At 38.1% G+C, this 144179-nt stretch overlaps 5 protein-coding genes, 1 long non-coding RNA gene and 1 pseudogene across 7 annotated transcripts; 3 read left to right on the plus strand and 4 right to left on the minus strand.

Moving 5' to 3' along the window:
- Nucleotides 1-20572: 20572 nt before the first annotated feature.
- On the minus strand, nt 20573-22451 carry LOC146390151 (uncharacterized; annotated as a pseudogene).
- A 7793-nt stretch (nt 22452-30244) lies between these two features.
- On the minus strand, nt 30245-38318 carry LOC146390152 (uncharacterized). The gene is made up of 6 exons (XM_084920795.1): nt 38159-38318; nt 33143-33412; nt 32736-32981; nt 32252-32305; nt 31422-31516; nt 30245-30280 (listed from the first exon to the last, which is right to left on the minus strand). Exons 1-6 carry the CDS (start codon nt 38280-38282, stop codon nt 30245-30247), a joined length of 825 nt encoding a protein of 274 aa, XP_084776921.1. The 5' UTR covers nt 38283-38318.
- A 4286-nt stretch (nt 38319-42604) lies between these two features.
- On the plus strand, nt 42605-109042 carry LOC146390153 (uncharacterized). 2 transcript variants are annotated; one of them, XM_084923199.1, is made up of 30 exons: nt 42605-42720; nt 48741-48780; nt 49200-49302; nt 49918-50259; nt 50590-50883; nt 56433-56564; nt 56694-56824; nt 59089-59196; nt 63661-63759; nt 64048-64137; nt 65220-65312; nt 66245-66319; nt 66992-67087; nt 71191-71274; nt 78394-78495; nt 79809-79883; nt 81256-81354; nt 86242-86316; nt 86612-86668; nt 90954-91028; nt 92228-92320; nt 93228-93320; nt 97993-98067; nt 98402-98491; nt 99563-99643; nt 99939-100037; nt 104392-104442; nt 104606-104659; nt 107659-107691; nt 108402-109042. In XM_084923199.1, the coding sequence occupies exons 3-30, from the start codon at nt 49209-49211 to the stop codon at nt 108441-108443; spliced, it is 2832 nt and encodes a 943-aa protein (XP_084779325.1). In that variant the 5' UTR covers nt 42605-42720; nt 48741-48780; nt 49200-49208; the 3' UTR covers nt 108444-109042. The 2 variants fall into 2 exon arrangements, with proteins under 2 accessions (XP_084779325.1, XP_084779326.1); XM_084923200.1 differs by lacking the exons at nt 86612-86668; nt 90954-91028.
- Nucleotides 52309-56164, minus strand: LOC146390154 (uncharacterized). The gene is made up of 3 exons (XM_084923201.1): nt 54716-56164; nt 54171-54260; nt 52309-53775 (listed from the first exon to the last, which is right to left on the minus strand). The coding sequence occupies exons 1-3, from the start codon at nt 54818-54820 to the stop codon at nt 53488-53490; spliced, it is 483 nt and encodes a 160-aa protein (XP_084779327.1). The 5' UTR covers nt 54821-56164; the 3' UTR covers nt 52309-53487.
- A 3729-nt stretch (nt 109043-112771) lies between the features above and the next one.
- On the plus strand, nt 112772-115561 carry LOC146390155 (butyrophilin subfamily 3 member A2-like). The gene is made up of 4 exons (XM_084918078.1): nt 112772-113291; nt 113680-114021; nt 114988-115281; nt 115380-115561. Exons 1-4 carry the CDS (start codon nt 113204-113206, stop codon nt 115544-115546), a joined length of 891 nt encoding a protein of 296 aa, XP_084774204.1. The 5' UTR covers nt 112772-113203; the 3' UTR covers nt 115547-115561.
- A 2561-nt stretch (nt 115562-118122) lies between these two features.
- LOC146390156 (uncharacterized) lies at nt 118123-119377 on the plus strand. The gene is made up of 4 exons (XR_014799037.1): nt 118123-118273; nt 118616-118766; nt 118994-119100; nt 119194-119377. It is a non-coding gene; the product is annotated as an uncharacterized LOC146390156 (long non-coding RNA).
- Nucleotides 119378-131340: 11963 nt separating this feature from the next.
- Nucleotides 131341-134328, minus strand: LOC146390157 (low affinity immunoglobulin gamma Fc region receptor II-like). Its single transcript, XM_084920808.1, has 4 exons — nt 134265-134328; nt 132306-132560; nt 131649-131894; nt 131341-131477 (listed from the first exon to the last, which is right to left on the minus strand). Exons 1-4 carry the CDS (start codon nt 134326-134328, stop codon nt 131341-131343), a joined length of 702 nt encoding a protein of 233 aa, XP_084776934.1.
- Between the last annotated feature and the right edge of the window lie 9851 nt (nt 134329-144179).

A 144179-nucleotide genomic window follows, 5' to 3' on the forward strand; every position in this document is an offset into this window, starting at 1 on the left:
ATATAAGCTTTGGCGGACTTGGTTCTATGGTAGGTCTTAAAGGGTTAAATGTTTACAAAAAAAGTTCAGACCAGGAAAGTCAACCTACACACAATTTAACAGCAGTATAATGGACTGAGGTTGATAACAACAGCTAATGGGTGATAGAGAGTCAAAAATATTGCCCAGGTGGAAAATGTCGAGCAACTATAAATAAATAAATAAGGGAAACAGCAGATCAGAGTCCACCTACCAAATAGAAGTAAAAAAAAAATAGCAGAAAAGAGAAAAGACCAAATCTCTGGTGCTTAAAGAAAGACAACAAGGAACCAATAAAACTGAGGAAATTAAGAGGTGATGACAAAAATATTTTTTTTAGCTATCCAGTATACTGTTGCATTTAGGGGATCTAAAGTGTAGTGTTTTACAAATTTGACTAACAAGCCAAAAACCTCCAGTTGAATCTCAGAAGGAGACACAAATCCCATAGGATTTGTGTCAGAACAGGAATCTAGTGGAAGAAATCAGACAAATAAACGTTACCTACCTGCTGTTGGACCCTCATGAATAATACTTGATTTAAGGTTGTGATATTGTAATTTTTTGTGTTGATATTTGACTTTCAAACTACATAAATGTGCTTCTGTAGAGTACTCCGAAAACCCAGCAGTGTGTAGGTCAAGTGCTGCGTTCACTGGGAGTTTTTCTTTGTGTGTGTGTGTGTGTGTGTGTGTGTGTGTGTGTGTGTGTGTGTGTGTGTGTGTGTGTGTGTATATGTGTGTCTTTGAAGACTATGTAATAGTGTTATCCTTTCTTTTTTCTTTGTAATTATTTGCCAAATCATTATATAAACTGTAGGTTCATACTTGCTTACGAAATAAATCTAAAGATTCATGTAAATTCGTTAGTCTTGTCTTATTGTTTAAACTCTCTAGGTGCATTTCAGACTATGAACAAATACATTTTCTTTTAATTTAAACTTTTGCTTTTATTAGATAGTCATGGTCCAATCAAATTACCATTTAAGCTGCAAGGCTTCTGAACTCTGCTGTCAAACAGCTAACAGATCATCTGCAGAGAAATAATTTATCTGAAGAGTTTCATTCAGGTTTCAGAGCTCATCACAGCACAGAAACAGCTTTAGTGAAAGTCACAAATGATCTTCTTATGGCCTCTGACGGTGGACTCATCTCTGTGCTAATTCTGCTAGACCTCAGTGCAACGCTCAATACTGTAGACCATAATACTCTATTAGATCAATTAGTGCATTGCTGTATTGATTGCTGGGCTTTTGTTTATTACTTTTGTTGCTTTTCTTGTTTAAAAATGGAGAAAAACAACATGGGTCAGACTTTTTAAATCTGTTTTAAGACCCCTTGACCGATGCTGTTGTCTTAGTCTTAGTGTACAGATGGATACTGATAATGAGTTTTCTTTGAATTTCACCATGTTATATCATTAATTTAAGTTTAAGTGACTCTAAAAATCACATGATTGATGGCTCTGGAAATATTTTGTACACCATGGCTAGTCAGCAGTTCAACAGCACCGATTACACATGGAATATAATTGTTACAATGTGTTGTGTGTATGTTTGCACTATATATACATCTGATTTATGGCTATAGAGGCTTTTTGTATTCACTGTTTTAAAATTAACATTTCAAATATTTTGCTTACTTTCTTTGATGTTGTTAGTCTTAGAAGCTGTTATTGAGTTTGCTTCAGTTGGGCCAGAAACGTATTGTTGTTGTTGTTGTTGTTATTATTATTATTATTATTATTATTATTATTATTATTATATATTCACTTAATCTGAAAAAATTCTTGACACTCAATCTTCACCTAGATACCTTTGGTGTAGCAAAATAATTTATAATTGCAACTACTACCATCTGTTTCTACACACAGAGATCGAAAAGTTCCCTAGTGATGAAGAATCACAGAATAGAAGCCTGGATAAAATATTCTCTTTTGCTGAAGAGCCAGAAAATGAAGCTCTGATAAAGCAAAAAAATGTACAGGGTGGGCCATTTATATGGATACACCGCAATAACATGGGAATGGTTGGACCTGTTTGTGGCACATTAGTATATGTGAGGGGGCAAACTCCTCAAGATGGGTGGTGACCATGGTGGCCATTTAGAAGTCGGCCATCTTTGATACAACTTTTGTTTTTTCAATAGGAAGAGGGCCATGTGACACGTCAAACTTATTGGTAATGTCACAAGAAAAACAATGGTGTGCTTGGTTTCAACATAACTTTCTCAGAGAGACAGCAAATGATTTGTGCAGAAATGAAGACACCCAATCTGGTAATGGGACAAAAGCACAACCTTTACAATTTGATAATAACACTGAGAGAAGAAAGGATGAAATCCCAAATCAGAGTCAGATGGATGACAATGGACAAGAAAATCAGCCTAAACAAAGACACAAGTCAAAGAGTGATACCTGCATTAAAGAAAACAGAAAACAAAACACAAAGAGTTCACCTACTGAAAAGAAGAAAGTAAAAAAACAGTAGAAGGACAAAAGGCTAAATTACAGATAATTAAAGAGAGAAAAAATAAGTGTTTTTTTTTTTGTTTTTGTTTTTTTTGTATATTCAGTGTACGGTTGCAGTTACTGGGTCCATAGTGTGGTGTCTTGCACATTTGCTTAACAAGCAAAAATCCCAGTGGGAGATACAAACCCCTTAGGTCTTGTGTCAGGACAGACATCCAGTGGAACTATCTGATCAGTTGAAACATGAGTTACCTGCTGTTGGACCTCCTCAATAATACCTGTTTTGTAATCTTTTGTGTAGGCATTTACATAAACTACATAAATGTGATCCTGTGCTTCCAAAGTGCAGCAAGGTGTATATCGAGTGCTGAAAAAAAAGATGAAAATGAATGATGCATTATTTAACTTCAAGTGGCAGCAAAGGATTTACATGTGTGACAAATTTTGTGTTCGCTAGACTTCATTTCCCATTTTGATTATTTCTTACATGTTTCTGTGATGTAGTAAATCTACTAAAAATGAGCATTTCACAAGTTTCAAAACCTTTTTTGGAAAATAAATCAAATATTAGTTTTTTTTCAACAATTTTTATTTTCGTTTTTTAATTGCAATAACAAATAAAACAAACAAAAAAACATATTCTTTATTTGCACACCAAACCCCACTCCAAGCACTTTCCCATTACCCCTTGTAATCTCATGTGATCTTGTGAATTTTGTGAGTCCAGGCAACTTACCACTCTTACTAGATCCCATCATGTCATCTCAACAAGAACAAATTAAGTTGCTGAATTTAATTATTAAATTATTAATTATTATTAATTATTTTTGTTCAAATTACAAGTTAGACTTTTGAAAATGTAACAACTACCCAATTTCATTTTTTCAGTGTAGCTACAGAGACAAAATGTGAAAGTTGTGTTACTGTTTACTTTTTAAGACCTAATTGTAATGACTTAATTTTGCGTTAACTTTGTTTTAGTAGAAAGACACAGGAGCAGAACCATGCAAAGATAAGCAACATGTAATTACACGTTTATAACATGTGAGAGCTTTGATTTAAATAAAATTGACATTGGATGACAATGTGCATAGACACTCTACTAAAAAAAACATAAAAATTGTTAAAATGTTACAATTTTAACAAAGCAATTTTTTAAAATCTCCTTTACATATCAAGTATGGCTTTAAGTGGGTTTTGTCAGGATACACTGTGTGGCAGGCAGATTTTAAACCCAATCTGTAGGACTGCAGAGACAAAGGGCAAACACAAGAAGAATGCCTTATAACTGGAACTCACAGAAGAATGCAAAACAAAGCTGGGCTTCAGCCAGAAGTGCAAAAACCAAAACCAAGGAACACAAAAATATAGCTTTTTATTAAAAATGTAATATGTGGGAGAACACAACAGGGAACTGAGGAAAACTGAGTGATTAAATATACACACGAGATAAGAGCGACACAGCTGGGGAAGCAGAAACATTGGCAAAATAATAACATATCATAACATGAGAAGACCTAATTTAGTTGTACACAGGAAACACGGAAGAGGCTGTGAAAAAATAACAAAAGACAAAACCAAATCACTAAAAGCACAATACTAAAAGAAAATATTTAATTCTATTTAATTCACTGTTCAATTCAACATTACAACAACAGTCACCACAAGGCACAAATAAACATGAACTGAAACTCGAGTAGATCATAACCATAAACCTAGAACTATAATTTAAAAAACACTGGAAAAAAATAAGAAAACTCTTAAATTGGAACAAAGAAGAGTAAACTCGAAGCACTCAGTCAATGACCCAGGAACCATGACAGGTTTGCCTCCTTTCTGCAGTTTACTGTTCAGGTGTTTGAAGTTTGCTCATTGTGGCCTGTAAGAAAGGGGACAAAAATACTATTATATAATACTTTAGCTTTTAGAGGAAGTTGATGTTCAGGCTCTTTTTTTAACTTAATGTAGCCAGATGGGCTACTGTCCATTGCTCTCTCATGCTCTCACTTTCTGTAGCGCTGCTAGTCAGGTAAGTCAAGTTGCACTTTAATTGAAGGGTGGGGTCTGCAAAGGGCCATTACTTTAAAAGGCAACGTCAGAGCGGCTTGAAATTGACATAGAATCCCTGTGAGTTTGTATACTGTCAATATAAACTGCAGTTAGTTTGTGGAAAGATGAATTTTCATTTTAAGAGCATTCTGAAGTCATTGAAAGAGTATTAACCAGTTTTATTTTTTACAATTATTATAGATGTCTTAAGGCTGTAAAACCCCTCACTACACACTTTATACACTTTTCTCAGACAGGCATGAACATTTTCACACATTTCTCTCTTGTTTAAACACTATCAAAGTTTCAAGCTTCATAAAAAAAAAAAGTCCAGTATTATAGAATGAAACCAAAGATTGAACCCTGTTTTCAGGACCAGAACATGGGAATAGACCAGCTGTGAGAGAATTTAACATTAATGAATCAATGGTACGGAAGTACAGGAAGCAAGAAGAATGAGTTGAGTAAAGTTTGACTTATCTCCCTGTTTTAAATAATGTGTTTTATTATGCGCCTTATGGTCCAAAAAATAATAACTTCTACCTTCCTTTAGAAGTCTGACTTTTTTGTGTGATGGTCAGCATCCTGCTCTGAGCGCTACCGCAGGTGCCTTTGACGGTGCAAAATGTTTTGTCAACATTGTTGGTTTTGGGGGGAGAAAACTTACAAACATACAGTACAGCACTTCAGAGTCACACTGCTAGTGATCGAAGAGTTATGTAAACATGTATTAGTCTAGGGCCCCCCCCCTCCAAGACCCAAGCAGCCACAGGAAACAAATCCGTTCTTAGTAATGTGATTTATTTATAAAGTAGAAAAAAGAGGAACAACAAAACGGGAGTGTCAACACTTCAGGGTGAGCCATGGCCAAAATAATAAACAAAAACAAATCTACACAAATCCCACACCCCTGACCTTACCAAAACAAAGTCAAAAATAAAGACAGAGTCTGACCTCCTTAACTAATTCAAAACAGGAGAAAACTGGTGATCAAAAGAAACGGCAGCTCACCCCTACCCACTCCACTTCCACAACTTTCAAACAGCACTGCAGCCAGCAGCTGCCAAAGGTACACTGCTGGGTCGTGAGGGGAAACGCGAGGACCTCTCCCACCGTGGCACTCCAGCCTCCTTTTAATGGGCGGGTCCTCCAGCTGGAACCAGTCATGTCACGGCGGTGTATCCACGCACCAGTCAGAGCAGGGCCCTGGCACAGCTGAATTAACATAAAGAGATTCATTACCTGCACAGAACAAACACATGAAAATGCAAGTTCGTAACACCCCCTTCCATAAGAATTCAACAACCCTCCTATTGTTTAATTAGTCTGTGGAAACACGATTTTCCCTTTAAGAGCATTCTAAAGTAATTGAAAGAGAAGTCCAGAAAATGAATATTCACCAGGCTTTTACTTTGAAATCCAAAAGAAGATAGGCATATGCATTTCTCAGCTTTTAACCTCTTAAGCCCCAAGGGGGTTTCTGAACTTCCTGCTCGAAAATGTAATGCCCAAATTTAATTGATTATTTCTCTGCAATTACAAACTCTGTCCTTACAATCTTGTTATCAAAATAAAGCTAACACTTGTGAGATTTCATCAGAGGTGTAAATATTGAAGCAGATATTACTGTGTCAAAGTTACTGAGACTGGAACACAGAAAAATTAAGTATACTTTATCCTCGCCTAATTTTATTTTTTAATTTTTAACATATAACCCTTTTAAAAATATGCCTCAGATCACATTTGGTTCCAGGATTTCAGTAACCAACATACAAACATCATCTGTGCAAAGATTTATGTTTCTAAAGTGAAACAGTGAAAAATTACAGCCCTGTCAATACATAAATATCCAGACGTTGTACAAAAATGTCCAATTTTGGCACACAATTGGACACCATGCCAGTTGAATTTTTTAGGTATTAAAGAGCAGAAATTAATAAATTTTATTAACAGGCCTAAAAATGCTTTTTTTAAAATATATTTTTGAAGAATTAACCACACATTTACATGGTAATGGCCCTGCTGCGTTGTGCATGGAGGGTTTAATTGGTCTCTGGCCCTTTAAACTCCGAGGGGCTGTAACTTTGGTTTCTTTTGGTCAATTTGCATGATTGACACCTCTTTTTAATCGTTTTAGCCAATAGAATCAAAGTAACAGTGCCACGTTCACGTCACTTCAACCAATCAGACGTTGCAATGCCAAAACCCACGTGGGCCCAAATTTGCTGCATGTGGCGTCTGTCCAGTCACGTGTCTATAGGTGGGTCTAAAATGGAGGTTGTTGACGGAAAATGGCTCTGATGTGGCTAGGTAGGCGTGGTAACTTCTGATAATCACGTGGCTACCGGTGAAAATAACGGAGGAAATCGGGACAGTAAGCCAATCTCTGTCTCTGCTATGTGTTTTTGTGGTCTTCTTTTGCAGCTCATTCAGTGAATTTTGGTCTGATCGTGGTGAAACTTGGTGTGTAGAGTCAGTGATAGCTCTGGAAGCTAACCAGCCTATCTTTAGCCGGTTTCCGGTTCGGCTTTATTTGTTTAGCGGTCTTCTGCGCATTTACGTAACTGCTCGTTTGATCATGTCTTGTTTTCGATGTGTTTGGTGGTTGTAGAAATGGTTTATATGACATTTTAGCTGAGATTCAGGGGTTTCTGTGGATACCACACATGTCTGGACTTATATTTCTCACCCCGTGTTATAACCGATTAAATGTGATGTCCTCCTTTTTGCCCCCGGTATTGGGGGCGTGGGGCTTAAGAAAACGCTATGTGTCACCAGGTGTTTCATCAGATTCAAGGAGTTACCTCCTTTGTACAGTATCACCTTAAAGCACTTGTTGCAGGCTGCTGAGTTTGCATCTTTTGCTGTGAAGTACAGCCAGACTTTTGACCGCTTCGCCTTGGGCATTTTTAATCTGTAGCTCTGCTCTAAATGAACGTACGTACCTTGGCCCGCCTACTATCCTTGGAAAGGTGATAAGATTTCTTGTATGCAAGAAAAAAAAAAGCACCGAAATAAAGCACCAAAGTGTGCACTGCTTTTCGGTCTGGGTACTACCATTTATGTCAGAACCGGTGCCATTATGGCACCGGATACCGGTACCCATCCCTATTGTAGAATGCCCGATTTCTTTAATTCCAGCCGGTCTGGGTAGGGGCAGCTGCAGCATTTGGCATTATTTGTCAATGACTCCAAATTATTGAAAGCTAAGTGATAAATGCATTTGTTATTTCCAGGATTTGGTTGCTGTCTGCTATAGCCTCTGCTCAGCGGTCAGCGGTGATTGTTTCTGCCCAGTCTAGCTGAAGATAATGCCTGCAGCAGCTGCTGCTTTGGGCTCATCCTTGAAGGAACAGCTGTCTTCTCTTGTTTTGTCTCATCTCACCTTGCTTTATCTACAGTTTTATTTTGTGACATTGTTTATACTTTCGCCCACTTAGCTGGGATGGAGTGATCCTTTGTCCGTGCGCTTTGCTGGTTGTTTACGGTTATATTTGTACCTGATCAGCTGACGTGCTGCAGTCGCCACAGAGAGTTATGGAGGATTCCTTTTTGGGATTCCAACTATAACTGGTACAGGCCACAGTTCACTTGTGTGGTGCAAGTTACTAGGCCCGTGTATATTTTTATTCTGTTTTAAATGTGTGTGTGTGTGTGTGTGTTTTTTGATTAAATGTTGAAATATATATCAGTGTCCCTTTAGGTTTGTGTGACTTTTATTGTGTTTTCCTTTGTTTTTATTGCAGTGAACTGAGGACACAATAGTAGCCGTGGGACCTTCGGCGGTGGGTTGTTTTCCACACCTCCTTTGTTGTACAGCACCTTGAGTGTTGAATTTATTTTCACGTGTGATTTTCTTCTTTTATGGTCCCCAGCTACTGGTAAGTCTCTTTATATTTCCTGGGGAGAGAATTCCCATAGGTGTTGTCGTATTATTTTATTTATAACCTCTTTGACCACTTTGTCACATTAAGTTAACTTTTTTCCTTGAGTGTAAGTGGGTGGAATAAAGAAAAAGTATAAAACTTGGGTCTAACAATAATACCTGAGAAAGTCACATAAACTAAAGAGGACCGTAAAAGATGGTTTACAGTAATAAAAATCTTATATTAAATAATATCATATTAAATACTGTTTTGTAAAATGTAGCTCACTATAGGCCAAAATAGTCTTACTGTCTGGATGGGTGAATAAATGATCTCCTATGGTGAACTCGACTCTTCACCTGCTGGGGGACTCAGGGTCAGTGTGGAGCATGATAATCCTGAATCTGCCATTGAAATTGAGAATATATGTTTTCTTTTAGGAAACAAGCAGTACATTTTTAATATAAGATCAATGCAAAGATTTGTGCAATGTGACTTAACTGTGCTGGCATAATTTTATAAAAGGAAGCAAATAAAGAAAGAAATGCAATAAAATGTCCAAATGTTCATAACAAACGAACCACATTCTTGAGTTTGTTCTGTCTTGTTTATGATCACAGTGGTGTAAACAGGTTGTTCTGAGATATCGTCTGAAGGGGAAGAATCATCTGTAGGCAAGAGAGGTTATTATGCATATATGTATTAGAATATATATATTTATACTCTAAAGCTGTTGTTGGTAGCCCTCACGCTTTTCTTTTTCAGGCTTTGTGCTGTGGTTTGACCTAAGACAGAGTTTTAAATTATCGAAGCATCAGCAGTGTCTAAAACAAAAAAACCCACATATGACATACCGAGCAGACACAAAAAGAATCCCTCTGTGCAGCATATGCTATGTAAAAATACCACACTTCACTTTAGCTTTCATTTTAATTTTCTTATTTGTCAACTTACTAGAAATTGTATCATTCGGTCTCTCAAACATGCGATACACTTTTAATCGATTTATACTGATTAAGACAAAAGTCGTCCAGTCCCACTGTGACATTGACTTGGACTGGTTAACAAATTGGATTAAAATTGGTAACAAGCCTGAAACTGAGTAATACAGTAGTTATAATTATTTCTCTCTCACCTCCTGGATGGTCTTCATCTCAGTTTGATGTTGCTGTTGATGTCTTTGAGGAAACTAATGAATAGAAGAAAAAAAACAGCATTAGAAAAAAATTAAAAGGGAATAAAAGACTATTCTAATAAATCATGTGAACTGAAAAACTGATTACCTCTGTGTTTGCAAGTATTAAGAAATCTGACTACCAGCAGTATCATCATTAAAATAAACAACAATATCCAACGCAGGAAGAAGACAGGAGTAGAAATAGGGTCATCAGACTGGGTCTCTCCTGAGGAATATGCTGCAATGATACAACTTTATAAATATCTTTGTATGTGTAATTGTGTAATTTGTCTGACTTAAACATTAAAAATTGCAATATCATTTTTATAACATAAACATTTTCATCAAGAGCCAAAGAACAGACATCTAGTTGTTAGAGTCACATTTCTCTCTCTATGAAGCCCAGACATAGAAATAAGTAAATATAGTTTTAGTCTTACATCTGACATGAAGCCAGCTTTCTGGTGATGTTCCAACACCAGAAATGCTGCACTTGTATCGTCCTTCATCAGACCTGGAAACACTGTTGATGTGCATGTTGTCAGAAGGGCTCCGGTCTATGAGGCCATCGTCTTTGTAGAAATTTGCACTTTGGTTGGTGTGAGTTGTCTTGCTTATGCAGCGCATAGTCACATTGTTTCCCTCAAAAACAGGGAAAACTGGACTCTCTAAGATCACAGAACCATCTGAATAAAAAGCAAAATGTTAGCACAGCTGTTGTATAGTCTTCACAAGAGAATAGAATATAATAAAACTTCAGAGGCATGGTCTACATACAAACATAGATAGATAGATTGACAAAAAAGTCTGAATGACAAATAAATTCTGTACCATCCAAGCCAAAGTTGATAAGAAATCCCACCTAATTTTAAAATAAAACTATGTACTAATATCACAAATATGATGAACTTACCAGTTGTGGTAATGTTGACACTGTTGCTTCTCTGACCCCCTTTAACCTCACACCAGTACTCTGCACTGTCTGTTAGATAAGTTTGAGTAATTGTGCATGAAGAGGAATTTCCTTTACTATTACATAATGGACTAAAAGATTCTAACTTTTCCTCAGAGGTTTTGATTCCTCTCAGTTCAGCAGAACCATCAGGGCTCTCACAAACAAAAGATAAAGACTTGAATTGAAAGTGTTGAAGTCTGTTAGGAGTCACACGAAGAGTAGCTGCACCTGAAAATTAGAAACATCACAAGATTAATAGTAAACAGATTAATCAAAATTCTTATAAAATGTGTTAATAAAAGATGATTAAATCTAAAAGGATTTTAATCCCAACTTACTCACCCCCCAAAAAGTAAAAAGATTATTTATTTTATTAACGTCTCTAACGTACTCACCCATTTTTTGGGTCAAGATATTTTGAACATGTGTCCCCAGCAGAATAACTTCAAGCATTACTAGATCAGCACAGGAAAGCCATAAATTATTTGATGTACAGACATATATACAGTAAATCTTAAAATATAAAAATAAACCTTACAACAATTACTCACATAGTCTGAAGCAGGTAGTTGTAATCACCATGTTGTCTTGCTGCTCACTGACTGAGTAACAGACTAAAATACAACTGAAGAATATCATTGGGGGGAGGGGGGTTTCCTGTTCCTGTGCAGTTTGTTTAGTCATAATGTCTTCAAAATATTTGAGTCTGCAGAATTAAGGTGTAAAAGAGCTCCCCATTACTCGACCTGTTCCTCTGGTTCACTTGAAAAAATGAAATGTGTGCTTATTACATTTCCAAGAGTCCAACTAGTTGCCTGGACATGTGATATCACAAGATCACGCACGATCTCAAACCACAGTAAAATGACTGGGGTTATAATAAGGCAGAAAATGAATACACACTCCACATGTATGCTATTGCTACTTATTGTTGTTTAACCTATCAAGGATTTAAAGTAAAGATAATTCTGTAACAAGCCTTGTAATCATACCTTTCCTACTTTTTGGGGGGTTTGGAGGGACACCTCAATTGCAGAGATAAATAACAGAGAATAAAATACTTTCTAACAATTTACCATTTCTCTTGTAAGCAGTTGTTACCTGCTATATAGTGCTATTTTTGGAGTAGTTAGGGAAACACTAAACAAAATTAATTAACAACTCCTCTCTTTGTTTCTCCATCAGTCTGCAGCATGCTCATTTTTGTGTGAAATGTTAATGTGAAATGTATTTATTGTATTTATTGAGGTTTTGTATTGTGTATCTATCTATCTATCTATCTATCTATCTATCTATCTATCTATCTATATATATATATATATATATATATATATATATATAAATATACATCAGAGACCAAGTTGGGGTTCAGTAACTTGTCCAAGGACACCTTGGTAAGAACTCCAGACTAGAGCACACAGAGATTGAACCAACAACCATCCAATTAGCAGATGACCTGCTCTACAGCCAACTCAATGACGAACAAGGAGGGACAACGAGAGAGGAAGAAAAATGGACCGAATGCAGCTGTAGGCATATGTGGGTGTGTTGATTCTTACTGCCGTGCATCCAGTAGAGTCGCTACGGCCAGTTTATGACATCCTGAGTCTGGTAGAGAAGTTTTAAAGGTGACACAAGATTAATCATAGAAGCACAAAAAGGTTATAATTTCTTGATAAAGACACAATAGATGATCGTCGTTCATGACACAAACGTGCTCCCGTTTGAGGTGTATGGAACAAGTGGATGTTTCTCCTGCTGTTGATGTAAGATCCTGGTACTGATGTGACTGTATGAGCACCAAATCCCCTTCAGAGGACTCTGTCCATTCCAACAGAACATCCAAGTAAACCAGGGAACTATGAAATAAAAACATGGGCAGCATGTGATGCAGGTCCAGCTGTCCAGTGTACGATGGCAAACCGTCTGTCCTGCAGTCAGGACACGCGAGTTGTCCCCAACATTGCAGGTTTCTAAAAGAAAATAATCACCTGTAACAACTTGTTTACTGTATATGCCCCTGGCCTCCAACTGCAGAAAAGAAAGCTTTCCATGATGGGACCAGTACAGAGGAATAAACCTGAGCTTCCTCCTGCACTTGTGTCAAATACGGACACGCCTTTGTCCTCATGAAAGTTTGCCTTCACTCAGACTCATGCCCTGGTGTTCCTACCATGCCAAAATATAGAAAACTGTCAGGTAATGAGTTGGAATAAAGTTGAATAAAACCTTGAAACACAGAGATGGATGATATTTTATACTTATTGCTTTATAAACAGTCAAAGCAAATGGGGTCATTTTTAAGCCCAGAGGACAACAGACGTGATTATTTGCTGCCAGTAAAAAATTAAAGTAGTTTAAAAACAGCTTTCTAAATTAACTTTGACATAAACCCGTTTGTGATAATCTGTTAAAGCAACCGACTCTGGTTGTGAAACGATCCTCACGATAACTGATGATTTAATTTATTTTTTACCCGAAAACAAAGAAAAAATTCATTTTTATGAGGTTTTTATCAGACTTAAATTTGAAATGGAATAAAAAAAATGTTTAAAAATGTTTGAATTAAGTTTTAATTAAAAGTGGGGGAAAATCCACTTCATATTAATTAAGTATCAATCAAACCAGATGGGGACATTTTTGACCCCTGAGGACCACAGGTGTGATTATGTGCTGCCATTTAAAATTTATAAATGGTTAAAAAAAAACGTTCTCACTAAAGTTCAACATACAGCATTCTTTAGTTAGACAAATAGTCAAAATTATCTAAACAATTAAATATTTCATTTTCTTGTTTTATTTTCGCTTAAAAAACAGGGTGTATTTTTTGTATATTTTTTGTGTTAATGTGTTGGTCTTAAGTAAAACTAAGCTGTAACACTGAATTGATTGACAATTTATACTTTATACTTTAAAAAACACTCAAATGAGGTGGGGACATTTTTGACCCCTGAGGACCACAGGTGTATGGAAATTGGGAGGACATTATGAGGATGAAACACATCAATGGCATTCACTTACAGCAGTGTTCTGTAAATACTTCCTGTTAATGATTCCCTAAAAGAGGACACTGTACTACATTAAAGTCGCAGCTCGGCATAGACAGTAATATTTGGGCCTGGATTTTAAAGTCATTGGCCTTCTGTGGGTGGTTGGAGCGCTATTTGAATGGTCATCTAACCTAGCAGACTCCTGTGGGTGGTGGGCCTACAGGAGGGTGGGCCCATGTCCCCTGTCTCTTATCTGGCTCTAATCTTGGTACAGTATATCACCTTTACGATTTATTTTAATACTCTGGTTCAAAAGGTTTGCACTGTGACTTCGACACTCCATATCAAAAAGCTGCTACATGTCATGCAAATAAGTGTCTGAACATGGAGTTTTTCCACCTATAACTATATAAGTAATTATATAGTTATAGGTGGAAAAACTCCATGTTCAGACAGGTAACAGGTCCTATGGTGCCCCCTTCTGACTAGTAAATACTGTCAAATTTTCAGGTTATATGAGGCCAGAGTTTAATAAAGCAGCTTACTGGTGCATGGCTGCAGAATTTTATAATTGTGGTGGTTACAAGATCAATGTACAGCCTCTTAGTCATATGTAATCCATTTTAGAAGGAGCTATGAACAAAAACTAAAGAGAAAAAATAACTCAAACACACGCAAATATATAACATAGTTGTGAATGTTGTTTAACTGTTAAGTGGATTGAAAACTATAGTGAGATTTTTCTGTCTTATTAACTTAAGCATTAATGACTAATTTTTTCTTATCACGGCATTAAAGCAATGTTTGTGATACTCAACTTTTCCGGTTCAGTAAACAGTGCATACTGCAGAAGTGTGTCCCTGAAAACATTTTAGACCAATATACAGGTGTGGAGTACTGCTTTTTACAGCTCAGTACACAACATTGAACAGAGTAGATTTTAACAGTCTGACAGGTAGATAAGATCTGAGCAGGTGCAGTTCAGGTTATTTGAAGTAAAGACTTGGCGAGCGTGTTCAACTGGTAACGTACTGACTGCAAAGTGAGCCAACATTTTCTCTAGAACATGCCTCAGCACAAGGGCAGACGATTGTGTAAATCTCGACTCAGTGTATGGAGCACAGTGTTTTTCTACACGGTTATCATTCTTCAACTGACACACATCATTGGAGGTAATGGATCCTCATAATTGATGAAAACAGCCAGTATACTTTTGATATGTACACTTATAATGCACACAATGTCACAGTGTGTGCAAAGTATTATTAACACCTCTGTTTAACATATGTTGCTTAATTAGCACCATCATGTGTGTGACACTGTCAACAAAAAAAGATCAGCAGAGGTGGCAATAGTGCAGATACTACTATTAAAAAATACTTCCGTAAAAGTTATGTAATGATTCATCTTCTTTACTGAAGTAAAAGTGAAAAAGTACACGCTCTGAATATGAACGTAAAAAAGTATCTCTTTGGAGGATGTTTCTACCAGCTATTTTTGGACAAGGATAGCTGAACCTTGTACTATATTAATGTAATAACAAAATTAATTAATAAATGGGAATTCAAAATTTACTCTAATTTTATTTCAATTGCATTCAGCTTGAATCAGTTACGCAGAACATGAACAGAGAAAAAGAGGGAAAATAATATCTTTATTTTCCATGTCCACATTGTTGAGGTTGACTTTGCCTATAAACTGGAAAATTAGTAAGGATCAAGTTAAAGCAGGATTCAGCAGGTGGAGGAACTCTAAAATTAATTGTCAGTGAATCATAACTCAAAATAGTTTCCACTGACAGCTCCAGTAGATTTTATGGGTGTGCAGGCTGTGATCAGCTAACCTGGGCTACTACCAGTGGCGGTCCTGGCCTGTTTGGCGCCCCGAGCAAACAGTCCCCCCCCTCCCACACACACACACACACACACATAAAACATATTAAGGATTGTACATTAACATAAAGCTGTTGTACACACACACACACACACACACACACACACACATAATTCGTCATACAATGAGAACAGGACAAATCAACAATTGACAATGACTAATTAATATTCAAATCTGTAACATAATGTATTGTTTGGAGTTTAGTCTGTTACTGTTGCTATTTTTACCATTTCTTCTTGGAGCAACTGTAACCCACATAATTTCCTTAGGGATTAATAAAGTATTCAGATTCTGATTTTGATTGTTTCAGGATGACCTGTCATTATCCAATGACACATCTGCTTACCTGCATCTTTTGCTCGTTTCTCCTCCTCTTCTTTTCTCTTTTTTTCTAAACTGAGGACCTGATGACTTTGAACTTTTCTTGTCCATCTTACATTGGTTTTAATTTTGCACTCCAGTATGAACACAAATCCCCCAACCCGAGGATCACCACAACATAACCTAACACACCTACACCTTAGTTCACAGATTCACTTTGTCTAAGGTGTATTTCTGGGATTTCACACAACCCAGGATTCAACTTATGAATGCATAATGGGTTGTGGGAATCCCAGTTGTGTGAAATCCCAGCAGCGAGCAGGCGCACCGAGGGCTCTCGCGCTCACTCGTATAGGATTTTGAAAAAACATCGATGCAAATTATAAGTCTGTATCATAATGTCTGGTGTTTTCGTGTTTGTTGTTTTGTTTTTATTTTGTTTTATTTTGCGAGTTGGTTATTAGATGCTGCTCCAGCCAGCCAGAGAATCCCCCGCCGCCCCGCCCTCTCCTCTCTGCGCCACAAGCAGCAGGCGCACCTTGCAAACGGAGCGCGCCCTTACTCCCAGCAAATGGGCAATAGCAAATGCGCTGGCTGATGTCGGGGCAGCATGAGTACGAGCAATTTTTTTTGTTTGTTTGTTTTTTTTGCCAATGCCCGTGATGCCACACGATGCCGCCCCTGGCAACTGCCCGTGTCGCCCGTATCAAAAACCGCTACTGGCTACTACTGCTGCTCTGAGGTTCACTGCTCTTTGTGGATGTACACAACTGAATTCAACAAAATGTCAGCAAAAGTTTCATGAGTTGCCCTGGCTGATTTAATCCAAAATGACAGTACACTGTTCATGCTCTCTTTTTTTCTAGATGGTATGAAGGTTGAATTCAGTGAATTAATCTGAGCACCATCAGGTAATAATCATATTAGTTTCTGCTGCCCTTTATGTAACCTAACATGAGCACAGCCACTGTACAGCAATCACACGCTGTTCTTTACTTTAAATCCATCACAGTGCAGCAAACTAACCTGTTTATACTGCACAAACATGCAACTTTTAAATAACACAGTTATTCTACCTCAGTTTGTTTTTCAGCACATTTTACAATATGAAAAAACATAATGTCACATGTGCAGATCGAATATCTGATTTTAAAATATGTGGAGTTACATGTAAAATGTCTGTGAAGGTTCTCAGTCATCCAGGTCATCGTAGTCAAAGGAGCTTGCGAAGAAAAGCGTCTGGACTTCTTTAAGTTGTTTGAAGACGTTTCACCTCTCATCCGAGAAGCTTCTTCAGTTCTAAGGTCCGAAAGACAAAACTCCAAAACACAGACTTAACAATGTGGTGTATGCTGTACAGTGCAGTGAGGAATGCCCAGACCTCTACATTGGAGAGACCAAACAGCCACTTCACAAGCGCATGGCACAACATAGAAGAGCCACCTCCACAGGACAAAACTCAGCTGTCCATCTGCATCTTAAGGATAAAGGTCACTCTTTCGAGGATGCCAATGTTCACATTTTGGACAGAGAGGACAGATGGTTTGAAAGAGGAGTGAAAGAAGCCATCTATGTCCACTGTGAGCGACCATCTTTGAACAGAGGCGGTGGTTTACGACACCAACTGTCTGCCATCTATAATCCAGTTTTGAGTTCCCTCCCCAGACGCCTTAACACCCACTCACATCCTGGGCCATCTGACCTCAGGAATTCGCATGATAAGATGGGGCCAGGTTTCACAATGAGCTCACCCGAAACCCTGGGTGATTGGGACCCACACCCAGTTTCACACCTTGGCTCAGGCGATTAGAGGATCATCAGGGGGTCCTTTTGTCCCTCTGTGGGGGGAAACTCCCACTAAGTTACATGTAAACTTTACATTTCCAGTTCATCAGACACCATGAAGTAGTCCTTACCTTTAAATCTAACCCCTTTTCTTTCTCTTCTGTCTTGTCTTCATTATCTTTCTCCATCTCTGAGTGAAGTTAGCTCTCTTTCTTACTAATACAGCAGCTGGACCTTTAGCTGACATTTGTTGAGCTGATAAAAACGAAATAGAAGTTACCTGCCACAAACTGCCCTTTATGCTTGCTTGTCTTTTGGACACATTTGGAGTCATTCCAATGATGTGCAAAAAAATAGAAAAAGAAAAAAATACAGAAATTAAAAAAACAAACAAAAACAGCCCACTTTAACCCCTGACTTTGTGTCACAATTTTACCTCTTTCAATCTTTTTATACGCCATCCCGTGGTGATTAAAACATGAACAGGATACCTTTCATTTATTTCTGTTTAGGCTCAAATATGTTTGATATATGAAAGCTCACGGTGATGAATTAATAAGTCCCGTCAAATGCTTTAAAGCAAAAGTAACGAGTCTGTTTTGAAAATGTAAGAAGTAGAAGTAGTAGAAGTATCAGCAATTCTTGCCCACTACTTGCACCCAATGTATATTTACAACAATATGTGTATATATTGACCATAAATTTTCATAACTTCATCAAATGCTGACCATGGAGTGTTGTCACGAGACTGCTCTTCAGGGAAATCACTCCCAATGCTGACATGAAACAGGACCAAACAACAAGATTTGCCAACTCTTCCATCTGCTGGACCATCTCGGCCTAGTCCAGCAGTTTCTCTAGCTTCTCACGATGCACAGCTGCCTGCTCCTGGAGCATTGCTACCAACTCTGCTACCATTTGAGCCAGTGCCTCCACAACTACACCAGGCAGATCATCATGCTGAGCCTGGATGTCAACACCACTGTAGCAGGACATGACCAGATACTTGGCAGTCCTTTACAACAGTATTTTATTTTATTTTTATTTTATGTATTTTATTTGCAGCGAGCTTTCTTCTCGGAGTGTTTACGTGGACAGCTTTTCAGCTCCCCCTCTGAAGCCAAACGTTCCTCGCCTGCAGCTGCCTCCACTACTCCCCTCTTCTCCAAACCCCAGCAGCTACTGAAATAGGGAGAGCGTGGTTAGAGTAAGGGCTATGAACTCTGAGATAGGGACGTTTTGAACTCAACAACCTATATTGACTAAACACAGATATTTTCACTTTCATTCTTAGAAGTGTCCTGACCTGCATATTTGAACAAATCCATCCATATGACCAAATGTGACACCGTTTTGGTAGTTTTATCTTCTTTTGCTCTGTGTTCAGTCTAATTCAAAATAGTATAAAAAATTCTGGCTTGTTTGGAAGCATTTCCAGAAGAAAATTGTCATTGTGTGGAGTCTGTGGACACCATGTTTATGTTTTGTGTTTATTAATATCCAGTGTTTTAGTGTTATCTGTGCCTCCCTTATATTCCTTGTGTTGTGTCTATTGTTTTTGGTTCTATGTTCTTGTTTTCTGTTTTGCTTCCTCCCAGTCTTGTCTGATTAGAGTCAGCTGTGTTCCCTGCCTGTCTGCCATTTCCTCGTTCCAGTGGCTACTGACATACAGAATGCATGGCTAGAGTAATGGCTATCAACTGTGTCAGCCAGCCTTCCCTCGCACTGTCCCCTGAACCCACTCCTCCACCCCTCCCCTGCAGCTGAACCTCGAACCACACACTGCCAAATATGCATTTCGATATTCTTTGGGTGATAACTGCATTTAAAATTGATATCAGCTGTGCTGTTTTGGTTTCCACTACAAATTTTATCTTAGCACAAGACCTTTTAAATGTAGAAGTAATATCACCAGTTATAGTTTAACCATAGTTTGTAGAAAATGTAAAGACAGTAAACTGTTAGGTAGATCTGAAAAAGTAATAAAAGATAGCTATTTTAGTAGGTTAAAGAAAAACAAAAAGTTAATAAGGAACTGGGAAATTTTCCTTTTAGATAGGGACCTAATGGACTCAACTAGCTATACAATTTGACGAAACACGGATATTTTAACTGTGTTAAATGTTCAGATTAATGACAATACAATTCAAAATTGGATAAAAAAAATTCTGGCTTGTTTGAAAGGATTGCCAGGAGATAACATTGACAGTATTACTTTAAATTTGCAAAACTGTGTTTGGTGAAATGCATCACTGGGTTACCACTAGTGCTGAAACGGTTGGACGCTGGTTTTGCCCAGACGAGTTTATCTCCAAGTCTAGCTGTTGAATGTTTACATGTGCTGTCATATGTTGCTGATTTATTCAAGGTTAAATCTAAACATACACAAACATCATACCAATAAAATGTCGTTATAGGGCTTTGGAGTTGACGTCACGCATTGTGGGATCGCGGCGCCATGTCAGTAGGCCAGAAAGCAAAACAAGCGCACAGTGTTGGAATCGGGACTGCCAGAACCATGCTCAAAATCAGCGCAAAAGACAAAGGGCTGTATCGCGACCGATTGCGCCCAGACGCCAAGAGACGATACTTTGAAAAAATTGCGTGCATCGGTAATGTGGACCCGTATGAAATAAGGAAGTGGAGTGGAAACCCAGACGACCACTGTGACCTCATTGTGTGGACACAGAGAGACCTTGCTGTGATACGCATCCCTGATGTGGATTTCTGGGAACCGCGTTTAAAGCAAGCACAAGACTTCTTTCTTAAAGCGTGCCTTCCTGAACTTGTTGGGAAATACTTCTCCAAACAACGTGCTGCTCTAAATAGCCTATAATGTTTCATTTTGTGGTTCAAGACTGATGCCAGCTGTGTGTTGCCATGTAAATAGTTTGCATTTCATTTGTATGTACTTGCTAAGTACATGTGAACAGATCAAGAATAAAAAACAAACAAACAAATATACTTTTCTGTTTTATTGAAACTACTTCACACAAAGTACAATTATTTACAATGAACTACACATGCAACACAACAGTTTTATGAATATTCAACAAGAGCAAGTTTCATTTGGCCCTGGTTTGACAACCACACTGGGGCACATATTCACCAAAACACAGCAAACCTTAAAAATCTTATCAAGTAGTGTTGTGTCTTCACCCTCACATGATATGAGTAATCGGATTGGCATTGTAGTGTGTAGCATTTTGAACTTGTTGCGCAAACTACCTATTACTCACCCAACATGAATTCTCAGGTGGGCAGTTGCTCTCGTTTGTTCAACGTCCCTTGCATCAAGTTGACAGTAGCCTTTTGTGAAAGCTGGAATCTTGACCTCCGCACACATCATTCCTACAGCATCTCTGATGTCAAAGCCTCTGTCAGCCAATACTACGTCCCCTGGTAACAGCTTTTGAAGAATGCCACATTTCTCTGTGATGTGTTTATCTGATGCACCCCCAATCCCCTGGAAATGAAAGAAATAGCTCCATGGGGTGTAATCCCGATGAGCTATTTTATGGTCTGTGTACCCTTATAATGAGAGTATGTTTGTGCGCGTGCCTTTAAATTAGATGGTCTTTCTGTTCGAATCTCAAAACAGTCAACAATGATGGCTACTCGTTTTCCAAAAGTTTCAGTAAACTGTGGAGGCATTGTCGCCTGCAGACAGTGCCTCTCAGGCCAGTGCACCAGTGCTCCTAAGCGGGCATACGAAAATAGAAGACAGTGTTTTATGGGACACATTGAATAGATGACAAAGATGCTGGACTGGAAGATCAAGTCTCAGACGCATTAGTGTGAGTAAGAGCATTTGGAAACCTGACAGTTTCTTTGATATTAGCAGGAAATCTTTGACAGTGTTGAAGAGGGACATTAAGACAGCATAACAAGGTAGTCCAGTGTAATATCTTACTTTTTTGGTATCATCCTTTAAGAAATGTTCATTCAGCTCTGTCTTTTGCAACTGTGATCGAAGCAGTCTGTTCTCCTCCAACAGCCGGTTTATTTCTGCTCTGCCCTGTTCATTGCACACACAATCCTTCGTCTGCCCTTTAGCTTCCGTGACGCTGTCTGTCCGATCACCACTGTCCACATTTGCAGCTGGTACCTCAACCTCCACTTGTCCAGCACAACTGCTGTCCACTGCCTCCATGACATTGTGATTTTGTTGTTGGTCTTCTGTCAGATCTTCATCGATCACTTCTGCACGGGGCACACCTTCAGACTCTGCAGCTGCATAACGAAAGCCTGTAAGATAAAATTAATGCATACACATAAGGTAAATGTACACCAATATTCCAATGACAGGTGTGTGATTCATCTGGAAGTTATGTGCGGATTAGTGTACAGTAATAGCTATTTAGTATGTTTTTAGAGGGAGGGGTGGGTTCTTTACCTCCGATGGGTGCTCTTTTTCGCTTCCGTTGTGTACGCCTTGCGTGCCGGTCCGAGTCTGACACAGGTATGTTGTCGTGCCCCATGTGCAGCGTTGGAGTCTGGATTTGTTACACCCATTTCATATGCTGGTTTGCCTGCAATAATGCCAAATCATAAGCTACTCAGTCAACATGACGTGGTTCTGCAGCATCACACATTAGCATGTTTTATCTCATTATCTATGACCTCAGCGCATTGAAAATAACACTAAAAGCCTTTTAAGAGTGATATGAATTTATTTAGAACTCACCGGAAAGAATATGCTGCGAGCAAACCAACAAAAAGCTGGGGATTGCAGAGAACTCGATATCTGCTCGTCTCACCGCTGCAATCCAAGCCTGACGTCTTTGTTTAGTAATATCGGATACATGGGATCCCTCACGTTGCCTCCAGGATGGAAAATGATGAAAAGAGAGCCCATTATCCAGCTTCTTGCCTTCACGATCATGTGATCTAACGTTGCAACTGACAACACAACACGTACGAACCATAGCTGAAGCTGTATCCTGTGTCTGGCCTACTGTCATGGCGGAAGGGGGCGTGACCCACCTCCCGTGACATCACGCTCCAAAGCCCTATTCACATGTTACGTTATAGACTATGTGCATGTTAGCATATGCTACTTCCGGTAAGGAAACTCTTGTGGGGAGCTTTGTTTCCGGTGTCCTATTTGCGCCCTGTTTACGGTCCAAAACAAGTTAAGCAAATGAATGAATCAAGCGGCGATTTACATTTCTATAGATGTCTCGGGCATTTACCCAATATATCTGTAAATGATGTTCATCGACTTGTCGATATTTTCCCCCCGCGCCTCAGAGCAAAAGAGAAAAGGGATTCAAATGTTATAATTCTCAGTATCTGTAAACAGCGGTCCCTCGTTTATCGCGGGTGTTATGTTCTAAAAATAACCAGCGATAGGTGAAATCAAGTAGCCAATTTTATTTTTTGGCGGTGCAAAACGTCACACTCGATGCAGCGATTCTGTACTGTACAGGAGAGACGTCACGGAGGAGATTGTCAGCAGCGATCAGGACGCAGGACATAATGTGATGTAAAAAAAAGCATGCAAACTTGCACTAAAAAATCTGAGAAACAGCGAGGTGAAAGGTGAACCGCGTTATAGCGAGAGACCACTGTAATTTTGAAGGTACGTCACAACATACCCTTCTTAAATACTAATGTATAGAAACAGTTACCAGCAATCATTCATTTTTTGTGTGGCTTTTTCTCACAGTTTGTTAACATGCTGTGTAGGCGTGTACTTGACTAGCTGATATCGACATAACGGGGAAACATCTGGTTTGACTATTCTTCACCTGTAGTTTGAATGCTGAACATTTGCCTGTTTCAATCATAAGACCAGTCACCAGAGGCGGAGCCAGACATTTGAAACACCTGGGGCTTAGCCCTAAAGGGTAGTATGCATGTGGGATTTTTTTTTTTTTTTTTGGGGGGGGGGTTAGAAATGACTGAAAGATTAATAGGCTCTGTTTTGAGTTTTGTTCAAAAAAGAATGACTTCATATAGGGAAAAATATATATCACATGTGCAGAACACCTTAAACTAGTTTTTTAATTAAGCAGCAAGGCAGAACAAAGTCGGGGCTGTATCAAGACACGAGGACTAAACCCCAATTCAACCAGACCCAGAACTGATCCGGAATTAAAACAGGACTACAACAGTTCAAAATCAGGACTACTGAGGACTTAACCAAGACAGAACCAGAATCAGAACTAGATGATAGTAGCACTAAAAATCATCATAGACCTGCACTACACTTGTTTTTTTAATTCTACCAAAGTACACTATTTAGATTGAGAAAAGTTTATATAATTATTTAGCCTTGTTGTGCAAACAAGCCTGCATAACTTAATAAATGTAGAATTTGAAAAATAGCAAACCTAAAAAGAAACACTAGGTACGAGATACATGAGGACCTATGATACGGTGATACTTTTGGTAAACAACCATTTGACTAACATGTGTGTCTCACCTGCTCTTGTTTCATCTCTGTTCTGTCCTCATTCTCCATCTCCCTCTCTGTTCCTCTCTCTCCCTCTTTGTGCTGACAATCATCAAATATACAGTTGAAACCAGATATTTACACACTCTTCAGATCAAAACACAAACACTTTTTTAATTGTAACATCAAATCAGACTAAATGTTTATTTTTTTAGATTGATAAATATAAAAAACATATTTGTTAACTTTAAGAGTAAAGAGAGAAACTATCTGTATTTCTTAATTGCAAATGGCACCAAATTGTATTCAAAATTGAGCCACACTTATGGAGCTCCACAGTTCTTTTTCTGGTGTTTTGGTTGACATCTCTTGATTTTCCCATTTCAAAGAAACAGGCTCTGTGTTTTGCCTTATATGCATCCACAGGTGTGCCACCAATTTACTCACATGGACTCTACTAACCTATCAGAAGCTTCTTCAGCTCAGAATGGAATCGTCTGGAGTTTTCTTATTAATTAACAATAAACTTAGAGTACATGTACTCCTAAATTTGATGAAAGTGATAAAAAATAGACACCTCTGTCTCTCTTTATTCTGACATTTAACTAATTCAAAAGATATTTCAATATTTATCTAAAACAAAAGTTTACTCTAAATTGATGTTGTACAGTAAAAATGTTTTATGTTTTCTCCCTAAAGTGTATGTAAATATCTGGTTACAAATGTGAATATTCTGCGGTGTACTGAAATCCCTCTTGTTTTGCATAGAAATATACTGAACAACATACAAAGCATAATATATAAAACTAGAAAGTGCATTTTCTGAAGAAACTGCAGTGTGAATGCTTGAATCTGAATGTATGCACTGAAATGAATTAATTGCTGAATTTTAAGTTACAAATGTTGAATGAGATGAAAAATACAGAAATTTGCACCTGAAAACAAAAGTGCTGAACTGCTAAAAACTGACAACCACAGAGAAGAAGTTGGAAAATAGCTGAAAATGTTTTAAATGTAAATTAGAAAAACCTAAGAAATGAGAAAAGAAAATTTAGAGTCAGAAAACATCTGAATGAATATTAAAAGTTCATATACTTTGAATCACTGAATGACTAAAATGTGATCCCTCCACTTGGATCCACACAGTTTAAAAAGTTTACATTTCTGAGCTTTCAAAGACATTGTGTTGGAAAGAGAACAACGATGGCGACGTTTTGAGGGTAAAATGATGGCTGTAGAGCAAACACTGTGGACACAGCAGCAGTTGAAAGAGAAGTGTTTAAGATGAATCTTGGCACAGTGGCAGGCAGAGCTCGTTAAGCAGGCAGGTGTGAGCCTGGTTGCTATAGTGACTGCACCCAATGGCTCCATACACACGGACACAGACATGCACCTCACTTTTGCTGCTTAAAATGAACAGAAAAGTCAGGCCGAAACAAATCGTTCCCAAATGAAGAGTACAAGTCGTATTGATGAAATTCTTTCACCGTGAGCTCCAGCAATGTCTAGTCATTTTAACATTAGAGTCTATGGAAGAGTTGGAGGGAGGAGGCTGTGCATTGGTGACATTTATGAAAGAACCATAACACCTAGTACAATAGTAAACACATTGGATGAAAGAGGACAGCGATGGCTACGTTTTAAGGGTAAAATCATACCTGTAGAGCAAACACTGCGGACACAGCAGCAGTTTTAAAAAAGATTTTAAGATTAATTTTTTTGCTCCTCTCACTCTAGCAGTTGAGCTGTCTCACTCTAGCCCCAACATTCCGTCCCATACACACCCATTATAAACTCTGAAACGGCTGAAAAAACATCATGAAACTTAAACTGGAACTGAAGAAAAAGTATAATAGATATTGAAAAGATAAATACAAGTTGAATAGTTGAATGTCTTGTCTTCGTTTTAAAGTTTGAATGGTGGCTCTACGTCAATGTATGTGGAAGTAGATACAGTTTAAAGAGAAGTTGAATGAGAATTTGAAGGGTCTCTCCATTGAAATACATGGGAAATTTTTGTTGAAAAAAGTTGAATAAAATTAAAAATATAAATGTTAAAAATGAGAAAAATAGAAGCAGTCATGTCCAAAAGAAGAGGAATCTAACGGTGTTTGAATGGTTTTTCTAAGTTGAACGGTTTTGAAGGAGATAGAGTACAAAAAACGTACGGAATAGATAATAAAATAGAAGAATAAAGATTAGAAGAACAATACTGTGAATGCTTTTACAAGCATTCACACTAATAACATTTACCTGAGTTTTTTCTTTGAAAGAACCCTCTAATGTCCATTCTTATATTTCAGTACATAACTGGAACCTATTTAGTCGGGGAGGGTAAGAACTGAAAATATGAAATAAACACACGTAAGCTAAGACATTTGTTCGGCTTTTCATTTCGCCATTTGTTGATTCACTTGAAGAGCAAGTAACGTAATATTGGTCAAGTGATCAGTTTGATATCAATCTTTCATGATACACCGTCATATTTACATTATTTGTACGGTACGAATGATTTGCTTTGGTACCTGGTCAAACTTAAGCTCTCCTTAGTATGGCTGGCTCCGTTTCTCCAACAGCGCACTCACAGGCAGCAGCTGCCCCGCCCTCTCGCTCAGTCGCTTAGTGCCTGAGCTCGGATCATACCAATATCAGGGGGGATTCACGCACAGTCGAATATTGTGTGTACTTTTTGTTTTATACAGTTGTCAGCCAGGCATCTAACTATGAAAAAATTACACTCCAAAAGACCCCGGGCTTCTGACAAAACAACCCGGGCTTAAGCCCAGTAAGCCACCCCCACGCTCCGCCCCTGCCAGTCACTATACAGAGATGTGCTTCTGAATGTAGACGATGTGTCTTCTGCTGCAGTAATGCAGTTCTGCTTGTGTTGAGTGATGTAAACAACTGATCGATCTAAACTCCTTAAACGTCAAAATTAATCATTAGATTTTTTTATGACACAACAGTGGTGAGTGTTCCCACCTTCTGCTCTTTGTAACTTAACACGATCTTTCCGTTTTCAAGTTCTGGACATGATTGTGGAGTATATCTTCACGGTAGCGATTGACCGCAAAGTAAAGCTACCGGAAATGTACAACCCTACATCCGGTCTCAAACCAGGAAGTTAGCATTTTCTTGTGCACAGGGTCTACAGTTAGAATGCATTGTTTGTATGTTTGCATAATATATACATCTGATTTATGCCTATAGAGCCATTTTTGATTCACTGTTTTAAAATGAACATTTCAAATATTTTTCTTACTTTCTTTTATGTTGGTAATCTTAGAAGCTGTTATTGAGTTTGTTTCAGCTGGGCCAGAAACTTATTGTTATTATTGTCATTATTATATATTCATTTATTAGGAACATTTTCTTGTCAGTACATTTTCACTTAGATACCTTTGGTGTAGCAAAATATGCAAAATAATTTAAAATTGTAGCTACTACCATCTGTTTCTACACACAGAGATCTAAATTTTCCCTAATGATGGAGAATCACAGAGTGGAAGCATGGATAAAATATTCTCTTTTGCTGAAGAGCCAGAAAATGAATCTATGATGAAGAAAGAAATGGTAGAAGTGAATGACACTGCACATGTTGGTATAGAACCTGGATCTTCGTGTCAAAACAAAGTGGAAAATGAGTTTGATATTTCCAACAAAAGTTTTCCTCACACAACACAAAGTGGCACACAACAAAAATAATAGCCAACCAGGAAGAGAGACAGCAAATGGTCTGTGCAGAAATGAAGAGACCATATCAGGTAATGGGAGACAAGCACAACCTGAAGAATTTGATAATAACATTGACAGAAGAAAGGGTGAAATCCCAAATCAGTCTAATGGATGATAGTGGACAAGAACATCAGCCTAAACAAGGACAAGAAGCAAAGAATGATACCAGCATTAAAGAAAACAAAAACAAACCACACAAACTATAAATGACGAAACAGCATGTCAGATTCCAGTAGTGAGAAAATCCTCTCTCTACTGCAGGGGTGGGCAATTCCAGGCCCCGAGGGCCGGTGTCTTGCAGGTTTTAGATCTCACCTTGGGTCAACACACCTGAATCACATGATTAGTTCGTTACCAGGCCTCTGGAGAACTTCAGGACATGTTGAGGAGCTAATTTAGCCATTTAAATCAGCTGTGTTGGTTCAAGGACACATCTAAAACCTGCAGGGACACCGGCCCTCAAGGGCTGGAGTTGCCCACCCCTGCTCTACTGTGATAAAGAAAGAAAGCAAAAACAAACTAAAATGAGTTTGTTTAAAGTTTGGACGAAGGAAAGTCAATCTACACACAATTTAACAGCAGTATAAAGGATGGCGGTGGATAATAACAGCTAATGGACGAAAGATAAGTGAAAAAATACGCACCAGGTGGACACCAGAGTTCACCTACTGAAAAGAAGACAGTAAAAGAAAACCAGGAGAAAGGATAAAAGGCAAAATTACAGATCTTTAAAAAAGAGCGAAAAAATGATTGTCTTTTGTTATAATATTAAGTAGTTACTGGGTCAATAGTGTAGTGTTTTACAGATTTGCTTAACAAGCAAAAATCCCAGAAGGAGATACAAATCCCTTAGGTGTTGTGTCAGGACGGACATCCAGTGGAACAATCTGACAGTTTAAACATAAGTTACCTGCTGTTGGACCTGCTTGTCAATAATACCTGTTTTTAATTACCAAAAATAGAGAGGGTATAGCCTAACATAGGAAACAGGAAAAGACTGCCATGTAATCCATTTATGTCAACAAAGTAACTGTATTCTGAATACCACCTTTTAAAAAGGTAACTGTAACGGGATACAGTTACTCATATTTTGTATTTTAAATACGTAAAGCCGGTACATGTATTCCATTACTCCCCAACACTGAGTGCTGAGGTCACTGGGAATAAAAGAAAACTGAAAAACATACAAAAAAATTAAGCAGACAGTGGCTTCAGTGGACACTTTTCATTGTTTTAACCCTCAGTGTCACTTCAGGTCTTCGTATGTTATAAATTTGTTGTTCTCCGTATGTGTAACGGACCAACAACAACACACACCCATCATCTCCAGGGTCTGCCAAAAGCGTGTGTGTGTGTGTGTGTGTGTGTGTGTAAAACTTTAAATTTTATGTACAGTAAGTGTGTTATTTATTTATTTATTTTCTGAATCATTAATTAAACTGTTTCATATTTATGAAATAAATCTAAATATTCCTCCAGCTGAGACTGAAGAAGTCACTTGGATGAGTGACGAAACATTTCTCCCGCTAAAAACGCTACATACCTGCATGATTGCATCAAGACGTTTGTCTGTGTGTGTATAAAAGATGTGGGGCAGTGGCCAGGGATGATCCGAGTGTTTGGTTGGGATGTTTCTCTCCACATTGCAATGTGTTTATTAAACACACTCCAAAATGCTCACTGGGTGTGTTGCAGGTTATTGTTAAAATTTAAGTATGCTTAACTATTGAATATTAACATAAACAAGCCTAAAATACAGCTTTTTATTTTCCACCACCTTGATAGCTACAGATACAAAATGTGAAAGTTCCGTTACTCTCAATACTGTTTCAGACCTAATTATAATTTCTTAATTTCTTAATTTTTTAACAAAGCAAATTTTCTTAATTTCCTGCACATATCAAGTAAGGCTTCAAGTGGGTTGTGTCAGGATACACTGTGTAACAGGCAGATTTTAAACCCAATATGCAGGACTGCAGTGACAAAGGGTAAATTCGAGAAGACAGTTTTATTATTGGAACTCACAGGAGAATATAAAACAAAGCTAGGCTTGAGCCAAAAGTGCAAAAACAAAATCACAAAATAGAGCAATAGATAATAATAACAAAAAATATAATATGTGGGATAACACAACAGGGAACTGAGGAAAAACTGAGTGCTTAAATATACACACGAGGTAATCAGGGAGAGAGACACAGCTGGGGAAGCAGAGAGACTGGCAAAATAAGACATGACATATCATAACATGAGAAGACCTAATTTAGCTGCACACAGGAAACACGGAAGAGTCTGGGAAAAAGTAACAAAAGACAAAAACAAATAACCAAAATCGGAATACTAAAAGAAAGAAATTTAATTTAATTCAATTTATTTATAAAGCGCAACATCACAACAACAGGAACCGCAAGGCACAAATAAATATTAACTAAAACTCAAGGACTACATCATTATCATAAACTTAGAACTAGAATTTCAAGAACACTGGAAATAATTAAGAAAACTCTTAAGTGGGAATGAAGAGAAATAAACTCAAAGCACTCAGTCAACGACCCAGGAACCATGACAGGTTTGCCTCCTTTTTGTAGTCTACTCTTCAGGAGTTTGAAGTTTGCTCATTGTGGCCTGTAAGACAGGAAAAAAAAAACAACACTATTATATAATACTTAATTTTTACAGGATGTTGCCCTGATGTTCAGGCTCTTTTTTTTTTAACTTAATGTAGCCAGATGGGCTACTGTCCATTGCTCACTCATGCTCTCACTTTCTGTAGCACTGCTAGTCAGATTATTCATGTTGCACTTTAATTGAAGGGCCATTACTTTAAAAGGTAACATCAGAGCAGCTTAAAATTGACATGGTATGCCTGTCAGGTTGTATCCTTTCGATATGAACTGCAACTATCCTGTGGTACCACGATTTTCTTTTTAAGAGCATTCTGAAGTCATTGAAAGAGTAGTTCACATGCCACAGAGAGCTCCTTTTTGGGGTATGCTACGATCGAATATCACAACAACTATAACCGGTACAGGCCACAGTTCACTCGTGTGGTGCCAGTTACTAGGCCTGTGTATGTTTTAATTTTGTTTTTAAATGTGTGTGTGTGTCTGTGTGTGTGTTTGTATTAAATGTTGAAATATATATCAGTGTTCTTTTAGGTTTTTATGACTTTTAATGTGTTTTTTTGTCATTGTTGTTCTTGTTTTGTTTTTATTGCAGTGAACTGAGGACACAACAGTAGCTGTGGGACCTTCGGTGGTGGGTCGTTTTCCACACCTCCTGTGTTGTACAGCACAGGGTGTAGATTTGGTTTTTATGTGTGATTTTCTTCTTTTATGGTCCTCAGTTACTGGTAAGTCCAGTTCAATATATGGTGGCTTTATTTAATTTAGGACACTGTTACAGAATAGGCTGTGCCACAGTCAGTTTTTATTGTTTTATTCTTTTAGTTTTTATTTTAACAAATGCAATTAAAGATATATTAGTATTGGAGGCCATCTTCCTCAGTCATGCATCTTTGAACCTGTGTAATCTTTTTATTTTATTTTTTATTTTAACTTCTTTGATCACTTCATCACATTAAGTTAACGTGGAATGAACAAAAACTATATAACTTGGGTCTAATGATAATACCAGAGCAAATCACATAAACTAAACGGGACCATAAAAGATGGTTTACAGTAATAAAATTAAATATGTATTTACATTAAAAATATTATTTTGTAAATTCTAAAATGTAGCTCACTGTAGGCAAAAATAGTCTTACTGTCTGGATGGGTGAATAAATGACCATCTCTGGAGAACTCGACTCTTCAACTGCTGGGGGAATCGGGGGCAGTGTGGAGCGTGATAATCCTGATTCTGCCATTGAAATTGAGAATATATGTTTTCTTTTAGGAAGCAAGCATTAATTTTTTAATATAAGATCACTGTAAATATTTGTGCAGTGTGCCTTAACTGTGCTGGCATAAGTTTATAAAAGGCAGGAAATAAAGAAAGAAATGCAATAAAATGTCCAAATGTTCATAACAAACGAACCCAGTTCTTGCGTTTGTTCTGTCTTGTTTATGATCACAGTGGTGTAAACAGGTTGTTCTGAGATATCGTCTGAAGGGGAAGAATCATCTGTAGGCAAGAGAGGTTATTATGCATATATATATTAGAATATATATATATATTTATACTCTAAAGCTGTTGTTGGTAGCCCTCACGCTTTTCTTTTTCTGGCTTTGTGCTGTGGTTTGACCTAAGACAGTTTTAAATTATCAAAGCATCAGCAGTGTCTAAAACAAAAAACCCACATACGACATACCGAGCAGACACAAAAATAATCGTTCTGTGCAGCATATGGCACATAAAAATACCACACTTCACGTTTAGCTTTTATTTGAATTTTCTTATATCTCAACTTACTGGAAATTGAATCATTCGGTCTCTCAAACAAGCAATACACTTAAGACAAAAGTCATCCAGTCCCACTGTGACATTGACTTGGACTGGTTAACAAATTTGATTGATAAAAAGATAGAAGGCCATAAAATTGGTGACAAGCATGAAATAGAGTAATACAATTGTCATAATTATTTTTCCTCTCACCTCCTGGATGGTCTTCATCTGAGTTTGATGCTACTGATGATGTCTTTGAGGAAACTAATGAATAGAAAGAAAAACCCAGCATTAGAAAAAAAATGAACAGGGAATAGAAGACTATTCTTAGAAATTAATCAAACTGAAAAAACTGAATTACCTTGATGTTTGCGAGTATTAAGAAATCCGACTACCAGCAGCATCAATATTATCACTAAAGTAGGCAACACAGTCCACAGCAGGATTAAGACAGGATTGTAACTGGAGTCATCTGACAGGGTCTCTACTGAAGAATATGCTGCAATGGCACAACTTTATAAATATAATTGCATGTGTATTTTTTTCTATTTAAAACATAAAAAGTTTTAATGTGACTTTTATAACATAAACATTTTCATAAAGACCAAAAGAACAGACATCTAATTGTTAGAGTCACATTTCTCTCTCTATGAAGCCCAGCCATAGAAATAAGTAAATATAGTTTTAGTCTTACATCTGACATGAAGCCAGCTTTCTGGTGATGTTCCAACACCAGAAATGCTGCACTTGTATCGTCCTTCATCAGACCTGGAAACACTGTTAATTTCCATGTTGTCAGAAGGGCTCCGGTCTATGAGGCCATCGTCTTTGTAGAAATTTGCACTTTGGTTGGTGTGAGTTGTCTTGCTTATGCAGCGGAGAGTCACATTGTTTCCCTCAAAAACAGGGGAAACTGGACTCTCTAGGATCACAGAACCATCTGAAGAAAATGCAAAATGGATTTTTTTTTTTTTTAACTTTTTAAAAAGGTAAATGACAAATACAAATACATTCTGTACCATACAAGACAAAGTGGATAATAAATCTCACCTAATTTTAAAATAAAACTTTTTACTAATTTCACAAATATGATGAACTTACCAGTTATGGTAATGTTGACACTGTTGCTTCTCTGACCCGCTTTAACCTCACACCAGTACTCTGCACTGTCTGTTAGATAAGTTTGAGAAATTGTGCATGAAGAGGAAGTTCTTTTACTATTACACGCTGGAGTAAAATGTTCTAACAGTTCCTCAGTGATTCTGACTCCTCTCAGTTCAGCAGAACCATCAGGGATCTCACAATCAAAAGATAAAGGCTCATACTGAAAGTGTTGGAGTCTGTTAGGAGACACACGAAGAGTAGCTGCACCTGAAAATTAGAAACATCACAAGATTAATAGTTAACAGAATAATCAAAATTCTTATAAAATGTGTTAGTGAAAGATGATTAAATCTAAAAGGATTTTAATAAACATCATCAACAGACTTAGAAAATGTTTAAGTCAAACCCAACTTACTCACCCCCCAAAAAGTAAAAAAAAAAGATTATTTATTTTATTAACCTCTCTAACGTACTCACCCATTTTTTGGGTCAAGCTATTTCGAACATGTGTCCCCAGCAGAATAACTTCAAGTATTACTAGATCAGCACAGGAAAGCCATAAATTATTTAATGTACAGACATATATGCAGTAAATCTGAAAATATAAAAAAAGAAACCCAAACCTAACAACAATTACTCACATAGTCTGAAGCAGAGAGTTGTAATCACCATGTTGTCTTGCTGCTCACTGACTGAGTAACAGACTAAAATACAACTGAAGAATATCACTGGGGGAGGGCAGGTTTCCTGTTCCTGTGCAGTTTGTTTAGTCATAATGTCAGTGTTGGGAAGGTTACTTTTAAAATGTATTTGATTTATTACTATTACTGAAGGTTACTCACCATACCAATACCAACTAGATTTTTAAATCTTAATATAGAATGAGTAACAGTAGGGTGGACATTAGGTAAGGCTGCATACTTTGCAGTGATCTCGTATAGAAAACAGGGCCGCGGCTCCGAACCGTAGTAAAGGGACCTCTGGCTAATACGTTGGGTTCTGTGTCAGGCTCGTAACCGAAAACTAGCTTTACTTTGTTGTCTGGGTCAACTTTGCAACTTTGTTTAATGCTCATTCAAATACTTTTTTTTTTTTAGTTTTGGTTGAAATACAGTAATTAATTGATTTTATTTATTTATTTTAAGATTTCAAGCTCCGACCTAGCAAACACATGCTCATGGAGCCCATGTGGGGACACTGTATGCAGACCCACAAACCATAGGTGTGGCCTCTGTAGCTGACGGTCTGATCTTTGTTACCTTGAAACTCTGGCTTTGTGTTGAATGATTATGTCTTTTACCTTTAACCATAGTTCGACACATTGTTGTTATTGTCATCCAAAGACCTCTTGGTTTACTCATGTCAGCTTTCCTTGAGCCCCAAGTTTTTCTTCCTCATTCCCATGCCAAACATGCCTTATTGTGTTCCTCTTTTGCATTCTCATGTAGGGCTTTTATTGCATCATTATTTGGGAGTTGTGCTTTGTTGATAGGTGGAAATCAATCCTCCATTTCCCCACATTTTCCATATTTCATTGAGGTGTCTTTCCAATTTTGTCTGTATCTTCGTCTCTTTTCTCCTTCCAACATCTTGTTCTTTACAAAGTTCTTGAGCTGTCTCATATTTCTGGGAGGTCCTGGTTCTTCTTTGAGTGTTGCAGAAATCTTAGTTGTTATTTTATTTCCTTTTCTGTTTCATTGTTCTATTAAATTTGTTCTATATAATTATACGTTATTGATGTTGTTTCTTATGTATTCATTTCCTGCTTTTATTTTGTTGTTATTTATTTCAGCTTCATTTGTAATTCAATATTGTTATTGTCAATTCCTTTCTTGTAGTATTTAAAATTTTTCAATTGTCTGTTTGTCTGTATGCTTTATAATTACTCTGGTCTTTGTTAATCAGTTTTTTCTTTTCTCTTTCTAAAAAATAGTTATTAATTATTATTTTAATTTTAAGTTATTTATTTATTTTTTATTAATGGTTCTTATTTTATTTTATTTTCATTCTATTTTTCACTTCTACCTGTGTCCACCAGGGTTGATGCTTGACCTCCCTCTGTCAGATGGAGCCAGATGGCGCTTTATCTCAATCCTACCACTAGTTGGCACTAACTCACTCTTTTCTTTAAAAAATTGTAGTACCCTCTTTTGCACACACGGTGTGGCACTCTATTGAATAGACATGTGGTAACTACTCATGTAAGCAGTTGTTACCTGTTATGTAGTGCTGTTTTTTGCTGTTTTTTGGAGTTATAAGGAAAACACTGCATCAACAAAATTAATTAACAATTCCTTGCTGAGAACCTTCACAGACAATTCCTTGCTTTGTTTCTCATTCAGTCTGCGGCATGCTCATTTTTGTGTGCAATATTGTTAATGTGAAATGTATTTATTTTTCATAATTCCTTCTTTTTCTTTTTTTTATTTTCGTTTTTTGATAATTTTATAAATTATGCACTTATTCCTCTCTTCTCCAAACCCTAGCAGCTACTGGGAAAGCGTGGTTAGAGTAATGGCTATGAACTCTTAGATAGGGACCTAATTAACTCAACAAGCGATTAAAATTTGACTAAACACGGACACTTTAAATTTTCATTTTTAGGAGTGCCTTGACCTGCTTATTTGAACAAATGTATCTATATTACCAAATGTGACACTGTTTTGATAGTTTTTTTTTCCCTTTGCTCTTTTGCTCTAAACACTACTGGAACAATGTCCTTTGGACAACAAAGACCAAAGTGAATAGGTTATTACATGCCCAGTGCCAACCAAACACAGCATAACAGCAAAAACATCTCATACTAGCTTTTAAGCATGGTGATGATTTAGACTTGTTTTGCAGCCACATGACCTGGGCATCTTCAAGTTATAAACTCCTCATACCAAAGTTTTCTAGAGGTAAATATATGGCTTTCTGTTCAACAAATTACCCAAAATTCAGTAATGCAACAGGACATTTAACCCAAGCACACCTGAAAATCTACACCAGAATGACTAAAAAAGAAGAGGGTTATGGAGTTGCAATTGTCCAGTCAAAGTCCAAACCTCATCCTGATGGAAATGCAGAGACGGGACATTGCAAGACCTGTGCACAAATTACCACAAACTTCAATGAACTGAGGCGATGTAGTACAGAAGACTGAGCCAAATTGTTCCACAACAACATGAAAGACTGAAGTAATTTGAACTAAAAATTTTCTGTATGATTTTTATCAATCTATGGCTGCTAAAAGTCCTCCTTTAAGTTATGAAATGGGTTGTACTTAGATTTTCACACATTTTTTCTGGATTTGAACCCTATTTTTGTCAACTAATAACATGATGTAATTATGTTTTTTTAGTTCTTCTGATGTTCTATTTATCAAATTTTACCCCATCCTAAAGACCAGATTATATGTTTCATATGTTAGGGTATGCCCTCTCTATTTTTGGTAATTCCATGCCTTTGGAAACCCAAACAAAACATGTATTAAGAGGCTCCAATGCCTGTGTCTCAATCTCATGACCCATGTCACCTCTACTGCGGCCCGAATAATGACGAAAAAAAAAAATTATTAATATGAAGGCAATAGGTAGAGTGTTACACGCATAGCCCTAAAGAATGTAGCCTCATGGGCAGTGTAGTCCGTGGTGCAGGGAGAATGGACTGCCAAGTCAAGTAAGCTACTAAGACTCGAATGTACACTGTGTTCGTATTTTCCTCAGATACAATAAGTTCCGTTGGAGCAGCCTTTCAACGCCTCTCTATGTCTCTCGCTAGCAAAGTTGACTGAGACAACAAAGTAAAGCTAGTTTTCGGTTACGAGTCCGACACAGAACCCAACGTATTAGCCAGAGGTCCCTTTACTACGGCTCACAGCGGCGTACCAGTTTTATATACCCCCGGAATATTTTTCTATACGAGATTGCTGCCAAAAGTGCAGCCTTACCTAATGTCCACATTTTATATTAAGATTTAAAAATCTAGTTGGTATTGGTATGACGAGTAGCCTTCAGTAATAGTAATAATTCACACAGCCATAGTACATTCATGTAGTTGTACAAAGCATAATAATATATTAAGTAATCCAAAGTATTCAGAATACATTACAAAATACATTTTGGGCCATGTATCCTGTAATCTGTAGTGGAATACATTTTAAAAGTAACCTTCCCAACACTGATTATATATATATGAAAAATATATAAATATATATTAAAAAATAAATAAACAAATAAAAAACAGACAATTGTAGCTTTTTAAATCAACTGTGTTGGCTTCACGCACTTGCTTAGTCTCCTTTACAGCCAGAAAGGTGAAATTCCATCTCCCAGTCACTCGCTGTCCAGCACACTTTGCACCTAACCACTTCCTGACCTCTGGGCCTACATGACGGTCGGCCCATATCCCTTTTTCAGGCTGTGCCTGGTCAGGCACCAGTCTTTACTTCCGACCAGTAAACATTGTCATGTTTTCAGGTTACAGTGGGGCAAAAAAGTATTTAGTCAGCCACCGATTGTGCAAGTTCCCCCACCTAAAATGATGACAGAGGTCAGTAATTTGCACCAGAGGTACACTCCAACTGTGAGAGACAGAATGTGAAAAAAAAATCCATGAATCCACATGGTAGGATTTGTAAAGAATTTATTCGTAAATCAGGGTGGAAAATAAGTATTTGGTCACCTCAAACAAGGAAAATCTCTGGCTCTCACAGACCTGTAACGTCTTCTGTAAGAAGCTTTTCTGTCCCCCACTCGTTACCTGTATGAATGGCACCTGTTTGAACTCATCATCTGTATAAAAGACACCTGTCCACAGCCTCAAACAGTCAGACTCCAAACTCCACCATGGCCAAGACCAAAGAGCTTTCGAAGGACACCAGGAAAAGTATTATAGACCTGCACCAGACTGGGAAGAGTGAATCTACAATAGGCAAGCAGCTTGGTGTGAAAAAATCAACTGTGGGAGCAATCATCAGAAAATGGAAGACATACAAGACCACTGATAATCTCCCTTGATCTGGGGCTCCACGCAAGATCTCATCCCGTGGGGTCAAAATGATCATGAGAACGGTGAGCAAAGATCCCAGAACCACACGGGGGGACCTGGTGAATGACCTGCAGAGAGCTGGGACCACAGTAACAAAGGCCACCATCAGTAACACACTACAACGGCAGGGAATCAAATCCCGCAGTGCCAGACGTTTTCCCCTGCTGAAGCCAGTGCATGTCCAGGCCCGTCTGAAGTTTGCCAGAGAGCACATGGATGATACAGCAGAGGATTGGGAGAATGTCATGTGGTCAGATGAAACCAAAGTAGAACTTTTTGGTATAAACTCAACTCGTCGTGTTTGGAGGAAGAAGAATACTGAGTTGCATCCCAAGAACACCATACCTACTGTGAAGCATGGGGGTGGAAACATCATGCTATGGGGCTGTTTTTCTGCCAAGGGGACAGGACGACTGATCCCTGTTAAAGACAGAATGAATGGGGCCATGTATCGTGAGATTTTGAGCCAAAACCTCCTTCCATCAGTGAGAACTTTGAAGATGAAACGAGGCTGGGTCTTCCAACATGACAATGATCCAAAACACACCGCCCGGGCAACAAAGGAGTGGCTCCGTAAGAAGCATTTGAAAGTCCTGGAGTGGCCTAGCCAGTCTCCAGACCTCAACCCCATAGAAAATCTGTGGCGGGAGTTGAAAGTCCGTGTTGCTCGGCGACAGCCCCAAAACATCACTGCTCTCGAGAAGATCTGCATGGAGGAATGGGCCAAAATACCAGCTACTGTGTGTGCAAACCTGGTAAAGACCTATAGTAAACGTTTGACCTCTGTTATTGCCAACAAAGGTTATGTTACAAAGTATTGAGTTGTATTTTTGTTATTGACCAAATACTTATTTTCCACCCTGATTTACGAATAAATTCTTTATAAATCCTACCATGTGGATTCATGGATTTTTTTTTCACATTCTGTCTCTCACAGTTGAAGTGTACCTCTGGTGCAAATTACTGACCTCTGTCATCATTTTAGGTGGGGGAACTTGCACAATCGGTGGCTGACTAAATACTTTTTTGCCCCACTGTATATGAGGACAGAGTTTAATAAAGCAGTTCACTAGTGCCTGCCTGCAGAATTTTATAACTGTGGTGATTAGCTGCCTGGCAAGAGGATCATCCTCCTATTTATATGTCATCCATTATAGAAGTAGCTAATAACAAAAAATAAAGAGAAAAAATAACTAAAACACATGCACATATATATATACTTGCAAATGTTGTTAAACTGTTAAGTGACTTGAAAACTATAGTGAGATTTATCTTTATTTATTTATCTTTATTATTTATTTAAACATTAATGAGTAATGTTTTCTTATTCAGCATTAAACCAATGTTTGTGATACTCGGAAAACATTGCATACTCCTGAAGTGTGTACCTGAAGACATTTTACGCCAGAATGCAGGTGTGGAGCACTGCTGTACACAACGTATTAACAGATTAGATTTTGATAGTCTGACAGGTAGATAAGACGAATCGAGCAAATGATTTAAGGACTTGGCAAACATGTTCAACTGGTAACGTACTGCAAAGTGAGCCAACATTTTCTCTAGAACACAATAGCTGCGTCTCAATTCATAGGTTGGCATACATCTGAGGCCATATTTCTAGGCCTATAATCTTACAGAGATTGTAACTTTTTTATGGATAATTAAAGTTAGTTATATATCCTCAAACAGAACAAACTAAAATGACTATAGGCTTTGAGTGCTGCCTGGTTTTCAGCCCCAAATATCACGGCACAAGCAGGATTCACTGCACTGTTAATTTGATCTCTTTTGTTTTGCTGCCTCTGTTCGGTGGCATCGAGCCGAACGGACTTTAACATTTGTTTTGTCGAGCTGGCGGTTCACTTGTTAAACTACAAGAAAGGTGCTTTAATTATAGAAGTTAAACTTGTGGCCACTGCAAGTGTCCAGAGTGAGGACAGACTGAGGGACCCACTGCTGCACATCATCTGTGAGGCTTTGCACCCCTGATGATCCACCAGGACAAACTCAGCAGTGTGTGAGGAAGAGGAGGAGGAAGAGCCAGCAGCAGCTGACAGATGGAGAGAATAGACAGACTGTTCCCCGTTTGTGAAGGACTGCTAGAAAAGTTTAAAATAACTAATTGTCTGTCCTGAATCAGTCTTATTAGGTAATGTTCAAATAATTTTATCATCCCAGTGTTTTCAGTGTGGGAGAAAGTACTCAGGGCCTTCAAGTTACACACTATGAAAGGCAGCAACAAGTTTAATATTCAGAAACCTAAAGTATGTATCAGCAGCAGAATGGACCTAAAAAATAAATGTTTGTTTCAGTTCTATGAAGCTTTGAGTATTTTGGATTAGTAGCACTGCTGTGTTTGTTGCATCATATTGCTGTAATTGTTTATATGATTTATTTTCAGGTAAGTTGATCTATAGTTTTTATATCATATTTTATAAAGATCTTATGTGTTTGTATTATTTATGCCTTTTTTGACCTATTTAGCAGAAGTCAGCCTGTTTAAGGCTCTAATATCTATTCTGTATGACTTAAAGCAGTTATGACATGGCTGTTAAAGTGCAAGCCTTCAGACAGAGGCTGGGCTCGTGGAGCAGACACAACACAGACTCAACGTAATCCGTGACAGTGATTTAATAGTGAAAGTGAGATCTCAGTACAATGCTTGTGCGAGTGAGGCAAGGACTAAATACAACAAGTGGGGAAATACAACACTAGAATACTAACCACTGCGCTATATACAAGGACAAAATGAAAGGATTATGTAAATAGAGCGAAACAGAAATTACACATTGTGGGTATTTACACTTTGATGTAATGTGACTATGATTCAGGGACGAGGTTCAAAGAAGGGTATAAAGTGACAGGCTCTGTGGCTTTGATCTCTGAATAAAGGCAAAACACAATGAACAAGAACACGTTGTCACTACCCGTACCAGAAACCCGATCGGTACCCCGCATGCGCGAAAGGTGTCTACTTCCAGTCGAAGCGTTTTACGATAGTTACGGGTCAGAGTATCTGTTAAGATGTTAAGAATAATAAGTATCTCTTAAAATGTTTCCAATAATGAAGCATTTCAATATAATGTAGACAAAAACGAAAAATAAAAAGATAAATAGTTACGGATCAGGACTCCCCGATCCTTACTGCGCATGTGCAAAGTCGGACCGTACTGTCGCTACCCGATCCTTACCGCGCATGTGCAGGGGTTTTCTTCTTCTTCTGGTCGTTTAATGGCAGTTTACTCCCCAGTGTACGAGGATACTGCCACCTGCTGACTGAGCGAATGAACCCTATTGTAAACTGAATTAGCGTCATTAGCGTCAAACGTGTGTTAAATTTGATTTAGTGATAGTCGAGTGTGTTTACGCTTGTCTGTGTGGAGAGGATTGATTGGAATAGTGATGATGATGTCCACTATCACTGTCAATTGTCAGTAAACACTTAATCTGGCTGATGAATCTTCACGTGAGATATTACAAAGTCTGTGTTATTAACTCTGTAATTAGGCGCCATTCTTATTATTTTACGGCGCTGTTGTTCAATCGGGGAATGCTCTCTGTTGAGGAGAAAAGCATGAATTTGTTTGTATACGGGTTATCCATAGTTTAAATGTCCCGGTAGTCGAAAAGGAGGCAGAGCTGCTGAGAAATGCTAGGAGCTAACTGGGCGCTAACCGTATCATTCAAATATATTGAATGTCGCAATGTTGGCAAAGAGAGGAAGTGACGTAACAATTGCGCTTGCGGGGTACCGATCGGGTTTCCGGTACGGATCAGGTAGTGACACACACTAAAGCAGGGAATTTGGGGAGGGAATCCAGGGGCAAGGTACACTGACACAGACTGAGAAAGGCGGTCTGTGAGGTCAGAGGCCAAAAGTAACCTGATATTCACAATCCCCATGTATTATTCCCTACATGCTGTCAGTACCAACAATGACATAGTTTTAAATAATCGGCTTTATATAGCATTATCAATATCATTACTCTGACTTTCAGGTTGACCTGTTGAACTTAGGGAGAGGTCAGAGGTCAAACTTTTAAGGCTTTTTGTCAATTTTCCACTAACGAATTATAAAGTTGACCTTGAAGACCTCGGTAGATGTAAGCTAGATTTTAATGGATTGTTATAACATGATCCTGCTCTACAGCCTACATAGTTTTATCAGAATACATTCAAAACTTTTAGACCTGTTGTGTTTACAGACAGAATGAAATGTAAATGCTACCAAAAACATGAGCTCTTTGTTGAAGGTAATAAGAAACTGCTGAAACCATTTTGAACTCCTCTTTGGTTTACATGTGATCTGATGCAGTATGTAATCAAGGTCAACCATCCGTGTGTTCATCATGCTCAGTGTTTAGCTGATAAATACCAAGTGTGAGGAATGTAAGGCAATGAACGTTAGAAACTGATCTGACCGGAGTGTCTGGTTTGCAGTGACTCGTTAATCATTGCCTCAGCTTTTGTTTCCTGCTCGGCTCCAACAACTCGTTTCACTTTGACAGTTTGGATCAGTGTCGGAGTCTGGGTCTTTTTCTGTGGTAAGTCTTTGCCTTTATTTGTTTATTTGATTTTTTTTTGTTTGTTTTGTTTTTCTTTAGTTTTTAGTCAGAGAACAAACAAAAAAGAACCTACTTCTACATCTTCCTGAATAAACTCTGAATAAAGTCAGACTGTTGTTTCTTTGTCAAACTGTGAGCACATACAAGATGACAAATGTCTGTCAGTTGTTAAAAGCTCCCACAAAGCTCCAAATGTAGCAGCAAAGTGTGAGAAAAGCTGTGTTTATGTTTATAAAGAACTGTTCTTGGAGTCGTGCAGAGACCTGCACTCAAAGCAGGACTTTGTCTCATCAAGGTGACTTAAAATAAACTCTGAGCTTTCAGTTTTAGTCATGTGCTTAAGTTACACTGATACTGAGCAAGTTAATTTTAAACTAAAAGATCATAGTCTAAGCTGATCTGTGTTTCTGGTGAGTGTTTGATGGATCACCTCCAGCCTTGGCTGAGTCTTTGTGCTTTTCTTTAACGTATTTGCCAAATAGAGATAAAACACAGAGCTGACTGCAGCAGCAGGTTTCTCAGATTTTCTTACTGTCATGACAGCCACGTACCCACAGACTGCTGCTGAGTGGGTGGAGTCAACTCACATGAATTGTTTCGGTTTCTTCTTTGAAAATGACTGCTCGATACAAACTCAGGAGCCCAGCTGTCTGAAACGACTGAAGATGAAGCACGTTTTCTGGATTTCCGTAGATTAAACTGAGTTTGCACCTGTCTGTGTTGAACTGTGACAATCATCAGTTAACACGACTTTTCAGCTGTTTGAGGGCAGAGTCAGCTTCCTCCTCAGAAAAAATCCTGAAAGTCTGGAGGTGTTTGGTTGATTTTAAGATTTAGAGTCATCAGGTTTGTTCTGCACTCTGTCAATCAAAGCTAGAGAGCTCACTTTTCTACTTTCAAAGGAAAATATAGTAGCAGCTCAAGGAGAGGGAGCACTAGCTCAAAGACTTGTGGTTCATGCTGGTAAAAACAAACAAAACCGGTTATACTGAAGGTGGCATATCATCCATGATCAGTTGTGGGAGTGTGAAAGTCAGGCATTAGCACAATGTCAGGAATCTTACTGTTGTGAGTGAACCACAGGGGAGTGACTTTTATTGACGCCACTGTTAAAACCCACATGCCCTCCTAAGGACCTTTTAATAAAAAAAACATTGTGATCATGTTGGCTGTGTTATAGCTTGTGACATGGATTTTGCTGGAAATCTTCTTTTTAGTCCATTTTTTTTTTTAATCCAGTGTCTTTTACTCTTACATGTCATCCACACTCTGCTGATGTATTTTGGCACTATTTCAACACCTCTGTGTACCAAAATCTACAAGCGCAAAATCTGCATTTTTCATAAATCACTTAATCAAATTGAACACTTTTTAAAATGATCAAACATTAAATTATTTTCAGGATTTTAAGCCTTTAAATGCCAGTTTAAACGTTTGAATGATCAATTATGTATTGAAAAAACTCACAAAAAAACTAATTTTCCATCTAATAAATAGGATGAGGATGGGACATTGGGGGTGATTAGATTCTTGGACATGTCAAAGAAAAGAAACAAAATTGATTTGTTCGCATCATTATTTTTTGTGTTGTGCCTCTCCACACAAAAATTCACTTCCATTGAAACCACATTTTTTTAATCTCTCTTGTAATAATCTTGTAGTATAAAACCATTCATTCTGTAACGTCACCATTTCACTTTGAAGAAAAGTAATGATTTTTAGCATTTTTAATCTTTTCCATTAGATTCAACCATTTTGCCATTGTAGGCTAATGCAAGGTTCTTGTCTTTTTGCCACTTATATTATGGAGCCATGTGACCACCAGGGAGCCGCAAGAGTGATTTGTATGGATGTGTGTGTGGAACAAATTAAATCAACATCTGATTCATCAATGAGCACATTTATAATGCAAACTGCACAAAAACTGAAAATGTCACCAACAAAAGATAAAAACAACTGAACACATGAAATATGTATCCATTTGAAATTGAAATATCCAAGCTTTGAATATGTGATGTGTGTGTGTGTTTGGGAGAGGATACGTCTATTTGTGTGTGTGTGTGTGTATGACTTTTATGCTCATATATTTCACGATTAGTAAACATTTTATTTTCTTTATGCTGAATTAGATTTTGTGAGAGATTAACTTGAATTGATGCTGCATGGTTAAACCTTTTTGAAAAATATATATATTCAAAAAAAAGTCTAAATGACAAATCATTGTCACATTCTGTGATGATGATGATGATGAAGCCTATGTTTGTCACTTGCAGTTGCCTGCAGCGAAATTGGACCCCTTCCAACCATACATACATTACACAAACATAACATTGGGAAGACAGGTTAGAACAGGTAGCGTTAAAGACAAACAATGAAATGTACAACACAATACACAATAGTCCCCTCTGTTCTGTGTAAGTGTGTCTGCATGTTTGAGTTTCCTTCTGTGTCTTTCGGTTCTTAGAGCCTTATGGTTTATGTCTCTGTGTTTCTTAGTTGCAGTCTCCACCGTGTCAAGTTCGCGTCTCTGTGTCATACTTCCTGTTTTACTTTGAAGGTCCGTATCTTATGTGAATGTGTCCTGCTTTCCTTGTCTCGTCAGTCCTGATTTCTCCCAGCTGTGCCCTCCTTCTGTGTCTCATTCCCCTCGTTACTTCCCAGTGTATTTAAACCTGTATTTAAATCAGTGTTGCGTTGTCCCTCGTGCTTTGTGGCTCTCCCTTTGTCTCACTGTGAGTTTAGTTTGAGAGTTTCCAGTTTAGTTTAGTTTGCTTTTGTATGACCCTCTCCTGCCAGCAAATAAAGCTGAGTTCTTTGTGTTTAAACCTCGTGCCTGAGTGCCTGCATTTTGGGACCAACTCCTGCCTGCCGCACAGCGATTCATGACAGAAAGTGTTGGAGCCTGTTAGGAGTCACAAGAGTAGCTGCACCTAAAAATTAGAAACACAAGATGTTAACAGATTAATCAAAATCCTTCTAAAATGTTTTTCTAATTTTTCTTACTCAAGTTTGCGTGGGTTCTCCCTGGCTTCCTCCCACAGTACAAAAACAAGCTGGTAGTGGGGTTAGGCTAATTGGTAATTCTAAATTGCCCGTAGATGTGAATGGTTTTCTCTCTCTGTGTTAGCCCTGCAATAGACTGGTAACCTATCCAGGGTGTACGCTGCCCCTCACCCTGTAATAGCTAGGATATGCTCCAGTGCCCCTGTGACCTTAACACAGTTGTGTTTGCACATTGGCTGGTTTTGTGTGGTTTTTGGGACTACTGGTTGATTTTGAGTAAAGTTAAAATAGTTTTGGGTCAAATTTGGTTTTGCAAGACAAGTTAAAGGTTATGTGAGTGTAGCTTGAATTTTACACTTTGTGTTTAGTGTTTTGAGGCAGAGATGAGATTTTAGGAAATGTTTTAGCAGTTCAGAAAAAAACTGTAATTCATCAATTAGTCCAAGTTGGTCCAACTCCGCTACATTACAGTTTTTCTCAAATGCTAAAACACATTTCAAACGTTTCCACCATGTTCCCCAATGTCTAAACACAACACCCTTTTCTAAAGCTACATAAACAAAACCACACCTTCCCACTGCAAAACTCAAACTTTCACACCGAAAGAGCAGCTCGAAGCTTCCAAAAATGTAAACACTATACACATTACACACTACAGCAAAACAATTGAAAACACAATGCTCAATTTGTGAGAAGGTTCTTTGTTTCATAACTGCCAATGCATATTTTTAGAAACCATACAGTAACGGATCGTCGTAGATCTCTGCAGAGGATTAGGCATTTATATTTGTGAGTTTCATATGAAGAGTATAAATCTATAGAAAATCCTGCATGTACGTACACTACTGTAACACACCTCAATGCAAAGACAGAATCTATTGCACACAACAGTACTCCTGAAAACATGATCAGGGTGTGAAGTTTTTTTTTTTTTTTTTTTTTTTATTTACGTTATTCACACCACACACACACACCACAATCACTGTGCGGCATCATGTCGCTGAGCTGCATCGGGCCACATCACCTCATCCACATCGCAGGCTATATTGTCTCTTGCCAGGCACCGCGGGAAAAACGCCCTGGAATGGCGAATCCATCCTTGGAAGGCCTCCGCTGGGATGCCCTTAGGAGGTTCTCTCTTGTGCACACAAACGGTAATATTACCCCCCCCGTTGTCCAGGGACCTCAGTGATGGCTCTTTGGCCAATGATGTTATGGCCTCTTTGCCTTCGTTTCTGCAGGTTGAAGCCAGCCTCATCCAGGAAGAGGTACTCATGTGGTCTGGCCATCGCGTCCAACTGTATTATCCTCTGTGAAAATGTGAACGTGCACAGGTGTTCAGAACAACAGTCAATCAGGTAGCACAGTATTGTCCAGAAGTAATGTAGGCCACTGAGCAACACAGTATGTCCACTAACTGTACTGTGAACATGGATGTATACTTACTTGCACATACTCGTAACGTAGGTCTTTGTGTCGCGCATAAAGTTGATATTATCGGCAATGACTTTGTCTCTGATCTCCCGGAGTCTGATGAGGTTGTTCCCACGAACCATATCCACAATGAGGGTTTGTGCCGCTGTAAATATGGCAACCCTCCCACCTCTATGTGGCATTCTTTCAACTCTACAGAAAGAAACATGTGTTGTCAATTGACATGTTTTACAATACAGTCACAACTGATTTGAAACCAATAGCCTACTTTCACAGGTTTGTAAAACTATTGTGACAAAGAAAGCAATCAAGTACAATACCTGTTGTGTTGTCTGAATGCCCTGATAATGGTGGCTATGGTGAACCTACTCAGGTTTGGACGGACTCTTAGTCCTGCTTCAGCCATTGTCATGCCATGGACAATGACTGTTGCATCTGCATCAAATTCCTCTTCCCCTGACGCTGCCTTCATCCATTGTGTTTGTTTGAAACCTTCAGCATACTGTGTACTCTGAACTTGCTTTTATACATGTGGTCATAGCATTAGCAACAGGTGTCTTCAATTTTGAGTCGTTGTGTGTAATGAATGACGCCAGGTGTGTTCATTGTGTTCAAATATTGCTGACTGTGGCAAGCATGTTGCATCACATGAGCTTTCATTTGAGAATATGAGCAGAGTTCTTTTGCAACTTGTGTTTTAGCAAGGAAAGATGTTTAGATTTATGACGAAGGAGGATTGTGTTCTCTGAATTGTGTCTTCATGTGACATGTGTTTATGATATTGGTAAATGATGGCTAGATTTAGTAAATGTGTTTAGACAACTGGTCATTTGGTTTAGAGGACTGGCTTTTGTGTTTTAGCATTTGAGAAAAACTGTAAGTTGGAATAACAGAACTGCATAATCCTAAAATAAAGCATTTTAATCATTTGGCAGTTCTCTACAGGATTGTTTTCTGTTCAATATTTATTTTTTTAGTGTTAGTCAAAATAAATAAATAAATTAACAAAAGTAAAAGCTTTTTCAAGCTCATACCCAGCAAATGTGGACACATGGTACAATGAACCATGATACATATAAAATTTGACCCAACACACTGATATGTTTTTATCACTGTGAAGCATTTATCACTGTGACCCACGCCTCCCCTGCAGCTGAGCCAGGGACCACACCTCCACAGTACATTACTTCCACTAACTGTTTTTTTTGGATTTTCTCTGAGTAATCTGTACTGGGGTAAACCAAATGGACAACACTGTCCGAGCTTTCTTTCTTTTATTTTGTTTTTTACAGTTTAACTCTTACTTTCACATTTCTATAAGATTGTAAGAGATTTATCAGCAAATCTGCTCCCTGCAGCAAAAATACAGCAAACAACTACAAACTCTTTATGAGCTTTATAAGATAACAAAGAAACAGTCCTCACTAACAGTGTTTTTTTTATTGCTGCTGCAGTGTTTATGAAACTTATATGTTACTTAGTAACAGCCTCAAAGTTCACCTACACAAAGACAGTGAAAGCGAAACTATCACTGATCATTTGTACTTGTTTTTCTTTCACAGTAATTCAGTGAGTTGCAGAGAGAGAGAGCACAGTCAACAGGTGCGTTGTCTTCTAAATTTAATGTTGTTATTAATGGGACATGTAGCTTCTGTCTAAAAAACTGTTAAAACCGTTAGAGTTAAACTTGGTTTGAAGAATATAGTCCAAGTGTGAGTTGTTCTGAAGCTTTCATGTAGGTCAGAAAAGTGCATCTATAAACCAGATGTATCTGTAACTTTACAATAGGTGACAGTACTGTAATTGCATAAGGCAGTATAGATAGGATGATCTACACTCTGTGAAGTACTGCTACAAAAAAAAGCACGATTTATGTAGATATGCAAGTTAGATGACAGACAAGAATTCCTCCCAGGAATTCATTTAGTCCTAATTGTACAACTTATGTTACTGAAACACAAAACAGAATTTTCCAGTCAGCAGTGGTTTCTATTGTGTTAATGTTATCTGTCTGTTTTCAGAGCTGCAGGATGGCTCATCAGCAGAATGGACTGTTTCCTCAATCACTGCTCAAAGCTTTCAGTGTTCTGATCTTCATCATTCTCCTAAAGGATGTCTGTAATGGTAATTAATACATAAATAAATATTGTTGTTGTTTTTTGTCATATTTGAAGCACACATTTTAATTATTTATATTTGTGCTTGAAACATGCCAAGATACAGAACAGCTTTTCAGTTTCTGTCAGCAGAGGTATTTGAATAGGATAGGTATACAGTATTATACATCAACATACACTGTACTCTGACACCAACATAATCTTAATAGTTTTAGAATCAGAGAAGATGCTTGTTAGAGACATGGCTGACTGCACAGCTACATCTTGCAGGGAATTGCTGAAACAATTTTAGCCCATTACAAATTCATAGTGATTGTGATATTTAGAATCCATTCATGCTCTTTACTCATCTCATGATCCACTGGCAGAGGCCATGTGATGCTGTTGGCCTCTGCTAGCACCAATTTAGTGTAGACATAAATACATGACAGTTTGAGGTGAATTGTCTCTTAAAGGGAAATAACAACTTGGGGTGAACATAAAAGTTTACAGTTTACATGGATCTAGTCTCCACATCACACCTTTAGGTTGAGTAATTTAAAAAAATATTGTGAGATAATGCTAAAAAAAATCCCTCCTTCTGGTCATTTCTTATTTAAGAATTATGATTACTTGTTTTCAGGTCAGCCTCAGTTGATTGGTCCATCTCAGGTCCTGGTGGCAAGAGCTGGTGATGATGTCATTTTGCCATGTCATCTGGAACCTGCATCCGATGTTTCTGCAAAGACACTGGAGTGGACAAGATCTTCACTTGACCCTAGATTTGTCTACGTTTCACGTGGCAGTCAGGAACTCGAAAAATTAAAAAATCCTTCTTTCAAAGGAAGGACGTCATTGTTTGTTGATGAACTCAAGTATGGAAATATTTCACTGAAAATATCCAAAGTGAAATTTGCCGATACAGGGACATACAAATGCTTTATTCCAGATTTGGAAAAAGAAGCTTTAGTCAAGCTAGTTGTTGGTAAGTAGCTTCATGTTGATGGTCTTGCATTGTATAGTCTTGTCCCTGGGATCATTTGAAAGCTCTTTGTCCTTGCCCATGGTGATGGAGAGGTTGAATTGGAAGAAATTGATTCTGTAACATTTTTTCTGGGCTTTTGGTTGATGGTCTTTTTTCCTTGTTTAAAACTAAGACATGACATAAAAATTTGAGACAGTTCATTTCTTTGTAAGTGACCAAACTTTGAAATTCAGAACTCTATTAGCTTTACTGGTACACAAGTATATTTTTGAATCTTATAATATCATTAATGCCCCTTGACTTTTAAATTTCATTTTTTCTTTTGCTCAGCATCAGCGGCTGCCACCTCACCTGTCATCAGTTTATCAGGGATTGACAAAAACAGAGGAGGAGTTGTGTTACAGTGTGAGTCTGCAGGCTGGTATCCAGAGCCTGAGCTGCTGTGGTTGGACGGTGAGGGAAACCTCCTCTCTGCTGGACCTACAGAGAGCCTCAGAGGTCCTGATGACCTCTATACTGTCAGCAGCAGAGTGACTGTGGAGAAGAGACACAGCAACAACATCACCTGCAGAGTCCAGCAGAGGAACACCAACCAGAGCAGAGAGACACACATACAAGTTCCAGGTTCAAATTACATTATTACATTTATCAGTGGCGGTCCTAGCCTGTTTGCCGCCCTGGGCGAGCACTCCCTCTGACATCCGTGCGCACACACACACACACACACAAAACATATTAAGGATTGTACATTAACATAGAACTGTTGTCAGAACCATAATGAATTTCACCAGAGAAACACACACACACACACACGAAGACAGAGAGAGTATGCATTGTATGCAAACGGCTACCAAACAGCCATCATAATTCGTCATACAATGAGAACAGAACAAATCAACAACTGACAATGACTAATTAATATTAAAATCTGTAACAATGTATTGTTTGGAGTTTAGTCTGTTACTGTTGCTATTTTTACCATTTCTTCTTGGAGCAACTGTAACCCACATTATTTCCTTATTGATTAATAAAGTATTCTGATTGTTTCAGGATGACCTGCCATTATCCAATGACACATCTGCTTACCTGTATCTTTTGCTCGTTTCTCCTCCTCTTCTTTTCTCTTTTTTCTAAACTGAGCACCTGATGGCTTTGAACTTTTCTTGTCCATCTTCCATTGCTTTTAATTTTGCACTCCAGTATGAACACAAATCCCCCAAATCGAGGATCACCACAACATAACATAACACACCTACACCTTAGTTCACAGATTCACTTTGTCTAAGGTTTATTTCTGGGATTTCACACAACCAGGGTTTAAATCATGAATACATAATGGGCTTGGATTTACATCATTATGAATGAAATGTGCTCTATTTGGAAGCAGCCGGCCCCCTCCCCTTTCGACGGGTTGTGTGTGAGACTTTAAATCATCAAACTGTAAATTATAAATTTCAAATTGTTATTGATCCCTTTACCCCGAGTCCTAAAGTGTATATTTATTTCCTTACTCTTCTTATATTTATTGTTTGTTTACTTGCACTGCTGTAACTGGAACCTCGTCGTCTCGTCTCTCTATATACTGGACTGTATGTAGTGGAGATGACAAAGTTTACTTTGACTTCAGCAGCAAGCAGGCGCACCGAGGGCTCGCGCTCACTTTTCGTGTACAGAATTTCGGAAAAACATCGGTGCAAATTATAAGTCCCCCGCCGCCCCGCCCTCTCCTCCCTGTGCCGCAAGCAGCAGGTGCACCTCGCAAACCGTGGGCGCTCTTACTCCCAGCAAATGGGTGATAGAAAACCGATCGGTGCCTATGCCATTCCCAATATGCGCTGGCATGACGTCGGGGCAGCATGAGTACGAGAATTTTTTTTTTTTTTGCCGATGCCCGTGATGCCGCCCCCCACCACGATGCCGCCCTGTGTCGCCCATAGCAAAAACCGCTACTGACATTTATGATAGAAACACTTTTTGAACATCTGAAGTCCAGAATTCTACACTCTAAAAAAAGATCTGCTGGCTTAACGAAAAAAAATTAAGGTAACAATTTGCATGGATCTTTTTAAGTTACTTCAGCTTAGCCACTATAGCGTAAATGCCACAAGAGTTCTCTAGTTAGGCAAACTCTATTCCTTACGTACAAACAACATGATTTGCTTTGTCCTCTACAAGCTTAATTAAGTTGAACCAACTTAATTTTAATTGTTTAAAAATTACTCCATTTAGTTATTAAAACTTATTTTTTTACTTTTATTCTACTCAGAAATATCCATGCAAATTGTTACCTTAATTTTTTTGAGTACTAATAACTTACAATAACTTATAACTTACAATTATACAATAAATTACACATTGAAATTCCAGTTTTATGATCAAACTGTTTATTAGAACACCAGTCCACCATTCCAGACTCATTGACATTTCAATAGCAGACAAAATTGTTGCCTCCATAAAATAAATGACATAAAACACCCCTGTAAATCTGTCTCAAAAAGACTGAACATTTTGACAGTCATGCTCTGATTCAAGTTTGTTTGTGTTAAAGTGATAGTTTAGGTTTTTTTAAGTATGAAGTACATTGTGAGTGTATTACACACAGTAGACAGCAGTCAGCACATTCCTGCCACCGACACGCACGATAGGCTCAGTTTGTTTGTGTGACTTTGGTAAATCTGAACTAACCCGAACTAACACCAAAGTCACCAAATAACACAATTACACTTACTGATCAAGGCAGCAGGAGACCAGCAACTCCTGTGTGCTGTCAGGTAAAATTGCTGTTTTTGTCCATGGACGCTGGTGGGCCAGAGCGATTGAAACAACAAGCAGTAGAACTTCTCTTTCCTCACAGAAAAGGCTGTCTGATAGCAAAATAAAGCAGTAAACATATTCTTGATATAATGTACATTTAAACTGACATCAGTTTTATTAGGATGGAGGCTCATCTTGCATGCCGGTGGCCCCGTCTGCTTCTCCGTAGGTGGAGCTTACTGACTGCCATCTACTGTGTGTAATACACTCACTATACATATGTACCTCATACAGCCTCACTTCAAAAGACCCGAGCTGTCCTTTTAAAGTGCATTATTTTGAACTAGGTGTACTTAATGCTCAACGCTCAACTTTACACCTACTGCCTACTGTACAGTATGTAACACAACACATTGCAAACAACAGTGGAACATTTCCCGTTTAATTTGAGGATAGCCTCACTCTTCACATTTTTTAGTACAACAGTTTACTTTTTAGTGACATTACCTTAGGACTGGCTTTCAGATCATCCAGCTCGAGGAATATCTTTTGAAACACTTCAAAAGTGTTTTTCAGTTCTTTTGGGTAGCTGAGGTTGAGTGCATATATCAGCCCCATTAGCAAGGCACAGGCTCTGGGTACATCCAGGTCTGCTAGGACTTCTGTTCCTTCAAGTATGATCCTTGCGCTGGCTGGATCAGACGTTGTGGCACCTCTGGTTACAATCTTCATCACTTCATTGGTAATATCCCCGCCACCATCCTGGTAGGTCAGAATCAATATAAATGTTTTAAGTAATCATACTTATACATGAGAGTAACACAAAATAGGGCTGCAACTAACAATTTTCTCGATTATCTGATTAGTTGTTTGGTCCAGAAAATGTCAGAAAATGGTGAAAAATGTCAATGTTTCTCAGAGCCCAATATGATGACCTCAAATGTCAAACATATTCAGTTTGCTGTCATAGAGGAGTAAAGAAACCAGAAACCATTCACATTTATGAAGCTGAAACCAGAGAATTTGGACTTCTTTTTCTAAAATAATTACTCAAACCGATCAATCAATTATCAAAATAGTTGCCGATTAATTTAGAAATCAATTAATAATAGATTAGATCGTAGCTCTAATACAAAGTATAGTCATGTCTGATTTACCTGCTCTTTGAAGAGATCCTCCTCCTTTTCCCTGAGATACACCACTAAGCCACGGATAGCGACCTCTCGCCTTCTCTCCACAGAATCGTCCTGTGAATAAGAAAAAGAGTGTCGAACTGCTCTTCGAGGAGGATGGGTTTTTGATAATTACATCCAAAAAAAAAAAAAAAAAAAAAGGATTGACTTTATATGGCCTGAACTGTACCAATTATAGATTTCCAGTGATAATCAAAATAATGAATTGATCATTTCAAAGAGCCATTTCTCTGAAATGATCAATTCATGAACTTGAAAAATCCAGGTAACAAATAGAAAAACTGCAAAATCTTGCAAATTACTCTGCCAATCATGATCCACATCACCTATAATTTGTTTTATTATTAAGTATTTATAGTTTTAATTGATATTTGTGCCTCAAGCTCTAAACAATAATTTGACATAGTTGAGTTGTAAACAGCTACCTTTTAAGACTCAATATCACCTATTGGAAAAAAAAAAAAGTGGATTATCCTATTTGAAATAAACTACATTTCATTCATTCATACCTCTAGCAGCATGTTCTGGATGCGCCGAATGCGCATTTTTGCAGCCCCTCCTCTTGAGAACAGCAAGGACATTATTTTCTGAGAGTACTGGTCCAGCTTTGCCATGAATGTTGTCTCCGGGTTAACAGTGGTGATCCTTTTGAATTCTTGGTTTATCTGTATAAAAAAAAAGGCACAAATAGGCACAACATGTTAATGTATACAATTTACTTTAAAAGAATACATACTGCAAATTATCTTATGGAAAAATATTTACCTGAACTGCATCAAAAAGAGCAGGCCATCTTTCTTTCAGGTCATTGATTTTTGGTGCTTGATTGAGGCTGTAGTACAAACAACTTGTGCTACATCAGCATTACAGTAAATTTTAATTCATTGTTTTTGAATATTCAAGATGAAAAACAAGAAAAATGCTTGTAAACTACTGCAAAGAAATGGGCAAACTACACGCAATCAATATTCACGCTTTTTTAACTATAGTCTTTAGTCTAATCATTATCTCACAGGAAATCCTTATGACATTAAAAGTTAAAACTATGTATATTATTTTTAGTGTTGAGTTTCTCCTAAAAGTTGCTTTATGTTTCCAAATCAAAGATATTTTTTCTTAAGTGATACAACTGCGCTTATGTATCTGCAGTTAACACCCAAAAGAGCAAAATTATATTTTATGTGCTAATGCACACTCAATGTAATGTCATTAAAACAACTAGTTTATGAATGTTACTTAAGATCTTTCCTGTGGCGTTTCTACAACATGGCGTTCGCTTCCTCGCCCGCGTTTTTTGACTGAACTTTGACACAGGCTGTTCTTCAGCTAGGGCTCAATTAACAAACTTCAATCTCACATAAAAATAACTCTAGGACTTAAACATCAAAATGCATCGATGTTAAACCGAATGTATACTCAGTAACCTACATTTGTTTAGTCATGAATGTAAAACGGCCCAGCCTTTTGCTGGTCAAACCTTCATCAACGCTGCAACGATTTCAAAGTAGAAAGAAGAAAAACGTGTATTACCCTGTCTTTGCAGAGTTAAAACTACTGCTACAGAAGCTCAGTGTCAATTAACACCATTTGGCTGCCACCGTAAAACAAAACTTAACAAAGACTAATGTTACGGTCGAATTACTTCACAAGTTAGCCAGAAGTGTAACGTTACTAGCTTATCACCACCACTCGCCGAGGAAGAGTTTAGTGTTGTGTAAAAAGGATTTCTTGCAGTGCGTGTTGATAGAGTTAAAGTTAGAGTTATTAGCTGCTGTGAATAAAACAAGGCAAAAAAAATTGTACTCACCACAAAGCTTTAACGTTTGATAACGTTCCGTACAAAATGGCGCTTCTCCGCTTTCTCTCTTTGCCTCCGTTTCTTTCGATCAGTGGTCTGAGAGCACAACATGTCCGAGCAAGTCAGCCTTGTACTCCGCTTTTAAAGGACGCTTACGAGATTTTTAAGTTGTATTAACTGAATACACTTTCATGTTAAGTTAACACAGAAATGTCTGTTCAAAATCGATATATTACTGAGCTAAGACTGTTTTCTTTATTTTCATTTCGACCAACTCATTAAATTAAGTTATCAACTGATTACAATGTGTACATGCAACAAACTTAATTTTTTATGCAGAAAAAGCTATTGATTTTAAGCTTTACTTACTAACCCCATGAATCATTTTTTTAGAGTGTAGAAATGTGTTTTGTTTTTTACCATTTCAGAGGATTTCTTTGAGATCCCGTCCAGTTCTTCAGCTGTCATCATCGGTTTGGCTGTTAGTTTGGCTCTTTGCATCATGCTGTTAATTTTATCAGCTGTTGTTCTTTTACGTAGGAAGAGGAAACACATGATGAGTAAGTCGCTGATTAATTATTATTTTTCACTACTATAAATCAATGTTTTCATTGAGACTCTGATGAGAGGTTTAATATTTTAATCCAAGTTCGGGCATTTCGTTCTTATTTAATTTTAATTTCAAAAAGAGAACAACAGAAGGCCAAAGGATCAGACTGACTCAGGAGATGCTAAAGGTTCCTCTGAAAAGAAAGCCAGAGAGACACAGCAACTCAATACCAGCAGCTGTTCTACCAAAACTGAGAAGCAGACTTCATGCGTGAGTAGATAAACACAAATAAGTTAAATATCAAAATGTTTACTGTTTTTCAAAAATTAAATTAAATACTAATCAGGATTTCACAATAAAACTACCTGAAATAATGCTCAACAGAAAAAGAAAAACACTGGACACGGTTATCACACAGACATTATGTACATTATGTGCCTTATGTGCTATACTAGAGTGAGTAGAAAGAGTTCTCTTTTGATATTAAAGGAATGAAGCAGAAATAATGTGAAAACATCAGTGTGTTTTCATTTATCATTATCAGATTACTACTTCAGTAATGTCACCACAGTCTCTGTTTTAGTAAAAATGTTGCTACTGATGAAGTTATTTTATATAATCAAGCTTTTCTTGGACTTTAGGTGATGACAACACACATCACCAACAAAGACAATAGGCGTGCTCATTAATAAAAAAAAAAAAAACATATTGATTTAAAAATACAACCCACAAATGAAAAACAAGTTTTTCTACCGTATCATTGTGTTTTATGTCATATGTGCAGATTTATTGATTGTGGCTTTAATCAGTGTTGCGCTCATGCTGTAATTCACCTTACACTTTAAAGTAATGTGTTACATTATTTATTACCTGGAGTAAGTAATCCATTACACTGTGTTGTATTAGTTTTGTGTTACTCCATAACAAACCCCGAAATGCACCTTCAGATAATTACCATTGATAATATAAACCTTAAGAGTACAATCCCACAGACTGACATAAATCTTCATCCTAATGACACCAGAGGTGACAAGGTCCAGACATTCTGTTCATAAGTAGAAATACAAACACTAGTGTTAAAACATACTCAGTAAAAGTTGAACTACTGATTCAATTTCTTTACAAGTAAAAATGAAAATGTACAGACTCTGAAACGTACTCAGAGTAAAAAAGTAAAAGTAGCTCTTTGGACGTTTCTACCAGTTATTTTTGTGCAAAGCTAACTAATAATAATAATAATAATAATATCAGTAAATGGGAATACAAACATTAATTCACTGTAAATTTTAATTCTAATAAATGTAATTAGCTTGAATTACTTAAGTAGAGATTGAGCGACAAAAAGAAGAAAAAAAGCTCTATTTTCTGTTGCCTCCATTGTAGAGGGAAACTTTTCCTCTGAACAGAAGATGAGCAATAAAGATGTTAAAGTGGGATTTCTCCATCTCCGAGTGAAGTTAGCTCTTTCTTTTCAGTGTCTGTGAAAAACAGCAGCTGGACCTTTAAGAGGACATGAAAGCTGCACATATAAAGGCTAATTTACACACTGAGCCCTCAAACACTGACATAGATGTAACTGTGAAGCTGGATTTAAGAAATAAGTGCTTAAAGTTTTAAAAACATGTTTAGCGCCATCTTCTGTCAGTACGGAGCATGACGTCACGTGGTTGGTTGCAGTTGATAGACTTACATTATTCTATGTTCGCTAACTAGTGAGAGAATCGAGAACTGAGAGGAAAATAACGACAGTAAAACTAAAAATCAGTTCAAGAGGATCACATTTGGGTTTGTAAAGCACTTTATAAATGAGGACTGGAGGAGAGCGAGTCTGTGTCACGTGACAGGCGGGTCACATGACTGACAAAAACGGATTTTTCCTCTGGCTGAGTGCACCGAGCTGTGCAGCCAGCTGCTGCCATCAGCGCTATTTCACAACATAACAGCCACTACATGCACATCACAGCACAAATATAACAAGTTTCTTACCGAAGCACGATCGGGAATCTCATCAAAGTAGGTCAATGTGTGGGAAGGAAAACAGCGGAAGCTCCAGGAAGAGATGCCACAAAAAACTTTAACTCCTGACTATGAACTCAGTTTTGCCTCTGGTATCTATTTCATCTGATTTTATGCAAAATCTCCGTGTGATTAATAAACAAACAGCGTTGCCTTTCACATGTTAGAGCTTATGCTCAAAGCAATTTGATGTTTGAAGTGACCTGAAATAATAACTCAGTTTTGTTAAACCAAAAGTAATAATGAGCCCGTTTTGTGTGACAAAGTCATGTGCTACCCCCCCCCCCCCCCCCCCCCCCCCGCCCCCACACACACACACACACACACACTTTAACCCCTGACTTTGGCACGTGTCATCTGTATTTATGCGACATCCTCATCCTGGCTCAAATTGGTTTGATGTTTGGAGGCTCAAAGTGATGAATATCCAATGCGCAATAACTAAAGTAAACTTAAAAAGTTCTCAGAAAAATAAATACTCAAGTAAAGTTGTACTTTGTTTGTCTGCCATCTCTCAGTTGCCAATAACTTCAAGGAGGAAACTCCTGGAGGAACAAGGGAGGAGGGAGGAGGAACAACAGAGGAGGGAGAAAGCTGAAAAGAACCTGCAGGACATTAAAGCAAAGGTTCGTATTTGTTATTTATTTGTCATATGTGAGTTTGTGTTCCTATTAAATGTCTCTTTATCTCTGTATTGTAAAGAGTTATGAAAGAGATTATTTTGTTTATTTGTTAACAAATGTCTGAAACAGACAAAGAAAGTACTGACTTGCAGAAATGTAGCAACTTTCTTCTTTCATTTAGTTATTTCATTTATTTATGATTATAGAATAGAATAAAATAGAATCGCCAGTTTGTTGTCATTCGGAACAGTTAGTGCACATCAGAATGAAATTCCAGTGCATTTACTCATCATCGAATATAAAAATAAATAAAGCAGCAGGTAGCACAGTGCATGGTGGGGGTGGGTGGAGTCTCTGATGATGTTATGGACTCTGCTCCTGGATGGATGGAAGAGAAGTCCTGATGATCTTCTCTGCAGTGATTTCGTCTCTGAGGCCTTGAAGCTGTCAACAGACACAGCTGCTCAGCACACTTTTGATGCTGCCTCAGTAGGAAGTGGAGATGATGGAGGAGAAAGCTGTGCTCTCCTCATCCAAAATGCAAAGTGCAGAGACTGCCGAGACTGTTTAATCAGTGCTGTTTAATGACCATTCCAGGCTGTCAGTTATCTAAAACCGTGAAACATGGCACAGTGGCATGGTGGTTAGCACCATTTCCAAGAAGCAAGAAAGTCTTGTGTTCAAATCCACCATCTGGCTGGGATTTGCATGTTCTCCCCGTGTCTGCACGGGTTCTGTCCAGATAATCTGGCTTCCTACCACAGTCCAAAGACTTGCAGTTAGGGAGGTTAGGTTTACAGATTACTCTGAATTGCTCATAGATGTGAATGGTTGTCCTCCTCTGTGTTTATTGAGGAGTAATAGGTGAGGGGTGGTGTAGGTTCAACAGCTAACAAGATGGTGTGTCGGTCAGAACACAGGAAGGAGGACAAGAGGCTTCCACTTTGCTGAACTGTCACAGTCAGCTGGTTTATCGTCACTTCAATGCTCAATGTTGCCAATAGTCTGTAGTAAATAATAAGTTGCCGTTTGACCAAATATATTACAGCAACACTGGTTCAACTAATATAAACTCAAAATATAAAGTAAGATAAAGTTACACATCCATCTATCCATATAATGTCCATGACATAATATATAAACCAATAAATATTACATTACTGGGTTCAAACATACAGAGAACTCAGATTAAACACAGTGGTAACGTCATACTACAAGCAGAGACATTCACCGTCTCTAACCATCATTAAATGCGCCATCGTGTGGCTGAATAAAATTACTACACTATGGCGGCACATGCCTTATTCACCACATGAAAACGCGCTATAGCCATTGTTCCCTCTAAGCTGCGCGCATGTGCAATTGCGCACTGCTGGCAGGTCTCTGCGCACAAAAAAAATCTAACCTGAATTGAAATTAAAATAAATACTTTAACAATTCATTCTGTTTTCCAATGTCAGTCAGTAAGTGACCGGTGACTGGCTGCTCCAGCCAATAATGCAATTCACATTCGCATATGCGCAGCTAATCAACGTCGTTGACAGGCTATGACAGCATCCTTATGTGCCGACACTGGTGTTTTAGCTAGCAGAGCGGCGTGGCTGATGTGGACTGAAGCCACGTTAATGACAACGTGCAAAACCATTGGAGATGTGAGCAGGACAGACGAACAATTGACGGAAAAAGTGTGGACTTTATACCAGTTTTTAAATTGTGTTGATAGGCCACGTAAAACCAGAGTTATGATAAAAATATCTGCAATATTTGTTTTTTTCCCCTGAATACTATCGTTGTTTATATATACTATAAGGAAAGCGCTCAAAGGCACTCTCCGCCTGTGAGCAAAAACAAAACCAAAAAAAAAAACCTACTCTTTCCTATTGGTGGGAAAATGTACCATGTCGACCAATCAAAAAATGATATAGCAACATGGTATTTAGATGTTTAGGAAGGGGGGAAGTTTGACGGCGGTGTTTTGAGATGTGAGAGATTTGCGACGTTTAGCGTGTTTGGAGGCTAAAGTTAGTGTGTTGTCTTGTGTAGTTAGTGTGTAGTGTAGTCAATAGTTTTGTTGTGTGTGTCAGAACAATGAGGCGACTGCTGAATGTTACAGGAGTGATACATCTCCTGTTGTCAGGCCTGCAGGTGTCAGGCTGTTGTTCTCCTTTATCTCATAGTGGACAGAAATTATTTTTTGGAGTGGCACAAATAATTTGTGTGGCATCAAATTTGATGCAGAACAGCTGATTGTTCTGTAAATCTCATTTACATTCAATATTACCTTATTGTTAGGGCTGTTTTTTTTTGTTGTGCATCTGCACTTTATTGTTGCCAATGTCTACGCATGGGACAGTGTGAAACGTAATTTCAATTCCTTTGTATGGCAAGTACATTTGAAGAAATTGACAAATAAAGTTTTCTAACTTCTAACTTCTAACTTCTTCTAAATAGCTTGAAATGTTTATCTAAAAAAACACCTTGGCTGCATTTTTAGGTAAACAGCTGCAAAAAACTTTGTTTGCAAAACTCAGTAACTTTTTTGAAGAAGTAACTATATAATTAATTGCCCAGCATTGGTCATTATTTGCTGTATTTTGCAGACAGAGAGTTACAGGATTCTCTCCCAGACCACAGACTCATAATACAAGTCAGAGCTTTATAAAAAAAGAAAAAAGAAAGTTGTGTTTTCAAAGTTGGAGTTCAAGTTATTTTTACTTACAATAGTGTTAACATACTACACAGGTCATGAACAAGATTTGTTTTTTTTAATTTTCATCGTAAGTGGGCTAATTAAATTAGCCCTTAATTAACCCTTTAAGACCTATCATAGAACCAAGTCCGCCAGAGCTTATATTATATTTTTACATGCTGTAGTGCCATTTTTGGGAGCATTTCAAGTTGCTATACATCATTACAACCATTATAGCCCAAATTTTAATAATATGTCTGCATTAAGTGCATAGAAATTACATAAATTGCAAGAAAGTGCAAGTGAAAGTGTTATGAACAGCTGATCGGATCGGCAAAGCGTGTTTCTGGAATATTATGTTTTTGTTGCTGCAAGTGCTTTTTATGCAGTTTTTGCAAAGCTATATATGGAAGGAAACTGTGACCAAGGACAAGCTGATGGCATAAGATGTAAGAACAACTCCTCCGGTTTCATATGCAAAAAAAATTATTGTGCTAGCTTACGCGGTTGCAGAGCTACCGGGATTTAAAAATAGTTTTGCAAAACAGAGCGTGCCGCTCTGACCGGTTTTAAAGGGTTAAAAGTAGTCTAACATAAATGTAAATGCTGTTCATATTTTAATAAACCATGTAACTTGGATGGATTCGATACTGGCGTGACCACAGTGCACATGTTTAATGTTGCTCACAGTGGTCCAAGGGATCGCTCAGGGACTTTGTGTGTTTGCTCAGACATATGAAAAATTAGAGGGAACATTGGTTATAACTCAGTCGAAAGTAATTCAAGCCACGGTAAAACTGGAGTTTGCAAATAAACATATTTAAGGTAACTTACTTTCAGGCATTATCTTAACACTTGAAGTATCACTGTGAAGGATTGCAAACAGGAACACAGCTTACATCATGAGGTGATAACCAAAAACTGACCCAGAAGTACCCTCTCTCCCTCTGGAGCAGCAGCACAGCACATCAAACTTATGCTTACGTCATTTCCCATAACCTCACTCAGAACAATATTTCAGGAACATAAAATCTCAGAGCCTTTTATACAGTATTAGCCCTGTGATAGACACCTGACCTCTCCAGGGTCTCTATTTATTTACAAAAGGCTAACACATAGAAACAGACAACCATTCACACTCACGCCTACGGGGAATTTAGAGTTACTAATTAACCTATCGCCACTAACTGTATGTCTTTGAAAAGTAGGAAGAAGCCAGAGTACCTGTAGAGAACGCACACAAACACGGGGAGAACATGCAAACTCCACACAGAAAGACCCCGGCCTGATGCTGTGTGGCCTGATGGTGGAATTGAACTCAGGACCTTGTTGCTGTGCGGCAACAGTGCTAACCACCATGATTGCTTGGGTTCTCTCCGGGTACTCCGGCTTCCTCCCACTGTGTGGGTGCCAATGGTTGTCTGTGTCTATGTGTTGGCCCTGCGACAGACTGTCGGCCTGTCCAGGGTGTACCCTGCCTCTCACCCTAAGACAGCTGGGATAGGCTCCAGCCCCCCCTCGACCCTGGGAAGGATAAGCGGTAGAGAATGGATCGATAGTTTTCTTGCGTTTGTGACTGTAAATAAAATAATTTACTTTCTTTATAAATTACTCTGTACAGTCTGTATCATTAAAAAGACACCAAACAGATTGAGTAAGGGGACACAATGGTTGGAAACATGTTGCTCACAGTGTGAAACTTCAATAGCTTTGTCACTTTTACCAACAAAGTGCTGCAGAAACATCAACATCTGTCTGTCTGTGTTTCTTTCTGACAGATGATCAAATCTGAGATAGAGAAGACTGAATTCATTCAGAAGCTGATTCAGACACTTCTTACACTGGACTCAAAGCTCAGCATCTCTCAGCAGACAGAGGTAAACATGGACACATGTGATGCTGTCATCCTCCCAATGATCACAGACCTGTGCACTTATATTCCTGCAGTTTTGTCCAGCAGCAGTTTCTGTGTCATTAACCAAACACAACTTTGACATCCAACAATCCAAGATTTTTCACGTCATCCCACAACAGTTAATGTTGTTAACATCATGCTCCCTTATATTTACATCATACAGCTTTAATCTGACTCTGGTTGTGTTTCATTATTGTGTCTTAAACATGAACATTTCTTCCTTCTGCTCTTTCTTCATGTAACATTTCAGCTGCAGTCAGAGAAGATTACTGAAAACATCAATCAGCTCCAACAAACATTAGATAAACGGAAGAATCAGCTGGAGAACAAAAATCCAGAGGTTTGTCTTTCAGTTATAAACATTGTGATTTTGCTGATTTAACTCTCTTTGTGAATCGTATAATTGTAAACATCAGTATTTACTCACCATCAGACTGTACAATATAAGTAAACTAATCTAAATCTAAAGGTCTTAAATATGAGAAAAATAATTTATGATATGCAAACTGTGGATCTCAGTAAATGAACACAGTCACCTCCTTTACAGAGATTTTATGGATGTAGGAAAAATAGGATGACACATGTAAAAAATTCTCCACAGCAAAGAAGAAAAAGTCTGTTGTGAAATCAGAGTGTTTGATATGCAGGAATCTACCAAAGCTGAATAATTTTTTTTATTTATTTTTGTGGGGTTTTTTTTTAAACTGAGAGCATTTTCTGCTTCTGAGTTTTCGCGGGACCCCAGTCGCGTGTCATCACTTCTCCACTGACTTTTCATGTAAACCTGACGCTCTGGTCGTGTCTAACGCATTCACTGTGAACACACCGTTAGAGTTTGTGCATTTATTTTTGATCTAAATGCTGCCGTATTCACATGGGGCAGCACAGAGGCAGGGATAGCTCAGTAGGTAGAGTGGTGGCCCCATGATTGGAAGGTTGGGGGTTCGGCTCCACCGAACATCTACCCTGAGGTACCCTTGAGCAAGGTACCGTCCCTACACACTGCTCCCCAGGCGCTGCATTGGTGGCTGCCCACTGCTTCACTGGGTGAATGGGTTAAATGCAGAGGAGCAATTTCCCTACGGGGGAAAACAATTAGAAAATGATATGATGATCTATGATGCTGGCTTCTTGTGTTGTCATGGCAACCCACACAAGCATTTCAACTACAAGGTTAATAGATGATTATAAAATACCCATAGCTGTGAATGGTTGTTTGTCTCTGTGTTAGCCCTGCGATAGACTACTGAGCTGTCCAGGGTCTCCATTTATTTACAAATAATTCTTCATGTATTAGTTTTTATATATTCTATTACATTTACATAATGCAGCTTTTATTTACAGCCTTAACTTGACTCAGGTTGTGATTTCATTATTGTGTCTTAAACATGAACATTTCTTCATGTAAAATTTCACCTGCAGTTAGAGAAGAATACTGAATTCATCAAACAGCTCCAGGAGGTGAAAGTAGCAGCAGAGGACCTGAAGAAGCAGTTGGAGAACAAAAATCCAGAGGTTTGTCTTTCTGTTAACATTGAGAAATTGCTGATTCAACTTATGAATAGTATAATTGTGAACATAAGTATTTATTCACCATCAGACTGTACTATATAAATATATTAATTTAAATCTAAAGGTCTAAAATGAGAACTCAGTAAATGAACACAGTAACCTTCACTTTAAGGAGATTTTGAGGATGTGGGAAAAATAGGATGACACATTGTAAAAAATGCTCCACAGCAAAGAAAAAAAGTCTGTCATAAAATAAGTTAATATGTTGGAAACTACCACAGCAGAATATTTATTTGGTCTAATGTTCATTTATTTTTTTAAACTGGCAGCATTTTGTGTTGTTGAAATTTGAACTTATTTCATATTAAATATTGACTTTATCACACACCTGATCAAACAGCACTGAGTGAAGTGAGATTTAAATCTTCTGTTTATTGTTACGTTTGATGTGATTAACTGTGTGTGAAGAGACAAAGACAAGAGTGAGAATATTGCTCAGGTTCATTTCATTAAAGACACATTACTGTATCCTTGTAAAAGCTGTGGTTATGTTTAAGTTCATTATTATTCTACAAACCTTAAACTGACAACAAAAATAAATGTGCTATTAGGCTGTAGAGTATATGAGACTTGTGTGGTTGAAGGTCATAAGCTGGAGCAGAGTAGCACAGAGTAGCACTAATCCTCAGTAGTTGTGTTTAAATAAAATGTCTAAGAAATAAAGTGATTTTAGTTTTTGTGTGTTTATGACTGTAATTAAAATCATTTAGATTCTTTACATATTACTCTCTACAGTCTGTATCACTGAAAAATAAACACCAATCAGGACACAATGGTTGGAAACATGTTGCTCACAGTGTGAAGCTTCAATAATTTTGTCACTTTTATCAACAAAGCGCTGCAGAAACATCAACATCTGTCTGTCTTTCTGACAGATCATCGTATCTGAGAACGAGAAGGATGAAATCATTCAGAAGCTGATGAAAACATTTCCTACACTGGAATCAAAGGTCAGTGAAAGCACCGCTCAGAAGACAGAGGTGGGGGTGGGGTGTGTGGGGGTGTTATAATGCTGAATTTGTATGTGACTGTGTCCTCCAGATGTGTAAAGCTCAGGTGAAGAGCAGAGGACATAGTTACTTATTACTGATTACTTCTCCAAAAAAGTAAACCTGTTATATTACTCGTTACTTGAAAATGTAATTGGATTACGCGTTATTGCCCATCTGTGCTCAGCACACTCTCTGAGTACTCGTCCATGAATGTTGTCCTGCTGCCTTTCATACACTCACTCTCCTCAGAGTTTTACAGACATCAGTCACTCTGAGATTCAGTGTTTTCTCATCAGGGTGAAGACTGTCTGTTATTGCAGGGTGTTGTTGTTGGTTGAAAATGTACAGAGAAATTTGTTGAGTTCATTGAGACGGTGTGTGTTGTTGTCACACATACTTGCTTCTTATATGAAAACTCTTAATTTAAGACAAAGCTTAATTAATTTACTTATAATGAAATTCAAATACAGTTATTTCTGTAGGTTCTCCATTCTTCAGTTTATATCATATCAAACTTGTGATTCCATATAGTACTTAATTTGTTGACTCTGTGTAACCACTCACATGTTATAACAAAAAACATAAAAACGTACTTTTGTCTTCTCTGTCTTTGTTTCTCTTTAATTGCAGCTTTATGGAAACATCAGTCAAGCCCAGCAAGAGAAACAGAAGATGGAGAGAGAAATGGAGAGACTGAACAATGAGCTCTACTCCAGAAACCAAGAGGTTCATTTTTTATACACTAACTTCCTGCATTTACATGACTACCATGTTTAATCAGATCTCTTTCTCTGGTGATCGAAACACTCTGAAGAAAAATTCAGAAATTCTGATTTTATATAATTCATTGAAAATAAGCAGAGCTGTACTGATTATAATTTTTTAGGCTGATTTATCTGCTGTTTGCAGTGATGCTGTGATTAACTGTCATTTATTGACAACAATCTTTATTCTGTTGTATTCTCCGTGCTTGAAGGTGTTTATTTTCATTTTTTTTTCCAGGCGTTGCCTCATAGATTTGAAACATAAATTCAGGAACTCGTCTACAAATGTTGTCGTAGTTGCTGTAGGACATAACTGAACAGCAAAATGACCGAAGAACGTGGCAACCTCGTTCTTTGTGTATTTTTTATTTAGGAATATGTTGATCTCCAACTATTTGTCACTGAGCAGACGTGGGGCTTAAACATGATGATGTTGATCAAGGAACTGACCTCACAGCCCATTGTTCCTTCAGTGGTGCTACTATTAGTCATTATGCAAATGTACTGTTTATAAGATTTGGGGAAACCTGCAGTCACCTGAGACTGAAGAAGTCACTTGGATGACTGACAAAAGGTTTCTCCCACTGAAAACTTACCTGGATGATTGAGCATGCGTAGGGACGATGAAACAAAGGCAAAAGACAAAAAATGCTTTTATGTTTTTACATTTAATTCTGACACTGATGCTTTACTGACCAACACAAGACACCAAAATTTTGTTATTTTGTTTATTTGACACCAAATGTCTCTAAAAGTAACTGTTTCTATATATTGAACAAGATTATAATTCATGTTTACATCCAAAGAAAGTGCTGACATGCAGAAACTCATCATCTTCCTTTTTTCATTTCTATCAACACTGTTAATTTAAAATACTCAATTAACTATGAACTAATAATGAAATGCAAATGAATGTGTTTCTTTGGGATCGTAGTTTTGTAATTTATATCATAGCAGGCTCTTAATTCTATATAGAACTTAATTTATTATTTTTATGTATGAATGTGTGGTTGTATTGTGTAATCACACACATGTGTGTTTCCTTCCATTGTTGCAGTTTCTGTATCATTGACCACAAAAGCACTTATAAATCCACCTTATACACATTTTTCAGATCGTCCCACAACACTTCATGTTGTTAAAATCAGGCTACATCAGCTCACTTATATTTACATAAAATAGCTTTGATTTAATCTCTTTGTATAAAGCTATCAGAATAGAACAGAATCACCACTTTATTGTCATTCAGAACAGTTGGTGCACATCAGAATGAAATTGTGGTGCATTTACTTGTCATCAGACTGTAGAATATAAATAAATCAATAAAAATAAGTCTAAAGGTTTCCAATATAAAAAAGAGTCTTGGATGAACGTGTAACAATATATTAAAAGAAATGTTATTAGGATTATGAAATATTTTTAGTGGCAAAGAAAAGCTGTGCAGGACCTTTAATATATTGAACAGCAATAACAGCAACAGAAAAGTGTACAACCATCATTTCAGCCATGAAATGACACAGCTGTAAATATAGAGTCATGGGGGACAGAGGGGAGGGGGAGGCAGTCAGGGTTGGTGGTTGGTGTGCTGATGGTTGGAGAATGAAACTATTGTAACATCTGGCTGTCCTGGTCCTGATGCTGCTAAACCTCTATCCAGAGGGCAGCAGGTAGCACAGTGCATGGTGGGGGTGGGCGGAGTCTCTGATGATGTTATGGACTCTGCTGAGACAGCATCTGTGCTCAACTTCCTGGATGGATGGAAGAGAAGTCCTGGGAGGAAGCAGGAAGCTCAGACACTGCTGAGACTGTTTAACCAGTGCTGATGTGTTTGGTGACCAGTCTAACTTCTTAGTTCTCTGCACCCCCAGAAAGTTGACACTGCTGACTACCTCCACAGCTCTGTTGTCAGTGATTAGTGGTGAATGACTGGACTGATTTGTCCTGAAGTTGATGATCAAGTTCTTGGTCTTCTTGACATTCAGGATTGTTGACACTGCACCGGTCCTCTATAGGACAGATCTGTGTTGTCCATAATGAGACCCACCACTGTTGTGTCATTTTAGTTCTTAATCATGCGATTAGAGGAAGTTGCAGCTAGGGCTGCCACAAACGATTATTTTGATAGTCGACTAGTCACCAATTATTTTTGCGATTAGTCGACTAATCAGATCATGCATCCATTGGACATAAAAGTACAGCTTATTGCACCAGCATGCATCTGCTCTTATATAACTATCATTAGCTTACAGCTTTAAGTGTTTAAGGTATGTGCTAACTAAAAAATAAAGACAAGATGATAGTTTATTACATTTTAATGACATTTGCAGATTGTTTTGGTGGAGTTTAAAAAACTCAGCCGTCTGCTCCTTGCTATCTAAAATATAACAGGACATCGGAGTATATTCAAGAGCATCTCACACTTTTGATAATCAGTTGTCTGCTTGATGTTTATTCAGCTGTGTAAAAACTATAACTTTAATAAAACCGATTTACTCAGGAACAAATAAAACACTAAAAAAAAGCCAGACAATATAATTTTTAAGTTATCTAAGTGACTTATATATCATGTTTAACCTGAGTAGCGAAAGACGGCGGTGGGTTTGAAAACGATTAGCCGGGAGTCCGGTGTTCTCACGGGCTCTAGTGAGCCTTGCCCCCAGCTAGCTATCGAGCTAGTGGGTAACAGACGTCTCCGAAAACGTCGGAGCGCTTTTGAAAATATGTGGTGTCTTGATAAACTGAGCAGATATTTGAGGTTTACACAGCTACATTCTCGCCTGAAAATATGTTAAACGTTTATTTTGTGACCCAGAAAGAATAATAAGAGTAATATTAAAACTAACTAGCTGCCGCCATTGTTGGAAACTGAGCTGGGCTGCGCTATGAATTCTGGGACAGAGCTGCTTCTTCTTCTTCGGGGTTTAACGGCAGCTGGCATCCTTGTACATGCAGTGCTGCCATCTTCTGTTTCAGTCCGTTATTACACTCTTAAATCCTACTACTTATCCCTGCGTCTTTTGTGATCTTACAAAGCTTCAAACGACGCGTCGACTATTAAATCAGTCGTCGACGATTTTGACAGTCGACGTAATCGTGACTAGTCGACTAATCGTGGCAGCCCTAGTTGCAGCGCTGCAGTCATGTGTCAGCAGCGTGAAAAGCAGCGGGCTCAGTTAACAGCTGTGATGGCAGCCAATGGAGAGACAGGTGGAGTTGAAGATGCAGTTTCCCACTCTCACAGAGTGAGTTCTGTCATTGAGGAAGACCAGCAGCCAGATACACATGGGGGTGTTGATACCTGTGGGAGGGGTCAGTTTTTTCACCACCTCCTGGGGGATGATCAACCAACAAACAGCATTCATACGTGACTGTTCTCGTAAAGCTCAGGTAACGAGCAGAGGACATCGCTCTGTGGAGCGGTTTGGCCAGTACAAAGACTGATGTGGAAGGGACTCTACAAGGACTTCATTATTAAGGGAGTTAATGCAGAGGGCAAAATGCATGATGGTGGATTTTTTGGGCACTGGAGTTATGGTGACAGATTTGAAACATGATGGAACAACAGTCTGCCACAGCGAGGTGTTAAAGATGTCTGTAAGGATGTGTGCTAGCTGCTCAGCACACTCTCTGAGTACTCGTCCATGAATGTTGTCCTGCTGCCTTTCATACACTCACTCTCCTCAGAGTTTTACAGACATCAGTCACTCTGAGATTCAGTGTTTTCTCATCAGGGTGAAGACTGTCTTTTATTGCAGGGTGTTGTTGTTGGTTGAAAATGTACAGAGAAATTTGTTGACATCATTGAGACGGTGTGTGTTGTTGTCACACATACTTGCTTCTTATATGAAAACTCTTAATTTAAGACAAAGCTTAATTAATTTACTTATAATGAAATTCAAATACAGTTTTTTCTTTAGGTTCTCCATTCTTCAGTTTATATCATATCAAACTTGTGATTCCATATAGTAATTAATTTGTTGACTCTGTGTAATCATCCACATGTTATAACAAAAAACATAAAAACGTACTTTTGTCTTCTCTGTTTTTGTTTCTCTTTAATTGCAGCTTTATGGAAACATCAGTCAAGCCAAGGAAGAGAAACAGAAGATGGAGAGACTGAGAAATGAGCTCGATTCCACAAAACAACAGGTTCATTTTTTATACACTAACTTCCTGCATTTACATGACTACCATGTTTAATCAGATCTCTTTCTCTGGTGATCGAAACACTCTGAAGAAAAATTCAGAAATCCTGATTTTATATAATTCATTGAAAATAAGCAGAGCTGTACTGATTATAATTTTTTAGGCTGATTTATCTGCTGTTTGCAGTGATGCTGTGATTAACTGTCATTTATTGACAACAATCTTTATTCTGTTGTATTCTCCGTGCTTGAAGGTGTTTATTTTCATTTATTTTCCAGCCGGTGCCTCATAGATTTGAAACATAAATTCAGGAACTCGTCTAGAAATTTTGTCGTAGTTGCTGTAGGACATAACTGAACAGCAAAATGACCGAAGAACGTGGCAACCTCGTTCTTTGCTTATTTTTTATTTAGGAATATGTTGATCTCCAACTATTTGTCACTGAACAGACGTGTTCCTTAAACATGATGATGTTGATCAAGGAACTGACCTCACAGCCCATTGTTCCTTCAGTGGTGCTACTATTAGTCATTATGCAAATGTACTGTTTATAAGATTTGGGGAAACCTGCAGTCACCTGAGACTGAAGAAGTCACTTGGATGAGTGACGAAAGGTTTCTCCCACTGAAAACTTACCTGGATGATTGAGCATGCGTAGGGACGATGAAACAAAGGCAAAAGACAAAAAATGCTTTTATGTTTTTACATTTAATTCTGACACTGATGCTTTACTGACCAACACAAGACACCAAAATTTTGTTATTTTCTTTAATTGACACCAAATGTCTCTAAAAGTAACTGTTTCTATATATTGAACAAGATTATAATTCATGTTTACATCCAAAGAAAGTGCTGACATGCAGAAACTCATCATCTTCCTTTTTTCATTTCTATCAACACTGTTAGTTTAAAATACTCAATTAACTATGAACTAATAATGAAATGCAAATGAATGTGTTTCTTTGGGATCGTAGTTTTGTAATTTATATCATAGCAGGCTCTTAATTCTATATAGAACTTAATTTATTATTTTTATGTATGAATGTGTGGTTGTATTGTGTAATCACACACATGTGTGTTTCCTTCCATTGTTGCAGTTTCTGTATCATTGACCACAAAAGCACTTATAAATCCACCTTATACACATTTTTCAGATCGTCCCACAACACTTCATGTTGTTAAAATCAGGCTACATCAGCTCACTTATATTTACATAAAATAGCTTTGATTTAATCTCTTTGTATAAAGCTATCAGAATAGAACAGAATCACCACTTTATTGTCATTCAGAACAGTTGGTGCACATCAGAATGAAATTGTGGTGCATTTACTCGTCATCAGACTGTAGAATATAAATAAATCAATAAAAATAAGTTTAAAAGTTTCAAATATTAAAAAAAGAGGATAAACGTGTAACAATATAGGTAAAGAAATCAGGGCTTGCAATATCGCTAGCCCGACGTCCTGGGGCTAGCGATTTTTCCAGTCGTGCTACCAAAATCTATCTCTGCCCTGCCCGTCGGGCTATCGTAGGAAGGAAAAATATATGTCAATGCTTTTGCATTCTTTCGAAAATGTAGCTGGGTAATTATGTCATTGGCATCGGTGAGCCACTGTCAATATGTGACATATTGAAATCGCGTTTGAATTTGCGCTTGTTTTTTGGTTTCACTTTGCAATCGCGCGAACTGTTTTATAGAGAGCGACAGCACTGATTGGTGAGTGACGATCATTTGCGCACCAATTCCTCTGACATCGTCTTATCAATCGTTAGCTTACTATGCAAACATGACAAGTGAAATCTCCCGCAGCAAGCTTAAACATGTGAGAGGTTGATTGCGCAGAGAATCGCTGAGCGTTATGTGAGTGCGTGTGTAAAAGCAGCAGGATATATATTTTAGTTCTGCTGAGCCAAATAAGACAGGTCAGGGTGAAGAAGTGACAGCCAAAGAAAAGCTTACCACAAAACGGAAAAGTTAGGACAAATCAGACTATAAGGCAAAAAGAAAGTGCAGCTTTATGGTTTCATGGACAAAGAATTTCTGTGGCTGCAATATGACGAGCTAAATAACCAGGGGTGCACATAAGTGGTCCGCAGGTGCGCATTCGCTGTAAAAAAAAAAAAAACGCGCACAAGATAAGAAGTTGCAACGCATGTTTGCGTACATAAGATTTTCTGGAGGAGGACAGACATTTGTTTAGAACTCTTAAAGATGTCGAAGAAGCTCCTTTAAGCAATTACTTTGGTGTTCCTCCACCTCCAAAGAAATATCAGAAGGAGTCCAAACCGCAAAAGAAGCACGTATTCTCGGAAAAGTGGTTGCAGGAGGTGAGCTGGCTTCAAACAAATGATGAACGCACAGAGATGTGGTGCAGAATGTGCCGTGAAAATCCCACTCTAGCGGACAAAAACAGTGCCTTTTATATGGACGCAAACGCGCGTTGCAACTTCTTATCTGGTGCGCGTCTTTTATTTTGACAGCGAATGCGCACCTGCGGACCACTTATGTGCACCCGTGTAAATAACATAATGTTCCGGGGTGTGTTGTTGGTTTTCCCTCGATTTTCGACAAGCGCCTTTGTTACTGTTTCCGTTACAATATTATACATTAATATTGTAACGGAAACAAAACAGGAAACAAAACATCAATCAAAAAATTGCTCTCTTTTTTATTCGGGCTACTTAAATTTATTTTGGGCTACAAAAAACTGAAGAGTCCCTGCCCGAAGGGCTACCAGGGATTTTGAAATTTTGCGAGCCCTGGAAATGTTATTAGGATTATGAAATATTTTTAGTGGCAAAGAAAATCTGTGCAGGACCTTTAATATATTGAACAGCAGTAACAGCAGCAGAAAAGTGTACAATCATCATTTTAGCCATGAAATGACACAGCTGTAAATATAGAGTCATGGGGGACAGAGGGGAGGGGGAGGCAGTCAGGGTGGGTGGTTGGTGTGCTGATGGTTGGAGAATGAAACTATTGTAACATCTGGCTGTCCTGGTCCTGATGCTGCTAAACCTCTTTCCAGAGGGCAGCAAGTAGCACAGTGCATGGTGGGGGTGGGCGGAGTCTCTGATGATGTTATGGACTCTGCTGAGACAGCATCTGTGCTCGACTTCCTGGATGGGTCGAAGAGAAGTCCTGGAAGGAAGCAGGAAGCTCAGACACTGCTGAGACTGTTTAACCAGTGCTGATGTGTTTGGTGACCAGTCTAACTTCTTAGTTCTCTGCACCCCCAGAAAGTTGACACTGCTGACTACCTCCACAGCTCTGTTGTCAGTGATTAGTGGTGAATGACTGGACTGATTTGTCCTGAAGTTGATGATCAAGTTCTTGGTCTTCTTGACATTCAGGATTGTTGACACTGCACCGGTCCTCTATAGGACAGATCTGTGTTGTCCTTAATGAGACCCACCACTGTTGTGTCATTTGCGTTCCTAATCATGCGATTAGAGAAAGATGCAGCACTGCAGTCATGTGTCAGCAGCGTGAAAAGCAGCGGGCTCAGTAAACAGCCCTGATGGGAGCCAATCCGATTGTTAAGTGATGACGTGACGAATCCTACTTCCGGGCCTAAAGTAGTCTGCGTTTAATGTGGCTTTTGTGTTGTTAACATGTTTAATGTTTTGTATTTTCTTCTATTTAATCTCAAAAAGCTCCTAAAACAGTCAGTGATCACTGTTGACCTCCCTCGGCTTTTATTACCGCTAATCATTTATTTAAGCTCAGTTTTTAAAACCTTAGGATGTAACTACAGCCCAGCCCATGCAGCAGTATATGAATGACTAACCTCGTATTGTGGATGGATTATCTCAGTTGTTCTCCTGGCTGAAGTTTGGTCCTTTTACAGCATCCTGCCATGCGATTACATTTGTTCCTGACCACCGAGAACACTCACGTTAACTTTTATCGAGTGGAAAAAAAGTTAGCTTGTTTATATTATGCTAACATAGCTGTGTCGCTAGCGGTCACGTAGCACATCATTATATACCAGCTAGCCCAACTTCAGTAACCCTACAAACGTCACTGCTGTTTAGTTTTCTGTCTTCATTTATGCTGGAAGTGATAACAGAGCTGTACGCTTTAATTTGTTTCCAAAACCCCGCAGTCAGGACATGCTATATTGTATTTAGATAGAAGCTAGCGAGTTAACTTCCTGCTAACTTCTAACTCCGTTAAATGTCATAAATTCCGTCTTCATGGATGCCTGGATGTTAAACTCAATTGTTACACCTGGTAGAGCAGAACGCTGATCATTTTATTAAAGATGAAAAACTTTAGACAGTTTTTCAACTCTCAGTAATGCCATAGTGATCGTTTGATATATGGAACTGCATCGGAGTTTAGGCCCAAACACGGCTAGTGACGTCAGACTTAACGACCGGATGGAGAGACAGGTGGAGTTGAAGATGCAGTTTCCCACTCTCACAGAGTGAGTTCTGTCATTGAGGAAGACCAGCAGCCAGATACACATGGGGGTGTTGATACCTGTGGGAGGGGTCAGTTTTTTCACCACCTCCTGGGGGATGATCAACCAACAAACAGCATTCATACGTGACTGTTCTCGTAAAGCTCAGGTAACGAGCAGAGGACATCGCTCTGTGGAGCGGTTTGGCCAGTACAAAGACTGATGTGGAAGGGACTCTACAAGGACTTCATTATTAAGGGAGTTAATGCAGAGGGCAAAACGCATGATGGTGGATTTTTTGGGCACTGGAGTTATGGTGACAGATTTGAAACATGATGGAACAACAGTCTGCCACAGCGAGGTGTTAAAGATGTCTGTAAGGACGTGTGCTAGCTGCTCAGCACACTCTCTGAGTACTCGTCCTTGAATGTTGTCCTGCTGCCTTTCATACATTAACTCTCCTCAGAGTTTTACAGACATCAGTCACTCTGAGATTCAGTGTTTTCTCATCAGGGTGAAGACTGTCTTTTATTGCAGGGTGTTGTTGTTGGTTGAAAATGTACAGAGAAATTTGTTGAGTTCATTGAGACGGTGTGTGTTGACATGGCAGCAGAAATTTGAGCTACCATTTCAAGATCTGCATCCGAAGTGTGATGTGAAGAAACAGGCAGAAGCAGACGAGATAGACAGTCAGCTGTATGACTCAGAGAATCTGGGTGGTAAATAACAGCAGACCAGCGGGTGATACTCATTCTCGCCCTATGAATGCCTTTGGTGCTCAGCAGCGTTGCCAGAGCTCGGAGGTCTGTCTGCAGAGTGAAACGTCGGCCTCACAAATATGTTCTCCTTTTCTCTGCAGTCCACACACCAGCAAGAGCTTTTTTTTTTCAACAGTAGAAAACGTTTGTTCTGTTGCAGACAGTTTGGGGGAAGCAAACACAGGTTTCTCTGTGCCATGTGGTGGAAATTTCTTTATTCTATGTATTGGTCACATATTTTAACCATATCGCTTTAGCAATAGTAATATCACTTTGTCACTTAGGTTAGCTGCACAAACATGTCTTATGCTCTATCACATGTGTTCTACACAGACACACACACAGTGGCCATTGCAGTAAGTCAGAGACATTCAGGCGTGTGTGTGTGTGTGTGTGTGTGTGTGTGTGTGTGTGTGGGGGGGGGTTAGATAGATAGAGTGGGGCTCTCCTGCTCGTCTGTGGAAGAAGGGAGGCAACAGCTCAGTGAAAAGAGCGTAAATCTCTCTCCTTGAAGGGAAGGTATAGGCCTGTGAGATGGGGCAACATATAAGACTTGTCTGTGTGTGTGTGTGTGTGTGTGTAAGATGAGGACCCTGGTGTTTGTCTACAGCAGTGGCTCCTAAACCTTTTTTGCCGGGCCCCCCTTTGTTTTACAAGAAAATCTTGCCTCGTTTGGAGGCATGAGAGTTGTTTTTCAGAGTTGTTTCACTTTATGCACACAGTCAATATCTGGGCAGCAGGGATGCAGGAAGCAGGTGATGTGTTTGTAGAGATCACAGAAGCAGTAGGAGCAGCACATGGGGGTAGAACAGTGTTGCCTAAAAGGGTGATGTTCAGCCTAACACAGGAATTATTTTCTTTGTGTATGTAACCAGTTGAAGATCAGGTGGTTTTAGTGGTGTATTGCTGAAGTGCTCTTTGTAGATGTGGTTAAGCAAAATACAAACTGCTGAGCCTGTGTCCAAAATCAGATGGATGTCCTTAGCTGAGGAAGTAGGTGTGCTCACATTTATGCTGCATTTTAATCTTTTTGATGCATACAAAGCATCTATTAAGTAAAGTGCAGTCAGTTTTGGTAGGTGGACTCGCCAAACATCTCTTGTCTTGGATGAGCAGCAGACACGGACAAACTTTATCACACAGTTTACAAGTAGCTCTGGCAGCAGGACACTGATGAAAGTTAGCTAGATGACTGTTTGAACCACAGCCGAAACAGGTCTTAGAGCATTTTGCAGCACGAGACTTAGACAGACTATGGATTTAGCTTATTGAACTGCAGCTTCTGTTTGTGTTGCCAGTGTAGCAGCTTTATCCAGAGTCCAATCAGGTCTTTCTCCTGTGCTGGAGCTAAACATGTGTTCAGCTAGCTGATCATTTCTTCTGTTCTGTCATCAAACTCACATTTAAAAGCAAGGTCACACAAGCTGGCCACATACTGAATAACTGTCTAATGTAAAGCTTGTGTTCACTTTGTGAAAGCAAGTGTTTCCACAACAACATTTACTTTAAGTAAAAAGTGTTGTTTTAGGGCAGCAACAACAGAGGCAACAGTGTCACCTGTATTTGGAAGTGAGTAGAAAATTATTTGTCCCTCTGTTTTTAGGAGTGATGTAAAACTTTACCAATAAAAACAAAACAGTGTAGTTGTTTTTTTTTTTTTATAAATCAGATTTTATAAATGTTATATTTTGTTTGTGTGTGTGTTTAAGTAAAATCTACTTTTATTTTTGGAGACACTACATTCAAAATCAAATATTCATTTATTTAAATTATTTAGATAATTCAAATAAAACATTTAAATACATTTTTCATTGTTACTTATTTGTATGAACCAACTTATATTTTCACAATTCAGCTGTTATTTAAAGCTTTAATGTGACTCTGGTTGTGTTTCATTATTGTGTCTTAAACATGAACATTTGTTCCTTCTGCTCTTTCTTCATGTAACATTTCAGCTGCAGTTGGAGAAGAAGAAAACTGAAACCATCAATCAGCTCAAGCAGGAGAAACAAGCAGCAGAGAACCTGAAGAATCAGTTCAAGTCCAAATGTCACGAGGTTTGTTCTTCCATTGTAAATATTTTAATATGCTGACAAAATTCTCTTTATCTTTGTATTGTAAAGAGTTATGAAGGAAACTTTAGATATAATTTTGTTTATTTGACAACAAATGTCTAATTAATTCTCATTCTCTTATTTCTATATAGAACTTAATTTATTAACTTTTTATGAATGAATGTGTGATTGCATTGTGTAATCACACACATGTGTTTTGCCTTCCATTGTTGCAGTTGCAGAGTAAGGAAGGGAAATTATTTTGTTTATTTGTTGTCTGTTAACCCTTTAAAGACGGTCGGAGCGGACACGCTCTGTTTTGCGTAACTATTTTTAAATCCTGGTAGCACTGCAACCACGTAAGCTAGCGGAATAATTTTTTTTGCATATGAAACCGGAGGAGTTGTACTTACATCTTATGCCATCAGCTTGTCCTAGGTCACAGTTTCCTTCCACATATAGCTTTGCAAAAACTACATAAAAAGCATTTGCAGCAACAAAAACATAATATTCCAGAAACACGCTTTGCCGATCCGATCAGCTGTTTGTAACACTTCCTACGTTGGAATAGACGTCAGCGCGAACTATCGCATGTCCACCATGTCCTGCCCGAAACCGGAAGTGACGTCATTTTTCGCAAATGTAGTTTTTTACCATCAGGGCCTCATGAGCCTATACTGGTGTTTTTAAAAGTTATGTTTGACTTTATGACTTTCTATGTCGTTTCTGGGATGCTTAGGACTCAAATTGCACTGCTGGAAATAGTTTATTTTGATGAATATGCTGCTTTTTTTGCAAATTTGCACTATAATATTTATTTTCGATTTTCCTGCAGTATATAAAAATTGGTGTATTTCAAAAATAAAACTATGAAGACACTTAAAATAAATTTCCTGTGGTGGGAAACTATTTTGTGCAACTTTTTTGTATTTACAGGTTTGAGGGATAAGCCTCTTAAATTTTTCTAACTAGAAATATATGTTAAAAAAACAAAAACGATTTTACATTTTTTGTAGTTTATTGCACTTTTTTTGCAATTTATGTAATTACTATGCACTTAATGCAGACATATTATTAAAATTTGGGCTATAATTGTTGTATTGATGTATATCAACTTGAAATGCTCCCAAAAATGGCACTACAGCATGTAGAAATATAATATAAGCTCTGGCGGACTTGGTTCTATGGTAGGTCTTAAAGGGTTAAAGTATTTCTATACATAAACATGTTGGTCACAGTGTGAAACTTCAATAATTTTGTCACTTTTATCAACAAAGCGCTGCAGAAACATCAACATCTGCCTTTGTTTCTGACAGATGATCAAATCTGAGAGGGAGAAGGATGAAATCATTCAGAAGCTGATGGAAATATTTCCTGCACTGGACTCAAAGGTCAGTGAAAGCATCTCTCAGCACTAGGGATGGGTATTGATAAGATTTTCACGATTCCGATTCCATCTTTGATTCTGTTTAACGATTCGATTCTTTATCGATTCTCTTATCGATTCTTTTTAAAAAGGAGAACACTAAGGTCAATTAGCTTAGAACTTTGTTTTATATCTTCTCTTTGAACAAGATAGAAATTTAGGAGTAATATGGCCTTACAAACCCAGCAGTGAGATCTTAAGAGATCCAGCCTACGGCTCTTCAATGGGGTGTCACAGGGTCCCCAGGAAAAAAATTGTAAATGTAAAATAATAAAATAAATATTCTTCTGTAGCAATAACAAAGTATAACATAAATTATTCTGTAGCAATTACACAAGAATATCCAGTAATGTCTCTGCCTGCAATTAAACACATTCACTTACCGAAAATCATCTGCTGTGGCAAATGGGTGCAAGCCTTTTACCACAAACTTAGTCACTGCTCGGTGACATTCGTCTATCCTGGCCTGAAAGGAGACGCTACCGGTAGACTGCAGCGAGAACTGCCAGCATCTGAGCCAGACTCTGTCTGTCTCTCTCATCATGGTCACCTAAATGCACAGTAATGGCAGGTTTTGTAATAAGGCAGATCGCGCTAACATAATATGCACTGTTAGTTGATTATTTACCTGCCGCATTAACGGGAGAGGACTTGCAAACGTTACCGCTGCTGCTGGGTTGAGATTCACGAGTCCGGAGCGAATTAAAAACACGACATTCATTTAAGGTCATCGCGTGTTTTGTGAGCAAATGCTTTTGCATATTCGTAGTGTTTCCTCCCTTAAATGAAATATCTACTTTGCAAGTATTGAAAGGTGCCCTGTTGTCATCCGTTCTCGTAAAGTATAACCAAACTTTTGAGTGTTTGAGCCGCTTAGGCGCCGTGTTTCCTGCCAGGTAAATGACGCTCCACAACGTGGTAACGTCATTCGGGGCGACTGGAATCGATAAGGGAATCGTTTGCAAAAATGTCAAACAATTCCAAGGAATTGAAACAGTGGGAATGAGAACCGGTTTTCGATACCCATCCCTACTCAGCACACAGAGGTAAACATGGACATATGTGATGCTGTCATCCTCCCAATGATCACAGACCTGTGCACTTATATTCCTGCAGTTTTGTCCAGCAGCAGTTTCTGTGTCATTAACCAAACACAAATCCTGCCACTGCAAGATTGTTGACATCATCCCACAACACTTAATGTTGTTAGCATCATGCTACATCGGCTCCCTTATATTTACATCATACAGCTTTAATGTGACTCTGGTTTTGTTTCATTATTGTGTCTTAAACATGAACATTTCTTCCTTCTGCTCTTTCTTCATGTAACATTTCAGCTGCAGTCAGAGAAGAAAACTGAAATCAACAATCAGCTCAAGCAGTTGAAAAAAACAACAGCGACACTGAAGGATCAAATGGAGAAGAATTCTCACGAGGTTTGTCTTTCAGTTGTAAACATTCAAAATGTGCTGACTCAACTCTCTTTATGAATAAAATGCACATCAATATTTACTCACCAAATCTGAAGGTCTGAAATATAAAAAAAGAATCCAGGATGTGTACATGTAAGAATATGTGCTGGATCTCAGGGTCTCATTGTCCTAACCCTCCCCACTCAGTTTAAGATCTGCATGTTGAGGCAGTCTACAGCCAAACATTATGGGCTCAAAATGTGGTCATAAATATTTTGTACTTGTAAATCAGGATTTGTATGTGTAAAAAAGATTTGTATGTGTAAAAAAAAATTGTGTGTGCGTAAAAAAGATTTGTATGTGTAAAAAAGATTTGTGCGTGAGTAAAAAAGATTTGTGTGTGGCAGTTCAAAAAAAGCGCCCCTCCGACAGCCAAACCCATCTGTTCTCTGATTGGATTGTTACATTTGTGATTGACATGACATTGACCAATCAGATGAAAGGAAGAAAAATAGGGTCAAAATTCGTACTTGTAACTTGCAGGGTTTTTTTGGCTAAGTCCACACACAAATCTTTTTTACTCACGCACAAATCTTTTTTACACATACAAATCTTTTTTACGCACACACAATTTTTTTTTACACATACAAGTACAAAATATTTATGACCACACTTTGAGCCCATAAAACATCAGTCACCTCAGAAATTTCTCTGTACAGAGATTTTTTGGATGTTGTGGAAAAAATAAATCAAAGTGATTTTCTGAGATTTTTTAAAATAAAGTTAAAACCTTTGCAAAGGGATCAATACAGCATGAACAGGGTTCTTACAAGCAGTGACAAAGAAGCAAAATAATAACATCTCCTTTGAGACCGCTCTCTTTCCCAACGTGTAACATGCCAGCGTTTCGTCACATCCTGAGGCGCATCATCGTAACGCGAAAGGTTCTACAACAAACCTTCAGTGTCCCTATGATGCGCTCCTGGTGGTAAGACATGATCCAGCTGTTTATTCCAGCCCTAACCCTAACCACAGCCTTAATCGTGTCAGACAGTGTTTTTCAAAGCGATGATAAAGTAAAATAAATGTACATGTGTAGATTTATTCCTAACGGTTCTCATGTTTTCAAACATCTAACATACAGGCATGTTGGGTGGGCGAAAGCGTAACATACCCACGATTTGTCACAGTGTCGATATGTTACGCTTTGGGATAAGAACATGTTGCTCCTTTATGGCCATCGTGTGGATACAGTCTTTATCTGTTCAGTTGTAGGAAGCAGGATGTAGAACCTTCACTCATTTTTTGTTTAACAAACTTTAGCCACATACCAAAAGCACAATGAGGGTAAAAGAGGATGAAACATTGTAAAACCTGCTTCACAGTAAAGTAGAAAGTTTGATTTTTTTACTTTTTTTTAAAACTGACAGCATTTTGTGCTGTTGAAATTTGAACTTATTCCTTATTAAATATTGACCTTATCACACACCTGATCAAATAGCACTGAGTGAAAGTGAGATTTAAATCTTCTGTTTATTGTAATGTTTGATGTGATTAACAATGTGTGAAGAGACAAAGACAAGAGTGAGAATCTTGCACATGTTCATTTTATTAAAGATGCAGCTGAAACCACATATTTACAGACACTTCAGAAAAAAAACAAAAACATTTTTCTTTTCTGTCAAACATCAAATCAGAGTAAACTTTTTTGTTAACATATTTTTTGTACAGGGAGTGCAGAATTATTAGGCAAGTTGTATTTTTGAGGAATAATTTTATTATTGAACAACAACCATGTTTTCAGTGAACCCAAAAAACTCATTAATATCAAAGCTGAATGTTTTTGGAAGTAGTTTGTAGTTTGTTTTTAGTTTTAGCTATTTTAGGGGGATATCTGTGTGTGCAGGTGACTATTACTGTGCATAATTATTAGGCAACTTAACAAAAAACAAATTTATACCCATTTCAATGATTTATTTTTACCAGTGAAACCAATATAACATCTCCACATTCACAAATATACATTTCTGACATTCAAAAACAAAACAAAAACAAATCAGCGACCAATATAGCCACCTTTCTTTGCAAGGACACTCAAAAGCCTGCCATCCATGGATTCTGTCAGTGTTTTGATCTGTTCACCATCAACATTGCGTGCAGCAGCAACCACAGCCTCCCAGACACTGTTCAGAGAGGTGTACTGTTTTCCCTCCTTGTAAATCTCACATTTGATGATGGACCACAGGTTCTCAATGGGGTTCAGATCAGGTGAACAAGGAGGCCATGTCATTAGTTTTTCTTCTTTTATACCCTTTCTTGCCAGCCACGCTGTGGAGTACTTGGACGCGTGTGATGGAGCATTGTCCTGCATGAAAATCATGTTTTTCTTGAAGGATGCAGACTTCTTCCTGTACCACTGCTTGAAGAAGGTGTCTTCCAGAAACTGGCAGTAGGACTGGGAGTTGAGCTTGACTCCATCCTCAACCCGAAAAGGCCCCACAAGCTCATCTTTGATGATACCAGCCCAAACCAGTACTCCACCTCCACCTTGCTGGCGTCTGAGTCGGACTGGAGCTCTCTGCCCTTTACCAATCCGGCCACGGGCCCATCCATCTGGCCCATCAAGACTCACTCTCATGTCATCAGTCCATAAAACCTTAGAAAAATCAGTCTTGAGATATTTCTTGGCCCAGTCTTGACGTTTCAGCTTGTGTGTCTTGTTCAGTGGTGGTCGTCTTTCAGCCTTTCTTACCTTGGCCATGTCTCTGAGTATTGCACACCTTGTGCTTTTGGGCACTCCAGTGATGTTGCAGCTCTGAAATATGGCCAAACTGGTGGCAAGTGGCATCTTGGCAGCTGCACGCTTGACTTTTCTCAGTTCATGGGCAGTTATTTTGCGCCTTGGTTTTTCCACACGCTTCTTGCGACCCTGTTGACTATTTTGAATGAAACGCTTGATTGTTCGATGATCACGCTTCAGAAGCTTTGCAATTTTGAGACTGCTGCATCCCTCTGCAAGATATCTCACTATTTTTGACTTTTCTGAGCCTGTCAAGTCCTTCGTTTGACCCATTTTGCCAAAGGAAAGGACGTTGCCTAATAATTATGCACACCTGATATAGGGTGTTGATGTCATTAGACCACACCCCTTCTCATTACAGCGATGCACATCACCTAATATGCTTAATTGGTAGTAGGCTTTTGAGCCTATACAGCTTGGAGTAAGACAACATGCATGAAGAGGATGATGTGGACAAAATACTCATTTGCCTAATAATTCTGCACTCCCTGTAGTTGTGAAATGTCAGAATAGAGAAAGATATTTGTTGTGGGTTTTTTATTACTTTCATCAGAGTCAGAAGTATACATGCACTTCTTAGTATTTAGTAGAATTACTCTCAAACTGTTTCACTTCAGCCAAATGTTTCAGATTTCCTTCCACAAACTTTCTCAATAGTTTTCTGGAATCTGGGCTCACTGAGAGACAGAACTGCTGTAACTGGGTCGGGTTTGTAGGCCTTCTTGCTGTCACTCACATTTTAAGTGCTGCCCACAAATTTTCTGTGGGACTGAGATCAGGGCTTTGTGATGGCCACTCCGACACCCAGACTTTGCTGTCTTTAAAACACTTTGTAACTAATTTGGAGGTATGTTTGGGGTTATTGTCCATTCGGAAGACCAATTTGCACCCAAGCTTCAATGTTGTGGCTGATGTCTTCAGATGTTGCTTAAACATGTACGTGCCATCTATTTTGTGAATTGCATCAGTCCCTTCTGCAGCAAAACAGCTCCACAACATGATGCTGTCGCCCCCCACACTTCAGAGTTGGGATGATGTTCTGAGGCTTCAAAGCTTCCTCCTCTTTCCTCAAATATACAGTTTATCATTACAGTTCAGTTTTTGTTTGGTCAGACCTCAGGACATGTCCCCAAAGATTAAGATTTTTGTCCCCATGTTGCAAACTGTAGTCTGACTTTTTTATGATGGTTTTCAAGTAATGGCTTTCTCCTCCCAGAGTAACCTTTCAGCTCGTGGTACAGGACTCATTTTACTGTGGATGGTGACGCTGTTTTTCTAGTGTCAGTCAGCATCTTCACAAGGTCTTTACCTGATGTCCTGGGTTTGTTTTGCACATTTCACACCAAAAATGTTCCTACACTCAGAATCCGTCTCCTTCCCGAGCAGTATGACGGTTGTACGTTCCCATGTTTTCATACTTGTGTATTATTGTCTGAACTGATGAACGTGGGACCTTCAGTTATCTGGAAATTGCACCAATAGATGAGCCACACATGTGGAAGTCCACAGTTGTTTTCCTGAAGTCTTGTTAGATAAAGACACAATAAACTTAGTGCATGAAAGTAATGAAAAAACATGTGTTCTTTGTCTTTATACTGACATTACACAAATACAAAAAATATGTTAATATTTATTGATCTAAAACAAAACAAAGTTTGATCTTTGACGGTAAAGAAAAAAGTTTTTTTATGAAGTGTTTGTAAATATCTGGTTTCACCTGTGTACTAAAGTATCCTTGTAAAAGCTGTGGTTCTGTTTGAATCCTTAATTATTCTATAAAGTTCACATTGACAGAAATAATAAGTTTTTTCTGGCATCAGGGTCTGCAATTATTTTTCAAGGTCATGACATGGAGCAGAGTAGCACCAACCCTCATTTGTTGTATTTAAAGAAAGTGCTGAAGAAATAAATTAATAAATAAATTGACTTTAGTTTAGTGAGTTTGTGACTGTAATTAAATTAATCATTAAAATAACTGCACCAATCAGATTGAGTAAGAGGACCCAATGGTTGGAAACATGTTGCTCACAGTGAAGCTTCAATAATTTTGTCACTTTTATCAACAAAGCGCTGCAGAAACATCAACATCTGTCTGTCTTTGTTTCTGACAGATGATCAAATCTGAGATGGAGCTGGATAAATTCATTCAGAAGGTGCTGCAGAAATTTCCTACACTGGAATCAAAGGTCAGTGAAAGCATCTCTCAGCACACAGAGGTAAACATGGACATATGTGATGCTGTCATCCTCCCAATGATCACAGACCTGTGCACTTATATTCCTGCAGTTTTGTCCAGCAGCAGTTTCTGTGTCATTAACCAAACACAACTTTGAAATCCTACCACTGCAAGATTGTTGACGTCATCCCACAACACTTAATGTTGTTAGCATCATGCTACATCAGCTCCCTCATATTTACATAATACAGCATTAATGTGACTGGTTTTGTTTCATTATTGTGTCTAAATGTAAAAAACTCCAGGGGGTGAAACAAGCAGCAGAGCAGCTGAAGGCTGAGCTGGAGTTCAGAAGTCGAGAGGTTTGTGTTTCCATAAACATTATGAATTTGTTGACTGAATTTGTAGAATAAAAGTGCACACCAGTATTTTTCTACAATATGTGTAGAAAAAAAATCCTAGGCTTTATTTATATAAGAACATAAAAAAGTCTCTATGCATATTATTAGTGAGTTATTATTAGCATATCACAAAGATTCTGCGTTGAGACAGTTTACAGCCAATCATCAGTCACAGCAGAAACGTCTCTGGACAAAGATATTTTTTGATGTGGGTGTTGTGAAAAAATAAATCAAACAGATTTTTTTTAATCTGATCATTAGTTCAAGTAAGTTGCAGCTACAGACCAACGGCAAACTGAGGTTAAATCAGGTGAAACACAAATTTCCCGTTACATTTCTACCCTTTTGAGTAATTTTAATCATTTTAATAACAGTAAAAATTAAAATAGAAAGTTCACAGATTACAGAGTTTACATGAACACATCATAAACTGGAAATATAAATTACCATTAGCGGTTTAACTGTAAAGAAAGATTTAAAACTTGATTTAAATGAAGCTGTTCACTCATGAGAGATTGTTGTTCAATTAAGGAAAACATTTGGTGTGAGACATCTTTATCAAAGTTCATCTTTAAATCCATCAGCTAATGTTTCTAATGTGGTAAACAATCATCAGCAACACACACTGGACAGTGAGATGATAATGAGCCTAATGCGAAGATGTTCTGTGACCGCTGTATATCCAGGACTTTGACAAGTGTCTCGGTGATGCTGAACCATCCAGATAAAAATAAAAACACCAGTTAGCCAGCAGTGTGTCCTGTAGGTCAGTTTGGTTGAACAGATTTAAGAAAAACCTGCTATAAAGTCACATGGTTCACAATCTGCTTCCAACAGGGAGAAGTGAAGCTGAATTCTGTGTCAAAGGTTTAAGTTGCAGTTATTTATATTTCATATCACCTTAAATCTTCACTCAAAGACAAGCATCTTTGACAGTGTATATATAGATGGATCATATATAAGAGACAAATACTGTTCTTTCAGTATGTTGGCATTACTAAATTTGGCACAATGTTTACATACATGTGTAAAAAGAAAATGTACGAGCTGTGATAACTGTTTCTGATAGAATGAAGAGTAGACTGATATATTAAATATTCCTTTATTGGGTGAGAAACCATGTCATAACTGCTTTAAGTCATACAGAATAGATATCAGAGCTTTAAACAGGCTGACTTCTGCTAAATGGGTCAAACTGGGCAGAAAGTAAACAAACACATAACATCCTTATAGAATATGATGTAACACTATAGATCTAAATATAGATATATAGATATAAATGAATGTAACTTGAATCTTTACTGAAGCTCAGTATTTGACACAGAGTTCACTGTTAACAAACTCATTGCTGTAATAACTAATAATGATTAGTATAATAACTATAATATTGGCCATATCATATTTACACTGACTTTAGTCTCATGAACAACATTAACTATTTGTTATTTACTAGCTAATCTTAAAATGACTGTTCAGTTACAGAAATGAAGCCCAACAATCATGTTTTACAGTCCTGTGGTCTCAGCCTCAGATACTTATTAAATCACACAAAGCTCGTGTAGGAACAAACAAACAAATGAATAAAATATGTTCTCCTTCATTTCTGTTAAACAAAGCTGTGGGAAACATTTCCAGCTGTTAGTATCATGGTTGCTAGGCAACCTGGGCAGCGCGACGGAGGCTAGACTGTCCCATTTCACAGCCTCGCACTTCCGGCCTTCTCGGTCTTCGAAGGACCCGGCCCATGTAGACCGCGAAGACTGAGTCCTCCGAAGGATGCAGCCGACGTTTTGGGACACAGCTTTGGAGTACACTTCAGATTGGGACAGCCGTCGTCGCGTCGCTGTGGCGTAATAGGTGTCAAAATGCGTACTCCGGAGCGTGTGGTCGCTGGATTGGGACACAGCCGTTGAGGAGGTAATCTAACCATTTAAATCAGCTGAGATGGGTCAAGGACACATCCAGAGGCGGAGGCAGACATTTGATACACCCGGGGCCTAGCCCTAAAGGGTAGTATGCATGTGGGATTGGGGGGGCCGGATCAGTTCTGGGTCAACCAGACCCAGAACTGATCCGGAATTAAAACAGGACTACAACAGTTCAAAATCAGGACTACTTAGGACTTAACCAAGACAGAACCAGAATCAGAACTAGATGATAGTAGCACTAAAAATCATCATAGACCTGCACTACACTTATTTTTTAATTCTACCAAAGTACACTATTTAGATTGAGAAAAGTTTATATAATTATTTAGCCTTGTTGTGCAAACAAGCCTGCATAACTTAATAAATATAGAATTTGAAAAATAACAAACAAAAGAAACACTAGGTACGAGATACATGAGGACCTATGATACGGTGATACTTTTGGTAAACAACCATTTGACTAACATGTGTGTCTCACCTGCTCTTGTTTCATCTCCCTCTCTGTTCCTCTCTCTCTCTCTCTTTCTCTGTTTCTCTCTCTCCCTCTTTGTGCTGACAATCAAGCCAAACACCAACATCATCAAATATACAGTTGAAACCAGATATTTACAAACTCTTCAGATAAAAACACTTTTTTAACTGTAACATCAAATCAGACTAAATGTTTATTTTTTTAGATTGATAAATATAAAGCAGTTATGACATGGTCTGATTTTCTCACCCAATAAAGGAATATTTAATATATCAGTCTACTCTTCATTCTATCAGAAACAGTTATCACAGCTTGTACATTTGCTTTTTACACATATATGTAAGCAATGAGCCAAATTTAGTAATGCCAACATATTAAAAGAACAATATTTGTCTCTTATATATAATACACCTATATATACACTGTCAAAGATACTTGTCTTTGAGTGAAGATTTAAGGTGATATGAAATATAAACAACTGCAACTTGAATCTTTACTGAAGCTCAGTGTTTGAAACAGAGTTCAAACTCAGATATGAAGCCCAACAATCATATTTTACAGTCCTGTGGTCTCAGCCTCAGATACTTATTAAATCACACAAAGCTCGTGTAGGAACAAACAAACAAATGAACAAAATATGTTCTCCTTCATTTCTGTCAACCACACATTTCCAGCTATCATGGTTGCTAGGCAACCTGGGCAGCCCGACGGAGGCTAGACCGTCCCATTTCACAAGCCTCGCACTTCCGGCCTTAGCGGTCTTTGAGTACGTGGCCCTTGAGGACCGTTGAGGCTGCGTACTTTAAGGCTGCAGACCCTGAATTGGGATACAGCCTCTGTGTTTTGCCTTATATGCATCCACAGCTGTGCCGCCAATTTACTCACATGGACTCTACTAACCTATCAGAAGCTTCTTCAGCTCAGAATGGAATCGTCTGGAGTTTTCTTATTAATTAACAATAAACTTAGTGTATATGTGCTCCTAAATTTGATCAAAGTGATAAAAATAGACAGCTCTGTCTCTCTTTATTCTGACATTTAACTAATTCAAAAGATATTTCAATATTTATTTATCCAAAACAAAACAAGTTTACTCTAAATTGATGTTGTACAGTAAAAAAATGTTCTTGTGTTTTCCATAAAGTGTATGTAAATATCTGGTTTAAACTGTGAATATACTGCTGTGTATTGAAGTTCCTCTTGTTTTGCATAGAAATATACTGAACAACATACAAAGCATTATATATAAAATAACATCTACCTGACTTTTTTCTTTGAAAGAAGCCCCTTATGTCCATTCTTGTATATCAGTGCATTACTGAAACCGATTTATTTAGCCGTGGAGGGTAACAACTGAAAATATGAAATAAACACACATGTAAGCTAAGACTCTCTTGTTGTTGTTCGGCTTTTCATTTTGCCATTTGTTGATTCACTCAAAGAGCAAGTAACGTAATATGGGTCAAGTGATCAGTTTGATATCAATCTTTTGTGATACACCGTCATATTTACATTATTTGTACAGTACAAATTATTTGCTTTGGTACCTGGTCAAACTTCAGTTCTCCTCTGTCTGCGCTTCTCCAACAGCGCGCTCGCAGGCAGCAGCTGCCCCCTCGCTCAGTCGCTTAGTGCCTGAGCTCGGATCATACAAATATTAGGGGGGACTTACGCACAGTCGTAAATTCCCACAGTGTGCACTATGTGCTTCGAGTATTGTGTGTAGGTTTTCTTTCATACAGATCACCACAAAACATGTTGCTCACAGTGTGAAGCTTCAATAATTTTGTCACTTTTATGAACAAAGCACTGCAGAAACATCAACATCTGTCTTTCTTTCTGACAGATGATCAACTCTGAGAAGGAGAAGGATGAACTCATTCAGAAGCTGATGAAAACATTTCCTACACTGGACTCAAAGGTCAGTGAAAGCATCTCTCAGCACACAGAGGTAAACATGGACATATGTGATGCTGTCATCCTCCCAATGATCACAGAGCTGTGCACTTATATTCCTGCAGTTTTGGCCAGCAGGAGCTTTTTTTGTAGTAACTATACTTAATTACTTTTTCAGAGTAACTTGCCCAACACTGGTCACCAGCTGCTCTGTGTTGGATGAAAAGTGGTTTGTCTGAAAGAAGCCAAAAGGTTTATTATAATGGTTATTTCTCAGATAGCTGCGATATGAACTGTGGTCCATCCCAAGGCAGCTGTCTCGGTCCTCTTCTCTATTCAGTTGTCATGAACGATCTGCCACGTCTTGGGAAAATCTCATCTTTTAAATACTTCGATGATTCCACCATGTTTTATTCAGCTAGTGATAATTCAGAATTGACCAGCATATTACAAGAAGATTTGATGAACGTGTTTTACTGGATAAGTAAAAATAACATGATTCTAGTTCATCTAAACCTAAATCTATGTTAACTGGAAGTAGACTATGTTTAGTCAACAGTCCATAACTGATTCTCTTCACAGCTGGATCAGTATAAGAACAGGTCACCCAGATTAATCTAATTGGTGTTACTATAAATCACCACCTCATGGTCTCAGCATAGAGACTCTGTCATTAAGAAAATGAGACAGGCCATAGCTGTGGTTAGGAAATGCTCCTTCTAAATAAGATGTTATTAATGCACGATCGAATAGATAATAAACGTTTTTGGCTTCCAGTACAAACTAAATTACACTTTGGCTTCTTTTTATTTATAAAGAAAGCAACACTGTTAAACACAACACATCTTTTCTCTGCTCAGCTGCAGTATCGTATGAAACACACAATCATGCTACACAGTGTGTAACAAACTGCAATTTAGTAATTACTTGATCCAAAAGCAATTTTTTAAAAAGATCGTTATATTGAGAGCATATTTTAAGTGGAATAAACTGCCTTATAACTGCCTTAGAGAACTAGCTACTATTCCTAATTCAAAAAAAATTAAAAATCTATTTACACAGTTTTTGATTATTGTAAATATTGTAAGAGGGTTTTTGATTTTTATGCATTGTGCACGAAGACCAGCAATCACTATTGTGGAAGCTAATGGGGTTCCTTATATATAAGTAAAAATAAATAAAAACACTTAATGTTGTTAACATCATGCTACATTTCACCTGCAGTGGAAGAAGAACACTGATATCATCAAACAGCTCGTGCAGGTGAAACAAAAAGCAGAAGGCCTGAAGAAGCAGCTGCAGCCCCAAACTCATGAGGTTTGTCTTTCCATTTTTCTATAATTTAATAGAATAAAAGTGCACATCAGTACTTACTCACCAGCAGACTTTACAGTATAAACGAAAAATAAACAAATCTAAATCTAAGGGTTTAAATATATCATCCATACATGATCTTGAGGCAGTCTACAACCAAACCTCAGTCAATGTCATGGTAAATTTTCTGTGGGAGGCAGAGTTGTGGACTCTCAGGCAAAACTGTGCTGGAAATAGTTTTATTGCTAAATTCCCAGAAAACAGGTGACGTGAACACAGCTGGACATGATGCACACAGGACAGGAGACTGTCAGAATAAAACGGGAAACATGAGAAACACACACTGAGACACACTGAGTGCAAATGAGATGGAGAGACAGAAAGGCAAATAAGTATGGAGACAAGACTGAGACACAAATAACAAACAGAACTAGACACAAGAGGACGGGGAACACAGAAGGAGGGATTATTCTAACCTAAACACCTTATAGCATAATATAAATGAAACCAACATAGAATATTCAAACATTATAGAGTCCAGAGACCTGGAACCACTGTGTCACTGACTCAGGACCATGACAGTCAAAGCAGAAACTTCACTTTTGGTGTTTGTGATCATGTAGAGGATCAGCTGTGTTTCAGCTTCTCATTAAACTAAAGCGCTGCTGCTTCACTTTACATACATGATTTGTTGGCTTTGGATTTGGATTTGCTGCTGTCATAGGCTGATGGAGAGGAGTAAACTCACTCCTGTGTAAAAGGATCGTTCCTGATCTGATTGTCATTCACATGTTAGAAGCAACAAGTTTCAGTTTTCCAGTTTAGATTTCAATCTGGAAAGTCTCCTGTTGATCTCAGTAGAGAGCATTTCTTCCTTCTGCTCTTTCTTCATGTAACATTTCACCTGCAGTCTGAGGAGAAAACTGAAACCATCCATCAGCTCCAGCAGTTGGAACAAGCAGCAGAGATCCTGAAGATTCAGCTGGAGTCCAAAAATCAGCAGGTTTGTCTTTTCATTATAAATATTATGAAATTGCTGACTCAGCTCTCTTTATGAATAAAATAATAGTAAAAATCAGTATTTACACACTAACAGACTATTTAGATGAATAAATAAATAAATGAATAAATAAATAAAACTAAATGTAAAGGTGTAAAATATATTTTAAATACGAATTTAGAAGCTATACATGCTGCTGTTGATCTCAGTAAATAAACAATCACCTTCCTCCCTGTACAGGGATTTTTAGATGTTGATGAAGGAGGATGAAACACTGTACAATCAACTCCTCAGTAAAGTAGAAAATGTTTTCTAACTTTGATATGTAGAATCTATCAGAGCTTAATATTAATCTAATGGTCTAATGTAGATTTTTCTTAAACTGACAGCTTTTTGTGTTGTTGAAATTTGAGTTTATTTCACATTAAATATTGATGTTATCACACACCTGATCAAATAGCAGGTGAGATTTAAAGCTTCTGTTTATTGTTACATTTGATGTGATTAACAGTGTGTAAAGAAACTAAGAAAAGAGTGAGAATATTATACATTCATTTCAGTAAAGATACAGTATCCTGTAAGAGCTGTGTTATGTTTAAATTCATCATTATTCTATTAACCTTTTATTGGCAGCAATAATAAAATTTCTTTCCACTATGTTTTTATTTATTGTTCTGATTACAGTTCATAAGCTGAAGCAGAGTAGCACCAACCCTCAGCAGTTTTGGTTGAGTTTAGTTTTTATGAGTTTGTGACTTTACATAATTTAGATTCTTTACATTTTATCATTTATCTATTTCTATAGCACATTTCATTACAACAGCAATGTTGATCAAAGTGCTTTACAAAACTACAAAATAACTAGTAAAATAACTTATAATATTAGTACCAAACATCAAATACCAAATAACTCTCATACTCTATTAAAAGCCAGTGAATATAAATGTGTTTTAAGATAAGATTTAAAACGATTGACAGTAGGAGCCTGTCTGATGTGTAGGCGTAGATTATTCCACAGTTTAGGAGCTACGACCCCAAACGCTCAATCATCTCTGTGAACCAGCTTTGACCTTTGTATGGCTAAAAGCAAAAGATCATTTGATCTAAGAGACCTAGAAGGTGGTCAGACAAATACCTGAGAGCCTGTCCCTTCAGGGCTTTGTAAGTTAACAATCAAATTTTAAAATGAATTCTGAAGTGAACACGGAGCAAGTGAAGAGAGGCAAGCGCCGGGGAAATCTGTTCAAGTCTTTTAGTTCGTGTCAGAAGACGAGCTGCAGCATCTGGACCAACTGCAGCTGGTCTCCAGCTGGGATGTAATAAAAGCATGGATCATCCTTTCAAAGTTTTTAAAAGATAAAAATGATTTCACCTTAGGTAAAAGCCTCAGTTTAAAAAAAGGCCGCTGTAAGTTAACAATAAAATGTTAAAATAAATTCTGAAGTGAACAGTGTGCCAGTGAAGAGAGGCAAGCACCGGGTAGTTCGTGTCGGAAGATGAACTGCGGCATTTTGGACCAACTGCAGTCTTACAAGGCAGGTCTGGTCAACTCCAACATATAAGGAGTTACAATAGTCCAGCTGGGATGTAATAAAAGCATGGATCGCCTGTTCAAACTTTGTAAAAGATAAAAATTATTTCAGAGATAGATATAAGGTTGAAAAAAGACCGCTGGGCTAATCTGTTTTTTCAAATGCGAACTTTCTGTCAATTATAATCCCCACATTTTTGGCATGCAATTTAATAAAAGGCTCAATACTGTGCAGGTTAACAAGAGACGTGCTGGGATTGCAACTTGGTCCAAAAATTATCACTTTGGTTTTGTTCTCATTAAAGTTAAGGAAGTTAGAAGACATCCAGGCTTTAACTTCATCAAGACACTGAAGTAAGGGTTCAGGTAGGGCAGAACAGTTTCTGTTCAGTTGAAGATAGATCTGAGTGTCATTGGCATATGAATGGAAACATGTTATATTTTCCAAAAAATAGACCTGGGAGCAGCATATAAATAGATAATAAAATTGGCCACCACACGTAAGGGGAGCTGAGGAAGAGATAAAATCTCCAAAGCTCACAGAGAAAGTCCTGTCAGACAGGTAAGACCTGAACCACTCTGATGGAAGGACCTTGATATTGCAATGCTCCAACTGTGAGATCAAGATTCTGTGGTCAACAGTATCAAAGGCAGCGGTCAGATCCAAAAGCAAAAACAGAGCTGAGTCACCTGAGTCAGTGGCTAATAAAAGATCACTAAGAACTTTTAAAAAACCAGACTGAAACCTCTCAAGAACATAGTGTCCATTTACAAAAGATTGAAGCTGAACAAATACAATCTTTCCCAAAATTTTTGATAGAAAAGGAACCTTTGAAATAGGCCTAAAATTTGGGAGAAAAAAGGAATCGAGATTAGGTTTCTTAAATGCAGGCTGTACAACAGTATGTTTAAAACAGGCTGGCACAACAACTGTTAAAAATCCTTAAAAAAAAGAAAAAAAGAAAAGATATTTAAATTAAGATATTCACAGTCTGAAGGTAAAGGTTCCGTAAAACAGCTGGACTCACCTGCCAGGCTTCTGTCACAAAGATTAGATGCAGTTCCTGATTAGTGAAGAAGTCCTTAAGAATGAAAGTTTTATTTGTTAGCGATCGAGCACTAACAAGACTTATCCTTCAATTCAATTCAATTCAATTCAATTTTATTTATATAGCGCCAAATCACAGCAAAAGTCACCTCAAGGCACTTTATATTGTACAGTAGATACAGAGAAAAACCCAACAATCATATGACCCCCTATGAGCAAGCACTTTGGCGACAGTGGGAAGGAAAAACTCCCTTTTAACAGGAAGAAACCTCCGGCAGAACCAGGCTCAGGGAGGGGCGGGGCCATCTGCTGCGACCGGTTGGGGTGAGAGAAGGAAGACAGGATAAAAGACATGCTGTGGAAGAGAGACAGAGATTAATAACAGATATGATTCAGTGCAAAGAGGTCTATTAATACATAGTGAGTGAGAAAGGTGACTGGAAAGGAAAAACTCAATGTATCATGGGAATCCCCGGCAGCCTACGTCTATTGCAGCATAACTAAGGGAGGATTCAGGGTCACCTGGTCCAGCCCTAACTATATGCTTTAGCAAAAAGGAAAGTTTTAAGCCTAATCTTGAAAGCAGAGATAGTGTCTGTCTCCCGAATCCAAACTGGAAGCTGGTTCCACAGAAGAGGGGCCTGAAAACTGAAGGCTCTCCCTCCCATTCTACTTTTAAATACTCCAGGAACAACAAGTAGGCCTGCAGTGCAAGAGCAAAGTGGCACTACAAGGTCATTAAGATAAGATGGGGCCTGATTATTTAAGACCTTGTATGTGAGGAGCAGGATTTTGAATTCAATTCTGGATTTAACAGGAAGCCAATGAAGGGAAGCCAAAACAGGAGAAATATGCTCTCTCCTTCTAGTCCCTGTCAGGACTCTTGCTGCAGCATTTTGGATTAGCTGAAGGCTTTTCAGCGAGTTTTTTGGACATCCTGATAATAATGAATTACAGTAGTCCAACCTGGAAGTAATAAATGCATGAACTAGTTTTTCAGCGTCACTAAGAGACAGGATATTTCTAATTTTAGAGATGTTGCGCAAATAGAAGAAGGCAGTCTTACATATTTGTTTAATATGTGCGCTGAAGGACATGTCCTGGTCAAAAATGACTCCAAGGTTCCTCACAGCGTTACTGGAGGCCAAGGTAATGCCATCCAGAGTATGAATCTGGTTAGATACCATATTTCTAAGCTTTTCAGGGCCGAGTACAATAACCTCAGTTTTATCTGAATTAAGAAGCAGAAAGTTAGCGGCCATCCAGGTCTTTATGTCTTTAAGACATTCCTGCAGTTTAACAATTGGTGTTTGTTATCTGGCTTCATGGATAGATAGAGCTGGGTGTCATCTGCATAGCAGTGAAAATGTATGCTATGTCTTCTAATGATGCTGCCTAAGGGAAGCATGGATAATGTAAACAGAATCCTTAGTAATACCAACGGCCGATGTGGGTGCTCGACCTATCGGCTGTAGGTTCTGAGGGTTTACTTCACCTGAGCGCTGATGGGGAGAGCACTTGACGTGAGGTTATTGTAATAAACCCAACATCAGGTGTAAGCCATATACTAGAGTACCAGTAGTTGACGCGGTCAAATCCAGTCAGGATAGCGTGAGGCGTTTTTGCAAATCATGCCAAGGTAGCCTTCATTCTCACTAATAAGCCAATGCATTTCCCACGGCGTCTACGACGCCCTCTCAGTTGAAGTACAACAGAGACCAGCTGGAACTCCTGACAGGAATTGTGGGGAGAAGGTTCCCTGATATCTACAACTGCAATAAACAGGTTTTAAATAAGAAGATCTTTTAGCCAGGGGTGTTTGGTGATTATATACAAGCAGGAAGTTAACATTTTTAAGACAAATAAAAAAAAATAAAACACTAGTACAAACAGAGTCAGATGGCAGGCCGTACACACTGACGCAATCTTAGAGTAGAGACATTTTATTCTATACAGTGTGTATCATTAAAAAAAAGAAAACCACCAATCAGATACGGTTGGAAACATGTTGCTCACAGTGTGAAGCTTCAATAATTTTGTCACTTTTATAAACAAAGCACTGCAGAAACATCAACATCTGTCTTTCTTTCTGACAGATGATCAAATCTGAGAAGGAGAAGGATGAATTCATTCAGAAGTTGATGGAAATATTTCCTGCACTGGACTCAAAGGTCAGTGAAAGCATCTCTCAGCAGACAGAGGTAAACATGGACATATGTGATGCTGTCATCCTCCCAATGATCACAGACCTGTGCACTTATATTCCTGCAGTTTTGTCCAGCAGCAGTTTCTGTGTCATTAACCAAACACAACTTTGAAATCCTACCACTGCAAGATTGTTGACTTCATCCTACAACACTTAATGTTGTTAACATCATGCTACATCAGCTCCCTCATATTTACATCATACAGCTTTAATGTGACTCTGGTTGTGTTTCATTATTGTGTTTTAAACATGAACATTTCTTCCTTCTGCTCTTTCTTCATGTAACATTTCTCCTGTAGTGGAAGGAGAATACTAAAATCATCAATCAGCTTCAGGAGGTGAAAGAAACAGCAGAGAAACTGAAGCAGCTGGAGAAGAAAAATCAGCAGGTTTGTGTTTCCATTATAAACACTTTGAATTTACTGACCTCTTTATGAATAGAATAACTGCACACATCAATATTTACTCACCATCAGACTCTACAGTATAAATGAATCAATAAATCTAAATCTTAGCATTTCAATTATATATGTATATATATAAAAAATCCCAGATATATACATGTAAGAATATAAGAAAAAACAGTGTGCATGCATAATCCCAAAAGGTTGATTCTGTTCATCTGGATGTAGCGTTTTCAGTGGGAGAAACGTTTTGTCACTCATCCAAGTAACTTCTTCAGTTTCAGCTGACTGCAGGTTTCCCAACCTTATAAACAGTAGATTTATATAATTAATTTTAAAAAAATCAGCAGAACTGATGAACAATGGGCTGTGTGTTTTGGGAATTATGTAATTTTTATATCATGTTTATTCTTCTATATCCTTTTTATTTATGCATTTATTCAATTTATTAAACACACGTGTGGGAAAATACACAGCACTACATTGTCAACACAGATCTCCGCTCAAAGCATACTTTTAAAATAGTTTTATTATGTCAGGGTTCACGCCCCTTCTCGCGTCAATAAAGAATATAACAGGCATAAGTTATAATTAATGACATTTAAACAAGTTTCCGTGTTAAACAACATTTTGCCCTATATGGCTGTCTCACCCTCCAGATGTTTCCAGTCGACTTATTCATGGCATGCTTATCTTTAACACCTTCTGCATCACTAGTTGCTAAGCAAGCATAAAGCAAAATATGTTTCACCTTTACCCTAGAAATAAATCTATGTGATGTCTGTGTGTAAACATGATATAAAAATGATATAATTTCCACAGTGTGCATATTATTAGTAAGGGAAAAGTAAAAGCTGGTTTTAGTTTTAGAAACTCCACATTGAAACTAAGATATTTCCTTAGTGTTATTTACAAATATTAATTTATATTATCCAGCTTATATTTACATAATACAGATTTTATTTCTAGCTTTATTTAAATCCTATTGTGTTATTAATATTGTGTCTTAAACGTGAACATTTCTTCCTTCTGCTCTTTCCTCATGTAACATTTCAGCTCCAGGGTAAGACAGATAGTGAAATCTTCAAACAGCTCCAGCAGGACAAAAAAACAGCAAAGTGGCTGGAGCAGCTTCAGGTTTGTCTTTCTGTTATAAACATTCTGAATTTACTGACTTTACTGAACTCTATTTATGAATAGAATAATTACATACATCAATATTTACTCACCGTCAGACTCTTCAATATAAATGAATAAATTTATATTAAATTTAAATCATCTGGATGCAGCGTTTTACATAATTCATTAAATCAGCAGCACCGATGAACAATATTTACATAATGCAGCTTTTATTTCACTCTGGTTGTGTTATCATTATTATCTTAAACATGATTGTTTCTTTCTTCTGCTCTTTCCTCATGTAACATTTCAGCTCCAGGGTGAGACAGATAGTAAAATCATCGATCAGCTCCAGGAGGCGAAAGACAAAGCAGAGAACCTGAAGAAGCAGATGGAGTCCCAAAATTGGGAGGTTTGTGTTTCCTTTATACTCAATGAGAATTTGCTGACTCGGCTCTCTTTGGTAATACAGAATAGAACAGAATAGCCATATTATTGTCATTCAGAACATATACAGTTAGTGTCAGTATTTACATCAAACTGTACAATATAAATAAACATTACCCCACCACACACTGACTTATTATTATTATTGAGTCCAGTTAGAGAAAACGTCTTGATGCAAAGATCCAGATGATCATAATGTCTCATTATTTAGTGTAAACACACAGTCATAGATAAAGTTCAGTTTTTGGATTTTGGTTTATCGTTGGCTGATCTGTCATTATGGAAACTGTATCATTTCAACAGTGACAGTTTATTATATTTACAGATAATATGTGTCATAAAAAAAATCCCAACAATTACAACAACAAAATTTCAACAATTATAACAAAGTTAGATGGTGCATACATTTAGGAGCCCCAACAGAGATATTGCATCAACACTTAATTGAGCTTCATTTGCAAGTATAACTCAAGACACCTCGGATAGCCTTTGATGAGTGTCTGGATCCTAGATGAAGGCATGTTTGATCCTTCTTCCATACAAAAAAGCAAAAAAGCATCAACAGCCTGCTTCAAATCATCCCACAAAATTTCAATGACGTCCAAGTCAGGGGAATGTGGTGTTATTCTTCCACAGCACAGTGTCAATCTGTCTCATCTAAATGAGCTTTTGTACAACGAGCGATTCTGTTTGTGGTGTGAGTGCAGAAAGGCCTTCTTTTCATTACCCTCCCATACATATGTACAAATACACATCTTCAGCAAGATGCTCTGCAGGGTTTTGGAGGTGATTCATTCTGACAGTGCGCTGCATATGAAGCTCCTGTAATTTTCTTGGCCTGACCTGAGTTCAGCCACAGCTGTGCCTGTGCTCTTCTATTTCCTGATTACTGTCCTTATAGATGAAACTGAGTTCAAACCTCTGAGAGATGTTTTTGCAGCCTTCCCCTGAACCACAGTACTGACAATCTTTGTTTTCAGATTTTTTGAGAATTACTTTGAGATTCCAATGCTGTCACTGTTCAGTGTCAAAGAGAAGCACAACTTGAAAGTTTCCACCTTAAATACATTTTCTTATGATTGGACCTGCTTGCCTATGAAGTTCAAGGCTTAACAAGCTAATCCAACTGATTTAGTGTTGCAAGTAATCAGTATTGAACAGTTCCATGCATTCAAATCAGTAAAATTACAACGATACCCAAATTGTTGCACAGCCAGCTTTTACAACTAACTCCATTCTGTACGTCTAAATACTGCCTCACTAAAAATAGATGTTTGTGAAACCCTCCAGTACTCAGATGTAGGAAATGAGGAAGAAATGAAATACATGCCACTGTTATCTTTTTGTTGAATGAAGAGTGAATTTTTATGCAGGGAGAGATGTTCCCAGATGTTTTCATATGATTGTGCATTTCAAAACCTTTTAACACATAATTCAAAAAACAGTTTTTGGTGACACAACATAAAACTGAACAGATATGTATGTGTGCCTGCTGAAATTTGCACCATTCAAATATGAAAACTGCCCACATTTAGATTAAGTGCTTAACTTCAGAAAAATTAATTAAAGAGATAAAACGCTTGAATTGTCCCTTTTCGGTTTAAATCCTGACTGAACAGTCTCAACTGTACAGAGAAATCTCAACACTGGGTCCAGATCTGGTCCCCGTTCTTCCTGATGTCTGATGTAGAGGATCAGACATGAGTGCTTTTTGTCTTTTCATTCAGACAAAAAGCACTGTTGTTTCACTTTACATGCATGATTTCTTTGCTTTGTGTGATGGTGCTGCTGTCATAGGTTGACAGAAACGAGTAGACACCAGAGGAAGTTTATTTTTTATTCTTTTATTGTTACGTTTGATTGGATTAACCGTGTGTGAAAGGGTTCAAATATTGAGGAGGGATATAGGAGGAATTCCAAAATAACAACACTGATCCGGCCGGGTGGAGTCAAACGATGATTTTAATGAACACGCGTGGGAGATGAACACTGTACGCAGACAGCATCGATCTCGCTCAAACAATACACAATCAGTTGTTTTTATACCATCAGGGAAATTTATAACGCCCCCTCATGCGTTAAACAGATACAATATATGCATACGTCAAATCAAAACCACAATGACTTTTAACACAGTTTGAAAAGAACATTGTCTCCGTCTCCACGGCAGGTGCTTCCTGTAGCTCATCTCGCTCTCGCTTCTCCCAAACCTCAGGCCATGCTCTGCAACAAACTAGCAATTCTGCACGCACAAAAATGCAGTTGCAAGAAAATATATCTGAACTCTCACCTAGAACATAAGCCTACCTACAGTGTGTGCAGGTGTGTGTGTGTATGTGTGTGTGTGTGGCTCGACCTCACACGAACTTTGTCTTATGAGAAGAGAGGCCAATTCTCATGTGCATAACAACCTAACTGAAACTATATCTGTAATATGTTGAATAAATGTTTTAATCAAGAACCACTACTAAAAGCTTAATCAAAAGACATAAATGAATAAAAGACAATAATGAATAACCTGGTTATTCAAATAACCTCATCCAGACAGCTTCCTCAAAATAACCACCAAAAAATGCACACTTTACAGAGGAAACAAAGACATTTCAGAAGTACACTTCCTGACTTATTCTGAGTCATCTGTTACCAAGCAAACTCAAACGCAGCAGGTTGCTGAATACACTCAGGTCTTTATTCAGGCCTGTTTCCAGATTATATGTGATATATGTATTATAAGCGTGTATGCAATTCTTCCATAGCTCTAGGCCACTTTGCTCAAAAGATCGGCCGGACATCGCGCCAGACGAAGCTTCTGACCATCAATTAACTGACCGAGCTTCAACTCTTTAATAAGCAACAAAATGCAATGTGTGTAAAATGATTACAGTTGCTCCTGCAATGAAAGATTATTATATGATTATGATACCACCTGTAATACAGACTTTAATGTAATATCAACAGCTTCAATAAATGCTTTAATGCAATGCTTGTTACGTGGTTCTAATGCAATAATAATACTGATAATAAAATAGCAGTAAAATAACTTGTTTAATCCTACAATAAACACAAGAGTAAGACTATTGCAGATGTTCATTTCATGTAAGAGATGCTACAGTATCCTTATAAAAGTTGTGGTTATATTGAAATTCATAATTATTCTTTAAATGTTGACAGTAATAAGAAATGTGCTATCAGATGTCAAAGTAAATGGGACCATTATTTGTTGTGGTTCAAGTTCATAAACTGAATTCAAAGTACACAGAGCTGAGTTGTGCCAACCTCTATAGTGAAGACTCAGTCTGAAAGTGTTGCTCAGAAGACAGATAAACATGGACGTATGTGATGGCTGCTATACCAGTGATCATAGACCTGCACGCTCATTATGTCCCTCTGTGACTTTCTGCTTAATGTGAAGTCGTTAGTGGAAATTATGATGCTGATATGATTTGTTTGATGTGACCAACCTGCTAATTTTTGACTTTTTATTGAGAAACAAGAAACACAAGTTAAAAAATACTCCATAGCACCGTAGTGTTAGCCCCAGTACTCATATTTAAATAAAGTCATTGATTAATGAATTGATTAATGTAAATTGGATCAGTGTAAGAAAATTGATCAATGGGAAGTTTTTAATTAAATAACTTTTATTAAAATTCAAATACACAAGTTATTTTAGTCATATTTTTCTATAAGCAGGCCTGAAAAATGACAGAAAGCACTCACAAAAGAGACTTTTTTCCATGTCTTTTAATGTGCAGTCAGAGAAAAATGATTCCATAATTAGCATCAGCTTCATCAGGACAAAGAGAAGACGAGATGCTGAGAGGAAAATGTAGGATTTGAGGGACCAGTTAAAGTTGATGAGGTTCATCTTTCCTTTATCAGCTTCCTGAATGTGTTTATTCAACTTTGTTTATTACTGTAATGTAAAGAAAATTTTAGATTTGAATCTTTTTTGGATTATTATTTTTGTAAATAAGGAATTTGTATTTACCGAAGCAGATGATTTTACATTCCAGCATAAACCAACCAACAAACCCATAAATATCCATCCATCCAAAGCTAACTAACTAACTAAATAAGACAGACAAAAAGAGCATGTGTTAATAATAATCAAGGAGCTCATTAAATGTCAGTTAAACACTTAAAAATAACATGTGTTCTAAAACCTTTGACTGGAGATCTATATAAGAATGACAGCTGTTTTACTACATTAAAAAATAAACTAATCTAAATAAATTAGGATATTGCAAAAGTAATTAGAAGAATATTTCCATTAAAAATATACTGATGTTTTCATTTCTCTCTGCTATTTGGAAAAGATGCTCCAGGCTGAGAAGAGGAATGATGAAACTGACAGAAAACTCAAAGAGGTAAATCTTTTCACCCAAAGCAGTTCGCTGCTGTCATCTCTCTTTTATCTCTTTGTATACAATCCAAATTTGGAATTTCTTCACAAACATTAATTTTCCAGCACAAAAACGTATTTCAGTTCATAGCTGTGATCTTTTTCTTCATCTCTCTTCTGTCCTTTAGTTGGTAAAGCAGCTCGACGAGAAGAAGAAGAAAACTGAGAAAAATCTCAATGAGGTAAAATCTTTGTCACCCAAATCAATCTCCTGCTATTATCTCTGTTTTCTACGTGTTCAGGTTACAATCACACATGAGAACAAACCTCAGACACCAAATAACTGTTAGTGAAGCTCAAATTTGTTCTCACTGCTTTCAAACTTGAAACTTAAAAACATCATCAAACACTTTATATTTACATAACACATGTTTTAATTTACATTTAAACTGATTTATTTTCTTTAGTGAAGTTTGTGAATGTATTGTTATATCATGTCTTATAAAAGAGCACGTCTCCAGTCATGTGTCCTCTGACCTGCTGTTAGAGAAAAAGTATTCATACTTAAACAATCAGCTCTAGCAGGAGAAACCCTGAAAAAACTAAAGTCCAGAAATCAGGGATTTCATCTCTGTTATAATCCTGCTGAATTTTCTTCTAAACATAAAAAAAATGCAAAAATGTTTCAAAAAAAGACAAATGCAGAAAGTCATTAACTTGGATATTTAGCATACAGAAAATAAACATTTTAATTCCAGTTCATCGTTTTATCTCTGAGCGCACTCTCAGTGTTTTTGTCTAAGGTGACGACTGCACATTAGCTTTATGAATTTTTAACCCTTTAAAACCGGTCGGAGCGGACATGCTCCATTTCGCGTAACTATTTTTAAATCCCGGTAGCACTGCAACCACGTAAGCTAGCGCAATAATTTTTTTTGCATATGAAACCGGAGGAGTTGTACTTACATCTTATGCCATCAGCTTGTCCTAGGTCACAGTTTCCTTCCACATATAGCTTTGCAAAAACTGCATAAAAAGCACTTGCAGCAACAAAAACATAATATTCCAGAAACACGCTTTGCCGATCTGATCAGCTGTTTGTAACACTTCCTACGTCCATCAGCGTGAACTATCACATGTCCGGCATGACCTGCCCGAAACCGGAAGTGACGTCATTTTGCGGAAATGTAGTTTTTTACCATCGTGGCCTTATGAGCCTATACTTGTGTTTTTAAAAGTTATGTTTGACTTCATGACTTTCTATGTCGTTTCTGGGATGCTGAGGACTAATATTGCACTGCTGGAAATATTTTATTTTGATGAATATGCTGTTATTTTGCAAATTTGCACTATAATATATTTTTTTGTTTTTCCTGCAGTATATGAAAATTGGTGTATCTCAAAAATAAAACTATGAAGACACTTAAAATAAATTTCCTTTGGTGAGAACCTAGTTTGTGCAACTTTTTTGTATTTACAGTTTTGAGGGATAAGCCTCTTAAATTTCTCTAACTAGAAATATATGTTAAAAAATCAAAAACGATTTTACATTTTTTTGTAGTTTATTGCACTTTTTTGCAATTTATGTAATTACTATGCACTTAATGCAGACATATTATTAAAATTTGGGCTATAATGGTTGTATTGATGTATAGCAACTTGAAATGCTTCAAAAAATGGCTCCACAGCATGTAAAAATATACTATAAGCTCTGGCGGACTTGGTTCTATGGTAGGTCTTAAAGGGTTAAACTGTATCCATTTAACCAATAAAGGTCACTGCCCCACAGTCTGATAGAGGAGAAGTTGCTCACACATCAAAGTGAATTTAATTTGACTGAACAGATATTCTTGCTGTGTGACTTCTAATTGCTGCAGTGTAAAAGAGACTCAGCAGTATTTATATGTTTTTTTGCATCACACAATTATTGGATGCACACTGATCATTCAGTAGTTTTAGTAAGGTACAGTTTAACAGCTCACACATTTAAAATGTATTTGGCAAGAAGAGATTGTAAGGAAACTTACAAGATACTGAAAATTAAACAATCAGAGGCTTTCAGCTGATTTTAAACGAAATCTCAGATCATAACCTGCTGCTGTTTATGTGATCAGCACAGGTTACCACAGTGATTAACCAGGTAAAAAGAGAGAAACTTCTGTGACACAGAAACTCTGACTTTAATGTAGACATGAAATATTAAACTATGGAGCCATCCTCTCAAAAACTGCAGACAGTGTTTAAGCAGATTTAACTCTGTTTGCGATGCTGGAGTTAAGAAATAGGTGTTCTCACTTATAGTTTGTTAGACCATGTGTAGATCCATCTTGTACGAGTACAATATTACAATATTACCGGTTTGTTTGTTTGGTTGGTGCTAATAGACATTAGTTTGTGTTAGCTAACTAGTGAAAGAACCTAACTAATAATCAGACTAAGGGGGCACTTTTGTACTGCCCATAGCTGCAGCAATGAGATTTATGTTAAAAAAAACAAGGATCTACTGCCCACTTTCACTGTTTGTCTCTGAAGCAGTCAGTGGTTCTTCAGTTATAAAACAGGAAAATCCACCTGTTAGCTTTAAGGTTTGCAGAGCACTTTAAGCTGTTAGTCAGGTGCACAGGTGGTTCACCTGACTAACAGCTAAAGTTTGACACTGTCACCTGTTTCATTTTTCTTCGTGTGGTCAGGTGTACAGACTGAGAGCTGCTATGAGGTGGCAGAGCAGATGTTCACAAACTGTGAGCAGCACTATTTTATGCTATATTCAGGTGTAATATAACCCCCAGTTACTCTCTGGGTTAAATATCTTTTTCCAAGCTCAACCAAAAGGTTTCCAACGTAACAAGTTACTGTGATGTTTCCCCGTCATCTCTTTTTATATGGTACAGGTGCAGATACTGATACTGAAATTACAACTTGAAGCATGCATGAAAACAATCGTGAGAAACTAAACCATCAACTTTGCTGTAATAAAACAGAGAAATTATAAACAGACAAGAGTTTAAACTGTTGTTGGGAGGAGTTAAATTTAAATGTTTCTCTGGAGTTTTTGTTTTTTTACATCAGGCCAGTTATATTTAAGTATAAGTGAAGCTGTGACTGGAGCTTTAGTGAATTGTGGTGAATATAGTGCAAATCTGGAATTTTTTTACAAAAATGATTTTTTTCCTCCAAAAAACATCTTTCACTTCCTTTTCATAGCTGTGAGCTTTGTTTTTATCTCTCTTCTGTCTTTCAGTTGGTAAAGCAGCTCGAGGAGACAAAAACTGAGGTAAATCTTTGTCAAATCAATCACCCGCTATTATCTCTCTTTTCTACATGTTGTATATAACTGGTTACTACATGTGCATCACTATGGGTACATTTCTTACTGAAGCATGATTGGGAATTATTACACTCATCACCTTACACTCACCTTAGATGTTCTTTGGTGTTTTTTTGCTAAAGATTAATTTTCTTTCCTACATCCTTTAATTTCTTTTTTTAGCCATAGCAACTTAGCCATCTACTTAGATTTTTAAATCATTGTTTACCCTGCGGCCCCAGATAATCCGAAGAAGGATGGATGGACATTATTTTAAGAATTCTGCTCTGTTTGGTTTGTTTCTTATCTCCATACTTACTGTTGTTACTTCCTCATACTCTGTGGGATTTAGCAATTTTCTGTTTTAAAAAGTGCCTTGAGGTTCACACAGGCTTGGTTCTTTTTTTTTTTGTCAGAATAAACTTCTGAGCAGCCAGTCTGTGTTACTTTATTTATTTTATTTTCTCATCATTCTAACAGCATGAATAAACCTTTACTCTCATAATCACTGAACTTTATACTTTGCTCTATAGAGACCAAACTAATATTACAGGGCTGTTGATGGTGTTGGGACAAACACTTTAAAACTGTCTTCCAAGTTTACTGACTGTAGTTTTTACAGATGTGATGAATTGTATTTACACAAATGAAGAACACTAACTGATCTCTGCCAACAGGTTTCCCGCAGCAGCCGATTTAACTTTAGCTTTGGGAGATGATCCAATCAAAACTAATCCAGAAGTTGCTCAACATGTAACTGAGGAGTGCTTGAGGTCAAAAAGCTTCATCATGGAGAAACTTGGTGTTTGTCACTGATTCATGTTTAAATAATCAGTTGTTCAACTTGTAACACTTTAAGTGAAGTAAGCAAAAGCTCTTATCATCCATCTAAAATTCCCAAATACTAAAGTTGTTCAGTCTTTGTTCAGTTGTACAGAAAAACCAATAAACCTTATCAACTACAAATATTTTAATATTTAAATTTTATTTTTTGAAAGATTTTAAACATATTTTAAGTTAATAAAACAACTGATAAATAAATAATTGATCAGGTAACAACTCCTGACCTAAAGCACTATTCTAGGAACATTTGTGTGTCTGTGTGTTTAATATTGTGTTCATTTTTCTGTGTCCGACAAATAGAACTGTAATGTTGCTGTATCTCTGTTATTGTGACGCAAAATAATTTTTATATAAGTCTGAGTTTTAATGTTAATTGAAGTAAGAAACGGAAAAAAACAATCTTGATCTTTTAACACTAAATTTATTATTAATAAACTTATTACTAAAATAAATAAAGTTCCCAAACATTTTTCTCATTTTTCCTGTGCTGTATAAACATATTTTTTGCTTCTTTCTTTTCTCATACATTATATTTTCACTGGGTGTCGGGCCGCTCTTCAGCACGGAACAATAGCCAGGCCCAAATCTCCAACACCCGAGCGCACTGGGATTGTCTTTATATTTTTTTTGTCAATTTTTTAAAAACAGTTAACAAATCTAAAGATGAACGAATAAAATGCAAGTAGTAGCTGACATCCACGCCCCTTCATTTTAAAATATGTTAATATATATATATAAGTTATTATTCTTGCCATGCTCACTATTTAGCTGCAGAGGATAAGCTGACATGTTTACAGCAACAAGGTTTATATAGAATTCTGAAGCCACAAGCTGAGACTGAAATGATCACACTGAAGTATTTTAACTCTGCTGTGAACAAAGACACAAACATTTTCTCAAGTGGTTTGTATCTAAGAAGCTAAAATTACTCGAGTGTGTGCAGCATCTAAAATCACCACATGCTGAGTAAACTGAGATACTGAGAGGTCTTTAAAAATGCTCAGCAGGCCTGTGGTTTTAAACTCTTCTGTGCATGACAAGTTTAACAGCAATCAGCTGAATACTGCAGGAGAAAAAGGTTGCAGTAAAGAAAAATTAAGTCAAAGTATTTTTACAATATTTACACTCACCTGTCATAGTGTAGCTCTTATGATTGTCCAGTTTTCTGCACTGTTTCATTCTCTAAATGTTAAAACTTCCAGGACATTCTCCATCAGTCATGAATTAGTCTTTATCTGCAAATACCATTTATTTCTGTGTAACACTGAGTTTTCCAAAGTGAAGTAATCCCACTAACAACAGCAGCAGAACCACCATCACAATGGTGAAAATAGTCCTCAACATTAGGAACACGTGGACGACAGAACAAGAAGATGAGCAGGTCTCTCTGTGAAGTGCTGCAACGATAAAAATACATCTGCTGTAAAACAAACAAGGTTTAACTTTAAATGACAGAATGGGAAACTGATTACCTTCACTTCTATACTCAATTATGATTAATTATGATTAATTCTAGCTATTAATGTCTTAATTAAAATGACTGAATTTGTACCCGTGACAGTAAATCAATCAAGCCTTGTATTTGTCACATGCAAAGTTTACACCTGCAGTGAAATTGGACCCCCCCTGACCATACATACATAACAAAGACATGACGTTGGGCAAGTGGAGGAGGGAAAAAAGGAGATCTCTACTCATACTGGGCTCCTTATGGGAGGTCAGCATGAGAACAGAAAACAAAAAAGACTTCTCTGCACAGAGAGCCCGAACATATCCACATCACACACCATAAACCACATGACAAGCAACTGGAGTGGGTAAGGGGGTGAGAGGTGAGCTGATGTAGACACAGCCATCCTGCCAAGTGCTATTAATCCAGCGCTGGGACTTAGACCTGCTGTCTGACCTTGGCCTTGGAGATAAGCATTCGAAGGCGTTTGGAATCCAGGATGGGGGTTTGTTGGGAAGGAACAATCCAAACAGAGTCTGTTATCAGGGAGAGAAATTTTTTGTGTTCAGCTCCAGCCTTGAAACCTCAGCTGGTGTGAATGTGAGTGCAAATGGTTGTCTGTCCCTGTGCGTCAGCCCTGCAACAGACTGGTGTCCTGTCTAGGGTGTACCCCGCCTCTCGCCCTATGACAGCTGGGATAGGCTGTCTTTGTTTTAGTTTTGAGTGTTTATCTCATCCGTTTAATTCAATCTGCAGATTAAACAGCAGTTTAAGATTAATATTGTATTAACATAACATTACAAAAGCATTAACATAAAAATTTTAGTTTCTGACCTCTACTACAGTCTGCATCTCAAAGAGTCCTTAAGATGGATATAAACCCCACGTTGCCCAAATGAATCCACCAGAGTGTGAGTGAATGTTAAACTGCTTAAACATCTAGTGCTCTATGAATGAGTGTGTGTAATTGTATCAATGAGGTTTGTAGTAAAAAGAGCTACGAGCGCTCAGTCAGGGTAAAAAAGTACTACATAAAAAACAGTCCAGTCACAATATCGGCGATTGAGAGTGCATCATCTATATGTATTCAAAGTATAATAAATGATTTATAAATGTGTCACATGTGAAATCTCTGTAAACCACATTCTCTATTGTTTTTATTACATGTGATTAGTTGTTTCCTGTATGACACATTAAACAGTTTTTCAGCCTTGTTTGTATTCAAATACTGAGTGATGATTAGTCTAACGGGCTGTGACTGGGATCTAAAAAACAGAACAGTCAATTAGTCTTTTTTATTTTTGCTTCACAAGGTGCTTAGAAAGGTTTTTGTTTCCTACCATTAGTTTTGTTTTGTTTTTTACAGCAAACAATGAATGCAGTCACTCTGACCCCGCCTCCACCTCCTTATTTCATTGGTTTGGTCCATGTGCAGCGCTGCTAGTATGTGCTGAGCAGTAAGATGGTAGGATGTCTGTTAAAACTGGAGTTTTAAGTTTAAAAAAGAAAGACAGACAGGTGGAAATTAAACTCATAGTGAGGTCCACATAAAATAAACTTTGCTAGTATTAGTTAGTTCACTTCACTTCTAATAGAAAACAATGTGTTTGTGTTATTTCAGCAAACATGTAATTGGTGTAGGCAGAGCCTTTGTATGTGTACTGTATGTATACTGAATCACTGATCTGCTGCCAGGTCAAACAGATCGAACCTCTTGCTAAGGCTTAGCTGTCCCACTCCCATCTCCCACTCCTGACACAGAACCAGCCCCACTGACACCTGATTAAAAAAAAACTATTTTAGAGCTCTGTCTTTGAGCTCCACTAGGTCTCAGGGCAGAGACACATTTTAGTTGACTACACTTCGTTTGAAAACTGATATACAGACTATTGTTATATTTGCCAATACTTAATATTATTTTAAAAAATCTAATAAAATGTAAACAGTTGCATATATTTTATAAATCTTACACAAAATCAAAAACTCTTTTTCTCTTAGTAGAATATTGATCCATGTCTGCAGCCTTATATTTTTAGGGCTGGCATGGATTGCAGTGTCAAAGTTCTGGGGGCCCAAATTCATATTGTTTTCACAGGGCCCCAGATCCCTGGTGGCACCCCTGCTCACACTGTAACAGTTGGGAAAGGCTCCAGCACCCCTGTGACACTGAAATGGATCATTTAAAACACCCCTGAGTATCTTATCAGTCTGTGTTCAAATATCAGTTCTGTACTGGCACCTTCACTATGATAGCTGAGGTAAGACATAACATGTGAACACTTCCCCCTTTTTCAACACCATAAAGACAGATATGGTTTCAGGTCAGTTATTTTGTTACAGGCTCAAAGTTCAGCATTTTACACAGTGTGTACCTGATCTAACCAGATTCAACAATGTGTGTTAATCTGGTAAATTCATATTTTTCCAGCATTATACTTTGATTAACAAGAACTTTGAATCTTAAGAGCCTATTTTTTCATAACTCTGAGCATATATGAGGGATCTGCAGTTCATAAGCCAAAGTAGGTTCAGGCCGCAGGTTAATGACTTTTAGACTTCACCTTGTAGTCTCACACAACTTTCCACAGGTAAGTCTCTTTCAAATGCTGTATTTAATGTGTGTTTAAGTTCTACATGCTTTTCTGATGTCTAGTTATGAAGTCTGATTATAGTATAATTTATTTCACTGTCATAAATAAATCTTTGTAAATGTAATTAAATATTTTATAAATTAATCGCCGAGATTTTAGATATTTGACTGGAGAGCAGAAAATAAAGTTTTTATAATTAAAGTATACTGTAGAGGTGTGAGCAGAGATATTCTATTGAATAACTCGGTACAGTATCTATGACAAGTCATACAGAGGTCATTTCAAGAATGAGTTAGCACTGATCAAAGGTTATTCTCTAGTCTGCAATTTGGGACTAATGTAAAGTAATGGGTTTGCTGTAATCAATAACTTTATGTCTGCTGCTTTAACTCTGGAGTTACTGGGGAGCAATAACATGTTAAGTGAAAGTCATGTTGATGTCATGTTGATTACCTCATGAAGGTACTTAATATATTGAAATAACATGTAAAATATGTTTTTAGTCTTGAATAAGTTGATTTTAGATATGAAATGAACTAATTCTTATTATTTCAGTGACCTCTTGTGGCCACACTTGATATATTTTCAGAGGAGGATGCTTCCACAGATAGATGCCCTCTCCCTTACTCCAGTCAAAGTCTTCAGTATTTTGGTTTTCAGTCTTCTAATACACTTAAATAAAGGTAAGTTTGATGTTACATGTGTAATGTTTTTTATTATCATTGATGCAAATGTTCTCACTTCTTTTGCAGCAAGACTGTATAAAAACCATAAAGTTATTACAAAATGGTGCAAATTTGTTACATTTGGTTCAAATAGTAATTTGTACTCTGTTGCTTTTATTCGTTTCCTGCCTGCATTTTTTTTTAAATTTAATTATTTTGTGAAACATTAGTTTTTGACATTTTTATGGTAGCCAAGATTTTAAAAAGAAAGAAATACAGACCGATAATGCTATATGCTGAATCTTTAAGTTTGATATATGCATTCACTCCTGTTGCAGAAATTAATAAACTAATTTTCTGTCTTTCTTTCTTTCTTTGTTTGTTTTTTTTTTCCTCCTGTCTACAGCGGAGTCTCAGGTGGTTGGTCCACATCAACCAGTAGTTGCATTAGTTGATGATGATGTTATTTTACCGTGTCACGTGGAGCCTGCAGAGGATGTGACAGCTGAGATATTGGAGTGGACAAGATCTGACTTGAACCCAAGATTTGTCCATGTGTGGCGATCCGGTCAGGATCTGGTGACTACAAGAAATCCTTCATACAGAGGAAGATCATCACTGTTCATCAGTGAACTGAAGCGTGGAAACATTTCACTGAAACTCTCCAGAGTAAAACTCTCTGATGAAGGAACATATGAATGCAGCTTTCCTTTAATGGGGAAAAATTATTTTGTTAAGCTTGTGGTTGGTAAGTAGATTCACATCGTGTATCACACTGTTACAGTGAAAATTCATATTTGTGTAGGATGAGGAAAGATTTTATCCCAGAAATGTTTATTTATTAACTTTACAAAGAGAAAAAAACAAATGCATCAGAATTTTGCAATAATAATAATTTCGTAATTGTGAATTACTGTAAAAAATGTTTTTTTCAACTATTAATATCTTCTTTAAATGCTTTTTTGTCACGGCCCAGCGGCACGACGTAACAGAGATGGACACAGGTGCAGAAACCAACCCGGAAGCGAGACGGTAAGAGAACAAAGGATTTATTTCCCCCCACAAGTAAACACACGCGAAAACAAAATGTCGCCACCACACTAGTGGCGCGTAGGATAACCTAAGGTAACTAAGGGTGACCTAGACAACTCTAGGAGGCAGCTGAACAGCAGAGGCAGTGGGGAGGTGGAAACTGGACTAGGAAGGGGCCGGGGCACTGTAATGAGAGGAGATCACAGTCAGTGGGATCCAGCAGACAATCAACGATCCTCCACAGTTAAACTGAGTTGCCTTACTTGGTTTCAGGTGGAGGGGACAGGTAGGGCGGAAGGCCCGGATGCGGTCGAGACGTGGGGAGGCAGGCAAGTGAGTGGTGGGCCGGCAGGCAACGTCGTATCAGCAGCAGGCGGCCCAGGTCCAGGAAAGCGGGAATGAGGAAGACAAGACCTCCACTCCAGGAGCTACCTCTGAGAACAAGAAGAACAGGTAAGTCATCACACGGATTCTGGACAGAGCAATCACACTCCACTTGACTAACATGGGGATAGCAGATACTCAGGTGATGAACGGTTGAGTGCGCAGGTCTGATATACTGCCGGAATAATTGCCCACAGGTGGTCAGCCAGGGAGGAGCAACCGAACTCCGCCTAAAGGAGGAGGAGCCGCTGTTGGAGACCTGCAGGTACCCACCCAGACCATGACACTTTTTGCTCAGCATCCGATGCTGCCACCTCACCTGTCGTCAGCTTATCAGGGATTGACAAAAACAGAGGAGGAGTGGTGTTACAGTGTGAGTCTGCAGGCTGGTATCCAGAGCCTGAGCTGCTGTGGTTGGACGGTGAGGGAAACCTCCTCTCTGCTGGACCTACAGAGACCCTCAGAGGTCCTGATGACCTCTATACTGTCAGCAGCAGAGTGACTGTGGAGAAGAGACACAGCAACAACATCACCTGCAGAGTCCAACAGAGGAACACCAACCAGAGCAGACAGACACACATACATGTTCCAGGTAAATGTAGTTAACAAAATGTATGATGTGCTCCATTTTGGTTTGAATGAACCAGAATCTATTAAAATAATATGTAATTCTTTTTTTTATTGTTTTAGATGAACACTTCCAGCTCTCATCCAGTTCTGCTGCTCCCATCATCATTGGTGTTGTTGTTAGTTTGGCTGTAAGCATCATCTTGATTGTAATTGTAGTGTTTTTCATCTGGAGACGAAACAAAACAAGTAAGACTGTCACGGTCAGCGAAGGAGAACCGTGGAGTTGAGGAAAGTAGGGCCCAAACACGAGAGTCTTAGTGAAGGACAGTGGATTATTTATGGTGAGTGGACAGAAACAACAACTATATACAAATCCAGCACTGTGGCTCCTGTGGCGATTCCTCTATGAATCCCACACAGTGCACGTGTCCATAACAGTGAAAAGGTGACAACTCCAAAAACCCGATTCCACTCCGTGATTTCCCCTCGTGACGATGCTCCTGGCTCCCAACTCCTGGTGACACAAAAACACATAAAGCTCAGCAGGCAACCTTCAGTAGCGAAGTCGTTCACAAACACACTAATCAACGGAGGTACTTTACAGGTTCAACTTAGTATAATCCCGCGCCGACTGGAGCTCCGCCACCTTCTTAAATGGGACGCTCCTCATGAGGCTATCAGCCAGGGCTGGACTGGGACAAAAAATCAGCCCGGGCATTTTGACTAATGACCGGCCCACCATTGTATTATAGGAAAAGCCATGAAGCCTTTATAGTAAACTTAAACCTAAACCATCCTCCCTATTCTGGTATTCTAAACAGTACTTACATATACCTAACTTATAGGGTTGCCAACTCCCAGCAAAAAAAGAAAAGAAAAAAAAAATTGGGAACCACTCCCCCACCCTCTACCTCAAGATGCTTAATTGACAAAACCGATTTTAATTTAATGCACTTATAAAAAATAATGCACAGAAACCTATCATTTTTCTCCAGTAATTAAGTAGATTTAACATCTTTCTTCAACAGAATTGCAAACTGCACAGATGGTACATTCCCAAAGGAAAGAATACTATAACTTACTAGGGTGTATATTACTAAATATTTACTGAATACAATAATGGATTTCTAAACATTTTACATCAGATGAAAACTTTGGTTGTCAGATTCAGATAATTATTTATTAAAAGCTAGACATTTTATATGAGAATAAGAAAGAAAAGTATATCTTTGTGCCCCCCTTTCCCTGTTAATGCCCTACCTGCCCCCCTGGCAAAACTTTGCTAGACCCGCCCCTGCACAGTTACCAGCTGTCAGCTTCGTAAAAAAGGATCCTGGTCTCTCAGAAACAGTTCATAACTTCCTTTCATAACTTTCAACTCATTCATGTCACCTAAAAGGTAAACCTGTTTCTCCATCACCTGTTCAGCTCTGATGATTCAGTAAGAACATCTCCTGGTTTCAGCTTCATGTTTCCCTCTCACCAGATAACCAAACTGATTTCATGACCAGCAGCCTTTGCAGCTGTGGCTCCAGCAAACATCAGATGATACTAGAAAGTAATATTAAATATATTCTAACAACAGCTGATCAAGCTTAAACGTGCTGCTGTTGTGTAATGCGACCTCCGCTGGTTTCCTGTTTCTGGCGCAGAGAGAGAAGCCGATCAGCTTCATGACTGAATTAGCAACTTTCTAGCTGAAGTAGTACGGAACAAATCGCGTTCCTTTTCACCTCAACTTTAGTTCGACTTTCTCAGCTGTAATTGGTCCAGCCCAGAGTTGATCATGACCAACTGGCTAATCCCCCACCATTCATTTATAGCTTAAAAAAAAGAGAAAAGAAATAAAACCCCATCGGCCCATAAAAACAAAAAATCAAAAGCGGCCCACCGGGCAAATGCCCAGTATGCAATGATGGCCAGTCCAGCCCTGCTATCAGCTGCAGCTGGTGAAGGCTAATGAGTGGCAGGTGCGGCAGCCTCCAGTGCGGGAACACTTCCGGGTCGCAGTCCCCTCAGCAACCCAAAAACATCCGGGAGAACACAGGGAGAAAGAGGACAAAAAAGGGAGAGAAAACCACCAAAAACATAACATAGGGAAAAACATATACAAGAAATACATGAGCTCTGGGTCATCAGACCCAGGCCATGACAAAGACACAAATGAATTTGCCATGTTGTCAAAATTAATTTCTAAAGTTTTGCCTACAAGGGTTAAGGGTTGTAAATAACTCATGAAAGAATAAGGTTATGTTGAAACCAAGCACACCATTGTTTTTCTTGTGACATTACCAATAAGTTTGATGTGTCACATGGCCCTCTTCCTATTGAAAAAACAAAAGTTGTATCCAAGATGGCCGACTTCTAAATGGCCACCATGGTCACCACCCATCTTGAGGAGTTTGCCCCCTCACATATTTGTGCCACAAACAGGACTTTAATATCACCAACCATTCCCATGTTATTATGGTGTATCCATATAAATGGCCCACCCTGTAGAGACCATAAAGAGCAATTTTTCAACAAAGTAATTCAGAAAGTTCTCACAGAGTGCAGACGACGCCTCCACAGGAGCAGTGCCACAGGGTTTATCACAGAATTAAAACTAAAAAGAAGTTAAAGCCAAAAACCTGAAAGCAAGCTTTTTAATTGGAACTTCATCTTATAGTTCCAAGTAAAAAAATAAATAAATCAAGTCAAAACTCAAGTTTGATTTTTTTAATCTTAACTATTTAACTCTTAATAAACAAGATATCATAAATGTATATGTATATATATATATATTTTCTTTTCTTTCTTTTTTTTTTTATTAAAGCACAAAGTTATGAAACATAACAGAAATACTTTGATCATTGTGAACAAACGGTTTTGGTCAGACTAGTTACAATGACTTCAGTCTCTGCTGTCTGTGATCAGGAGGAAAAACATGAAGCTGACAAAAAGTGAATGAGGATGAAAAACAGGATTTCCAGCAGGAGGAGAAACAACTTCCCACCAACGACTTTTGGAAACAGGTAAATACACAAAGACAAACACACGTTTTCAACACTTCAGTGACTTACACTCATTCATGGAACTATAAACTAAAAACTGGAGACTATGAACATTTCATTAAGAAGGAATTTGAAACTTTAGTTATTTCTATGATTCATATTATAACATTGAGACTCTCAGCATTGTGTCATGTATATAACTTAATTTGTTTATTTTTGTTGTTTAACCATTTTTTTCCCCATTTTTAAAATATTTTAACTGCATTTAGCAGTTTATGTCTCATATGCCCAAACACGCACACACACATGCACACAAACTAATCTGTATATGTTGTCTCTCGACTCTCTCTCTCTCTCTCTCAGCAAGGGTTAGGGTTAGTGTGAGCAAACACACTGGTTTCCAGGAACACAATAAGAGCAGTTCGGCCAATTACAACTTAAAGACAAGTGACATCATTTTGGATGAGTTCGACGGACATGCCCCCATATCTGTCTGAAAAACACATCCAGTGAGGTACTGCTGCTTGCATGCTGATGAACGATGAGTACAACCTAAAGACAAACAATTTGTTTTGTCAAATCAGAAATATTTCTGAAACAAGGTCCTTTTCACTTGTACATACAACACAAAGATGGAAATGACACACATTCATTTATAAACACTTTGGATTGAACACACATTGAACTTTTTTATTGTCTCATTCTTTTTTTTTTTTTCATTGTTTTGATTCCCTTTTGCAGGATAAGTTGTTGACACGTTGGGACATAGAACTACAGATCAACAACAAAAAACCGTCACATACAAATTTGAAAGAAACTTTATACTGAAAGCTGGAGAGACACTCCTTGTGAGTCTCTGTGTTACTAGATTTTTCGTTCAGTCTCTCTTATTGTTACTTTTCACTTGGACATTGTGACCTTTTTATTGGTTACATTTACAGTTACGGCAAGACGCTGTCAACAAGCCAATTAAAACTGATGCTGACCTGCTGTGGATGAAAATGGTCAAATGGAACATTGAAGACGACGTGAAGATCGACCTCATCAACAATACTGGAGAAGAGCAGATGCTTTTTAAAAACAAGATCATGTAAAATAATCAGAGTAACTTTTTTGAGGAATAAATTAAATAAGAGCATTATTACATTTTATATATTTCATATCATTTTAAGTCAGATAAAAATTGTGTTTTTATTGAATTAAAAATATGTAAATAAAAAGATCTTTAAAAAGGAGTCTTTATTATTTTGAGGTGCAACACAAATATAGTTTAACTGCAAGGATGTGGACAAAGATGAGACTTCGCTGTGTGTTTTAAAGCTGAAGGTACATGAGTGAAAACTTCACAAAGAGAAAATCTTACAAGATCTCAAGATCTCTTTTTCTGTTTTACTTTGAAAAGTGATTTTTTTTTTTTTTAAAACATAAGTCACAGCGACCACTCCCTAGTTGACTATTTGCATTAGATATGTAATTTTTTGATTTTCCATTCTTTAGCACAGATTATAGAACAGGAGGTGTTTTGTAATTAACCCTGACGCAGGACCAGGCGAGGCTGACGCAGAGGCAGAAGCTGGACCAAGCGAAGCAGAAGCTGAAGCCGAGGCTGGACCAGGCGAAGCAGGAGCTGAGGCCGAGGCTGGACCAGGCGAAGCAGAAGCTGAAGCCGAGGCTGGACCAGGCGAAGCAGGAGCTGAGGCCGAGGCTGGACCAGGCGACGGCACGGGAGCCAGGGGTGACAGAGCCACAGCCGTAGAGCCAGCAGGCACGGAAGCCTCTGGCTGGAGAGCGGCCGGGCCAGCGGGCGCGGAAACCCCTGGCTGAGGAGCAGGAGAGCTCACAGCTGGCTCTGGGTGCTGTGGCTACAGCTCCGGGAACTGAACAGGATGGTGGATGAGTGACTGGACCAGAGAATGATCAGGCGATTGGACAACGGGCAACTGGACTACAGGGTACTGGATGACAGACTGAACTGACTGGACTACAGAAGACTGGACAACAGACTGGACAGACTGGAGGACGGGCGACCGGGAGACAGGAGGCGACTGGACTGACTGGACGGGAGGTGACTGGGGAACAGGACACTGGAGGGCAGGAGGAGACTGAACTACAGGGGACTGGAGTGGAGGCTGAACAGCAGGTGAGGGAACTGACTGGAGTGGAGATGCTAAGGGATGAACAGAGGTAGGTGAGGCTGACGACAGAGCTGAGGTTGGTGTGGCTAATGGCTGAGCTACAGACTGAGCTAGTGAAGGAGATAAAGCTACCGCCTGGGCTAGTAAGGCTGATGCCTGAGCAGGGGACAGGTCAGCTAGCCTAACTATAGTGCGAGGGCGTGAAAAGCTGGATCAGGAGGTGGATGAAGAGGTAAAGTAGCAGGTGAACCGGTTAGCTCTTCCAAGCCTCTAGGGGGGGTCAGGCTGGGTTCTGGCTGCCCTCAGCCTGGGCGCTGGGACAGGCACTGGAGGTGGCTGGACACCGGTCACCCCCAGCCAAGAAACATGAGCGGGTGTGGAGGCAGACTGGGTCACAGCTGCCCTCGTCCTGGGAGCTGGCACAGGAGTGGTTGCTGGCTGGGCCCTAGCCATCGGAGGAGGTGCTGTAGGGACAGGCTGAGCCTTAGCTGCCTTCACCTGAGAAGGTGAAACAGTCGAAGAGGAAGGCCGAATCTGGGCCGCCGTGCTGGCAGGAAATGGCTCAGTGATGGGTGTGGAAATAGTGACTGGGTGTGTGATACTGACAGGTTTAGGTGCATGAGTATTTTTAACAGTGGCCTGGGCTGATGAACCCGGTACCGGCTGACAGGTGGACGAAGGAGCAGGTTCAGATAAAACAGTCCTAGAGTGGGCAGACCTAGGGTTTGCGTACACAGGGACCATAACAGATTTATCAGAGTGTGTTCTGGCCCTTCTGCCATCACCATTTACAGTCTTTAATGGAACGGTCTTCGGGGGGTGTTGAAGTGCGGATATTGTCCTTAATCAATTCCAGCTCAGAGGGAGCAGAGCTGAAAAATTCCTCCCAGTCCACATCATCCTCCAGGAGGGAAACACCCCACGGATCAGAGATAAGTTTATTATTTGTTCTAAGTGAAGAATCGGATGTGGAGGGTGGAAAACAGTCACTGGAACTCACCACCTGAAAATAGTCCATGTTATGGCGGCGTGTGCGCCGCTTTCTCCGGGAAGAGGCAGCGGGCGGGGTACACAGCCGAGCCTCTGGCGCGGGAGCCTCGGGAGCCTCCGTTGAGCCGAGGTGGGAGGCGGAGCCGCTGTGCCATGGCGAGGTTGAAGGTCCGGTGAGTAAAACGGCTGGCGGGCGAGCGAGGAGCGGAGCAGCGGGAGAGCGAGCGGCCGAAGCTTGGCCTGTGACGCCCACTCTCCGCGGCGAATGCTCCGATGCAGGTGAGGCAGCAGGTGGAGGACCGCGGCATCTCCGAGGCCCGCCCAGAGCCAGACGAGTCCCCTCAAAGACGTGCTCCCTCTCTGAGAAGAGCCGCTGTTTCCACCTGAGCTTCTCCGCCCAAATGGAGAGCGCTGCGTCCTGCCGCTCGAAAAGGTCCGAGTCCGCTGGGTCAAAAGCGTGTCTTCTTGGCACGGGTCGTGTCATTCTGTCAGGGGTGTCGTGTGTGGAGCCGAGGAAGTGACCCAAACGCAGGACTCTTGGTGCAGAATGAGGTTTATTGGAAATGGAGACAAAAGATGACAGGATGGCTGGCTGAACTTAATGGACTGGTAGGCTGACTGAACTGAACACACGACAGGAACAACATCAATGACACGACAGTGAATGAGTGGAAACAGAGGACTTAAATACACAGACTGATGAGGATGATACTGAGAGACCGGTGAGTACACAGCTGAACATAATCTGGCTAATAACACAAGAGACAAGCTGACACAGGAAAAGCAGGAAGTGAGAACATTGATGTGGCAACATAACCTAAATGTGACAAAACTGAAAACACTGGGTCACCGACCCAGGAACCCTGACAATGATTTTACCTGATAGATGCACAGAAGGACAACAGCTGATCTGACATGTCTGCAGCTGACCTAAACTTGACCTGTCTATTATGAATTCCTTTGTACTTAATGGATAGGTCTTCACCTAGAAGTAGTATTGTAGTTATTTTAGAGTTAGAGCCATGTCCAGTCTTTGCAGTTCAAAACAACGTTTATGTCACGACCCGAGGGAGTTTCTAGTGTTATTCTGTGTTTTCCTGTGTTTGCCTATGAGGGCGAAGTCCTGGTTCCTCACCTGCTTCTCCCACCTGTGATCCATCATCGACAAGCAGAACAACCATTAAGACCAACTCGGCTCTCCACTCACCGCCAGTTACTTCATGGTGGTAACTAGCCCTTCATGCCTCTCATTGTTCAGGTTTTTGCCTTGTACTAGTGATGTACAAATGAAGTAATGAACCATTACTGAACCACTTCATCAGTGGTATTAAATAAAGATTCATTCATTAAAAGCTTTGTTTCAGTGACATCTAGAGGCGAAATGGTAAACAGTAAAACAGTGTCTTAATAATCATGGGCTGAGTTTAATAAATGTTTGTGTGAATGATATAAATACAATTTTGGAAAAATTGATTGACTTGCGCGTTTGTGTAACTAGGGCGGGGTGTGATTATGTACATGGGATTGAGATTCAAAGATTTTCAGCAATAACCAATATTTTTTATTTAGTTTCTTTTCTTGCTGGCAACTTCTTCAGCTTTCAAAAAACACAGTCGCTCAGCACTGAGACATTGCAAAGCATCTCAAATGGCGTAGCACTAGTGATGGTTTTGTCATCGGTTACATGTGATTATTCAGCCTTGCATTATAAATGCAAGGTTTTAAGGAGTGGCTCAAGGATAATCCAACTTCGAGTTTGGAGCTTGTATAAGAGCACTGCTGTCATATGACTTTTACTACCTTGTACTTACTTTTGTCTCTTTATGCCTTCAGTTCCCTTCTGCAAAACTCAGATTTGACTCACCTGCAGTGCAAACTCCTGGATGCTGATCGCTCTTGTTGAACTCACTGAGTCAGACTTCAAACACCCTGATTGCCATGTGTTTTTAAATATTTATATGAAAATCATAGTATTCTATGATGATTATTGAAACTTTTATATTAAAATTAGATTCAATTATATTGTGCAATATCTTCCCATAACCAAGATTGGTCCAGTCACCAACTGGACCAATCTTGGTGACTGAGGAGTTCTGTTGTCCCAATGATCTTTCCTCCTGTTGATCAGATTAAAAATTGACAGCACAAATTTAAATTATGACAGCAGCAAAGTTATATGGTTGTGTGTTGTGTATTTCATTATGCTAAAGAATAAAATAAGTAAAACATTTCAATTCATGCAGTAATTAAAAAAAAAGTTTGGACATAAATATATTTTTAAAACACAAGCTTGGAAAGGTACTGTACAGTACTGTACAGTTTCACTTGGTTGCAGTTTTTGAGTTAATTTGATTCATCATTGTGTCTGAAACATGAGAATTTATTCCTTCTGCTCTTTCTTCATGTAACATTTCAGCTGCAGTCAGAGAAGAATACTGAAATCATCAATCAGCTCCAGCAGGTGAAACAAACAACAGAGAAACTGAAGAATCAGGTAGAGAAAAAAAAGCATGAGGTTTGTCTTTCAGTTCTAAACATTCAGAATTTGCTGACTCAAATCTCTTCATGAATGGAATGCACATCAATATTGACTCACCAAATCTGAAGGTCTGAAATATAAAAAAAAAAAAAGAATCCAGGATACATACAATTTACACCCAAGCTCCAACGTTGTGGCTGATGTCTTCAGATTTTGCTTAAACATGTACACATGATTGTTTTTTCTCATCATGCCATCTATTTTGTGAAATGCACCAGTCCCTTCTGCAGTCCCTTTTTCCTCAAAGATACTGTTTATCATTACAGTCAAACAGTTTTGTTTGGTCAGACCTCAGGACATGTCTCCAGAAATTAGGATTTTTGTCCCCATGTGCAGCAGCAAACTGTAGTCTAACTTTTTTATGGTGGTTTTGAAGTAATGGCTTTCTCCTCCCAGAGTAACCTTTCAGCTCCTGGTGGTACAGGACTCGTTTTACTGTGGATGGTGACGCTGTCTTTCTAGTGTCAGCCAGCATCTTCACAAGGTCTTTTCATCATGTCCTGGGTTGTTTCACACATTTCAAACAAAAAATGTTCCTCTTTGGCACTCAGAATCTGCCTCCTTCCCAAGCGGTTTGATGGTTGTACGTTCCCATGTTTTTTATACTTGTGTATTATTGTCTGAACTGATGAATGTGGGACCTTCAGTTATCTGGAAATTGCACCAATAGATGAGTCACACATGTGGAAGTCCACAGTTCTTTTCCTGATGTCTTGTTTGATAAAGACACAATAAACTTAGTGCATGAAAGTAATAAAAAAAAAACATAACTCTGTCTTTATTCTGACATTACACAAATACAAAAAATATGTTAATATTTATTGATCTAAAACAAAACAAAAAAGTTCACTCTGATTTGATGTTTGACAGTAAATAAAAAAAATGTATTTGTTTTTTTTCTGAAGTGTATGTAAATATCTGATTTCACCTGTATGCTAAAGCAGCAGTCCCCAACCCCCGGGCCGTTTGGTACCAGGCCGCAAGAGTTGAGGCTCGGGTGTGAAATTGATGGTTTTCAGGGTTTTTATCATTTTTATTATCTGGTTTTATTTTGTTGTATTCATCCACGACACCTTAAAGGCCGGTCCATGACAATATTGTCGGACATCAGAATCAGTGTTTATTGGCCATGTATATGTGCAGACACATACAAGGAATTTGGCTCTGGTAGATGGTGACTCTCAAGCACAGCAATGTAAATCACACACACACACACACACACACACACACACACACACACACACACACACACACACACACGTGTCTATATATACATTACACATGCACAGAGATGGGCGCGTTACTGTAATCCGATTACTTTTTTCAAGTAACGAGTAAAGTAAGGGATTACTATTGCAAAAACGGTAATTAGATTACCGTTACTTTCCCGTAGGAACGCTGCGTTACTGCGTTACTAAAACCGTGATTTTTTGCGTGAATGTCTCATGACAGTGACGTAAGCAAGTGCGACGTTCGTGACAACAGCTGTGTGCAGATCAACAATGGATCGACTGCGGGAGAGAGTATGAGCGTGCAGCGTTTGAAGCGTGGAAGTACTGACCTTACTTTAAGTTTGATTCCATAAAAAGTGACAAAAACATTAGTGTCCATTGTGCGTGGGAAGAAAACTTCTTTTTACAGCGAAAAAAAACCCCTAAACTTCCAAGCAAGCGCCGAGTGCGCTACGACGTAATGGGAAACTCACAGAGAAACTCGCGGATTCTTCCACTGACCGCTGCGGCACACCTGCACCAGGGCAAACCTCCGCCTACCCTACTCCTGCTTTACAGGTGAAAATAGAGCAACAGGACCGCTAGTCTTTGATTTTATTTATTTTCTGCTGTGTTTTACTTGCATCTATTTGAAAGACTGAGTGTAAACACAAAAAATATATATATTTTATGTGCTGGAATGTGCAGAAAATAGGTTTAAATAGGTTTAAAACAAATTTCTTCCAGTCAGAGAATGGTGCATATAATTAAATTTTTGCTTGATGCATAAAGTTAAAAGATTAAAACTAATAAAACAAGTTTTAAAAAGAGACTTTTCCATTTGATTACATTTTGTATGATGGATTATGCAGAAAAAGTAGAATTGGGCTGAACAATCTATCCCTTTATCACCTATTCAGGTTGTAAATCGTGTTTTTAAAAAGTAACTAAGTAACTAAGTAATTAATTACTTTTGAAAATAAGTAATCAGTAAAGTAACGGGATTACTTTTTTGGGGAAGTAATCAGTAATTAGTTACTGATTACTTTTTTCAAGTAACTTGACCAACACTGCACATGCATACATATACATACACAAACATACACAATGCTGTGTAAACCAACTATAAATAACCAATCTAAACTTATATACATAGAATACAGGATGACAGAAATGAAATGAGGTGGAATGAATACTACAGACAGGTCAAGTGTTTAGAAGGGAGATGGCGAGGAGAAAGAAACTGTTCCTATGTCGGGTGGTCCTGGTCTGCAGGCTTCTGTACCGTCTGCCAGAGGGCAGCAGGTCAAAAAGTCTGTGTCCAGGGTGTGAGGGGTCGGTGATGATTTTCCCTGCCCGTTTCCTGGTTCTTGAGAGGTACAGGTCATGGATGGAGGACAGGGGGGCGCCGATGATCCTTTCTGCTGCCTGTACAGTCCGCTGCAGTCTGCTCCTGTCCTGTTTAGTGGCTGCATGATACCAGACTGTGATGTGTAGAAAAAAAATCTAGGATATATTCATTTAAGAATATAAAAAAGTCTGTATGTATAATATTAGTGAGGAAAAACTGTGCTGGATCTTCGGGTGTTATCGTCCTCCACACTGACATTGTGTTGTGGAAAAATAAATCAAAATGATTTTCTGACATTTATTTACACAGAGTAATAACCTTGAACACAGTTTACAATTAGTGTGTTTTCAAATGGTCACTGATCATTAGTTCAAGAAAGTTACAGCCACATACCAAAACATAAATTTTCTATTACATTTCTACACTTTTGAGTATTTTTAAGAATTTTTAATAGTATAAAATGTGTATGCAAAATAATATTATAATATTTTAAAATATTAAAAAAAGAAAGTTCCAAAAACATCACAGATTGCAGATCTGCAGTTTAAGTGAACACATCATAAACTGGAATTATAAATGACCATTAGTGGTTTAACTGTAAAGAAAGATTTAAAACTTGATTTAAATGAAGCTGCTCATTCATGAGAGATTGTTGTTCAATTAAGGAAAACATTTGGTGTCAGACATCTGTAAATCCATCAGCTAATGTTTCTAATGTGGAAAACAATCAACAGCAGCAGCATTGTTAGGAATAAAGTTTCTATATCTATCACCACACATCACGCACAGACTTTGGAGCTGTTTGATCATCAGACTAGCTGCTAGAATTTGCTCTCATACAGCTTTAAGTGCATGTCTAGTGAAATTTCTGCTTATAAAATCTGTAATTTGTTGCTTGTCTATCACATCCCCAAAGAACAGCCATGATGTCAATTCTGAGGCAATTTAATTGTGTGCTTTATACTTATCAGTGACCCCTTGAGAAAGACCCATGGTGTCTATATACACTTTGGAGTCAGCTTCAAAGATGTCCTTGGAACATTTAAACCTATCATGAGGGGATAGTGCCTGTGGTTTAACCTGTGAATAAATTCTGGTTTGTTATATTAACTGCCTTTAAGTACCTTTCCAGGTTTGTGGTAACACCAGAAGCAGCCAAGCTACAAGGGATAACTTTTACCCACTCTGAGAACATGTCAATAACCTGGAGCAATACTTTTACCTCCATATGGTATTAGTTCAATGAAATCCATTTATAGTTGATCACAAGGTTTATCTGATCATATTTGTGCTACCTGTAGAGTTTCAATACCTGTACCTGGATAGGTAGTTACACAGGCAATATAAGAATTACAAAATAACATTTCAGAAAACACTTTAACAAGTCCGCAACAAATTAACAAGTGGCTCTTGACGGAAAGGGATTGTCTGAAATACCGGAAGTGACTCAACGATTAGGCTTACTCCATATTTGTAGTACAGAAAAGTGATTTGTCACGGGGTTTTAAGAAAATCCCTGTGGTCACACTTTCACAAGCAGAAGAAAAAGAGACTGAAGGAGCCTCAGAAAGAAGTCAAGGAACAGCCCCAAAATCAGTGCTGTCCTTTCTGATTTGATTTTTATTTTTAAAGAAATATTTTACATTTATGTTTACATCAACAGCTGGTGTGCTTAAGCCACCACACATTCCTTTATATTTTACTAAGGAAATTGGATATAAGCACAGCAATTTATTGAAATGTGTAGTGTAGAACCACCAGAATGCCAAACCTCTGAAAACCACCAAGGGGCGCCCTTTTGATCCCACCCTGCAACATCAGCAGTATTAGCAGTCCTTTCTTAAAGGAGGGGTTAATTTTCACCTCATACTTCTAATTAAAATTACCAGTTACAATTTTAAAAGTATTCAAGATGAATTTTGAGGTGTTTGATTAGTCTGATTTTATCACATTTTTGACATGTATGAAAACTGGACTGAACAGCTAATTGTCTACATTTTAAAACTAACCTCACAGTTGGCTCCAGCAAAGTAAGAAACGCATTGTAGTAAATTAATTACTGTAAAAGTATGACAAAGTTTATCACACCCTCCACAACTGCCTTCGATCACCAGACCTGCAGCCTCCCTCAGTCTCCAGCCCTTGACCTACCATTTTACCCTTCACTTCACCAACTACTTTGGTTTATTTTGCAGATTTTGTGTCCAACAAAACAAGAGATTCAGCCACATCAGACCTGCATGCAAATGGAAATTACCAGTGTGGCAACTACACTACGGTCACAATACAAGTAAAACTACACACTTTTCTCATCCACAAACTGGAAAAATGTTTCAGATTAGAAGTCTGATTACTTGTGCATCTACCCATGTTATACATATGATAAGTTACCCGTGTGCATATACATAGTTATATATAACTTAAAACACTAAATATTGTGTCTGTGAAGGTTCTCAGTCATCCAGGTCATCGTAGTCAAAGGAGCTTGCAAAGAAAAGCGTCTGGACTTCTTTAAGTTACTTGAAGACGTTTCACCTCTCATCCGAGAAGCTTCTTCAGTTCTAAGGTCAAATGGTGGAGAGTCCCAGATATAAACCTAGTGGGAGTATCCCCCCACAGAGGGACAAAAGGACCCCCTGATGATCCTCTAATCGCCTGAGCCAAGGTGTGAAACTGGGTGTGGGTCCCAATCAGCCAGAGTTTCGGGTGTGTTCATTGTGAAACCTGGCCCCACCTTATCAAGCGAACTAAATATTGTGTTTTACATCTGATTGCCTCAAGGCCTTATGACATCCTCCACACTATGCACTTGAACATATTCTGATGAAGTTGTGATAAACATTTAATCTTATAATCACTGAACTATATATTTTGCTCTATAGAAACCAAACTAATATAACAGGGCTGTTGATGGTGTTGAGACCAAAACTTTAAATCTGTCTTCCAGGTTTATTGACTGTAGATTTTATAGCTCTGATGAATTCTATTAGCACAAAAGAAGAACAACTGATCTCTGCCAACAGGTTTCCCACAGCAGCCGTGGATTTCTGTCATTTCTTATGAGATGATCTGACCAAAACCAACCCAGAAGTTGCTCAACATGTAACTGAAGAGTGCTTGAGGTCAAAGCACTTCATAATAGAGAGACTTGATGTCTGTTATGTCACTGATTCATGTTTAAATAATCAGTTGTTCAACTTGTAACACTTTATTCAATCAAGACTCAGTTAAGTGAAGTAAGCAAAAGCTCTTCTCATCCATCTAAATTTCCCAAATACTAAAATTGGTTTAGTCTTTGTTTAATTAAGTAGAAAATGCATAAATCTTATCAACTAAGAATATGTTGATAATTCACTGCTGTGTCTGATTTATTAAGTTAATTTTCTTTTTTGAAAGATTTTCTCGAACTTATTTTAAGCTAGTTAAGCAACCAATCAATTATTTGATCAGGTAACAACTCATGAGCTAAAGCACTATTCTGGGAACATTTGTGTGTCTGTGTGTTTAATAGGGTTAACATTGTGTTCATTTTTCTGTGTCAGACAAATAGAACTGTGATGTTGCTGTATCTGTGTTATGGTGTTTCAGAAACATTTATATATAATAAAAAAAAATGTTAAGTGAAGTAAGAAATGGAAAAAACAATCTTGATCTTTTAATATTAATTTTTTTAAGTTCCAAAACATGTTTCACATTTTTCTTTTTCTGTATGTAAACATATATTTTGTTTCTTTCTTTTCTCATAGATGATATTTTCACTTGTTGTCACATAAATGGACCCAAAAGCAGACACAATGCTCAACAGCGACAAGTTTACAGTGAGTTTATTTGCGACAAAGTAGTGAAAGTTCACGGCGGGAGTTTCACGGGGCAAAGTGCCTGAAATGGGAGAGAGAGTGGAATTAGTCCATGGCGAGGTTTGTGACGATGAGAGATTAAACAGTGAGAATGGGGGTTTGCCTTACTTGTAGCGCACGGGGTGGGGGGGGGGGGGGGGGGGGGGGGGCAGGAGAGCTGTGGATCGAGGGCAGGTAGTTAAGGGCAGTTTCCAGCAGGTGAAGAGCCGCAGATGTCTTTACAGGTGGGCGACAGCGTGGGAGAAAACCAGGTGAGGCTTGGATCCGCTGACTAGAGGCGGGCCGCTCTTCAGCAGGGAAGAATAGCTGAGCCCCGATCACCAACACCCGAGTGGATGACACTGGGATTGTCTTTATATATATATTTTTGTCAATTATTTTAAATCAGTTAACAAATTTAAAGGTGAATGAATGAAATGAAAGTAGTAACTGACATCCACACCCCTCTGTTGGGTATTTTTTTTTTTAAAATATGTTAATATATATATATATATATATAAGTTATTGTTCTTGCCATGCTTACTATTTAGCTGCAGAAGATACACTGACATGTTTGCAGCTACAAGGCTTATGTAGAATTTTTAAGCCACAAGCTGGCACTGAAATGATCACGCTGACGTATTTTAACTCTGCTGTGAACAAACATTTTCTCATGTGGTTTGTATCTAAGAAGCTAAAATTACTGGAGCGTCTGCAGCATCTAAAATAACCATACGCTGAATAAACTGAGATACTGAGAGGTCTTTAAACATGCTCAGCAGGCCTGTGGTTTTAAACTCTTCTGTGCATGACAAGTTTAACAGCAACCAACAAAGTCAACGGAAAAAAAGTATATAGTAAAAAAAAACTGAAGTCGAAGTATTTTTTACAATATTTGCAATCACCTGTCATAGTGTAGCTCTTATAATTGTCCAGTTTACTGCACTGTTTTATTATCTAAATGTTAAAACTTCCAGAACATTCTCCATTAGTCATCAATCAGTCATCTTTATATACAGATACCATTTATGTCTGTGTAACACTGAGTTTTCCAAAGTGAAGTAATCCCACTAATAACAGCAGCAGAACCACCATCACAATGGTGAAAATAGTCCTCAACATTAGGAACACCTGGACGGCAGAACAAGAAGATGAGCAGGTCTCTCTGTGAAGTGCTGCAATGAGAAAAATACATCTGCTGTAAAACAAATAAGGTTTACCCTTAAATGACAGAATGGGAAACTGATAGTCTCCACTTAATTATATTTAGCTACACTCTAAAATTATAATTTATTCTAGCTCTTAATTTCTGATTTAAAATGTCTGATTTGTACCTGTGACAGTCAACAAGTTCTCTGGCGATTCTCCAGTATTAAACATCTTACACTTGTAGAGTCCTTCATCAGACCTGGAAACTTTGTGGATGGTCATCTCTCCTGTGTAGCTGTTCCCGATGAGGAAGCCATCTTTATAGAAATCAGCTGTGAGGTTTGAAGTCTTTGTCTTGTTCCTGCAGCGCAGAGTAATATTGTTTCCCTCCTCGACAGGGACAACAGGACTCTCTAGGACTACAGAACCAGCTGCAAAACAAGACTTTTTATCTGTTACAGAAATCTGTAACATTTCAAACCAAACAAGCAAAACACTGAAATAATAAGTGGAACAATTTTTTAGTTAACAGCTGCCATGGCAATGAAATTTTGGACTCATTGATAGTCACTCATATTAATGTTAATTTTTATTAATAGTACATAAGACTGAACAATATCGTGGCAACATTTGAATGGAATTATTATGATTCATTAAAATAATTAAGTTAAATGCTGTTTGCAATAAATAATACTAATAATAGTTCCGAATACTATAGTTATAGATACCAATAGAACATTTTTATGTTGGAAAATGTTTCTGAATGACATAAATCCATCAGGTCATAAATGACGTCATCTTTTCATAATAAAATATTTTGGTCACTCGAGTGTTAAACATACGAGTTATTGTGATGTTGACACTGATGCTTTTCTCTCCTGCTCCAGTCTCACACCAGTATTCGCCGCTGTCTGTTGCATAGGCTCGATGAATCGCACACAGTAGTGTTGGTGAGCTCTCATCACACGCTGAAATGAAGGCCTCAGTATTTCTGATCCCTTTTAACTGAGAAGCTCCATCAAGACCCTCACAGTGAAAGAAGACAGACTCCAGTTCAAAGAACTGCAGTCTTTTTGGGACGATGCGAAACGCAGCATCTTAACCAGAAAGAGATCAAATGTAGTTACTGTATAGAGTAAATGAAAAATCAATAATTTCTGTAGTAAACAAAAGTTTGTAGACAAAATCGTGTGATTTAAGAGAGAAACTTGCCCAGCTGCTTACCCCTGTTTTCAACATGTGCGGCCAGCAGAATAAATACAAGTAACACTGAAAAATTAAAGAAATTATCAGCCAAAGAGTTTGTTACTGCAAATATAAACTCAGTTACAAATTAACTTCTGCACACGACCTCCTGCTGAATATTTATAAATTATGACATTTTAATCTGTCAGACCTTCAGTGAGTTTTATTTAATGCAAACTGTGAACATACTGACAAACATGACAACGACCAGATTGACAGAAACACTGTAATTAAATAAGTTTCCAATGTTAATGCTGTTAAAACCATTTGTGGAAGTTTTATTCAAGTACACAGAAATATGTAAAACCAGAGAACTCACACATTGTGAAGCAGACATCTGTAACCTTCATGTTGTCCTGCAGCTGAATGTCTGAGCCTGAAATACAGCTGCTCTGTGCTGCAGATGGAAACTTCCTCTTCCTGTGCTGTTTGAGTTTAATAACATGAAGCCTGACTCACTGTGGTTCTACCAGAGAGCAGGTTAAGGACAAAGAGGGCAGTTAGAAGTTTGATACTGACCATGAACTGCAAAAACAAGTCCAGCAGAAACTATTCTTTACATACAGATGAGTTACAATATATTTGTGTCTTTGTTTTAGGTTTTGAGTATTTATCGTTTCCTTTAAATTCAATCTGCAGATTAAACAGCAGTTTAAGATTAATAGTGTATTTTCATCTGACATTAACATAAAAAACCTACAGTTTTTGACGTCTAACTACTCCAGTCTGCACGTCAAAGTGTCCTTAAGAAAGATATTAAACGCCATGTTGCCCAAATGCATCCACCAGAGTGTGAGTGAATGTTAAACTGACCACACCAAGTGCTCTATAAATGTCTGTGTGATTGTATCAATGAGGCTTGTAGTAAAAACAGCTATGAGCACTCAGTCAGAGTAAAAAAGACTGAGAATGCATCATCTATATTTATTCAAAGAATAAACTGTATTTATAAATGTCTCACATGTGAAGTCTCTTTAAACCACATACTCTATTGTTTTTATTACATGTGATTAGCTGTTTCCTATATGACACATCAAACATAACAGTTTTTCAGCCTTGTTTGTATTCAAACACTGAGTGATGATGATTCTAAGGGCCTGTGACTGACTGGAATCTAGAACACAGGTGAACATTCAATTAGTCTTTTTTATTTTTGCTTCACGAGGTACTTAGAAAGAGTTTTGTTTCCTAGCATTAGTTTTGTTTTGGTTTTTTGCAGCAAACAATAAATCCAGTCACTCTGACCCCGCCTCCCCCTCCTTATTTCATGATTTGGTTTGGTCCAGGTGCTGCTAGCTGATGCTGAGCAGTAAGATGGTAGGATGCTTCTGTTAAAAGTGGGGCGTAAGTTTAAAAAGAAAGGGAGATGGGTGGAAATGAAACTCGTAGTGAGGTCCACATAAAAAAAAACTGCTTGACTTTGCTAGTATTAGATAGTTCACTTCACTTCTTACACAAAAGAATGTGTTTTTGTGTTATTTTAGCAAACATGTAATTGGTGCAGGCAGACCCTTTGTACGTATACTGTAAGTCTACGAAATCACTGATCTGCCGACCTGCTGCCAGGTCAAACAGATCAAACCTCTTCTTCAGGCTCAGCTGTTCAACTCCCATCTCCATACTCCGTACACTGAACCACTGATACCTGAAGAAGTTGATGAGTTATTTTATGTCAAAAAATGAATAAAAATTATTTTTAGATCTCTGTCTTTGAGCTCCACTACACTGTAAAAACTGTGATTTGGGTTAATTAGTATCTAATAGGAAAGAAATAGTAACTATTAATCAGTAAAAACATGTATGTGTTGTTTTAATTAAATCTAAGCAAAATTAAACATTTTTGAGATGTTCAGTTATTTAAATTCACACAATTTTGTTTGGGGTAAATTAAGCAATAGTTTGTTGAGCAGATTTAACAAAAATGTATGAGTACCGTGAAAAATGAAGAAATCTAATAGATTTAACTAATGAAAGCATTTTCATTTCAATCATTCTACACTTCCGCCTGTAGTCTGTTGTGCCACGTGCAGGACACACACGCAGCAGTGGATGATCTCCATTTTGTCCGAGGTAAGATTATCTTAATTTGTACGAATATACGACACGTTTTAAACAATAACGTATAGCAGTTTTGAGTAAAAGTTCTAAACAGTATGATACGTCAAAATTAGATTAATAATGACCACTGTAATGACAGTATTGTATTTTTACGCAAAATGGCACGAAGTGGACTGCTAGCATAAGGTCACTTTCCAAGCCTTCGCAGCTGTGTTACTTAAGAGCTTTGACTAACCACGTTTTACCATATTAAAAAAATATATCAATTATGTATTTCGATGGGCTGTAACCTCCCTCATTTACTTTTAAAATTTTATGAAAAGGTTTTGCACTCAGCAGTGAGTGATGTAGTTAAAATCATTTGTGCGGGATTTTGTCAATCACAGTTTTTCAAAGCTTTTGTCTCCACGCAGTGTTTTTCAGTTGTGGTAATTAAGCTAAAGTGGCTCAGTCCAGCAAAATAACTGGTTTTCATTTTCATGCTGTCGGAGCCCTGTGAATTTAGTGCAGGCACAGCTCACATAGAGGGATAATGCAAGTTTCCAGTTAAACTTGGTCGGTGTATCAGTGAGACCCATGCTCAGTCACGATGTAACGATCTTCAAGACAAAGGTACATTCAGGAAATAATATAGTAATACGTGTTTAATGTGACATAAGTCTTTCATAATTTCTATGTTTAACACCCAATGGTGTTTGGATACAGAAATGACCTTGTGTAGATTAAAAGGACATCTTTTCAAATATGGGAAGATATATACAGTATATAAATACACAAATAGTGTTATTTCATGTCATGATCTGTCACCAAATCGGTACAGAAAATAGAGTCTATTCCCTTTTTAATCTAATAAAGAGTTTCATTGTTTTATATGTGAACCTCACCTTTAAAAATTTTTAGTATTAATTCAAATTTGTCTTTAACAATTTGTGTGTGTAAAATTTTTACTTTGGAGAGTGCGATTGTTATTAATGTTGTGTTCTTTTCAGTTGTTGGAAGATCCCTCAACTTAAATTCAGCTGATCAGTATGTAGACTATGCATTTTGAATAGGTTTTGATGGATGATTGTATTGAATTAAACTACTAGTTTTGAAATTGAAGCAGCAGAAAATGACAAAGTTGACCCTACTTAATCTAACTTAACTCTGCCCATTTACATTTTATTCTAGGTTGAACGAGATAGAGCTCCATGTAATCACTGATGACCAAATAGAGAAGTTGGTTCTTCCATCAGGGATCCCACCAACAGTAGAGGAGCTGCAAAGTGTTGTGAAGGATACCTTTGGGATTTCAAATGACTTAAGTCTTCAGTATTTTAAACCAAAATTTCAGGACTACTTCACTATTCGCAGAAGTGACCAGATAAAAGACAAAGACACTGTGAAGGTTGTTGGCATCAACCTGGTCATCCTGCCAGTTTTCGGCAGCCCCTCTGATCAACTGTCAACTGACTATGACTCATCATCCAATCCAGTTGTATCCAATGCAGACTCTGCTGCAACCACATCTTCTCAGGACACCATTATTCTCAAAAGGCAGAAGTTCACAGAACGTTGTGAGCCCTGGCCAAAGCTGTTCCCCATTCCACAGTCTGCACATGAAACTGAAATGTAACTGGAAAGAGCCACCGAGGAGTATAAAAAGAATGGAAATCTTCTGCCCACCTCCAAAGTAAAGACTGACATTCTCGAGAAGTTGGCTGAAACTGTATTTTCAATTATGGCCTATTCTTCCTATTATTTTGGGGCAAGCACTAGTGAAGAATTTCAGTGCATACAATCTAAATTAATCAGAAAAATGTTATATTATAAATTTTGTATATGTTTTATATTCCACAATAAAAACAATTACTGTTTGAATGTTGTCTTTGTGAAATTGATTCATTTTACTCAGAAAAGAAGTTAAAAGAAATTAATTTGATTTTCTCTTACTATTCAGTCATTAATTATAAAGTTTAATTGGAAAATTAGTGAATCCAATTTGAGTTTTAATTAAAAACAAAAAGTTTTAATTTTTTTGTAATGGATATTTTAGTCATTTTTACTAAACCTTTGCCAGATCGTTAGTAAATTCAAAGTAATTTTTCTCAGAGATACATTTCAAATGAACTACTTTTTTGTTACAATTAGGCAATTTTAACCTTCAATTTGAGATTTTGTCCCTAAATTCAACACATATTTACAAGACAATGTCAATAATATCTATTATTGTTTTTTGTTGAAATTTAATTAACATTTTATCTAAATTTTACATAAATCACTTGAAATTAAAATCTACTTAAGTAAATTAAGTGTCACTTTGTTGCCATAGGTTTTTTAAGTAACCTCTAGTCACAGTTTTTACAGTGTAGGTCTCAGGACAGAGACATATTTTTGTTGCCTATACTTTGTTTGAAATCGAACCATCAGCTTGTTATCTCTCATCAGTGTTAAAATAGTGCAAATTTCACAAACACTTGTTATCAAACACTGAGTGTATCCACTGCTGACAGTTGACTCTCCAGGTTGCAGGACAAGAGTTTAACTTTTGTGAAGGGAAAAAAAAGAGATTCTGGTTTGACCAACCAGTGATCAGACAATAAATTTAGTTGTTAATATAGTAAATTGTCAAATGCTTTCTGCTTGATTGGTGCAGCACAAGTAATTTACTGTATGAAGGAAATTCTCTTTTGTGATAATATTTGGAACATGCATTTCTGTTGTCCTGTCAACTTGGTGGGTTAATAGCTGATATGCAAATTAGTTGATTGTTACTAGATCAGGGAAAGATGACTGGATTATAAAACAAGTGAATAAGATGTAGCAGAGGGTTGAAATTGGTTTCCTGTTTCTGATGTATGGGTGAAGCTTGCACCCAGATATACACTCTGATTACATGAGAACAAACTTGTTTTGTGAAATACATGGCAACATGTTATATGTTTTATGTTTGGGGAAGAAAAAAAAGGAAAAAAAGTTAAATGAAATACTTGGGTCTGTGAAAATGAAAAATAAGTTTTAAAAAAAGGGGGAAGAAATTCACATTCCAGTGATAAAACATTGATATGAAGTGTTTAGGAAGCTTTTAATGGTGAACATTAGTGTTGTGTGAACTGTGCAGCTGCTAATAAAAAGGGGGACATTTCTCTGTGTATTTAGCAGGTGGATCTATGTTTGTTGGCCCCAGACTTTCCAGCATTGTGTGATATTCTGGAGCACTTGTGGGCAACCAGTAAATATGATGTGGGGAAAATGAACAAAGGTAGTGACTCTTAAGTCTGATTTCAGACCATGTAAGCATCAGTTGTTAATTAAAGCCAGAAGCAGTGACTGCAGCACTGCATGGCAGGTTCTAACCCCTACAGCCTGTTATTTCACCTAAAGGGAAAACCTTTCCTGTGATTTTTTTCGGTAGATTTGGTTTTTTTTGTTTTAGTACCAGGATGATTCTGCCAGTTAGGTTTGGGTTGTTTTCTTTTTCTAAGAGAAAGACTGTTTTTTTTTTAACACTTAGACATGTCCGGAACCGGGCCTAATATGTTTTTTTGTTGTTGTTTTTTTTGTAACAGTGCACTTGGGAAAAAAACCTGCCAGGTATCATCCCTCTGGGGGTGATATTTTGTGTGTTGATGATTTAAAAGCAGGCCTGCAAGATTGGGAGCAAAAGCGCTATAAAATACTTTAATTGAGAGCAAATATAAGGTGAGCTTCTCTAGATTACAATTGGATTCTGAGAAAATTCACCTACATAGGACGCTGACCATATTAGATGGGAAATCCTGTGTTTAAAAGGATTGTAGCAATTCAATCCTTTTCAAAAGCAATAAGAATTGTTTTTGTTTTTGGAATGACAAAATATTGCTGTCAGTAGACATTTAAATTTGTGCGCGGTTTTCCACTATCAGCAATGATTGTTATGAATGCATGTGACTAGATGAATGCATGTGATTGGTATAAATGCAAATGCAGACTGTGGCTGGACTGATGATGTGGACTAAATGTGACTGACTTGAAATTGAGTAGACGGTAGGATTAGTCACTTCTAATGCCTAATCCACCCAAACAGTGAACAAGGGTGGATGTGTGTGTTTTTGTTTGCTTGTTTTTGCAGAAGCAGAAGGATGACAGAGACCAGAGGAGGAGAGACTGTAGGTTTACATGAGTGTGGGCAGACTTAACCTTTAAGCTGCTACTTTTCTGTTTTACTGATTTTGTTTGAAAGAAACTGTTTTTACTGGCTGCTTGTTGGTTATAGTAACACTCTGTATTGTTGGAAAATGTCAAATGTTAGAAGTTGGCAGAAAACATAGCGGCCTTGAAGAGCGTGCAGAGAAGGTCAGCCCACATCAGCAGCAGTTAAGCTATGCTCTGATTAACGGCTTTCACCCACCCACTGCTGACTTCATTAGGAAACAAAATTTTAATCAAAACACAGACGGGTCCGTTGAATGCATGAATTGGGCCCGCCATGTGCTACTCCAGAGGAGACACCCTGATGTTGCATTGGCAATGATCTAACTAACCTTTTTCTTAAGTTACTACAAATTAAAAAAAAAAGAAGTCACAAAGCTCTGACCATAGATTTAATTGAGGTGGATAAATCTTAAAAGTAGTGAAGTTGCACCTCCACATGACGACAGGGTGGATGTATCTATGTGTGTTTCTCTATTTTTAAAGGAGTGGAAAGATGACAGCAACATCCTAGGTTGCGTGCTGATTTAACCTTTTAAATTCCACTTTCTGTGTCTGTGAATTTACCAGTGGAGTGTTATTTATTTATTTATTGCCAAATGCAGAGGTCACTTTGAAAAAGTGTGTATACACCTGCGTGGCGCTAACATTTACATTCTCTTTTCTACAGCAGAGGGTTCATCATGTGATCTGATTCTGTGATTTATAGCAGGACACAACTGGTTAATTTTTTTTTCACAGGATTACTGGGTTTATGTGTGAAGACAACTGTGATTACAGGTTCTATGTTGGTTATGCAATTACACTGTTGTTGAGAAAATGTTGGAGAAAATGTTAATACAATGTGAAACACACTGTGTTTGAAACCAGTGTTACTTCTTTTACAGCAGAGAGTTAACTTTATGAACTTTTTGCAACACCTCTGGAATCTGTTGATCCAGGACTGACTTCCGGGATGCTTCATATGTTTTGCTAATGTTTGTTTCTCTCTAAGAGTGCTTGTGAAGGATTCAGCACAGACAGACAAGTGGTGTTAGAGTAGAAGTGCAGTGATTGTGTGTCATGTGTAGTGTTATCTGATTACTGTTGAGCTCATAGTGATGAAAAGTGTGAGTGACATTGCTTAAGGAAAGTCACCGGTTACAGTTGAATAAACACATGGGGTGATCCATGTCTGGGGCGAATTATGTCAATAATTGTGGTTTAATGATTTGAGAAAACCTGCACAGGATACTTGTCTTTGATGCTGAATACTTTATTACTCTTATGATCTACAATTGTGTGCAAGTGTGAAGTTTGATTTACCTTCCAGATCTTGTTTTCCAGGTAATGATCGTGTGTATGCAGGCCCCTGGCGTAAGTGCATTAGGCCCTCACTGTCTGAGTAAACATAGTAACAACAGTTGTGAGTTCTTTTGACATGTGTACTCAGCTTTGACACGTTGTTTGACAGCCTAAAGTAGGATTTTGGGTTCATCACATTTCATTGAGGGATTTTGAAAGGTCTCAAACATGCTGGAAGCACCTAAGGATGAGGTTGTTCTTCTAGAGTTAAATGTGGTTGTTTTGGTTTCCCCAATCACTGATGTGGGGACAGTAAAGATCATTGTAAATGCCTTTGAGAGGGTTTACACTGTTTAAATGGGTCTACAGTAGTAAAGAGTACACCACACCGCATAGATAGAGAGGAAAGATTGATCTCTCTGTTGTAAATGTTGCTCAGAAGTGTTTGATATATGTTGGCTTTGTGGAAATTCATGGCTACGTCTGGGTTTTACCCCAGACTTTAGGAAGCACTAACATTGAAGTTAGTTTATGTTTGTGGTAGAGATGGACCGATCAGATATTACCTATCGGTATCGGTCCGATACTGACGTAAATTACTGGATCGGATATCGGAGAGAAATAAAAAAAATAATCCAATCCATTAAATATCAAAAAAGCACCTCACAAAATTTGCGACACGGCGTAACTCGGCTCATAACCGTAGCACGTCGGAGCAGTGTGCTCACGTGATAGAACAGCTGATGTGAAAAGAAAAAAAAAAAAAAAAGAACAGCTGTGTGTATTTGTAGCTTGCTACCAAACGGCATTTCATCTCCGAGGAAGTGATCCCAGAGAGAAGTAAAGCAAGTGTGTAAGTTCATCTCTGAATGTTTGTAAAGCATTCCCACGTTAAGCTTAACAACCGATATATGGAGCGACTGCCTCTTCTTGCTGCTACTTCAATGTGAAACTGCTTAATGATCAGCTGATCGGCTTTTCTGTCGCGAGTCCGTCTCTCTTGTTTGTTTTTGGCCCACTTCGCGCCAGAAAGAGGAAACCAGCGGCTGAACAACATCAGCACATTTAACCTTGATAAGCTGTTGTTAGAATTTATTTAATATTACTTTCTAGACCAGGATCCTTTTCTACGTAGCTGACAGCTGGTAACTGTGCAGGGGCGGATCTAGCAAAGTTTAGCCAGGGGGGCCGATAGGGCATTAACAGGGAAAAGGGGGCACAAAGACATACTTTTCTTTCTTATTCTCATTTAAAATGTCTAGCTTTTAATAAATAATTATCTGAATCTGACACCCAAAGTTTTAATCTTATGTAAACTATATAGAAGTCCATTACTGTATATAGTAACTGTTAAGTCTAATATACCCTAGTAAGTTATACTACTTTTTCCTTTGGGAAGGTACCATCTGTGCAGTCTGCAGTTCTGTTGAAGAAAGATGTTGAATCTATTTAATTATTCTTGAAAAATAATTTATTTCTGTGCATTTGTTTTCTCCACACTGTATGAAATTAAAGTTGATTACGTCGATTAAGCATCATGAGGTGGGGGGTGGTTCCCTATTTTTTTTTTTGCTGGGAGTTTGCAACCCTATTAGTTAGGTTGCTTAATATTTCTGCTAAGTACTCTTTAAAATACCAGAATAGGAGGGATTAAGTAGGTTTAAGTTTATTAGATTGATCAGTATTGCTGAACTATGAAATATTTTGGGTGCAGTGTATTTTTTGCATACAGGTATAACAGAATAGCTTTAGTGTTGTTGTTTATTTAAACTTGAGTATGAACTTATACAAAATGCAGAAATATATTTAAAAAAACAGTTTTGTTGATTAAAAAACACACTATATCGGATTCATATCTGTATCGGCAGATATCCAAATTTATGATATCGGTATCGGACATAAAAAAGTGGTATCGTGCCATCTCTAGTTTGTGGTATTCACTTAGGTACAAATATAGTCACTGTCCTTTATGGCAAACATCTGGACAGGGCAAAGCAAATGGCACAAAGGAGTGTGTGTGATGTTTGGTGAGGCATGTGTGCCTCAATCCCTAATAACACTGGGGATGAGGGTCTTTTACAGAAACCGTTAATAAATTGGGAAACATGGTTTGATGAATTTAATGATAAATTGGAAAATATATCACACTGAAAGACTTCCTTATCTAAACAACAGGTTCTTATGAAAGAGCAGCTTGATGAAGTTTTCTTTTGCAGATGAACAACGAAGGCTGTTTCATTTCTGTATATGATCTCATATTGTGTTTTTATGATATAACTACCATCCTTCAAACAAAGGGTGGAGACTCAGATGGAGTGAAGATGACCATAAAGTGTTAATTTGTTTTTTTCCTTCTGATTATAGGGAAGATGCACATTATGGAATTTCTTTGAGTACGTAATTGTGCTGATGTTATGTTCAGTAGTTAGAAAAGAAATCCCCATGTTTTTACGTGATTCTTAATTGTGGTATCACAAAGGGTGGAATGTGGTGGCAGATTTCTTTTCTCGTATATTAATTACATATTTAATTATTTCACATTAGTTATAGTAATATCACTTTCTCACTTTACCATAGTAAGAGCACTCCTGCCACTACTTTACATGCATGTGGAAAGTTAACACAGTGAGGCCGTTTTAATGGGAGACATTAAACAGATAGTGAGGCTCCTTCTGCTTATCAGGGATGTAAATCCTTAGGTGAAGGCTAAGCAGAAAACAAGGAGGTATAGCCCCCCCGTGAGAGGGGCCAACATGTAAGAGTTTGTGGAATGTCTCTGTATATAAGATGTAAGGGCGGTGGCCACAATTCAGAGATGGTCCTGGTGCTTCACTGGGATGCTCTCTCCACTACGGTGTACATTTTAGGACATCGTCAGGTCTCAGGAAAAAAGTTGTCAGGTCTCAGTCTCACATGAAAAAATGTCAGGCCTCAGACTCACACAAAAAAATGTCAGGTCTCAGACTCACACGAAAAAATGTCAGGTCTCAGACTCACACGAAAAAATGTCAGGTCTCAGACTCGCACGAAAAAATGTCAGGTCTCAGACTCACATGAAAAAATGTCAGGTCTCAGAACACGAGACAGAGAGAAAATCTTCCTGCAGGTGGCGCTGTTGTCACGTCCCACCAATGACTGTAGTGACAGCTGCAGTCACGGAGAAACTTGCGTATCTCTGTTCGGGAATAGCAGATAGAGCGTAGGCTCTGAGCGTTTACGCTACGAAAACACGACCGAGTGTTTTAACCTGACAGCCTGAGGTGTTCTTCAGTAAACTGGACTACCCGACAGAAGGACCCGAGGCCCCGCTGCACTGTTTCGGTAAGTTAAATGTGTTTGTAAGCTACTCCGTAACTACCGTCCTTAGCTCGGTCCTGAGACCTAGCTAGCTAAGATGTCAGGGTTCGTTTAGCTAATCTGTGCAGGTGAATGCATTTACTAAAGAAATCAAGAGAAACGCCCCGGGCTACTCAGTCACTAATTACTGTTACTGTACTTTTATTACAAGTATTATACTGTAAAAGCAACAGGCTGCACTCTGCTTCAGCTCCTGTGCAGAGCTGATTATTAAAGATGTGCAAACAACAGCATGTTTTCAGTCTCTTGCCACATCTGTAAAGACAGTAACATTTTTTTAAAAGCTTGTACTTCAGTAACTCCTCATTAATCAGGAACTATGGATTAAAGTACTGTAGTGTACTGTAATACTAAAAAAAATGTAAGAGAACAACTTCAGATCCTGAGTGTGTGAGGACAGAAGAATCAGCTTTATTTCAATTTTGAGGGATAAAATTTATATTTGAGTTTGATGGTTCTGTTCTCTTTGTGATTACAGGAGCTGCCCTCAGATTCAGACCTCAGCACCATCGAGTGACAGCAGACAGATCATCCAACATGTTCACATGTTAACTGCAAAATGAACTGATGAAAACAGTACAAAGGTTAAAGTACCACATGTG

Source organism: Perissodus microlepis, chromosome 3 (assembly GCF_051167445.1).
Source record: "Perissodus microlepis isolate ML-2025 ecotype Zambia chromosome 3, ASM5116744v1, whole genome shotgun sequence".
NCBI lineage: Eukaryota > Metazoa > Chordata > Actinopteri > Cichliformes > Cichlidae > Perissodus > Perissodus microlepis.

Excerpts from the sequence above, each read along its gene's own strand:
- LOC146390154 (XM_084923201.1), bottom strand. The coding sequence starts at position 54,820 with ATGGCAAAGCTGGACCAGTACTCTCAGAAAATAATGTCCTTGCTGTTC. Across the intron at positions 54,261-54,715 it reads TCCAGAACATGCTGCTAGAG|GACGATTCTGTGGAGAGAAG; the intron begins GTATGAATGAAT and ends TCTTATTCACAG. Across the intron at positions 53,776-54,170 it reads AGGATCTCTTCAAAGAGCAG|GATGGTGGCGGGGATATTAC; the intron begins GTAAATCAGACA and ends CTGACCTACCAG.
- LOC146390157 (XM_084920808.1), bottom strand. The coding sequence starts at position 134,328 with ATGGAGATGGGAGTTGAACAGCTGAGCCTGAAGAAGAGGTTTGATCTG. Across the intron at positions 132,561-134,264 it reads TCTGTTTGACCTGGCAGCAG|ATGCTGCGTTTCGCATCGTC; the intron begins GTCGGCAGATCA and ends TTTCTGGTTAAG. Across the intron at positions 131,895-132,305 it reads TGTCAACATCACAATAACTC|CTGGTTCTGTAGTCCTAGAG; the intron begins GTATGTTTAACA and ends CTTGTTTTGCAG.
- LOC146390155 (XM_084918078.1), top strand. The coding sequence starts at position 113,204 with ATGCTTCCACAGATAGATGCCCTCTCCCTTACTCCAGTCAAAGTCTTC. Across the intron at positions 114,022-114,987 it reads TTTTGTTAAGCTTGTGGTTG|CATCCGATGCTGCCACCTCA; the intron begins GTAAGTAGATTC and ends CTTTTTGCTCAG. Across the intron at positions 115,282-115,379 it reads GACACACATACATGTTCCAG|ATGAACACTTCCAGCTCTCA; the intron begins GTAAATGTAGTT and ends TTATTGTTTTAG.
- LOC146390152 (XM_084920795.1), bottom strand. The coding sequence starts at position 38,282 with ATGGTGGCCTTTGTTACTGTGGTCCCAGCTCTCTGCAGGTCATTCACC. Across the intron at positions 32,982-33,142 it reads TGTCAACATTACCATAACTG|ATGGTTCTGTGATCCTAGAG; the intron begins GTAAGTTCATCA and ends CATTTTCTTCAG. Across the intron at positions 30,281-31,421 it reads TTTATTCACCCATCCAGACA|GCCACAATGAGCAAACTTCA; the intron begins GTAAGACTATTT and ends CCTGTCTTACAG.
- LOC146390153 (XM_084923199.1), top strand. The coding sequence starts at position 49,209 with ATGGCTCATCAGCAGAATGGACTGTTTCCTCAATCACTGCTCAAAGCT. Across the intron at positions 81,355-86,241 it reads TGGAGAAGAATTCTCACGAG|ATGATCAAATCTGAGATGGA; the intron begins GTTTGTCTTTCA and ends TGTTTCTGACAG. Across the intron at positions 99,644-99,938 it reads AGTGGCTGGAGCAGCTTCAG|CTCCAGGGTGAGACAGATAG; the intron begins GTTTGTCTTTCT and ends GTAACATTTCAG.